General features: G+C 41.1%; 2 protein-coding genes across 3 annotated transcripts; one reads left to right on the top strand and one right to left on the bottom strand.

Moving 5' to 3' along the window:
* Positions 1–35,988: 35,988 nt before the first annotated feature.
* lrch4 (leucine-rich repeats and calponin homology (CH) domain containing 4) lies at positions 35,989–88,349 on the bottom strand. Of its 2 annotated transcripts, none has more exons than XM_070993038.1 (18): positions 87,966–88,349; positions 63,312–63,456; positions 61,640–61,769; positions 61,152–61,257; positions 60,248–60,494; positions 58,320–58,416; positions 57,846–57,963; positions 57,623–57,732; positions 57,456–57,508; positions 53,320–53,472; positions 52,940–53,008; positions 52,696–52,750; positions 52,521–52,584; positions 51,927–52,028; positions 51,751–51,842; positions 50,235–50,372; positions 49,567–49,644; positions 35,989–36,252 (listed from the first exon to the last, which is right to left on the bottom strand). In XM_070993038.1, exons 1-18 carry the CDS (start codon positions 88,135–88,137, stop codon positions 36,103–36,105), a joined length of 2,079 nt encoding a protein of 692 aa, XP_070849139.1. In that variant the 5' UTR covers positions 88,138–88,349; the 3' UTR covers positions 35,989–36,102. The 2 variants fall into 2 exon arrangements, with proteins under 2 accessions (XP_070849139.1, XP_070849138.1); XM_070993037.1 differs by lacking the exon at positions 35,989–36,252 and adding an exon at positions 44,848–49,141.
* An 8,168-nt stretch (positions 88,350–96,517) lies between these two features.
* LOC139351598 (histone H2A.Z) lies at positions 96,518–98,056 on the top strand. Its single transcript, XM_070993554.1, has 5 exons — positions 96,518–96,612; positions 96,917–96,994; positions 97,160–97,273; positions 97,378–97,507; positions 97,753–98,056. The coding sequence occupies exons 1-5, from the start codon at positions 96,610–96,612 to the stop codon at positions 97,812–97,814; spliced, it is 387 nt and encodes a 128-aa protein (XP_070849655.1). The 5' UTR covers positions 96,518–96,609; the 3' UTR covers positions 97,815–98,056.
* The last annotated feature ends 7,551 nt before the right edge of the window (positions 98,057–105,607 follow it).

Genomic DNA, 105,607 nt, shown 5'->3' with positions numbered 1-105,607 from the left:
CCGGAATACACTGCGCAAAAATGCTTTTGCTAGGCCTCTTAAAGTGCTGTCACTTTAAGAAAATTCTCCAAATCTCAACACGTTATATCAAAGATACCTGTCACAGAATCAATCTCTTCCATTCAAAACTCTCCACCACCATGGGCTAGACCGAAGAGCTGTCAAAGGATATCAGGGACAAGATTGTAGACCTGCACAAGGCTGGAATGGACTACAAGACCATAAGCAAGAAGCTTGGTGAGAAAGAGACCATTGTTGGTGCAATTATTCGGAAATGGAAGACATACAAAATAAGCATTAATCGCCCTTGCTCTGGAGCTTCTTACAAGATCTTGCCTCATGGGGTAAGGATGATCATGAGAACGGTGAGGGATCAGCTCAGAATTACACGGGAGGAGCTTGTAAACGATCTCAAGGCAGCTGGAACCACAGTCACCAAGCACACCATTGGTAACACACTTCATCATAACGAATTGAGATCCTGCAGTTCCCGCAAGGTCCCACTGCTCAAGAAGGCACATGTACAGGCCCGTCTGAAGTTTGCCAATGAACACTTGAATGATTCAGATGAGGCTTGGGAGAATGCTGTGGTCAGATGAGACCAAAATTGAGCTCTCAACATCGACTTGCCATCAGAGGCAGAGAAATGCTGACTATGACCCCAAGAACACCATCCCCACTGTCAAGCATGGAGGGGGTAACATCATGCTTTGGGGCTGTTTCTCTGCTAAGGGTACAGGAAGACTTCACCGCATTGAGAGGCCAGTGAATGGGGTCATGCACCGTAGAATCTTGCCTCAGTAAGAACACTGAAGATAGGTCGTGGATAGGTCTTCCAGCATGACAATGACCCAAAACATATGGCCAAGGCAACAAAGGAGTGGCTAAAGAAGAAGAACACATTAAGGTCATGGAGTGGCCTAGCCAGTCTCCAGACCTTAATCCCATAGAAAATCTGTGGAGGGAGCTGAAACTTTGAGTTGCCAAGTGGCAATCTCGGAACCTTAAGAATTTGGAGAGGATCTGTAAAGAGGAGCGGACCAAAATCCCTCCTGAGATGTGTGTAAACCTGGTGACCAATTCAATTCAATTCAATTCAATTCAATTCAATTCAATTCAATTCAATTCAATTCAATTCAATTCAATTCAATTCAATTCAATTCAATATTCCTTTATTAGTCCCACAAGGGGAAATTCCAATATACAGCAGCATCAATAAAGTGTATAAACTATTAGAAGTGCAATGCAAATTCAAAACAAGTATATATACAAAAGTGGGATAAAAGAATAACATCTTCCTAAGAAATTGTAAATAGTATTTACAGATTGTTATGCACCGATTATTGCACATTATAGCATTATTGCACAGGTTATTGCACTGATTGTAAACACATTATTGTACTGATTACTTGGAGCAGTTTCTGTTGTACAGTCTGACGGCTGCAGGAAGGAATGACCTGCGATACCTCTCCTTCACACACTTTGGATGTATCATCCTGTCACTGATGGAGCTCCTCAGTGGAGTGAGTGTGTGTTGGAGGGGGTGGGAGTCATTGTCTGTCATGGAGGACAGCTTGGCTGTCATCCTCCTCTCCCCCACCTCCTCCACCTGTTCCAGAGGGCATCCCAGGACAGAGCTGGCCTTCCTGATGAGTCTGTCCAGCCTCTTCCTGTCAGCTGCTGTGATGCTGCTCCCCCAGCAGACTACACCATAGAACAAGGCAGAGGCCACAACAGAGTCACAGAAGGTCTTCAGGAGTGCCCCCCGCAACCCAAAAGACCTCAGCCTCCTGAGCAGATAGAGTCTGCTCTGTCCTTTTTTATAAAGTGCAGTGGTGTTATGAGTCCAGTCTAGTTTGTTGTTCAGATGAACACCCAGTTACTTATAAGATGTGACCATCTCAATGTCCCTTCCCTGGATGTTCACTGGTGATGGGGGAGAGTGCGGGCGGCTGCGGCGGAAGTCCACAACCAGCTCCTTGGTTTTATCCTCATTAATCAGCAGGTGGTTCTGCTGACACCAGTCCACAAAATCCTGAATGAGTCCTCTGTATGACCTATCATCCCCATCTGTGATGAGGCCGACAATGGCAGAGTCATCAGACTCAGACATCAGACTCAACTACAAGAAACATCTGACTTCTGTACTTGCTCACAAGGGTTTCTCCACCGAGTACAAAGGCACGTTTTGGTTGAGGATCAAATACTTATTTCACTTGATCAAATGCAGATTAATTTATAACCTTTATATGATGTGTTTTTTCTGGATTTTTTGTTGATATTCTATCTCTTTCTGTTAAAATAAACCTACCATAAAAATTATAGACCGTCCATTTCTTTGTGAGGTAAACTTACAAAATCAGCAGGTGATCAAATAATTAACAGGAATCTTTGCTTAAAAAAAAATAAAATAAAAAATGTTTGCTGAAATGTTTTAGGATTAAAGAGAAGGTGCCAGCATGGATTCAATATCTCATGTACACTCAAAGATTCTGATATTTCTAACAGTACCACTTCACATTTTAGCAGCTATCTACACCCTTGAAATTCCCTACTGTTCCTCTTCAAGCTCTTCTTTTTCATCCAAGCTGATTGACATCTTTGAGGTTTTTCTTCTGCTGTATGTGAGTAAAGCCTGTTGCATATGTTCTTTCTATTTCAGTGCAGCACTCCATGTACAAAGACCTGCTTCTGCTGCTTCAGAGGGATCAGTACTTGACTGTGCCTCAGCTCAAGTCCAAAATGTATCTTTGCACAAGATTTTCATTAACATGAAACAGCAGTTTCACTTATGAACCTGCAATTTCAATGCACATCTTGTTTTTGCCTTCACGGCCTCTCTTTCCATTCTCCATTCTGTCTTCATCAACTCACAATAAATTCTTTGAACTGCCAGAATTAGTGTGAAGTGCACATTGATATAATGTTAATTAACGTGGAGGATAAACTGTTTACAGATATCAGAGCATATTATCTATTGCAGTGGTTCCAACTTAGGGGTCAGGACCCCTCCAAGGAGAGTAATCTTCTGCTGCACAAAATTGTCTGCTTTTGCTGTGAAATACGTAATTGTTTTACTTCTCTTGGGATCATATTTACAACACATCTTCAGACTAAAATTAGCTCTAAATACCATCTAAATATCCTTCTGTATGTATATAAACATCCAGAGCATTTAGAGCTATAAAACTAGCCTCTTCATCTGTCAGACGTTAGAGATATTGCAGTAGCATGTACACGCAATCCAATTTTAATCAAAATTGACCAATTGACCTTCAGCATAAAAATGTGACCCCAAACACATTTTTATGCTGAAGATTATTTTCTTCCACTTTATGTGAGTAACTACAGTATTGGGCTCTAAGCACTGGCACACAGGTGAGCCACACTCAACACAGCCACTGAATGCATCCTGTGGAGACACAATGTAAGACTTTCATTCAGCTGCTGTCCATAATGAGGCTCATCACATTAGTATTTTGGAAAAATACAACAAAAAGACTCTTTAAAAAAGGTGTTGGCTCATATTGTCCTCTTCAGAACTCGACAGCTCATTAAAGCAGCTTTAACTGATATTTTTATTACAAAGTATCAAATGACAATGGTCAATGGTCGACAATGGTCCATGGGAATTATTCGCTGAATCTGCAGCAGATTTACGGAGATTTATTGTGAGTTTCACCTCACTGTTGAGTGATTTGACCCTCAACCTAACAGTTTTGGTTCAGTCTCACCGCTTTCATAGCATCCTTTTTGGCCACAGACAGCTGTAGTTTTCAGAGAAAAAAGTTCTAAAAATCTATTACACGCTACCTGCTCAGCATCAAACAGCAGACAGACTATCTGGTGAACACAGCCGTGAACACACAGAGGTGATGGAGACCAAAACAGAGTTAAAAAGAGAGTAAATATTGAACATACACTCATCAGGTGGATGCAAACACAACTCCAAATGAAAGTTAATGCTGCTCTGTTGGCTTTCTAACCCTAACAAGTTCACCATATCAGCTTAACTTAACTTAACTTAATGTGTGTGTGTGCATGCGCGTGCGTTTGTGCTTGTGCTCTTTCACATACTCGTACTTGATCAGTGGCTGCCAATTGTTAACAATGTATATTTTATATTATAATGTTTGTTTGTTTGTTTGTTTGTGATTACCCCCATGTTAAGAGACCTTCTTGATTTTATGGGGTATAAGAAAACCTTTTTTTAAATGCAGGCATATATCTCAGCACTTCTTTCATTTCTGGGAAGAAAACTAAACGAAATTGTCATTTATAAAGTTTAGATTTTATTTAAGATAGAAACTTTAAAAAAATCTCACAGGGCACAATGAACACTGGAGCACAAGCTACAGTATATCCACAGAGCCTCTGCTTCACTCTCTGAAACTGCCTGCATTAGAAAACAGGCAATCTCTATGTCATGAAAGCACAAAAGATGCATTTTTCAACAGAACTGCATGAAAAATGGCAGCAATGCTGGTGGGAAATTGCCAATACACATTAAGAAATAATGTGTATGTAATGGATGCAACAGTGTACAAACCTCTACTGTATCCTTTTCAACCAAACACAAACCCCATTCAGAAAAATTGTGCTTTCTGAATGGAGCATCCAAACCTATTTCTCTGTCACTGTTAATACAGAAAATATAAGAAAAAAAAACAACAAAAAAAAAACAACAACAGCTCAATGTGATCTACACTCAGTGAACAAAAACAAATAGTTTGGAAAATGTTGATAATAATAATATTGCTGAGTTTTGGGGAAGTGTGTCTAAAATGATGCACTGAGCTTTAAAATCATTAAGGTGAAACATGAGGGAAATTTCAGGGTTGATGCTGTTAAATATATTAATAATAATGATTGACAACTGGTGGGGGGCAAACATTTCTGAAGATCCAGCAAACTTCTCAAAGTCTGGAAAACACACCATCAGAACCAATGTCTAAATAAGGAAACATGACTCTGCAGTGTACTTTGGGTGTTTGACATTAACTTATCTGTGAATGTGCTTTTATAAAGACAATGAGGAGTCCCACGATTGGTTAGTTTATGAGGAGACAAGCCAAACAATCTGTTCCGTATTTAGTCAACCACCTGCAGATGCAAATACAACAACTAATAGTTTTTCATCATGCAGGACCATGTAATATTTCTAATATAGAATTGTATAATTCTATTTAGCGTGGAGTAAAATCTGACTGTGCTCAAGGCGCTAAGCTGATGACTGAACTCTGCCACAGTTTAATGAACCCATTATCAAATCAGTCAATGCACATAAAAATCCTTGAAACACAGATTTGAAAAAATCTCAAAATATAATATTACGTTTTTAATGCTCGGCTGACGTGTTGCTGAGGATGTTGGCGTATTGATAAAAGCAAAATGCGAGAAAGCACAATGGAAACAGCCTTGGTGAATAAATCATGACATACAACTCAGGTTCCAAAAAGTTGGAAACCTATATAAAATATAAACAAAGCCTTTGCTCATCCCTTTTGACTTATACTCAATTGAAACAGCGTAAAGACATGAATAAATAATGTATGTATTATATTATATTATATTATATTATATTATATTATATTATATTATATTATATTATATTATATTATATTATATTAACTAGTAACTTGTATAAAAGTAATTTTTTCTCATATTTGCTAGAAATGTCCCTATGCCCAGACAACAGAACGTGAAACATGTAGTCTGTGTAAAAAAACCACCTCCATTGGTCCCACCTACTCCTCCTACTGCGATTTGCAAGAATCCACCGCACCTGACACAAAACAACCAATCAGAGCCAGAGGAGTGTCTGAGGGCGTGTCTGACATCTGTCAATCACTATTCACAGACACTGACGCAACATTCCACAGGTAAACAGGTTCATTGGTAACAGGTGATAGTATCATGTTTGGGTATGAAAGGAGCATCCTGGAAAGGCTCAGTCGTCAGAAGGATGTTGTTGTGCAGTTCCAATGAAAGCTCCAGTGCCATCATATCCCTTTCAGATGTTTTGTAATCCAGCCTTGAACTACAATGTCTTTTTGGAGACTTTGCAAAATAAATCCATGATGACAAATCCAACACTTAATGTTTTCTGTGATTTATCCATCTTTTCCATGTTGATAACAGTTCCTTAACAGATGCATAATCCAAATACCTGCTTGCACAGAGTGCAAGGGCACAGCACTGGTTTTTGGGTGATCTGAAGTTATCTTTTTAACTCATAAGTCATTTTCGCAAAATGATTCTGAACATGCTGTAACTTATCTGCTCCCAGTTATGTATCACCAGTAGGCAAAGCAGTATTAAGTTGCACAAGTCTCTACTAATAGACTATTCATGGCCTGTTCTCTACAGCTCCTGACAAGCTCTTAAAACAACAGAACACCATGAGCTGTCACTGTCTGACTTCTTCAACCTCCACACAAACTTCACTCTGCAGACTGAAAATTATCTCCTGTACAGTGTCTGCATTGGAAATGAGAGTGATCTCTTGAGAGGTCTTTCAGAAGTTATTGTGATGAAACTAGATTTTTGTTCTTGCTTGCTGGATGCCTGTCTGCCACTGCACATCCTGGTCCTCTGCTCGCATGTTTGAAATGAATTTTATTTAAGATTAAGCCTTGCTCAGGATCAGTTGGAGTGAGGGGAGATGAGTGTGTGATTAATTATATACAGGGTACATGTACACTGAATGGAATTGCTCAAGCAGCAAGCTCCATCCTGTTGTTTTCCTGTCCTATTCCACATTTCTGCTCAATGAAATTCACTCCGCTGCCTAAGAGGAGGAAATATTGAACTATATGCCAAGCACCAGAGCAGAGCATCAAATGTGATGTGATGTACAGATGTGTAATAATATCTTTCACTTTGTTCACTGCCTACTGTGATGTCTTTAATGCCCCATTCATTTCATGTGAGAATTGATGTTAAGTGTCAGTTTGTTGCATTCATATCAACAACCAGTTAATTAATTTAATCAGGAATACGACTCAGATTTTTCTGAAAGCTCTAATACTTCTGACTTGGTGATTAAAAACCCCAGAAGTCATTCATTATCCATTTGTAAAAACGAAAGATGAACTGGAACAAAAAAAAAAAAAATCAAACAACTTGAAAACCCAACAGAGGAAAGCCAGAACAAACAAAGAAAGTGTAAATTCCAAATAAATGAAACTGTATAATAAGAAAATTCTTGATACATAGACCTCACAAGGAAATTGTCACCATGATATTATAAATCTAGTAAATACTTGGCAATTTAAATTAAACAAAATAAAGAAGAAAACAAAACAAAACATTAAAAACGCAACAGTGAAGCCCACGCCTTCGCCAGAAGAGAAAAATAAAAACTTCATTGATTTTTATGCCAATCTGTATTCATCAGAAAGGGACTCAAGTCAAGAGGACATCAATTCAACTTAGGACAGAACAAATCAAAATACAACATGCTTGATTCACTAGTAGCACAGGACATGCTTTCCACAGGCTTCCCTGATGAATTTTACACATTTCTGGTCTGCTGAGAGACATATAAAAGAGTAATAACTAAAATAAAATATAGTTCAAAATACTCTCTTTGGTGTGAATGTAATCAGCTCTCACAGAATAGAAAAAGTCATTTCATCCATAATTAATTCAGATTAAACCAGCTTCATCCAAGGTCGACACTCATCCAGCAACATGCAGACTTTTTCATTTAATGGATTATTCACCAGCGCAAAAAGGTGGAGCCATCATCTAACCAATGGACAAACCTCACAAAGCTTCACACTACACAGGAAGAGAGGGCAAGGATGTCCACTCTGTCTGTCCCTATTCACCATTTTCATTCAACTGTCAGCTGCAGCCATTCATCAAAACACCAACATAAAAGGGATCCAAACACCCAACACACACTATAAGATCAATCTCTATGCAGATGGTGTTTTACTGGTTTTACAAAACCCACACCCATCGCTACAAGAATCAATTACACTTATTGAAGAAAACAGAACTGAAATAAATCTTCCATCTATTCTTCCTTCCTTCATAGTAACAGCTGGGATGTGGCAGCTCACACACCACCTATCCCATTATGCACAGGTCACGTCGTGTATTTAGGGAGCAACATGTTCCCAGGATGTCAGAACCGTTTTGACTCAACTTCCACTGCTCAAAACAATAAATGACAACCTCCACCACTGGATGAACCCTCCACTGTCCTTTATGGGCAGAATAGCCACAGTTAAAATGACAATAATTCTGAAAATAGATGATCGAATCACAATGATCTGAACTCAACCCCCTCTCTCCTGGTTCAAATCTGTAGATTAACTATCTATAAATTCTACTGGAAAACAGGATGCCAAGACTCAAACTGGCAACTCTGTAAAAACCAAAGACACAAGGAGGACTTGAAGCACCAAATTTGTACTGTTACTCTCTGGCAAATCGACTTCTATACATATTCAAATACATCCACTGCAATCAATCAGATCACTCATGGCTAGATATAAAACAAACAGCTTGAGAAGATATTCAGATTTCAGATTGACCTCTCCTCAGTCTCAGCCTATCAGATGCCATTTGTGTTTTAAAACATTAACAATAGCAGCAGCTATGACAGCCTGGTGGAAATTCCACAAAATCATACACACCATCTAATTTTGCTCCAATCAGGAATGATCCTGATTTTCTAAGTACCGAGAAGCCAATCAAGTTCCGTAAATGACCCGAAAAAGGCATCACGCACCTGAAACACATCTTCTATCTGGTTTCATGTCCCCACTTGGTCCAGAAGTACGGCATCAGGAGCAAACAATTTCTTGAACATCGGCAACTTAAATTATTTGTTCAAACCAAATGTAACATCACAGCCACCAACCCAGATCTCCCTCCCTCAAGCTCAGACTTAATTAATATCCCCTCCACAAAAAAAAAACTCCTCTCAGAAACATACAGACTACAATCACAGTCTGACAAAACGCTGCCTATATCATCAATAATGTGGGAGCGAGACCTATCCATCACTCCTGATGCTGACTTCTGGAACCAAATTTGCAAAATATCTACCTCCTGACAGAAAATGCCTACCAACAACTCATCAAACATAAAATGGATTATATCTTAACTCTGTCCTGTCCCTGACAGCTAGAGCTCCATTCAAGGCACTGTGACATTTCTCTCATGAGGAAGGAAGGTTGGGTCAGCTTTTTCCTTGTTTTCTCAATTTCCTCATGTAAATTAATTGACTGTTAAGTAGAGGTAGCAGTAGTAGTAGTGGTGGTAGTGGTAGCAGCATTGGTGGCAGCAAAACATAGGATTACTATTAATATTATGTACATTTTTTTGTTTTATTATTTTCAAAATTGTCTGACATCCTGTAATATTCCTTAGTGTTCTTTCTTTTATCCATCCGCCCCATAGACTTACTGTTCTGAACACAAGCACACACACACACCCACACTACATACACCAACATCAGACCAATACAACACATAACAGCTGACACAACCCTGTTCTGTTATTCCCTGTCTCCGTGTTGTTTTGCCTTTTGTCTTATGAAAAAAAACAAAAAAACAAAAAAAACAGCAGTGATATATGGATACCTCACACTCCTCGGCAGGAGCTAGTTAAATGGAGAAAGCTTTGGTTTAGTTTTAATCTTGTCATCCAGTTTTAGATTTTGTCTTCAGATGAAAAGTCAGAATTTTAGTCATATTTGATCATCCATCCATCCATCCATCCATCCATCGTCTATACCCGACTATCCCTTTTCAGGGTTGCAGGGGGGCTGGAGCCTATCCCAGCTGTCAACGGGCAAGGGGCGGGGTACACCCTGAACCGGTCGCCAGTCGATCACATATACAACATATACAAACATACAACCATTCACACTCACACCTAAGGAGGATCTTAGAGTCACCAATTAACCTAATGAACATGTTTTTGGTCTGTGGGAGGAAGCCGGAGTACCCGGAGAGAACCCACGCATGCACGGGAAGAACATGCAAACTTCACACAGAAAGGCCCTGCCCGACCCGGGGATCGAACCGGCGACCTTCTTGCTGTGAGGCACGCGCACTACCTGCTGCCCCACCGTGCCGCCCATATTTGGTCATCTTCATTGTATTTATTTTTAGTCAGTTTTAGCACTGATGATTGATGAATGATTGGTTGGTTGATTGAATGATTGGACGATTAGCTGCTGTCAGAAAATGATCTGGCTGCTATTGTGATTAGCAGTTACAGTGAGTGTAATAGATATTTTTATAATAATGTTATAAAATGAGAATGTGAAAGCGGTTGCTCAAAGTGATTAGCCTACAGACAATTATCAACTGAATCAACAGCTTTCTTCGGCTTCTAGCCTTTTAGCAAGTTTATTTAGCTGTTTGTCTCAAAACTTCACTGTTGTGGTTCACTCTTCACAAAACTTGGTGCACATATAATTCAGCCACCAACAGTGTGGTCAAAGTTGTTACACGAGTAGCAGCTAATGTAGCCTGGAGCCTCTCGCCTGATGAGGAGTGGGCTACAGAGGTCTGGTGAAGCTCACTCCTGTCTAACTCCACACTCCCAGATGTTCATATTTGTCTGATGCTGACTCAAATGACGTCACTTGAGGTCATGCTTCACACAGCTCCCTCTGGGGACACAAAGGGCTTTATACAACTTTTTCACTTTTGCCGAAGCTCCTTAACACCTGGAAAGACACTTTGGTGTGTAAAATCAGTGAAGTTAACCTTTAAATGCCATCACAATATGACAACAGATTGATGATATCTATAGGGAACTCTGTTAATCTGAATATGATGGTATGATGTCTCTGCTTGTCACTGGCCGGTGAAAAGAAGCAGCTGGTGAGACAGTGGGTGCTTTTGATTTAGCTAATTATTCTTCCTAGCATCTTTATTCATCTGACTCTGGCCTCTGACACAGAAATCAATCAGGCTCCACCATGTTGTAGATGTTTCCTACAAGGAAGTCTTTTACTGGACGCTTACATCAGTGGGGTTTACTGATTGTTTGATTGGTCACTGCAGTGAATCTGGTGGGACTGCAGACTGTTGTGGAAGCAGCCTTTACAGCACAGATGTATATTACTGTACATGCAGTACAAAAGACCTGCGGGGGCAGCAATAATGGTACCATTCATTAATGATATTTTTACATACTGTACACTAATAATTATTGCATATGTGTATAATCATGATGATGGATGAGTCATGAGAGCTCTTATTCTTCTCGGCTAAAAGCCAGCTCCCTCAGCTTATCTTGTGTTACTTTCCTCTCCATGTGCATTGTTGCTCATTCAGGGAAAGCCAGAGAGTCAAATAATTTTTCTTTCACCCGTACAATAGTCAGCTTTATTGTCATCATACTATAGAACATTGCACAGTGAAATGCAGCTACTGTATGATGGTATGGTAACCTGTGAAAGAAGACCAACATAACAATTCAGTGTAAATTCCACGAGTGCATTGTATAGATCCATGTAAAATATAGATGAATCACATGTAGAGCTGAAGTTTATGAGAGGACTGGCAATGTGGTGGCAGATACTTCTGCACTGAAGGGTGACCTGGCCGAGTGTTGTCTCATAGTACGCACAGGCATCTCACCCATATCACTGATGCTCAATTGATGGGTCCAATGATGTTCTGGATGGTTTACACCACCTGCTCCAGAGCCTTCTGGGCCTGGGGTGTGCACATCCCATGTCAGTTTATGTTTCCACTTGGGACACTTTCTATTGCTCCTCTTAAAAAGTTTACAAGAACTTGGCACAGCTGTTGCTTAGCCCTCTTTACCACAGTGGATATATGTGATGTCTATGACACTGATATTCACTGAGACATATGTGTGTGCTTTCATCTCCTCTTTCCTAAAATCAACAATCTGTGAAGCATGTGTACAGCAATAATACAAACTTGAGGAGCCGGGAGAGCAGTTCATTTTAACTCTGTGAAGTGTTCTACTGACATCACATCTTGGTCACAATAACCAGATGTGAGGGCCACTACCTCAGGCCAAATTGAAAGCACCGCCCCTTGTGGGTGGGGCTGAGAGCTTGCTGCTCTTATAAACACAGGTGCAGCTAATTATTCCCTCTCTTTGTCTGTCTGAAGCTGGGTGAATGGTGTGGCAGTTTCCTTGGTGTGCAGGTATGGGGGATTTGGGGAGAGAGGAATGCATTTGTTATGTTATATGTAGTCTCATGTATTAACTAACACTTTTAGGAGAGGAGGGTTGGCATTCGTCCCATTTGTGCTACAGAGGGCCCGTCAATCTTTCCGGTGCTGACTGCACGCAGGGCCTCAAATTGACCGAGGTAAACTGAACTGGTAAGGTAGGAGGGTTAAACCCCTCCGAGGCATTTATATCAGTTGTTATACTGACTTGTCGTTTCCCCTTCCCAGAATAGTGCCAGACTGCTGTTTTGCCTACCTGAATCATCTACACTGCATGATTTTTAAAGTCATCTCTACCAGGTGGAGTTGCCTGTGTGTTGGGCCTACCACTTGGGCTCTCATTGTTGGGCAGCAAGATTTTATTGGACTGTTTTAACTTGCCTTTTGTGCTTTATTATTTGGATTGTTAGACTCCATGACCGTGTTGGTGTCCATTTAAATTGTGACCTGAACCAACTGAAAGTTTAAAAATTGTATTTTGTTGTTGTTGTCTTTCTTTCCTGTAGGTGGTGGGCAACCCTGTGGAGAGACCTTGTAGTGTTAACACCCCTCATTGCATGTGGTGCAGTAAGCTGAGCAGGTGGAGGTCACTTTACTCACCATATTAGTTACCATTGTAGTGTTTGTTGTGTCTTGCAGTGATGGTGGTTGGGGCTGTTTGTAGAATCTCCCACGGTAAGTGCCCTGCCTACTCTCTTTATTATTCTGTTTACTCTGTTCTCATTGTTTTAGAATTATTTTGGAGAGTGTCTTAAAATAAAATTGTCCTTTGTGTCTTTGACCAACTGTCCTTTTTGTCTGCCCAGGGACTCTACATCCTTTGTGTTTTATCCCAAGCTTTTAATGAATAAATCTGGTTTGAACTGAATGCACGTCTCCAGGCTCTGTGAATCTTTGTATGGTGTCAAAGCTCAGGTAGTTGAGGTTGCTGGTGACCACTGTGGTTACATAGCAGCTTTCTATCTCTTCTTTCTCACCCTGAGTTGGGTCACACAAATATTACCAAATGACCAAATTTTAGGAATGCACAATATATCACCCAATAACTGCCAATCAGTTATCAGCCAATAAGAAGACGTGTATTATTATGATGAAATTATTCAATTATAGTCAATGAACAGAGCCGATAACACAAAACCCAATTGCTTTCAGTGATTTAACAGGAACAACATCCACACACTTCAATACAGTAGGTGACAGCAGTTTATTGCGCATTGACACTGTACATTGGTCATAAGTGAGTTTTATTTATATTGATACTGTTTAACAAAACATTTTTACTATCATTAGTTGTGGGGGGACATAAATTAAAATGCAGGATTTCAGGTCTAACTATAGAATATCTCTTTCCGTTAACACAACTTAGAGGATATACATCAGCTGAATGCAAAGCATGGGTCACAAACATGGCACGTGGCTGTGTATGTCCTGAACAAGTCCACTGACATCCAAAAAATAAAAGGAATATATGAAATAATAAAGTAAAAGCCTTTTCAAGTAATGCCAAAAGGGTATGGGTATGCTGGCTTCATTTTCAGGTATGGCCTGGGGTGTCTTGAACAGTACAAAGAGAACCTCCACAAGTTCTTTGGCTGAGATTAAAACCATTATTTGTGATATCTCATCCTGTGGAGTCTGGCCATGCCACTTGGCAAGAAGATCAAGGGTGGATTTGTGATGCCTGCAGTGAGTATCGCTCAGCTTTGGGCCTGCAGGATTTCATTCCAACCAAACACTACACTGGCTGATTTCAATCATTAGTACCTTTTTCCAGAAAACAAGGAAATGAACAGATGCACTGTGGAATTAGAAGAACTGTAGAGATGGAGTATATAAAGAGTTTGGCTTCTGGTAAGATTCCCACCTGTTACATTCTGACATTGGCTTGGATTATGTCTAAGCAAGAAAACATTGCAACTTTCTCAGAACTGTGGGTTTTTAGGTGTAGACTTTCTTGGTGTCAAGACAACACTGAACATTGGCCTTGATGGAATGAATGAGTTTTTAGTTCTTGAATGAGAGGTGTTAACCTTATCGTAAACTTGCCGATCATATTGATGCAAAATACAAATCACAGTCTATGTATTGTAGGATGATTGACCCTGAAGTACTTGACTACTTCTTAAACAGAAGCTGAGGTTTGAGTGTATCACTGCTTCATTGAGAGAGACTTTTCATGACTCCATTCACATTTTTTTATCTGCAAAAATGCACAAAGATACTGTTGCATGCAAGTGCACGTGTCCATTTAAAATGTCTCTTTGTCTTTTTTGTCTCTGCTGCTGACTGTCAAATCTCAAATGACAGATGTTGATTAAGAGACAATAAATGGGGATATTGAATTATTGACCAGAAGTACTACCAAAAACTGTGCTCAGCTGTTCAGGTGAGCTGCTTTAGCCAAATGCCATGTTATGACATGACTGAAGCCAACTTCTACCTCAGGTGGCTGGCAGAGGCCAATGGATTGGATGTCGTGGACCTGCACTTCTGCCTGCAGCACTGCATGCCAGATGGCGTCCACTGGGAAGCATGGCCCATTGATGCATCAGGAACTTGCTAGTGCAGCAAGAGATGTACACCTGGGGAGCAGACCTGCATGACCCCCCCCCCCCCAGGACAAGGTCAGTGCACACACAGCTGTTAGACTGATACTATTTACATGTTATTGGCCTTTAATTTCAAATGGAACATGGTTCACTCCACTGACTGCTGTCCCTCTGTTATGTCATGGTTTATTGGTTTATTGACTCCATATTAACTGTGCTGTTCAAGTGATCAATATGTCAGTGGTCATCACTCAGAAGATCTTTACCGGAACTGATTGATTTTACATTTAAGTATACACGTCACTCAACATATGCTTCATTCATGAAACATGGATATATATTGATAGCACCACCCTGGATTTCAGTGGATGTTTTTTCATGTATCTGGACCTAAATACTGTTTGCGGGGCTTTTACACCATTAAAACCATGGGAAAACTTTACTTTGGTTTCTGAAAACCGAGATGAAGTTAATAACAACTGCATTTACAGTCTGAATGCCAAAATTGTTTTTATTCTTGGGTTCAAGAACAAAAGAACAAAATGGCTTCTTGCAGTAATAAGGATGTCCTCTATCTCTGGAAAAGCTACCACACTGTTCATTTTAAGCCACTGTTATGTTCAGCATTAGTGCTTTTGACTGCCACCTTTTTTGCTGTAAATCCAACAAACCGCCTCCTTTAAGCTATCAGGCTCTCCTTTTCATTTGGCTTAAAACCATTTTTCAACAAAACTTCCACAATATTGCTGAAAAGGTTTTACTGTAGCTTGAGGTATTTTTCCCCTTTGTCCATAAAGACTGTATGCAGCAAATAGATGAGGGCAACACATTTGTTGAATAAATGATGATCTAGCAAATATTACATAACAGATCAGCTGTTTGGTTCGATTACATTGCATAAATTTCCCCAGAGCTGTCAAACACACTGTTGTACACACGGGAGACTCTCCTCTATAAATCAAGATACCATTTATTGGCAACTGTCTGTCATCATCTTGCTTAAGACAGCAAGAAATATGGTCTCATGTGAGCTGAAACAAAGGAACATACCCCAGAGCGGTAAGGTGTAGACAGCCAAGCTCTTTTTTCCATGTTTTTTCTGACACTGGAACATTGTGCTCAGGTACACAGTTTATTTGCCTCAAGCCAGCTGATGGAAATGCACCTAATTTGCATGATATTTGTTGAGACATTTTCGAACATTGCAGTAAAATAGCCTTGAGTGTGGAATCTAAGGTGCAAAATGTTTTTGAAAATTGTTCACCTACAGACAATAGTTCTCCCATTTTGGCCGTCAAGTGTGAAATGATACATCTGGTGCACGGCCTGTTTGCATGTAGCTATACTATGATGGAGGGATTAATGATGTCTGGATGTTTAGTGCTTCAGGGTTACGGAGAGGCATCAGAAGTTGGGACTCACTGGCACCAGTTTGAGAAGAAGACAGTAAATTCTGTCTGTTGGGCTGTCATGTGCCTTTTAGTGAGGAATGGTTTCTGTCTGAGGCTTGACTGGTCTTTTGTTCACAACAGTACTCTGGATCTCATTCATAATGACCATTGGCTTCTTGGTTACTTGTCTCACCAAGGCCCTGCGTCCCTAAATGCTTAATTTGACTGGGTGGCCAGTTCCAGGAAGGCTGTTGGTGATCCCAAACCAAGTTACCATGCTCTTGGGCACTTTCAATGCTGCACAAATGTTCTTGTATCCATCCTCAGATCTGTGCATTGTTACAATCCTGTCTCGCTGATCTACAAACATTTCTCTCAACCTTTTGGCTTGCTTTTCACTGACATACACCATCAACTGTGAAACTGTATATAGACAGGTGAATGGCTTTCCTAATTATGTCCAAGGAATTCAATTAAGCACAAGCAGACCGCAATCAAAGTAAAGAATTATCTCAATGACCATTAGTAGAAGTAGGATCACTTGCGGAGCTCAACTGCAAGTGTCATTACAATGGGTCTTATATTATATAATACTTATATTATGTAAATGGGATTTTTCAATCTTTTTTTTTTTAAGTAATTGACAATTGATGGTCAAAGGTCACTGTTAGCACACAAAACACATTTTTGACCATAACTCAAGAATTCATATGTTAATTCTGACAATCTTTCACACAAATGTCTCATAGGATAAAATGATGAATCACATCCAAAAGGTCAAAGGTCAGCTTCATAATGTTGTGTAAAAACACTTTTCTGGCCATGATTCAACTCCATAACTCAGGAAGAGAAGGAGACTGTGACCATATTTCACATATGGACAGGTGCTGAATCGGTGACACTAACCTTCACACTGTGCTGATTGTTTAGATCTTCTGTGCCGTCGGGTTGAAGATGTGTGTGAAGCATCCACGTTTTACAGTTTGTACCTTCATTGCAGCAACATCCATATTTGAAGCATTGTAGTCAGCTCAATGGTTCTGCTGCTATTAAGCTTCAGTTTGTTTGTTTGTTTGTTTGTTTGTTGTTGCACCATGTGATGAAGCTCTCGGTCAGTCCTCAGGACTCCTCTGGAAAAATAGTCTGAAGACAGCATGTTTCTACCTGGAAATGATTCAAAAGCAAAAGTTATCATACATGTCAGTATGCTAATAACTTTTGCCAATTTTGCCCCAAAATACACATACTTCTTTTATTAAACTGTCTTCAATGTATATATACAGTCTGAACAGACATAGGTGTAAAATAGACTGGATGGGGATCCATACAACCGAGAGGTAGTAGTTCTAGTTTTTCTGTTGAAAATCATTTTTCATAGACACTGTATATATTGATATTATGTTGATGAAACAACATCCAAAAATACAGTACTCCCTTATGGTATAAGATATCTTAATCATACAAACTTGATTCCAAAAAAGTTGGGATGCTGTGTAAAACAGAGTGTGATCGCTTGCTAATCCTTTTTGATATATGTATATGTTTTCAATTATGTTGAATTATGTTTCAATTATGTTATGTTATGTTTTCAATTAACAGTGCAAGACTGACAACATATTGAATGTTTTACTTCATCAGCTTTGACTTGTAAATATCTGCTTATTCTGGATTTGATGGAGGAACATGTTTCACACAAGTTTGGACAGGAGCAACTAAAGACTGGGAATGCTTTGTGAGGCTCACCACTTTGTGAACACATGACTGTATGAAGGATATTACTACATGCGCTCAGGAACACATCGTGAAACTGTTGACAGTGAACGCATTTCATTTGCAAAAGATGCAAATGCTTTCTGTTTTCATTTACCTTTTACACAGCGTCCCAGTTTTTTGCAATTGGGGGTTGTACTTTGACTTGAGTTGTTCAGCATCACTATTGGCATTTCATCCATCACAGTTCTGAGGTTTAGTTCAGTAAGTCTTTCAGTGTGACTTTATTTTGATTGAACAAAAATCTTCCATACTTTTGTTGCTCTTCAGTCTTTCTTTGGTTTATTTCATTTTGTACAGAGCCAAGATTCACCATTATTTCAGTGGGCGGACTTCCTCTTTCCCACCAATGTTCTGCTGCCATCACATCTGGGAGACTCTCCCACTGAAGTCCCTCAGAGAGCAAAGCTCTCAACAATTCCATGACTCTCTTCTTCCATATCAGAGATGATGACAGAAAGTAAAGTTCCCTTTTCCTTTGAGCGGTAAATCTTTTGCCTCCATGTGTTAATTCTGGCCTTGATGTTTCAATCTCCTGGTCCAACTGATCTTGCATTTCTTTCATCTTTGGAATGAGTTCAGATTTCAAATTATCTCTGTTTTCTACTTATTCTCTAATGTGTTTTTCATCTTATTTGTGTAAAAGCACAATGTTGTTTGATGGTTTAGAGTTACTATGTTTTTGGTCTTTCACTCATTTGAACACTGATACAACTGACTAGCACTCAGAGATATATTATCATTTTAACAGTGTGTTAAAGACACAGTGGAATGTCATCCTATTTACCTGTTAATTGGTCATTTTTTTGCTTGTTATATTCTAAATATATGTCATTTGTTCCCCATAAAAGGTACAGTGTTCTGTGATCTAATGCCTGTCCTTCATCCCATGTCATGTCAGAGAAGCTATGGTTTGCTATGGCTTTGGAGTTGTTTCCTGTCTTATTCTGATGCCTACTCTCCCTTCTCATGTGTCATGTTTGGTTATACTTCTTGTATTTGTGTGTTTTCCCGCTGTTGTGATTATTGATTAGTTTCGCCTGTCTTGCATTAGCCTCCCCTCCTCAGTGTATTTCAGACTGTGTTTTCCCTCACTCTTGTGTGTCTAGCGCTCCAGTTGTTCATATGTGTTGTTTGCCCCCAGTGATTCTCCTTGTATTTATTCCCCATTGATTTTGGTTTTGCTTTATTTCCCTGGACTCTGTCTGCTTATTGGACTATTTGGACTGCCTTGCCAGCTTTTGACCTTAGCCTTCCTCGCCACCCTGTAAGCCTTTTAGAACTTTTACATGTTGGTGTTAATAAATTCAACACTGAACTGGGCCATGCCTTATCTATTCCTTTTTCCCCTGTCTGTATGCACAAGTGTGAGATTGTCCATGGAGTAGATTTAATTGGTCCACTTGCCACTAAAGCAGAGGGCAAAAGGTAGCATTATGTTAGGCTGAAGTATGTGCTGATGGTAGAGGACACTCAGTGGTACCCTCCTGTCATTTCATGTATGCATACATACCTATATTAATATAATTCAGTCTGTATAGTCTTTTTTATACTGAGCTTTATGTTCACTCTCGCTTTATATTTTCCTTCAAAGGTTAAGTCTGAAGAGGCCGACAGGTGCTTCATATTAGAGGCACTTTGCTTCAACCATGTTGTAAATGTGCTACATTTTTGTGTGTGTTTTTTTTAAAAGACAGCTGTGGACACAGTTGAATTATAAATGACATTCTTCTCTCTCCAAATTTGCTCTTTTGGCTTATTTATTTGCACAGGTGCTGCTACACAGAGTAGCTTTTCTTCTTTCAGCACCACTGACACAAGCCTTGAATGTCAGAAGCTTTTTAAACCACCATGCACAACAGGTGTACATTGTATACTGGATAATCGTATATCTGTCTAAGAACAAATAGTATTGATGTTACTATGCATAGACGACATGTGTGCTGCAGTGATGAGAGTATGCTTTTATCTTATTTTATTTTGTGTGGGACTAGGAAGATCTGTTAAGAACCTGGGCGTCATTTTTGACTCTGAGCTTAATTTTATTCCTCATATTAAAAATATAACAAAGATTGGTTTTCACCATCTTAAAAATATAGCCAGAGTCTGCCCGTTTCTCTCTCAGGCTAACACGGAGGTGCTGATGCATGCTTTTATCTCCTGCCGTCTAGATTATTGTAATGCCCTGCTCTCTGGTCTTCCCAAAAACACTATCTATAACTTACAGTTACTCCAGAACTCAGCCGCACGTGTGCTGACGAGGACCAGAGGGCGGGAGCACATTACACCAGTTTTAGAATCGCTGCATTGGCTCCCCGTGTGTTTCAGGATCGACTTTAAGGTGCTTTTATTAGTTTTTAAGTGTCTTAACGGTCTTGGGCCATCTTATTTATCTGACCTGTTTCTATCATATCAGCCCTCGCGGATCCTGAGGTCCTCTGGCACCAGCCTTTTGATTGTTCCAAGGGTTTGGACCAAAGCCCACGGGGAGGCGGCATTCAGCCACTATGGTCCGAAGCTTTGGAACAGCCTGCCAGAGTGCATCAGGACCACAGAGACTGTTGATGTTTTTAAAAGAAGGCTCAAGACTCACCTTTTTAGTTTGGCTTTTAATTGATTTCTTAGACTCTTTTAACTCAGACATGTTTTATCCGGGTACATTGTGTTTTAGCTCTTAGGTCCTTTATCTTATTCAATTTTAGGTTTAGGTCCTTTATTCTATTGTCTTTTAGGTTCTAGGTCTTTTTATTCTATTGTCTTTTAGGTTCTAGGTCTTTTTATTCTATTGTCTTTTAGGTTTTAGCTCCAGTGCCTCCTCATGGGGGGCCTCCGTAGTGGGAGGGGTGTCTGGTCTGCCCGCCGGGGCGTCGTCCTGGGGACGCCTCGGGCCCAGACGACTGGGGGGCTCTGCCCTGCGTGTGGAGTCCACCCCGGTTTGTCTGGGTCGGGGGTCTCTGTTGCGGCGGCGCTCCCTGTGGCCACGGCCGGTGATCCTTCGCAGTGCGGATGAGCTCCCCGTAGGTGGTTTTCTTTTCCCTTTTCCTTTTTCCTCTCATGACGCCTCAGTGCCCTGCCATTTTGGTTGCGGTTGGGTGTGTGTGGGTATGTGTGTGTGTGGGGTTGTGTGCGGGTGGGTGTGTGCATGACGTATGTCTGTGGGTGTGTTGGGAGGGGTAGTTGCTTTTATATTGCTATGTTATGTTTTTATCTTTTGTCAAGCAGCTTGTGCTGCATTTTTATGAATGAAAGGTGCTATAGAAATAAAGTTTGATTGATTGATTGAACGACGAGGGATTTATTCTGAAGACCACATCCAGGCTATTGAGATCACTTCTGCAGTCAAATGTCAAATACAAATGCAAGTTTGACATGTACACAAATCCCAGTGTAGACTATTTGACTTTTCATTATTGTTTTTACACGTTTTTCAAAAAACTTTATGGCATTTACAATTCTGAATGAAACAGCCAACATGGACATATCAATTATGTGTCCTCCTCCTCCCTCTCTACCTGCAACATTTGGGTTCTCTCTGCTGTTGGGGGAAAATGAATAACACACATGCACAGTGGCTTATGTGTGGATCTTGATGCTGGCCATATACAACATAACCCATCACTGAATTGTAATCCTAAAATAGGGCTAAAAAAGGGCTATTTGATATAGCTAAGGCTCCGTGCTAAGCCCATTTGGCTTGGAAGCATCAGTGGCTGAAAGAAGTCTTGTTGCACTACAAAGGTCTTATCAGCTCCAATAAACTAACTGCATTGAACTCTCACAGCTCAGGGCTATCTTTGATATTTAAATCTGAAGCTTTGAATAAATGGATTGGAGGGAATTCAAGGTCTATGGCACGGTGTGTATTCATCCTGCTCAGGGTGTCAAGCCTTTAATGTCCAAACAAGCATGTGACAGGTTGTTTAAACATGTGTGCACACAACACTCAAACACACCGCCTTCCCACACACACACACACACACACACACACACACACACACACACACACACACACACACACACACACACACACACACACACACACACAGCTATTAGGGTACAGAAAACATTAAAGCTTTGTTTTAAGCTTTGACATAAAGGAAATAAACATGGCGGACTGTTATCACATTTCAGTGGATACGTGCAAATTAAATCCTGCCATGAAGGTATAACAATAAATAATAAAGCAAATACATTTTGAACACACTTTTCACGTGCCTCACAGCAAAGAGGTCGCCGGTTCGATCCCCAGGTCGAGCAGGGCCTTTCTGTGTGAAGTTTGCATGTTCTTCCCGTGCATGTGTGGGTTCTTTCCAGGTACTCCGGCTTCCTCCCACAGACCAAAAACATGCTCATTAGGTTGATTGGTGACTCTAAAATTGTCCGTAGGTGTGAGTGTGAGCGTGAATGGTTGTATGTTTGTAAATGTTGCCCTGCGATCGGCTGGCGACCGGTTCAGGGTGTACCCCGCCTCTCGCCTGTTGACAGCTGGGATAGGCTCCAGCCCCCCCACAACCCTGGAAAGGGATAGTCGGGTATAGCCGATGGATGGATGGATGGATGGATGGATGGATGGATGGATGGATGGATGGATGGATGGATGTTTCCACCTGGAACGTTCAAGACCCAAATCACTTGTTTCCTCATTTCAGCTGACAGCCTGTTCATATTTTAAGAAAGGGCCAGTTTAATGTGTTACTTCTCTAGCTAAACATTTACATGTGAGCCTCGTATTTGCCTGTGTGCATTTATACATGCTGGTCCGACAGGTTGACAGGTCACTTTGCTTCCTGTGCTAAATGGATTCATATGTGGGAGGTCGGCACAAAGACCTGCTTTTTCTAGCTGAAATTTGATTAAAAGAATAACCACACTGGGCCAAAGCTATTCAATAAATTTAGGCCCTCAAATTGGTTGTCTTTTTTTTTTTTTTTTTTACATGAACAGTGATTAAGTTTGATGCCTCTGGCTTAACTCAGTCAAAAGGGGTGTGCAGGTGCTAGAACATGAATGACAGAGAAATGTTTATTTATGAAAATCTGGGAAAAAATGGTGGTGTGTCTCAGCTGGCCACTTGTGATTGGATCACCCAAGATGCATAATAATGTCAGGTGTAAACAGGTTCAATAAAAGTCTGATAGTGAATAAACCAAATCAATAGACAGGGGCGGCTGTGTATTGACAGGAAGTAGAGCGGTCGTCCACCTATCAGAAGGTCGGTGGTTCAATTCCTGGCCTTGGCAGTCCACATGCCGAAGTATCCTTGGGCAAGATACTGAACTGTACTGTGGTGTGTGGACAAAAGCGTCTGCAAAATGACAAATTGTAGTTGTACATGTATATTGATGAGTTAAGCAGTCCATGAAAGAGACAGATCCCTTGGTGTGCTACTTTGTTAGCTGGTGATTCCGTTTCTGGTGGATGAGCCGCATTGGGAAAAGTTGTGGCTCCAATGTTGAATGATGCAGTCTTTGCTGTGCTGCATTCTGATGTTGTTGGTCAGAGTTAGCAGCTTGACAGAGTTAGCAGTGACATATTGATTCCGCCTATTCCTCACTCATTAGCTGATTGCTACCACTGCATTTCATCACAGCAGGAAATGGAAGAGTTCCCCATTTCTTGGTGGAATCTGTATCCCATCTCATTTTGTAACCCTACACACAGTCAAGGGACCCTGGGTGAGTTTAAATGCCAGGACTTGGAGGGCAGTTTGAGGCCCACAAACACACCTTCAGGAGTTAAAAAGACTGAAGCTGCAGACTCCACACACAAGATGTGACAACTTCACAGAAGAGACGGAAGGCTGTTCTCTGCTGCAGTCACTGTGATTGACGCTAAGAAAACAGAGTTAAAACTGAGTTTTATACTGAGTTTTATAGGTAGGAATATTGTTTTCTACCAGCAGCTTGTTGATAAAAAAACATTCATTGTATGAAACAAATCAGCTGTTCTCTGCTGGAGTCACTGTGATTGACACTAATAAAACAGCTGATTTGTTTCATACAATGAATGTTTTTTATCAACAAGCTGCTGGTAGAAAACAATATTCCTACCTATAAAACTCAGCTTTAAAGCTCTGTGACTGCTTTTCTCAGGCAGTTCATACTTTACTTGGCCATCAGACATGGCTGCTCACTTGGCAGGGTCCATTGATTGCATCAGTACAGTAATCAGTCCTCATTGAGAGGAAAGCCTTTACCTGTTGCCCAATTCACAATAGTTAATAATGAACCTTTCAGGAGTTCTAAAAGCCTCCTCCTACCTTTAATCAGCCAGAGAGTAATCACCAAGTTATGCTGTGGTTCTACAGCTGCTGTTTGTGATTCAACTTAAACAAGAATCAGAGGAAGACTGGTTCAGTCAAAAATGTCCATTATTTTTAATTTGTGTAAGCTTATTCTCATATCATTCTTCTGATAAATTCTACTGCTTTCTTAATGTACCCTACACCCAGTGTAGCATTTAACATATTCATATTGCTGCTTAATGTGTTATGTATTGTATCCACTGTCAGTTGTGTTAAATTTTCCTCATTTTATCCACTTCTTTATTATTGCTTTTTGTGATTTAAAAAATGTAATAGTCATGGCTAGATAAGTAATAATCAAGATTAAAGCGTGGAAAACCCATTGTTAATCATTTTATATGAAGTGTTTACACTCAGAAACTCAGCCAACCTGCTTCATCAGGACTGTGTAGGTGTAGTTTGAAAATATTTATCTGTAAATAAAACACACATTCTGATTCAAGTGCTGCTAAATTCTGATTGGTGAACAGAGCCACAGAGCTCCCCAGATAAGAATAAATTTGCTCATCTTTACTTCCTGGTTCAGACACTGGGGTCGAAAACATCTGGGTACCGTTTTGTCTCTCCATAAAAAATTGGGAGGGAGAGAGAGAACATGGACGTGATAATAATGGAAGTATGAGTAATAGTAGTAGCAGTTGCAGTGGATGTCAGGCAGGGCCATGGGAGGAGACACAGCTAGACAAGAGTGCAAAGACTCTGGGGAAGACACTAAATTAGTGACATGCCTTGGAAGGACATGAAAGTGTACAGATTAAAAGGGAGAGAAGAACAGAGGAGCTCAGTGTATCATTGGAAGACTCCTGACAGTCTGATCCTATAACACCATGACTAAGGGCTGGTCCAAGGCAAGCATGAGCAGCCCTAACACAAAGTAGATATCTTACTATATTTTGTCATTTTTGGAAGACTTGACTCAATTTGGGGACATATGACACCTAAACCAGGCTTTTTTCTCAGGTGTACTGATACCTTGTCATTGATCAATGATCACATTTCTAATAAGACCAACCATGCATTACCAACTGCAGCTCCCCCTCTAAGGCCAGCTGTTCAGCTGCTGATGGAGTTAGCCAGTTACACTCTCCACTCACTCTGCATCCTCATCCTGCTGCTGCCAACATGACTCTCTATGGGCTGTGTATATAGTCAGCAACACTCGTCTATATAGTAGTAGTCAAAGCTCTTGGCAGTATGGCGTTGTTCCACTGTCTTCTCTCCTCTGCTGATGACATGTTGATGCTGGTGCAGGTGTGATACTTTCTTTTATTAGTTCTAATTATACAACCAGCTGTAATTTTCCTGAAGCACTGACCTTCTCCCTTTCATCTTTTACCCGAAGGCATGTGTTTGCTTTGCACAGATGAAGTAAACTCACTTCACTGGAACCTAAAGTACTTACCACAAGCATAACTTCACCCTGTTCAGCCAACATTCACATTGTTAACTAAGGAAAGAAAATGAAGTCAAATGAAAATGAAAGGCCTAATAGCATCAAAGCACCAACTAAAGTTGCCAAACAGACCTTCCCAAGGGAAATTAATTTATTTCTCTGTACCCCGCCACTCCAATAAGCACCTCTCCAAGTCCCTATGCTACATGGCTTAACGAGGCATGCCATATATTACTAATTTCAGGATAAGTTAACCTTTTCATAAATACCATCGGCTTGCATGTCACTGGGACAGGGTGGGTAGTAACTTCTTGCAAGTCACACAAATGAGTAAAAAAGTATTTTTTTAAGGAACAGTAACTTTTACAACATAACATTTATACCTATGTTAAGTAGTCTGTACTGCAAAATGGAAATCAGGCAAATACCTAATCTACTAATCTACTAATATAACTCAGACCTGGTAACTGCACACTATGCCACTGGTGGCTGTGTGTATCACCCTCTCACAAGGTGGCAAAAATACTTTCACTTTCCATTAAGGCCATACTGGAAGTGCAGAATTAGATTTTTCACTGGAGTGATTCTGATATAGTAACAGAATGGTCTTGCTGAGCAGATCATGGCTTGCTGATTGTTTTATAGTATGATCGCGCCTGATCGTGAATTCACTGGATAGAATGTCGCTGGTGAAGCTGATCTTGGCTTTTACTCAGTAGACTGCCAATTGTTGTTTATTCAGTCCCTCTGTAGCCTTACTCTACTTCATTCAGCAATGGGCTGCTCCTGTGTTACTGCCACAACAAATCTTTACATTGTAAAGATTGTTCGTAGGTGCTTTAGGAATAATCATATTGTGGGCGGGTGCTATTGATGAAGGCAAATCATATGCTGCACTCTTCATGTTAAGTAAGTGGTTCGGTTGACTACATAACCAAATAAAGATAACAACAGATACAGGCGACAACAGTAGGCTAGGAAGCTAGCAAGTAAGACATTTTGATGTGATCTTCCCAATACCTTCATGTAGATAAAAAAAAAGTAAAATAATTGTAGGAAACAGAAATAGCTAAATTACAGATAATCAGCATCCATAGATCAAATAACCATATTGCATATTTCTAACCTGAGGCTGTGGACACTGTGGACACAACACTTCCAAAAAGACTCAGCTCACACCATTGACCAAAGAGTTCAAACTTGGCTTGGACTTGCGTAAAATGACTTGTGACGATCTCTGGCCAGCACACATGAAACATTAAAACACAATGCAATTGAACAAGTGCTTTTACACTTTTACTTCAGTGGGTTTGTCAAATGGTAATTTTTACTTAAGCAATATTTGATAGGAGTGACTCTAATTTCACTTGAGTAAAGATTTTCTGTGCTCTACCCGACATGGCTCTGGTACTGTGCGTGTTCTAGTTTGACATGATTGGAAAGAGGAGGGTGTCAACGTTTCAAAGACATTACAACCATATCAACTAGAATCAACATCATTTTCAACAACAAAAACCTACAGAGACGTTTTAACATTTTGAACTTTAATGAATTTAAATGTTTGGTGGTCTGTTAAGTTAGCACTTAAATGAGACCCAGCAGCTTAGCACGCTAGCTGTAATGATGGCTCGGCTACCCCCATCAATCATGTGACCCTCGCCTCACAAGTCATAGTGGTCTGTCGAGAGTCTCCCGGCTCTCTTGGAGGAAGACGAGTTCATTGACTGGAAAAATAATCTCATAAAGCTGGTCACCAACTCTGATTCAACAATTATCTTTATTCATAAAACAGGCAGCTTTTGTAACAAAAAGCTTAGATTTAAATGAATGATTCCTCCTGGGAGATTCATTCATCGCAGCAGTAACTCATTTTCAGTAGGTGAAAGTTACAAAACCTAAGCACAGCGATATAAAAAGAAAGAATATAAAAAGCAATAAAAAGTGATGAAAATAATACAGTAACTAGATAAAAGCTAGGTTATATATGAGTTTGAATCTACTTTGTAGGCTTTCATACACAGTTGACATTTAATATGTTAAATAGCCTGGAGGCCATCTTTTATAAGTAGTGGGACAGACATTGTATAACTTTATTGCCAATATAGTTCCATGCAAAGTAAAGTCCTGTAGGAATGGTGATTGTTTCTCTCTTTTCAAAGTGAATTGGTAAGGAGGAGGTTCTTTCATATGCTTTGATTCATGAGCCTAAACAAAACCTGCTCCTTTGGCCTGCAGGGTTGGTTACAGAGTTTAGACTGAGTCTCTTTTTTTCTGGGGGCAGCAGAAACAAATTGTGGACACAATATTTGCATATCATCACCTTTTAAAGTTGATATGTCAACTATAGCATTTACATAGGAACATTATTTGTCTGTGTCCACCTTAAGTCCAACATTCACTCTTCTTTTAGCTCTGTTTTTAGTCTCTGCCAACTCCTGAGGGAAATATCTGGCTTTTTGGCTGCTAAATGCTCTACCATGTTCACCAGCTTGTCTCTAACTGTGTCTGTCTGCTGTTTGGTGCTGAGCAGGTTTCGCACAGTGGCTACAGACTCCCTAACTCAAACTACCTTTGTGAAACTGAAAACCCTTTATGAGACAGGCCCCTGATTCAATAATTAGAAGGCAATATCTGAAGTTAAAAGGAGCACCCTTCTGTTCATTTCTTAGCAGATTGATTGACAGTTACTCTCAGTGGACATCAGATACTTCCATCACCAAATTGTGTTTTGACCGAGTTAGATAAGATGAGAGTTTCGAGGCAAGTGTTGGCTCGAAGCTGTTTATATCAGGGTGAAGAAGTGTCTGAAACCACTCACACCAAATGTGTCCACCCATTATTTTTAATGGGTGGAATGATCCATCTGTTTGAACAGCCACAGTGGGCTTAGTATCTCCGATCCAGCTGCAGTATGCAGCTGCAGTGCAGGTGATGAAAATGGGATGATGATGGGATGAAAAAATATCATGAGCATATGTTTGTCCATGTAAATTTCAGCATTGCTGGTGCCTTGACACATCCACGTTACCTACACCATGGGCACTAACACATCCCTGTACCATCACAGATTTTGGCTTTTGAACTTTGACAACAAAATAATTCATCAATTCGTTAACGTTATATCTACACAACCACATTTACACTAGTTGTAGACGTTGTGTTGTAGAGAAAAGGAGACACATTCTGTGTAACCTTAATGGTGAACTCTGCAGCAACAACACTCAACACCAACAGTGTCAACATTGGTAAATCATCACATTAAGACCACATTCATCTGGGGACATGATTGATCTTCGCTGTATATTCAATGTTACTGACACATTATTGATCGATAGAAAATGTGTTTCAAAATAGAGAACATTACAAAGTATGGCAAGGGTTCTCAAATACATTTGTCCAACGGTCAGAATTTTCCTGAGGGACAGACTTTAAAAGAGAAAAAAAAAAAAAAAAAAAAAACATTTTCAGGCCTATTCAGCCTATTATTGTTTAATACTTTTACTTTCTTTCAAAATGAATTATTTTTCTGAGGATTATCACTATGAACAGACTTCTTAAAAACATAATCCATAATGGTAACTAGATACTGAACTAGAAAATGCTCTCAGACCTCCACCGAGGAGGCAGTCAGTGCTCAATACAAAAGCCACAGTTCAACCAGCCATGAATGAGTCCTTATCCCAACAAAAAACTCCTCTTCAGGAAGCAAACAACAATACTTATTTTGAGACTCAATTTAACAGCTGGCCAATGAAAAGAAACTCAAGTGACAGTCTTGAAACTCTTGCAGACAGAGAAGCTCAGTGATCCACTGAGACTATTCGTTGAGACGATGAACCATGAATTACAGACTTTTTGACTTGTTGCCAGGAGTTGGCAAGTTGATCAACCAACACTCTCAGGATGAAGTGAACCTCTTCGACTGGCAAAAAAACATTAGATGTGTGCACTTTCTGAATTCAATAATATTGTGTGTGCCAGATGGGAATGTGGTGGGCTGTTAACAATATGGGCTGGTTCTGGATTGACCTGATTTGGTGCAGGTATGCTTGGATAGGCTTTGCAAGTGACTTGTATTAAACATGAATTTAAGTTTCTCAAGCCTAATTCAAGTTAACTCATCATAGAACATACTTCATTCAAACCCATAAAACCATCATGTCTTTCCATTGTTAGACATGAAAATATTCTGGCTATATTAAATATTGGTGTAAACACCAACAACCCTCCGGTGCTCCGAGCTCTTGGTTGGGGCAGACCCAAGTCAGCTACTAGGGCCACTGGCTGCACAACTAACTAGGCTAACTCGCTAATAGCAGCTAGGAGCTGCAGCCAAAGATAGCAGTTAGCGGTTACTCTGGTGATATGCTGCCACCTGTTTGCTTGGATCAACCTTCACCAGACAGCCAATTTTTACACAATAAACCTTTAAGCTATTAAAACTGCACTTGCCAATATTTTAATGCTAAGAACAACTAAACTCTGTACGCTGTCTCCATCATCCGGCAGACAAAATAGACAACTAGCTGGTTGGATGCATCAGAACATAGTAGTTCAACAGCCAAATGCTTTGTTTCAAACATGCCAGTCTTGTTCTGTGTCTGCTGGATGTATAAATAGGCAACTGTTTGCTTACACGTTCTCAAAGATAATCATTTTCTATGCTTTTGCAACTCATGGAATAAAAGAAAAAAATGCTGGTATTATCACAGCCCTCCCTCAAAAGATGAATGCAAATGATCTGATAGGAAAAAAGAAAACTAGTGAGTTTTAGATGATAGATGTATGAGGAGAGGAGGCCTAACTTCAGGACTCATCTATTACCCCCCCAACACCCAGAGAAGTATGGATGATGAGCTGCAGGCGCATTTACAGCAGAGATACAAGGACTCTGGATTCAACGTTAAATGAGTCATTCACAGAAACAAATGATTCACCCATTGTCAGCATGGAGAAAACCTGTTAGGAAAAATTGAGTGAATTTGAAATCACAGCCTGTTTCTGAGTATGGATGAGATGAGTAATTAAGCTTGGTCAGAAGCACAGTGACATGTACAATACCTGCATTAGAATATACTGATTAGTGTTTCTACACGTTCTCCAATCCAATCTAATTCAGATGATGGAATTTTTACATGATGTTTTTCGACACAGGAATGGCGATAATAAAAAGATTTTCTGCTTCCTGTCTGTGCTGCCTTAGTGAACAAACTCTAAACCTGTTCATTTATTTCACTTTGTGCCCCACAACTTTGAACAATCTGTACAGAGATGTACGTGTCTACCAAATCTAATCGACTGTTGTCCTCATCTAATGCCTTGACCTCCAGCCTCAGGCAGCCGGCCACCCAGAGATACACTGTATTCACACTGCAAGTCCAGCAAGTCAGCATTTAACCCAGAAATACAGACCATGTGCCTTTAACCTCATAGAAGACTTCAAGCCACCGGTCAAAACAGGCTTTTGTGTTTGTGTGCTCTGAATTTGACATTTTTATCAAGAGAGGTGAAGAATGCAAAATGATTGAAAAGTTGATTTCAGCTATTTGTGGTTGTTTACAACCTGAATTTGAGGAACACGCAGCTGAAAACAATGTCTATTTTGTTTTATCCTTAAACTGCCTTAAACTTTAAACCAACATGGTTTTATAGTACATTTAGCACTTGCTTATGGGACCCTAAAATATTTCAATAATTGACGATCACACAAACAAATTGTGCACAATACATAAATAGAACAATAATATCAGAGAAAATTTACAAAATATCAAAACTCAGCTAATTATTGTTATTTTACAGGGCTTTATTTTTAATGGGCTCAGCTTGTAATGCAACATCTGTTATTAGAATGTAACTTCGCTGCTACCAAATGAAGCCAGTTAGCACCTGTTAGCTACTGAAACAGCTATGTCAAAGTAAGTCTGCATCAGTTATAGCTGCTGCTGTAAATAACCACAGTACATAGATGCAGTAACTAACAACTCAACAAGGTTGCACATGCCACCTACCTGGCTTGATGACTAGCCGAGTCTTTCTCTGTGGTCACTCAGGCCAGCAGGGGGTAGCTAACACTTGTGAAAAGCGAATTAAAACGACTGAAAAAAATCTAGACTCACTACTACCTGCTACCACACAGTGCGCTGTGGCATGTGGCATCATCTGATGTAATGTTTAGTTACTTTCTTTTCATAACTTCCATTAAACCATTGTAAAAATTGTCATTTACAAGTAGTTCTTTAACACCTTAAGATCTCTCGTGGTACACCGTAAAGAGAGCCTGAATGAATTCTAATTCTAGTCTTTAATTGAGATTTTTTTTTAAAGGTGCATCCAATTCTTTGGTTATAATTTCCCCTAATATTTAAGATATATTTTGACTCAAGTGGTAAAACACTCTACAAGGTACCTTTAAATAGTTAGCACTTGCTAACTCACTAGCTGTGATTGCTCGAAGCTAACACTAAACTTTTTCTGACAAAATTATCTCTTTGTCTCTCTTTAATTGTATTTTTCCTGCGTCATTTTCATGTTTAAATAGCAGATATAGTGGCCCAAATTTATTTGAAAAAAAAAACAAACAAACAAAAAAACAATTGTTTCGAACTTATGAAAGTAATTTTGCTAGTAACACTGAAAAGCAGGTGATTATCAGAGCTTCCAGCTGCAGACACATCACAGATGGCATGAGCCTGTGGTTCTGCCCACAGTCAGTCACAGCAGACCAACTCAGACCAAGTGGATCACAATGTGAAAACAGACTCAGACCCATAAGTATGAGCTTACGTTTTATCAGCAGCTTCCCCGTTTAACAGTCACCTTCTTCACCTCTTCTCAGCATCGTCTCACTGCAGGCTGATGAAGCATGACAGGAGATCTGCTCCTGGCTGATATCCATCTATGTTGGAGCGTGGGGGTTCATACCCATCTTCAATTACATCCCATAAATGTCAGGCTGCCTCTTCAGTCCCTGCCTTGGTTAGCGGTAGGCGTCCACTTAGACGTGAGAAGAATCGAACCGAAGCCATTTCCATACACCAGTGTTAGCATTCATTATGTGTGTGTCTTACTGAGAAGTGAGACGATAAGCTGGCAGCAGACGGTCCTCCAAGGCGGAGCGTGATAGAGCAATTAAGATGATAGTCAATTAGACCACGCTGCTAATTGACTCATTATTAAAGCCAGAGCTGATTAATAAAGTGAAGGCAGCTCTCTTCTTCTCGGCCTTGGCGTGGAGGAGATGTGATAGAGAGCTTGTATGTGGTGATGCATAGAAATAAACAGAGGAAGAGCTGGGCCTTTTTTCTAGCTGTGTGCTGGATAGCTTAGCGCTTAGCAGTGTTCAAGTGTGGTCATGAAACTGCCTTTTTTATTTGCGTTTTATCATGTTTTCATCTCTAGCTTCAGCAGCCTGTGTGTGCGACTAAACATAAAGTAAGATCGTAAGTGTCACACAGCATGGAATGTTAAGAATTTACAGCATCTGAGGTGCTTGATAGATTTGTGACTTATAAAAGAATATTTGGCCAGATGCTGAGATGCCTTGCTTCCAAACTGATGCTGCTCATCATCTATAGAGTGGAAAGAGTGGAAAAAAAAACATTTTTTCACACTTCTAGTGGAATCTGCAGTTTTGGGGGGTTTTTTTATTTGTGAATTTCATGTGAATGTTCTCTGTCTGATAGCACGAGGACTTTGTCATGCAGTTTTGCCCCAGAAATGTGTTTTCAAGTTTATCAATATTCACCTGAATTATAAATCAAATAGTGTCCCTGATATGTACCTGTCATACCAGAACTATTATTATGGGTGAATATAATACCTCATATATATAGGTACTCTGTTAAATACAATTCAGAGTGATTAATCATTACAAAGTGTGCATGAAGCTGTGCTGATTGACTTGATGCAGCCGTAACCCCTAACCTTTCCAGGCTCGTTATTGGCTGCTTAATTGCTTGGGCAAACACAGTTCTATTTTTTTCCCAGCACGTAGTAGTCACTTCCATCAGCACTGAAGAACCACACTAAGCCTCTGACAAAGGTTATTTTAGCTTCACTTAAACAAAGCTTTTAAGCCATTCTAAAGAGTACTTCTTTTAGGTTTTAGGTTTCCAAATCACTGTGGATAATCCACAGACCTCACTTTAAATGCTTTTCACTGGATATGAAAAGCCTTGGTGTGTGTTTAATGTGGTGGCTTTGGTTCAGTCCATTGTGCAAGACACTGAACCTTCTCCTGGTGGGCAGTGGCCTGTCCAGAATTTTTGACTGGGGTGAGCCAAGCAGGGCACATGACATGAAGTTTTGCTACATGTGCACGCATGCACACACACACACACACACACACACACACACACACACACACACACACACACACACACACACACACACACACACACACACACACGTCAGAATGTGTGAATGGGTAATTGAGGCTAAATGTAAAGTGCTTTGCCTGTTAAGATAGGAAAACTCAGAGACAGATATGTCAAAATCTGGACAAATAAATCAAAACAGCATGGCTGGATGTTACAAGAGGTACTGTAAATAGAGAAAGGTGATAGGACTGGTTGACAAAATGTTAAAATGGGAAACAAGTTTAAGATGCAGTTGCACCAGCTCCATCATCAGTCTCCAGGTTCACAGCATGCATGTTTAAAAAATAAGATTAAATACAAAAAATGTACGTTTTACAGCTTGAGCAGTATGTTTCACCCTTCTTGAAAATGAGTAACACTTTGCAACAGTCTTGCAACCAATCTATTTACTCCTGTTCAATGAATGAGACAGAGATGGAAACCTTGGATTGGAGCATTTTGCAACATGAGTTAAACCTTCACTGTCAGCGTGGTGATAGGTGCCCAAAGAGGACAGACACAGCTGTATACATTCACTGCTGCAGTAGTGACTGGAACCAGTGCTTTAAAGCAAATGTTCAATTCAACACCCTGTATATTTAGGACATTTTGCCACGCTTTGGCAGCACTGAACAAGACACAGGTTGACTTGCTTGCAGGTTTTTCAGAAATAAACCTGCATCTGAAAATCCAAATCCAAATCCATGTCCAAAATGATCGCATGTCTCTCACTTGCTTTTTTGTCTGCTGCTGCCGATAACTGCTGCTATTTTACATGCTATTAAAAGTGGTATCAAGACATTTTTGCACATTTTCATTGATGTTTCTACCTTATTTTAATGTTTGTAACATAATAGTTCCACTGTAGGTGGCACGGTGGAACAAGTGGTAACACTGTCGCCGGTCCCTGGTTCGAATCCTGCTGTGGGCTCTGGTGGCGTGTCCTCCACCATGTCCTTGGTGCCTGCTGCTCGAGGAAAGGGGCCTTTCTGTGTGGAGTTTGCATGTTCTCCCCTGGGGTTTCCTCCCTTAAAACCCCCACTAAAAAGATGCAAGAAGATCACCACCTGACCAATGGTGACAAACAGAAACTGGGTCCCCAGGCGCCAGTCGGATGGCAGCCCACCGCTCCTGGTCTGACGCGGAGGTCCAGGATGGGATAAATGCAAAGGACAAGTTTCACCAATTTGCATGTTGTGTGTGTGCATGTGCATGAAAAAAAATTGTGTTGTCCTTCCAATTCTTCTTCTGAGCTGTCCCTCCCATTCATATCCTGTTTTTCTTTGCTGTAAAGTATGTCTACAATTCCACATCACCAAGGATTAAAGGAATACTTAGACATGTTTGAAAATGTACTTATTAAGTTTCTGCTTTCTCTGACAATTAAATAATAAATAGAGAGTAATCGACTAACTTATGATGGACAGTTAAAAACAATGATAAAAATTCATGCAGCAGATCAAAACCTGGTGCCTACATTACCCACAATCCAACTCAACTGTTGCCAGTTTAGTAGATTTAGGTGTGTTATGCTAATAGATCCTAATGTATCCTTGAGCTGCTAGGCAAACCGACTACCTACACCTCAAAAGCTCACATAAGGAGAAACAAACAGCCTGGCATATAGGCTGTGGGCAGCTTCCTGACTTCTAATTGTTACAGTGAGGTTGCCAGGTTTGATACCACCATAGCCAGATGACTTCTCTACTGTCAAGAAATAGTTGTAGCAAGTAACTCCACCTAAATCTACTAAATGCCATTTTCACTTTTCTAATTGTGCACCAGTTAAAGAAATAAGATGTCAAGATGCTACATGTTAATCAAAGAGGTTTGGACACAGTCAGGCTAGCTGTTTCCCCCTGCTTACAGTCTCTATGCTAAGCTAGGCTAACCACATGCTGACTCCAGCCTGTAAACACACGGACACAGAATTGATGTTGATTTTTTACATTTAACTCTCATAAATATGGTGTATGTTGATCTATTCCTGTAACTTGTGAAATGCAATCTGAAAAGAGACACATCAAGTCATTTACACAAGTCATTTTATTGATGTTGGAGGTCAAATATGAAACATGTTAAAAACAAAGTGGCCCTGAGATGGATCTCTTTTATGTATGTGACTCTGTTGCAGATGCAGCGATGTGGTGCTAGCATTGTGTTGAGCCAGCAGTTCCTGACGTTTCCTGTTTCAGGCCACGCTGGGAGTTGTCAGCCAGGTCGACCAACACTTGGATGGTCTGGGCTAGCCGACTCAAGCCCTCGTCCTCCATGATGAGTTGGGGGGAACACAATGAATCCTGGGAAGGGAAAAAGAAAGCAGTGAGGAGATGCAGCTAAGATCTATATGTTTTTGTCAAACTTTTTTGTATGTTGAATATTGGCTCTATTACTACCAGCTTTAATAACAATAATCTCCAACATGCTCTATAAGTAATAAGTAGGAATATAAATTAGTCTGTTAACATGCTTTCACACTGACTTACTAATGAACAAAGTCATATTGTGTAGCTTCGTGTCATTTGCCAGTAGTCCTGGATGTGCTGATCTGGAGTGTTAGCCTAATTTAGCATTAAAGCTCCACCACGTAAGTCTCCCCAAACCACAGTTTGTTATTTTCACATTTCTGTATGCGCATAAAACAAGGTGTGTTAGTGAGCCTCAGGCCATAGTGGCAGCATGGCTGAATTAAGGAGCAGACCTTTGCTGTTGGGCCTCTGTTGAATTAAGTCTTAGTTGGTAGGTGTGTGTTTGAGCACAGAGATGGATGTTAAACTTATTTTGACTGTCAATAAAAACCTTACTTGGTCAGGCACATCATATCTTAAAGAGCTCATAGTACCTTATTACCTCACTAGAACACTGTGTTCCCAGAACGCAGGCTTACTTATGGTTCCTCAAGTCTCCTAAAGTAGAACTGGAGCCAGAGCCTTCAGCTATCAAGCATCACTCTTCTGGAGAACCATTTTTCATTTTTCTTCATTTCACTTCACTTCTTCACTTTCCTCTTTGATAAAGCTTACTTCTAGGTCTGGCTCAGTCTTGCCTTGGACCAACCCCTAGTTATGCTGCTGTAGCATTGGACTGCTGAGGGACATCACCATGATACACTGGGCTCTTCTCTACCTCTCCAACTGTATGCATTCATGCCTCAGTAATGCATCTTACTAACTGGGCTTCTTCCCCGCAGTTTTTCCACTTTCTCATCATGCAGGTTCCCATGGATCATGCACCTGGATTGTAGGTTATAGTTGTGCCCATAATCTATCAATCTCTAAACCCAACCAGTGAGGCAGATGGCTGCCCACCCAGAGCCTGGTTCCACCTGAGGTTTCTGCCTGTTGAAAGGAAGTTTTTCCTCACCACTTTTGTAACGTGCTTGCTCGTGGGGGAATTGTATGGGTCTCTGTATATTGAAGAGTATGGTCTAGATCTGCTCTATATGGAAAGTGTCATGAGATAACATAACAAATAAGTAATAATAACAAAAATAAGTAAGTTAAATTGTGAATTTCCCAAAAATTTAAACCAGTCCTTTAATCTCAGCACACCCAGTTGAGTTGTCAGAAAAATATGAGTACAATTACTTTTTTATTTAAGAACATTAAAGGAGCTCTAGTTTCCATCAAAATAGCATCAAGCCTAATTAAAACCAGTATGTACACTGTAGGATCTGAACATTCCTTTCTATTGTGCCATCAGGTGGTAATATTAAGGATAACACTGTGGCAGACAGCCTAGACTTAATGCCATCAGAATCATTTGACACATGCTAGAATCACATAAATGTTGTTTGGGACTTTCACATATATTGAATAAATTAGAGTTTTTAATCCCCCGTGATTATTAACCACCTGTTATCCTCTCTGAATGTGAAGTGAAGACATGCCACCGTCATGGGTAGGAGGCTTTGGTTTACAGGGAATATGCTTGCTGATAAAGTAAATGTAATGGATGTGCTGTCTGTGCTTCGAAACTGACATGTGAATATAAAGACCAACCTGGTGGTGAAAGAGTTAACAAATTTATAATACATGCTCAGTGACATTCAGTAGCGAGGCATGTCATTTCAATCTCATATACAGTGGATATCAGACACATCCACACACCCTGTCAAATGCTGGAGTGTTTATTGCCTCCAGGCCTGAAATGAAAAGCTATTAAAAGTCTTTCCTTTGGAACAAGCAACCAGCCGCATCAAAATGAAGACAACTACATATTCATTCGTTGCTGTAAAATACATGTTTAGAAATGTGTGACTGTCTGATGGAAAAGAAGGATCTGTGGTCTGACTTTGAATGAAGATGGCCTTCATAAACTCTGTTGGTCTCTATGTCGGTTAGGTTTTTGGACAGCTACAGTCAGATGAAACCTTAAAGAAATTTATACTATGCAGTAAACCTACCAAAATGTAAAACAGATCCAACTCTGAAGATTAAATTATATTGTTCAAAAATCTCACTTGATTAATTAACCTAAAACTTATGACACTGATTTAAACTGAGCTAAAATTGATTTTTTCAGTCCAGCATATTTTAATGTTTAAATGATATCAGTATTAGTATCAGTATTTGTTTTTTATTTGTCTGTTCTTCAAGATTGTGACCAAGATACATACTACTTGGTATTAAAAAAAGAATTTGTTGGTGCTCTCTGCTGGATAAACTCTGTAATGGAGACAGTATGTCTAAATTACCCCCAGTCTAGATTGCCATTTGTTCCAAACTTCTGCCTGCACAGAACTTTGTTACTCATCGATACATAAACTAATACTGACATGTGTAATAAACTAAGATGAGAAGATGCACTATATTGACCCGGTCTGTTTATTTTTCCATTTAGCTATATTGTTTACATAGCCTCTTCAAATCTGTGAAAAGTCTTGATGTGAACAAGCTGCACCTTGGGAAATTTGGCCTTGGGGGCTTGTTGCTCTGACAACAGCTCCAGATAAACTTCAAGCTGTCTTTGAAGGCCTGAAAAATCCAATTTTGTATTAAATCATCAACAGTCAATTCAAGCCAACACTTACTCTCACTTTGATTTCATAAAATTGACCAGTGGTTTCTCAGAAAAACTGACAAAGTACCGCATGACAAACAGGAAGTTTGTTTGTTACTCACCACCTTCAAACTCATATACTGTAAGGCAAATGTATCTGACTACTGTTGCTGTCAGTGCATGTCTGACAATACAAATACACTTTTCTCTTGCTAAAAAACATTATTTTACTACCATTGGACAAATGGATATGAGATGTAAATATTCAAATTTCCACTATCAAATATGTAACATCTAAACCCAGTATAGTTCTCAACCCCTCCCACACTCCACTACATGAGACTGAAGTGATAATAATGAACATCGTCAGTGTTCAGCTATAGATGACTTTCCTATTCTCTGGCTCTGTGAACCAGTTCAGTCCTGCTGCCATCAGCCGTCAGACGTCCTGAACGAACTATCCCCACACCCTCAGCCTCAGCGTCCCCGCTGCAGCTCTCCCTCCTCTACACACTTCATTTCACACAACACCTCACACAGTGATGTAAACAGCTATAACTGTGACTGAGAAGGCTTCAATACTCAGCTTTAAAGACGGAGCCAGATAATAGAGCAAACATCGGCCCAACCTAAGAGCACAGCTCGAGAAAATGCTGTTTCCTTGAATACTAAAAGAAAATGTTGCAGGAATATGGGCTGATAAAAGTCACTCATTACTGTCAGGTCTAACAGAATAGAGTAACATTGCAGGGCAGAGAGAGAAACAAAGTAGTATTCTGGGCAGCTTAGGACACAGTTTTGTCGTATGTACCTATGAATTGCCAAAATGTGCTATCAGTAGAGCTTATCGCCTTGGTTCCTGTCTGTCACCTGCATTTCTGAGTATTGCTTTCACTCCACAGGTTTGTTATGAGGCCTTGAGTTCTTGTCAACCAGTGTCACTTCTTTCACTTTCCTTCTCATTTATGAATATACTGTATCAACCCACACACCACTCCTCCAGCAGAGGCACTCTTAGTTCTTTTGAAAACACTTGCAAGACCAAACTTCGAGTAATGCACTTAGCACTATTTAACTGGTTATTTTGTTGGTATTGATCACAATCTATCTCTCTTTATCTACTGTGACTAAATGATTATGTTTCATACCTTGGGCTGTAGAAGAACAAGTGGGAAACTGCCCCAGGGCCCCAAAACCCCCAGATTCACTGAGTTTTAACTGAATAGTACTATTATTCAATGGTGATATATAGAAATAGATGATTGGACAGGATGAGAAAGCTGAGTTTTAACTGTGAGCTGACCCTTTGTCTAGTCCTATATGTAATGTCCCTGGTGTCAGCTGACACCCCCCTACAGGTTTTGACCAGTCAGCTTTTTTATACAGTAATAAAAAGTGCACCTTGTCATCTGATCTGATTGCTCTAAACAAGCACACAATAACTTTCAAATTGTTCTTTGATAACAACATAACTTCAGCCAGTCTTGCTGCTGATGTAAATCCAGATGAGCTGAGGAAACCCTGTAAAAAATACGTGACCATGGGAAAATTCTCCTGCATTACATTAACTGAGCTCTGCAAGACTGTCACTGAGTCTAACTCAGCACCTTACCAGATGTGTTTAAAACAGCTGCTAGAAAACCATTACTAAAGAAACCCAATCTAGATAATAATGCAGTCTCTAACCACATGCCGATATCCAACCTTCCATTCGTCAGAAAGATACTGGAAAAGATTGTTTCAGTGCAAATTAACTCATTTCTTAAAGAAAGTAACATTCATTTCAGTCAGGTTTAGAACCTCAGCACTGAAACTGCTCTGACTAAAATAATCAGTGACCTCAGACTAAATTCTGATGAAAACAAGGTCTCAGTTCTTGTCCTCTTAGATCTGAGTGCAGCGTTTGGTACGAATGACCACGATATCTGAATCAATGGTCTTGAACAGTCGGCTGGTCTTTCTGACTGTGTGTTAAGGGGGAAAGTTTTAGGTCAGCCTTGGGGATCATGATGACACACATGACATTAACTGTTCATCTGTATGGAACCAAATGATGCTGCAGCTGCAGACTCCATAGCTGTCTTTTGGCAATAACTAAGTGGATAAGCAATAATTTATTGCAGTTAAATGAGAACAAAACTGAAATCCTACTAGTTGGCCCGAAAATAAAAAGGGAAATGCTGATTAATAATCTGGGGAAATTAACTCCCTGGATTAAATCTGAGGTTATACATCTTTGCGTTATCCTGGATTCAGATCTGAGCTTCAAGTCGCACATCAACAAGGTGACATAGCTGAAGTACAAGCATTTATAAACCAAAAAGATGCTGAAAACTGATTCATGTATTCAATTGCTGTAATTCACTATTAACTGGCCTCATTCAAAACTCTGCAGCTCAGCTATTAACCAGAACCAAGAGGAGAGAGCACATCAGTCTAGTTTTAGCTGCTCTGCACGACTTCCTGTAACATTCAGGACTGATTTTAAGGTTCTCCTTCTATACAAAGCTATGGGCTAAATAATGGACTAAGGCTGAGCTACATTGTTAACTCCCTTGTTCACCATTTGCCTTCGAGAACACTGCAATCATCTGCTGCTGGTTTATTGGAGGTTTCCAGAAAAAGCGGAAGGAAAATCAGGGATGCAGCCTTTGTCAATTACACCCCAAAGCTCTGGAACACAGTACTTACAGATATCAGGGAAGCAGCTCGCAGAATATTTTTAAAAGAAAGCTAAAAACTGACCTCAGTTAACCTTTAACCACAGTAGCTATGACTTTTGCAGATACTGGCCTGAAATCTTTGCCTCTCACATTTTATTACAACTATTCAGTGGGTTTTATTTCCCATTTTATTATTCATGGGCTTTACTCTATTTTCATCCTAATTTCTATCTTATTTTTACTATGATCGTGAAGTGGGTTATATTCTCCATTTCATTTTACATAATTTTCTGTTTTTATGTTCATTCTGTTTCTCTTTTTTAATGAGAAGCACTTGGTGTATGTGATTTCTTTGTTTTTGAAGAGCTATACAAATCCATGTTCACCATCTGAGTTTCGCATGTTGGCGTGTTTACATTTGTTGATCAATCTTGGAACCCATCGCCTGTTGTCTGCCAACAATTTAACCTCTGGGAGCAATGGGCAATGGTTCGAGGCTTCCTTTGCAACCCGCTCAGTCAGTCTCTCTGTCTGTACAGCCTTGATTTTACAAAGTATATCTACACCCACAGGAATGCAAAATTGACTACAAACACTCAAACAACCGTGCCTGGCCTGTGAGTGGCCATTAAAGTCTAAAATCAGGCATCGGTCAAACACCAGAGAGGATAATTCTGTAAAAACAATCTCCATTTTAGAGACCTAAAATTCTTTTTGCATGTGAATAAGAGGCCCTAACACAAAGGAGATTTAGCTAAATATTATTAACAAGTTATTAAAAGTCATCCTCTGGAAGACATGAACTTCTATATAATTTGATGACAATCCATCCAATAGTTGTTGAGCTATTTCAGTCTGTACCAAAGTGGTGGAGCGTCAAAGTGATCAGCTGACACCACCATCCCCAGAGCCACCAGCCTGCTAGCATGGCTAATCAAGCATAGGAAAGACACTCCTAGAAGCTGTGTCCAGTCTTGACACCAGCAGTGAAAGTCAGTCAACACTGTTGAGTGAACCTAAAACAGCAGCTGTATAAAAGTGTCTGGATCAAGTGTGCTGTGTGGCTTGAAGCAGTACCTCTGATGGAGCAGTCCAGCTCCTGAGCGTGAGTGTATGTCACCACCTAGCTGTGTCATACAATCATTGTTTAATTATCCCCTTAGGTAGTTTGTTAATGCATTCTTTTATGGTGATTAAATAAACTGGTTGACTCACTGTTATATGATATGACAGTCCTTGAAAGCCTTATACTGTTTATGCTGTACATTATTGTTTAAAGCAACCCCCAGGAAACGAGGAGTTTGGCACCTACGCAGGGTACATCCACAACAAAGCACAGAGGGCGAGAGATGTGCAGACATAACAGCAAAGCTCTGACTCTGGGCCCCCGTTGAATGTCATGCTTATAGTGATGTTGCATGCCTTTCATTATGCATTGTCATAGCTCAGATTTAGATGGCTTTAAGACAAGAAAATTAGTAGCTCTGCCATGATCAGATAATGCTGCAAGCTATTGAATGTTCATCCTGGTAATTGTTGCATCAAATCTCAGACTTTAAAATGAACGTGGATGCATGACAGCGATTCTCAGCTTTTTTCACTTTAAAGACAGTCTGATGGGCCCTCTGAATTGTTCTCAGTGACCCCTGAAAGGACCCCCAAAAGAACTCCCTCACCCACAAAAACTGACATTTCCTGGTACGTCTGAGAAAGATTAAACCTGCGTAATCAGTGCTGTTGACTCCGTAGTGATTATTTGATTAACTAGTGAACCAGAGTCTGACTGTACACATGAAACGCAGACAGTCTGCAGCTTAAAATACACACTCACAGCTCCAGTGGTGTGTGTGAGAGCAGCAGACAGACTGCAGGCTGCAAGTGATGCAGTGAGGGGAAATCAGAAAGGTGACAGCACGGTTTATCGAGTCTCCACCTTGTGAATGGTGCATTACAAACCTACAAGCTGATTTCTGCCTTTTCTCTGGCTTTGGCTCAACACACTCACCTTCTCCATCACAGGCCAGCTGGAATTTATGATGGTAAACCTGCTGTTTGGAGAGCACACAGGAGCTTTTGGAGAGGTTAAAGCACAGGGCACAGTGGATTCAGGGAAGCATCAGGATATCTGCACGCCTGCTTACAATTTTACCTCATTTCATCAGTTTGAATGTGCTGTGAAAATGACTTCAAAACTAATTCAAAACCAACATGAAAGAACCAAACTGCTAAAATCACCATGTCCTCTACTGATCTGACAGTGGATGTGCAGGATTTTCTGCACTGTTGAACATTGTGTACAGTATTTAAAGAATGAGTCTGGTGTTACTCTGGATTTTTTTTTATTGTCAAAAAAAATCTCATGAAAAGACCAAACCAACAATGTGTGAGTCTGCCTCAAACTGTGGGGAAGTTAACCAGTCGCACATATGCCAAGCCAACCCCTCAGGCCTTGTGCTTGCACTCTTCTCTCTTGTAAAACCAAAGCATACTGTTCTCCACACCCACTACAACTGTGCTCTCACCAACTGTCTTGAGTCAGGGTGCAAACTACAGAATTTCTTGTGCAGGTGCTGAGTTATTCCTTATTCCTCTGTAGCTGATGAAGAGCCAGTCTGGGCTCTGAATGTACTTTATAATTTCTAAAAGGGGGTGTTTAATAAGTCCTATTTCTTCACCACATCACACATTTTTTATGTTTTCTTTCAGCTATGAGTAGTTTCAAAATGTGCAAATCCGATTCTTTTGTACCTGCCAAAGAGTCCGTTTGGACCTGAAAGATACATTCCTGATGTACTAAAATAGAAATTTAAAGGAAGTGTTAATATGTGTCCCCAGCTGTCTACAGGGGGCAGTAATGAGCCAATTCTAGCTGAATTCACCAGAATAAGAGAATGAAGATGCCACCATGGTGACATTCATTTTTCACGAAGTGTTTTCAGACCTATTTTTAGGTTTTGGAGAGGAAAATGATGAGGATTTGGTGGTTAGTCTGGCAAATGTATGTTGGGTTAACTTCCCCACAGAAAGAACTGTCTCCCACAAAGGAGTTGGGACAGACATTGGATCCATTAAATCTTTAAAAGTCCTTTGAAGTTCATGAGATGCAAACGAAAACACCATAAAAAAGGTAGTAGGGGGACCTTTGGTGACTTGCAGCTGCAGATACCCTGATCACATTCAAGTTCTTGGCTGATAAAGCAAAAGCATGACAGCAGGCAAGCGGACAAACAGCAAGTTCAAAGTTCATTTTTAATAATTTCTTTACAGCGGGAGAAAAAGAACTTTACATATAGATTTTTATAAAGTCAAAAATGATTCTTAATAATACAAGGGAATTGTATAAATATAAAATACAACAGTATTTCTGTTCTGCTAACATATTTAAGAATATAGCTTGGTCTAAGCCAGTGAGTGAATTACTGTATGTTGCTTATCCAGTTTCATTTATAAAATATACATTTGAATTGAAACCGTATAAATTTCATTGTAACAGCAGGCTAATAAAAAATGTCAGCCATGGGAAGGGAGGTTTTTACAGTGGACATTCTGACCTCTAGAAAACAGCAGAGATGAAAACTGAGATGTGGACATGAAAAGAACGGTGGACTAAAACAACCAGTGTGATAGACACCTTCTAAAAAATCAAGTTATTGCTCTATTGCAATTTCAAATGAATGGCTTCTTTAATTTGCGACACCAAAGGGTTCAGTGTTAAATAAAGAATAAATTGTGTGAAATATATACATGACCCAATCATAAAATATTAAAACTAATTACTATGAAATGTGGTTTCATAATTCTTCTCTTCATATCAAGATTTACTTGAGTTCATTTTTATCACATTGTTGAGATGAATCTGTGTAATTATTTCCACTTTTGTTTCAAGATCCATTGTATTTCATGTCACTTAAATGACCGGTTTTGTCCCTGCCTGCACACCTTTCGTCCCATCACGCCCAAGCAATGAAGCTCAACAACTGCTCCAACACTTAGCCAGTTAGCGTCTGTTAGCTAGCGCAACAACAATGTTAAAGTAATTCCAGTCAACCAACTGGATTCTAGATATTTTTACTAAGCTCAACTAGGCTACACATGCTAGCTAATTAGCTAGCTTGGTTAATCCGCTAGTAATATTACTGGGCATCAAAGTCAAAAGTTGATGTTAACAGCAGCAGCTTACTGGCTAATTCAAAGTTAGCTCAGCAAGGTTTGATTCGATGTTTCTGACAGTCTTCTCTGTGGTCACTCAAACCAAAAGGAGCTAGCCAACACTGCTACGCTAACTATATAGCTTGCTAGATAAGAGGCATGTGTAGTGTGCGAAGATAAATAATTGTTGAATTGTTGATTGAGAACTACTCTGGCATTGTTGTTGCTCTGGCAGCAGCTAACTGGCTACATTTGGTAGCAGCCATTGAGTTAGCTTGAGAGAGGCAGAGGTAGCTGACTGGAGACAAGACCACTATTAAGACATTATAAAGGCATCATGAAATAAACAGTGTCATTAGAAACAATGCCAGTAAAATTGTTTTGCAAAAAAAGAGCACTTTGAAATAAAAATGAACTCCAATAAAACTCTATTAAGACTACAGAATGACAAAATCACATTTCACATATATTTATTTAAAATCGAACAATTTGGGGGTCCATATCGTAAGAAAATTAGTCCTGCTCAACTACTTATCAAGACCAACACATCGCAATATTTTAGGATAAATCTTCATTTCATTTCCCCCGACATTCTGAGACTTAAATCTTCCCTACTTTAAGTTCATTAGGCCTTCAGCAGAAGGTTGTAGCATCCCATTATGGTGTACATGTTGTTTCAGAGGCCTTGATAGCAACAATAAGTGATGTGAATTTGGAGGGCTTTAGCAGCACAACCCCTAATATTAGCTTTGAAACCCCACATTAGTCAAATAAGCATTACAGATTCCAATCTGTGTTAAGCTGCACACGTTGACCTTCTCAAGCAATAAGGCGGACACAGCATGTGGTAGAAACAGCAGAGGCCGTCTGATGCTCAATGTGCTCAACGCTTCAATGTGTAGCCTCAAGGGAATCAATAATTTACCAATCCAATGAAAGGGAAAACTTTTAAACAATCAATGCTATTTTAACTCTGAATAATTGAATATTGATTACATCTAATTTACCGGTGTGTGTGTGTGATTTAACGCACACTCATTGATTTCACAAAGCTTCATGAGGCTTTAAAGGTATCAACTTAAATGCGAAACTAAAGTGGAGAAGCCTTTGCTGTTTCACCTCAAACAAAAACAACCAAAAATGGAACAGAACCCAAAATAAATAAAAAAGTAATAATTTAATAACCTGTTTACATTTATACAAACATAATGTCAGCTGGTCAAAGCGCCCAGTGACAGCGACAACAAAAGACTTCAAACACACAACCTCCTAGAGGGGTTTGTACCGTCTGTTTGGACAAGAGGCCTGGAGGGGGACTGATGCAGCAACATCGCCCCCTGCTGTTCATGCACAGACATAAAACTAAGCAGTCTCTGCCGGTGGCCTTAGTCAATGTTCAGTAAGAGGCACTGTATCGTTAGACTCAATGTCACATTGTTGTGTCAGACCTCACATCATTTAACATCCAGGTTCCTCATTTAACTAACTTGCATCTGTCTCAAGGCTAAAAATCACATTCACAGTTCTGTTCTCAGGTTACTTGAACAGCTCCTCTCTCAGGATGAGTAGTCTGCCTACAAACACGCACATTGGAGTTTGAAGATTTCTCAGAGAAAGAGCTGCTCTGAAAGCAGAAACACTCTCAAGAATAAAACTTGATGAGCAGAGCCAAAGAAACACAGTGTCTCCGACTGAGCAACGCTGAGAAATAGGCTGAAAAAAAAAAAAAACCCTCCTGAGATTTATCACCGTTTCCAAATTCCATACTTCACACTGAATAGCATACAGTAATGTGACAGAAGTTAGTCTATTTATTAGAAACATCCATGGACACTTTACATTTAGGTGATAATCTCTTTTCTCCTCCAGATACTTTAGACTAACTCTCTCAGTCTCAGGAGATAAAATGAGATATTGGATGTTCATGAGGTGATAGTATGTCAGATGTTGTGTTTACAGCTTGTTGCACTGCCCCTAAGTGGTCAAAAAGCAACACCACTGGCAGCAAAACCGACCTTGCATGCCCTGCATTAGCTGTGCGTCTGCGAGCTCTAACGACATATATGAATAGTGTCTGATTGTTAAGATCAGCAGCAGACTGTAAACAAACAACAACACTGGAGGAATGTTTCGATAAGACACTCACAGAGCTTGATCCTATATGCAGTTTTTCTGCTGTGGTCTCAATACTAACAATACAGTAACCTCAGGTGTCACCATGTGTAGTTCTATTTAAAACATTCTCAAGGAAGATATTCAGGTATTAGTCAGGAACGATTGGGCCTTGACGTGTTTCCGAGTGGCTAAAACGTGAATCTATCATGAACACAGAGTACGCAGGTAAGTGCATGAAAGTGAAGGCTGCATCGCAGCTGTTTGTCTACAAGTGCACGTTGGTAAAAAGCAAATATGAATGCAAGGTCATTGGGATTCAACTGAGGTTTGCTCTGCCCATTCAGGTCTCAACCAGTGAGAGTGTTTCTGCCTGTGGAGAAGCTCTGCCTGAGACAGTTAAACAGAAAACTCCCCATCTCCTCCAAATATGCCGTGCATTCCAGAGTGAAGGGTAAACAAGGATAAGGCATTTCTACGTTCATCTGCTCTCATACAGTGTAGTGCTTTCTATTGGTCTAAGTGTCTAAATGAAGAGCTGTCGCTTCAGTGCTCTGTAGTGTGTTCTGTGTTTCTTAAAGGTGCTTGGCTCTATGCTCTATATGGCTCTAACATCCAACCAGTGCAGCTGTGGAGACCCAACACACATTTTTAGGTCTCATGACATCAGTCTACTGCCATGGAGGGTATGTATACTGAATAACACACACACACACACACACACACACACATACAAGCGTGCACACACACGCACGCACGCACGCACGCACGCACGCACGCACGCACGCACGCACGCACGCACGCACGCACGCACGCACACACGCACACACACACACACACACACACACACACACACACACACACACACACACTGCAGAGTATTGTCTGAGGTGACAACTGTGGCAGTAGCTGTGTATGCTGGCCTTAAACTTTGCAAAAGTGACTGTGTGTGTGTCCAGTAAGTATGTAGAGCAGGTCAACAGTCAAGTGAATATATAAGTACTGTGTGTTGTGTGTCGCCCCTCTAGGTGAGCAGGTAGCAGTAGAGGATGTAGAGCAGCACCATGGCCGCACAGTAGAAGAGCAGAAAATCTGTGGACAGCAGCGAGGAGGAGGAGGAGGACGATGACGATGAAGGAGTGGAGTGGCGGGGGGACTGGTCCTCCGCCGACTCCCCCCCCTCCACGGCCAGCAGGGCCATCACACAGCGCAGCACAGCGGGCAGCTTATACAGAAGCACATCAGAGCACACACACAAGTCCGTCTGGACAGGACACATGCACGCGCGCGCGCACACACACACACACACACACACACACACACAAGGAAAATACAAGTAGTTAAATTGTTAAAACTAGGAGACAAAAGACAGAACAAAACAGAGCATAGAATTACACAAAGCAGAGTCAGGGTTAGACTGATGTGCGCGCCAAATTGAAAATGTGATTTAATTGAGGGCAAAATGTCTTCAAACGGCTTCATCAGTCCAACCCTGACAGCAATAATGCAGCAACACAACTGAGCTGAAAGCACATGGAAAATTCTATCCCAACGAACTGCTTTTTTAACACTGCGTTATTGGGATGATTTTACAAAACAAGAAAGTTACACTCAGACATATCAAAGTGTGTAAAATGTGCATGAGTTGTACTCAAAGGACACGAAGTGAGAACCATAAAGAGACCTTACCTCAGGGACTCCCAGCTTGCGACAGGCAGCAATAAAGTTTTCCACGTTGAGTCGACACTTGGCTGAGCTCAGTTTTGGCTGAAAAGAATAACAGATGACCTCATTTAGAGTGGAAATGTACATGACACTGAACCAATACGGAAGCTTTTGTACTACAGGAAATTCTAATTTTGATTAATGGTAACCGCTCTTTATTCATCCAATCTGGCCACACACTCTCATTTGACCAGTATTTGAATAGTGGAATTTAGTCAGGAATTTACAGTATGTTAAAATGCACTGATATCGTTTAACATTATTATTCCTTCGTGTGCGCAAATTTGTTCTTTTTTCCTTCATAACGCATTTAATACCAGCTTTAATTTGGGAGCGTTCAGCAACAACAAAAAAAAAGGATTTCACCTTTTAAACAGAGACTATGTACACTTTGCTGAACCATGACCACTACAGGATAAAGGCACACTGAATTGCCCATCATTCCCTTGAGTCAGTCTCTTCAAAGAAGTTTTAGAGAGCTGCCAAAATGTTGTATCACAGTAACAGAAGTAGTGAAGAATCACAAACTGAGTAAACACAGCAATACCTTTCAAATATATGGTCTGCTAGCATTGGCTAACATTAGCTTCTGGTCATTCCAAACCAAGGATTTGGCTGTTTATCAGACTCACCACTGCTGGGGAAGGGATGTGGATGATTGACACGGAGCGGGGTCGAATCTGATTCACCAGCTGGCAGAGGACGGTGCCATTGGACAAGGCGTCACCAAGATCCTCCGGCAGAGTGATCTTTAGCCGAGACTCCAGAGTCTGAGGAGGGAGACAGAGAGAGGGCTGTGTCAGATCTTTATTCTCGTCAGCATTAAAAACCTTCTTAGAGCACCACGAGACACCAATGAATATGTGTCTGACAGTGTCACAGTGTGCAAGTTACTTAATGAAAAGACAGTCAAAGGATTGAAAAAGAAGCTCAGAGTGCTTTAAACAGGCGAAGAAAAAAACGAGGCTGACATTTAAAAACAATGATTGAATATAGAATAAAACAAACATTTTTAAATGAAGTTAAATATGTAAAATTAAATAAGACACAGTTCCAGTGTAAGTTAAACCAAAAGCACAGGAGAACAGCTTCTGAGTTTTTAACTTTGATTTGAACATGGTGAGGGTTGGGGCACATTTGAGATCATCAGAAAGTCGGTTCCATCTGTTTGCAGCATAGTAGCGAAAAGCAGCTTCACCCTGTCTGGATCGAGGTCTTACCAGCTGACTGCTTCCTAAAGATCAAGAGGCCCTACTGGGTTTATATTTTTCAGGGAGATCAGAAATGTATTTTACTAGCAACAGCACATTCAAATCTATTCTATGAGTAACTGGCAGTCAGTGTAAAGATAACAGAACAGGGGTGAGGTGCTCAGCTCTCTTGGTTCTTCTTAGAACTCTGACTGCAGCATTCTGAATAAGCTGAAGCTGTCTGACGGTCTTTTCTCCCAATCTTGTCTGGACATGAGATGAGTTAATTCTTGACATCTGTTGGAGATGATAAAATGCTGATTCGGTTAGTGCCTTGAAGTGGCTGCTTAAGCTCAGGTCTGAGATTTCTAACTTGTTTTGTTTGTCTTTTTAGCTCTGAATCAAGCTGAGCAATAATTTTCATTCTTTCCTCCTTGTTGCTAAATACAATGATTTCTGTTTTGTTTTTAATTAATTGAAGGGAATTTAATTGGATCCAGTAATTTACTTGCTCTAAGCATTGATAATGATTCTGTGGGACCATAGTCACCTGGTGAAAGAGCTAAACATCAGTGTTGTCTGTGTTGCTGTGATAAGCAATGATATTGTCATATGTGACTGGACCTTGAGGGAGCACGTACAGGTTGAATAATAGTGGCTGAAATATTGAACCCTGGGGGACTCCACATGTCACAGTGATCTGCTCAGATTTATGGTCACAATAGTGGCAACAATATACACTCTGTCTTCAAGATATGACAAGAACCAAGTGAAGACTGAACTAGATGATCCCACTTTTCCAGTCTGTCAAGAAGTAGTTGCTTTGCAGTAACAAGTCATAATAATAAAGATATTCTATCATTACTTTACGCTAAATACATACTTATATCATATTCAACGACTGAAACAACTTCGGTTTTTAAATGTTTTTAGAAAGTATGTGTATATTGTGGTTTACCTTGCGGAGCTGTGTGATGTCCGGTCTCTCCTCTTTAGGAGAACGCAGCATCGTGCGAGACTCGCTTCTGCCAGACTCACCAAGAGTGAAGCCTGATAAAGACAATAAACAGTGTTGGAACATTTCTGAAGCACTGACTGAGGGTGTGAAGTGTGTTTGTTGTGTTATTTGTGTACCTGTGGGCTTGACGTTGCTACGGGAGGAAGTGCGGAACAGGAAGCTGTTGGGTTTCTGGGCCTGGCCAGGTGGAGGGGAAGTCTTTGGGGAGGACGGGACATCTGACACAAACATTCAGGTCAATGTCACATGTGTATTATGGCAGACACAGTCACACAGCACATGTGTATTCTGCTGGACTCATATGACAGGACAAGACTCCGTGTCCATTTTTCCCCTCCTCAGCACACAGAGATTGTTCAGAGCAATGAGGAGTGCGGAGGACACAAGATGGGATTAAAAGCTCAGGGGAGAACAACTAAGTGGACCTTGACTAAAGGTGTTCTTGTGTCCTCCTCACCCCTCGTTATTTTCTGTATGGGGAAGTGTATCATCTCTCTTCCACAATAACAACCTCCCACAGGAAACAGGCTCTTAACCTTTATGCAAACAAAAGTCCCTAAAGTGCTCAGAGAAAAGTGTTCCTCTGAACTCTCCATGCAGCTGTGGGCATGGTGTAACATCTCTTCATAATACTGTAGCCATAGCAGCTCAGGCATGAACATGATATAAACTAATCATTTCAAAAAGAGCCGTGTGCAGTGTTGTAGTACCTGTTCTGCTGCTGGAGCGATGTAGAAATGTTGAAGGAGACACTGTGCTCATCTGATCAGCACTCTGACGAAAAAAAGGGAACAAGAGTCACATCTTCAATCATGGAATCATCACACAGTGCAGCTGTGCACCTCTCAGCTCTATTTTCTGAAGGAGTAAAGGGGGAACACTCACTGCACATCGCTGCCCAAGGCCTGGGTGGGAGTTGCTGTTCTCTGGAGATGCACCACTAGGGGGAGACAGATACCAGAGTTTGTTCACTACAGAAACCATCTCTTTCCACACCCTCATGCTTCAGCCCATTTGGAATTAACCGAGGATAAGCAACAATAAATGGAAGTGTGTTTAACTTGTGAAGTTGCTCAGTCAGTGTGTGTCTCTGCTGTTGCTCAGCTGTGTTTTCAGTGGCATTACTTACGCCGAGCTGCTTCCTGTCTGCGGTGCAGTGGCCACATGACTTCCTGTTTTGCTGGACGACTTCAGCAAACTGCAAAATTAGAGTTTTGACATGGACAGCGTATAATTAGATTTGAGACAGACACACGGGAGTAGCCTCTGGCAAAGACTTGGTCCTTACTGTACGTGTGGAACACAAACTGCTACACACAAGTTCATCTTCACACTCTGTTCCAGTGAGGGAGGAAAATTCATGTTGCTAACGTCATGTGTCTGTGTCCAATCTATTCACACACTTCAACCCTTTTCTAAGATGTCAGCAGTAAACTCTTCAGTAGGAAGTTTTCAATTCTTAATGAGAAACTTATGCTCTTGAAAGTAAATCAGCACATGAGCACTTACCTGGCCTTTTCCCTCTGCTGCTGCAGACGCTCTCTCTCCTGCCAGATTGACAGGGTTCCCGGCCTCCTCCGCTCCTCCAGGGTGGGGCTAGACGGGGACAGGGGTGAGGAGGAGGCCGATGATGGGGGGCTCACCTCCACATGGAGGCTGGACCTGGAAAGGAGAGTGAGAGAATGTCAATGGGGCAAATTAAAATTAAATATTTTGATCTGCCATTTTTCCCCAATTCAGAATGGCCAGTGTCTCTGTACTGCTGTCCACAGTACTGCCAACTCCTCTGCTGGCCCCAGGAAGGAGTTCAGATATAATGAGATACAGTATAATCTTCTGAAGCTGTTGCACCCTTTAGCATGCCACCAAATTTTCCAGGTTACTTTGAAGTCAATGATTGGACGGACAGCAAATAGCCCAACCAGAGCCTCAAACCCAACTTTTTTTGTTTGGAAAAAAGACTGTTTGTCAAGCCAGTGTATGTGCCTGACATGATAATTGTTTTGAATGCAAGTGCAAGACGTAAAAATAAAGTATTGGGCTGCAAGACACACCTCCAGCCTTGGCTTTTACCAGGTGAAACCAAAACCATGGTTAGAATAATGAAGAGTTAATTCAATTATATAAACAGAAGCTTGTATTACAGAGCTAACACAGGGCCTAGTTGCAATGAACTGAAATGACATTAGGTTCTGTAGAACATCTGTCATTAGTCACTGTGTCGAGCCTACAGAAGTCTGCACGCTGTCAATCTGTTCCTCTTAAAGGTGCAGCAGACTGGTTGCAGCAACAGTGTCCCTGTCAGTCTCAATCACACCTATTCTTGTTAGAGGTGAGCAGGGGCTCATTAGACTGTAGCCTTTAACTTTCCATTGGAGGAAATGGCATGAAAGGGAGCCAAATTTGTCAGAGGCAACAGAAAACCATCTGTACCAGGCAAATGAAGCAAAAAGTCAACAGACTGGGCATGCACACACACACACACATTTGTTTCCTAGCACAACAAGATCACAAGTTAGCATGGTTTCTGTTTAATGGGGCCAACCATTTGACCACAATGACTTTGAAAATAGATTTTGTCTATGTTGTAGAAAATATCAAGTAGTCCATCTGCTGAGTTTTATGCAGGTCAATCAAATTCTGCTATGTGCTAAAGTGGGTGGAAATTGTACACGGGCTGAATTCAGGCTCCAAGCAAATGACAGCAGATGAAAGTAGAGGTGTGAAATAACATAGCAGGAGCATAAAGTCACATCTATTGAAGTGATCTGACAGACTTGCACCTTTATTCTGAAGGCTGGTTTGAGTAAATTCATTTTATCAGACAAATGTAAAAGTCTGTTCAGAAACTGTGTTGAGTTTCCATTTTAAGCGTCTGTATACTATTTTTAGAAGCCCCAAAGGAAGCGTTGGAAGCCAAGATTTGGAACATCCGTTTGTTCCAGCTACAACATGATTGTTAAGTGTTTGTAGAGGAGACACAGGATTGTGCACCAGCTAAATTAAAACTTCCTCAGTCAGAAGAAACAGACTGGCAGCCCAGTCTATGAGGCTTAATGAGGGTTTGAACACTGAATGAATCTTAGTACTTTGGCTAGAATACTGTTAATAAAAATCAAAGAGCATGCTGCTTGTTGCTCCAGAAGCTGAGAACAACGGCCTTGCACCACAAATTAATATGTAGCCAATGGACTGCTGGGACACTAACTCTCAACAATGTAGTTATCTTGGTTACAGAACAACAGAGCAGCATGATAAAAGCTGCCTGCTGGGCTTCAGCACAAACAGCGTGTGAGACTGGCTGCTGCTGCTGCTGCTGCTGCTGCTGATGATGATGATGATGACACGATGGAAAGAGAAGTATGGGTATTAAGACACAACACATGCACAAAGCTTTAATGGAGGAGCCTGTGACACAATCCTCAACGTGGCATCAACAGCCGCACAGAAAATATGTAGTTTATCATAGAAATTCTGACAATGCCTGATAATCACACTGCCATGTTCTTCCACTTCATTCCTTTTGACTGATTTCATGCTCACGTTGGCCAGTTTCTGTTGAGAACTTGCTTTTCCGTCAACAGCTGCCAGGAGAAGTTAAGCAAGTTATTTCTGTCCATCACAACCTATAAAACTACATATCTCATCCATCCTCTCTGCATTTCTGTTATTCGTGTACAAAGTTTTGAGTGGTCGATTGTTTTTCTAACTGGGGGCACAGTGATCAATGGCTGCGCTCCATTTGTCTGTGCTGGTGTGCCGTTTGTTAGGTGGCAGAAACCTGGGGAACTGGAATGCAAGCAGCATACTGTGCAAGGCAGCAGGTATGACACTGAGTATCTATCAGCAGCAGGTGGTGAGATGCTGTCGACTCCTTTAACATTCACATTTTCATAATTCATAGTTTCTATTGTGAATAAGCCACCGTACGCTGTGCCAAATATGTTTCAGTGTTCGACCCCCTTGGACTTTTCAGTGTAACAACTTGGAATTCCAAATCATTTTATTGGGCTATAACATTGGATTGATACAGCATGTACAGTGCTTTGAAGGTGCAAATACTTCCTGTTGCGACACAAACAATAGTTAAGACATCTGTTGGATGCACAAGTATTCACCCCAAAGCCAAAACCAGGTAGAACCACCTTTTGCTGCCGCAACAGCAGCAAGTCTTTCGGGGTATGTCTCCACCACATCTAGAGACTAATCTTTGCCCATACTTCTTGGCAGAATAGCTCCAGCTCACTCAGACTGGATGGAAACCATCTGTGAAGAGCAATTTTCAAGTCTGGCCACAGATTCTTCACTGGATTGAGGTCTGAACTTTGACTCTGCCCTTTAAAGACACAGACATTGTTTGACTTAAACCATACCAGAGCAGCTCTGGCTGCATGCTTCAGGTCAGTATCGTGATGGAAGGTGAACCTCTGTCCCATTCTCAAGTCCCTTGCAGACTGAAACAGGCATCCCCACAGCATGATGCTGTGATGGTGTGGTCAAAGTGATGTGCAGTGTTGCAGCCATATGTTTGCTGTCTCCACGTGGCTTGTGGTAAATTTTCTAACTGCTTTCTTTCAGCTCTGGCTTTCTTCTCACCATAAAGGCCAGATTTGTGGAGTGCATGATTGAAAGTTTTCAGTGGACAGACTGTCCAACCTGAGCAGCAGATCTTTCCAGCTTCTCCAGAGTTACCAGTGGCCTCTTGGTTGCTTCTCAGAGTAGTGCCCTCCTTGCCCTGTCCGTCAGTTTAGGTGGGCGGTCTTCTCTTGGTAGATCTTACATTCTTTGCAGTTTCTCATGATGGATATAATCAAAGCTCGGGAGATTTTTTTTTTCCATAACCAACTACATCCCTGACCTGTTTGATGAGTTCCTTGGTCTTTATGTTTCTTTAGTAATGTTCTCTAACAAACGCTGAGGCATTCACAGATCAGGTAGGTTTATATTGATATATAATCCCACATAATTCTGGACTACTTTCTTTGTGTCAGGCACTGGTACTGTATGTGTATTGAGGTATATTGTTTCTCTCTACATTTTTTGTTTTATATGAGCTTTCAAAAGGCACAAATATTTAGAGAATGCTGTTAAGTTGCACACAATGTAACAAACGTAAAGACTGACTGAGTCAACTGTTAGCTTTCCAAGATAACAGCACCCTCAAGCAGTCAACATGCAGAGTCTGAGGGGCAGTGAGTGACTAACACTGTAAGTAATGTGAGCTGCAGTCTATTGACTTTTCCCAGCTCTTCAAACAGCCTCTGAAGTGACCTTGTAAAACAAGGGAGGAAAGAAGGAAAGAAAAAGTGATAAAACACTGCCTGTCTTTAGATGAAGAACAGCCACACAAACAGGAGGAGTAGAATTAAAGGTGATATGCAAATGCTTTTCTAATGTACTGGAATACCTCCAACAAGAACTACAAACAAATAAGACCTTGGCAGAGGTCATTACTAGCATCAAATGCCAGTGGTGTTAGAGAAAAAACCCTTTTGTTTTTCGTGTTTGTCATGTTTTACTCTTTAAACCATTTTGCTTTTCAAACCACTATACCTATTTTGTGTTGGAAGCTTACTCCAGTTTATTTGGCTAAAACTCAGTTTCATGCAAAGGGTATCCCGAACAGCATGTTTTGCAAGACTTACCTGCGTACTGTTGAACCCTGGGTTTGGGGCGGTGATGAGTTCTTCAGCTGCTCCTGGAAATCAATGACACAATCAATAACCTCCCTGTTCTAAATTACATACAAGGCAAGATGTTGACAACAAGAGGATCTGACACAATTGCTGATCAGTTGGGGAATGACTGGTACCAGAGGGGCTACTATGAGAGGACATGTGGGTGGATCCATCCCAATCTCCCCTTCCTCTTCCTCGGTCACACTGCTGTCAATGAAGTCTACATGCTCAGCCTCTCCATTCACTGCAAAGAGAAGATTTTACGTCAAAGTGCGACAAACTTAAGGGTTCAGAGGCTTTTTGGCTGGAGAAAAATGCAGTTATGTTTTCTTTTAGTGTGGGTGTATCCTTCCTCACCTTTGCTAGCCTCCAGAGGAGATCCATCCTCCTCTTCCTCCTCCTCCTCCTCCAGGTTCCTCTGATCTCTGCTGACCTCAGCCATTCGAAGGGAACGCTCTGAGAAGTCATCTGCTGACTGGACACACAGATGTCTATGAGTCATTGATCTGTGGCCTATTGGTAACATTATGGGTAGGTCGGCTGCATTTGTGCTGTTGTTGTATTTGTATGTGATACATGGTTTTCACCTACCATGTATTTTTTTAGGTTTATTGAGATCAATGTGTATCATGTAAGTTACTTTGACTTGAGGATGTCCTAATCATGTTTATTTTTTATTTTCTCAACCCTGGTATTTAAACAAAGCATGAGTACATTTACATCTTGATGTTACACAGTAACATCAGTAGTGTTTGATCAGCATGTAATGTCGTCACTCAGGACCTATGGCATTGCATAAATGACTGTGCGTGTGTGTGTTCCTAGTTTTACCTCATTTCCAGACCACCGTTTGCTGCCGCTGTCCACACTGTTGAAGCCAGAGTCCAGCCCTCCAAACTGACCTGTGAACAGTTCCTGGTCTGACAGACTGCAGGGAAACATGTAGAGCGCATATCAGGATAAGCTCAATGCACACACGCAAAAGGGATAATCATTATCAGGAATGAATGCATCCATTATGAATCAATTAGTCCTTGATTAAGGACACATCAAAGGACATTATCCCACTTATACCATGGTCAATTGCTAAAGAAAAAAAAAATGAAGAGCATTAATTTTATGTTTCATACAGTTTGCGATCAAGTTTTAGAACTCAGCTTCCCTGGTAACACCTAGACTAATAGCTAGAACAATCCTCCCGCAAGATGCTTCTGCAATGGAAGCATTGTTCAGTACTCGAGTAGAGTAGGGTAAATCTGTGATTTGACTTGGCATCAGGAGACATTTCTAGTCTACTCAGCTCATAGAATCCTTTGGTTTAGCTATGAACCAGAAAGCTAACGTTATGCTAGCAAGAATCAAAGTCAATAACAATGCATACGGTTGACAAACAGTAAATGCACTTTGACAGTATGTCTATCAACAGGACTAGCCAGCTATCCAGCATGTCACTGCACCCAAATCAATATCAATATTCAGACGACTGCAGCTTGAAGTAGCGAGTGTGAGATTATCAGTAAGTTCAAAGGGGTGGTGTGCTCGCAGCTTGTGTGTTACAGTCACCATCCTGTGGTGTTCAGAGGACTGAAGGACTACACTTAGTGTTGTAATTTTTTGACTGCATCCCTGTTGCTATGGTTACTCATTTTAGGTACAGGCTGATACTGTGTAGTGTGCTAATTTAGAGCAATGAACAGACAGTTTCACTGGAACTACGTAGTATGTGTCCATTAATGAGTTAATGGACATCTTGCAGCCAATCAGACTCGAGTATTCACCCAGAACATGGTAAAAATACAAGTAAATACAACAGTCTTGTTGTCAGACTGTTACACAGGGGTTGATTAGTCTGAAGGGCAGTGACTCGTGTTTCTTTTTCCCTCAGGACACTCAGAGCTCTTCTGTCAAATATTCTCTCTTATCTCCGTCCTTGGTCCTGTCTGTTTCATGGAAATGGCTCACCAGGCAGCTGAAAGGGTTCTATTCAAGTTTATAAATATTTGATAAACCCTTTTTACTCTTAGTTAACATACCCTTTCACTGTCATCATCTACCATACATTTCCCTGTCCTACATTGACTGTACCTCTGCTATTTATCCTGTAAACCTCACGTTCTCATCATTCATATTTTGGTGTAAGCGCATCCTCCAATCTGCAGAGTGAGTTAATGTTTGCAAATTATGTATATCCTCCATATTACATGTGCATTGTATGTAATTTCCTTGCTCTCCTTTGAGAAAACAACATTTGATCAGTAAAAGAATGCATCCTCAGGTGCTTATTGCGGTGACAAGACATATTTATTGCCATACCTCCATCATCCTATAATGACTAGGTGCAGTAACTGCTGCCATCAGTAAACAGCACTTATGTCCAACTGTCACTTAAATATGACAGCAATCCAACAAGTTGCAATTACTGTCACCACCTTGTCCATTTTTTTCTGGACTGAGTTATCGATTGTGCTGTAAAAAACATCCTGAGAAATAACTGATGCCACCATCCGTTATTGTAAAAAACATAGTCTGAAACAAGCAGAATAGTGTAGACATAAGCACTGCCTCCTTTTTGATTCCCTGATTAAAGATCACCCTTAAAATAACATTGCATCACCTGGTATTCATTGTCTGAAATACACCCAAAATTGCTGAAATATTTATTGTAGAAAGTTTGACCAGTGGAAAGAGCTTGTTCCTTGTCTCTTATTTCTCCCTTTAATCACTTGCTCCCTCACTCCCTCCCTCCCTTCCCTCCTCACCAGCTGTTGAATCCAGTGGGCCTCAGGTGTCTCTCTAGCTCCTCCTGGCTCCTCTTGCAGGCCTCCATGTTGAGGTACTTGAAGATGTGGTATTTGCCCTTGGAGCAGATCTGCGCAGGTGGCATTTGCAGCGGGTTGTTGTCCAGTAAGATGCTCTGGAGATGCCGGAGGTGGCGGTAACACAAGGGCACATGGGAAATGCGGTTGCAGGACACATCAAGTCGGACAAGGGGGAGCTCGGATATTTCTAAATGATACAAACAAAGGGGAATTGATTAGTTACAAAGTCATTTGGGCCTAAGATATATTGAACATATTCAACGATACTTCTTGAACTCTTCACTTTAACCAGTACACACATTATCAAAATAGTCTGAATTTAAGAGTGCTAAATCTTCTCTTGGTAAACATGTAACATCATAACTTGGCCTTTGAAATTTGAATTTAGAAAATGCTGGTGCAACCAGCTCCTGTGCACAAACAAACATCCACTGGTACTCTGTTTATTCTTGCTTTTAGGAAGTACATTCATTTACATTTCCTCCCAATGAGCTAGGGAATGAGGCGTAAGATCCATTAGGCTTGCAGCAAGTCAGAAGCAGTTCAATACTTCTACATATAAACAATCAATGGCCCACAGTCATGATGCAATTAGAATCCAACTTGCAAAGATTCTACATTACAATCCATGGTGCACAGAGAGCTATAATGTGTTTAGGGTGTTACAGTCATACTTTGCAGGCTTAATGAAGCTTACTTTAGTCGACAGGATATCTTTATCTTCTTGTACAGTTTCCATGCACTGAATACCAACTGATGGCATCTTATAAACTGTGTGGAATCACTTCGTGGAGTCTGCACACAGACTTTGCTGAAGCTTCTGGGGTTAGTCGTGTGTCTATACCTTCAGGCAAAGTGGTGAGCTGGTTCCTCCGCAGGTTTAAGTCCCTCAGACACTCCAGTTGGCCGAGCTCAGCTGGCAAACACTGCAGCTCATTACAGCTTACATCCTGAGAGAGAGAGAGAGAGAGAGAGAGAGAGGGAGAGAGAGGGAGAGAGACAGAGAGACTACAGTGAAGCAAGACCAGTGATGTAAAAGTGCAGACCACTGACAGGACAACAGGCATATTTTATTACACCAGAAAAGGATTTGCTTTAAACTCAGATTTTAAAACAGATACTTTTCACTATAACCCACAAGGACATACAAACATCTGTACTGAGAGAATAACAAAAGGTGGAGTTCACTATTTTCTACCTCCATCACCATTTAAACTTACAACAACTTAATCTCTATGCTGCTGCTGAGAAAGTTATAGCACAGAAAGATACTGCTGACGGGAGTCAGCAATGTGCGGGCGTGTGAATATCAGTGTGTACACAGTATCATACCAGCTGTCGGAGATGCGTGAGGGAGTATATGGAGGCAGGCAGTGAGCACAGCTTGTTGTTGCTGACGATGAGCACTCGAAGGAGAGGAAGTTGAAACAACGACGGGGGCAAACTGGACAGAAGATTACGACTGTGGAGACAAGCAGGCGCGCACACACACACACGGTGATGTCACTCAAGTGGCATATCCATCTGGGCCCAGTGCAACAGATACACTCGTGTTGAGAACCTCCTTCATGAAAGTGTAACATTTGATACATTTTAATACCATTAGAAAATACAGTTTCATGTTGTAGCTAGCCTAGAAAAAATGCGCAGCTACACCAAGTCTTTGTTATTTCTTGTTATACAATATATTTGCTTTGAGCCTACACTTTTGCTGCCTGTATTAGCAGCCACCTGGAGGGGTTTTCCAGTCTCCTAGCAACAGTGAAATTACAGCGTCGAGGAGAGAGGAGTGTCAGTGTGGTTCAGTTGTTGTAAGAAGGTTTGGACGGCCTGACTTCATCTCCAGCACAAACAGTTTTCAAACAACAGCTGCACTCTAGAGGCGTCATGCACTTGCAATGTGCTAACTGTGAAGTGGATGCAACGCGTTGGCTGCTGCGGTGCGCTGAAGTGCAACTTTTCATCAAAATTCAGTAAAATTGAGGATTTACTCATTTGGGCTTTTGCAGACCAGCTTCCAGGTTCAGTCTGGACCGACCACACTTAGAACAGTTGTTGTAAGACTACATTGTGGGTGCAATCATTTTCAAATGTTCCAGACAAAGTAATATACATCAATTGTTCTCAACCACCAAGCGGTGCAGGCCACAAAAACCCGAAGAAGCAATATAATTCAGCTAGAAAGTGCCATTTTCCACAGCTTTACTGGCTATAATTCATTATTTTTGTCTTAATTACCCTCAGCTTGGCACACTGTGTGGGGCATTTCTCCTCATCACTCCCTGTCCCACTCTCCCAAACTCAACACTTGATAACCAGCCATTATCACTAGCTTTCAACATTTAGCAGAGCATGCAATCTGCGAAAAGAAACCACCTGAGTGCTGCTGAGACATCAATCTGTCGTTTACGTTTATTTATAAAGTAACCACAATGAAATACAGAGCATGTGACCAAGTTTTTTTTTTAGTTTTTCAGTGTAGATTTGTTTTTATGCTTGCCCAGTCGGTCACTTATGTTTTCCTTCTCTGTCTGTGTCATTTTCCATTGACTTTAAGGCTTATTTGTGTGTTTGAGGATGTAAAGAGAGAGGTTATGTCTGAAATGAAACATACATGATTTGTGAACAGGTAACAAATAGACTGCGTTTGGTAACAGGAAACCACGTGCCATACCTCTATCTTAAAATGTAGAAAATGAATTCACACGACCAGCAAAAATAAAATCGTTGTCAATACGAAACTGGTCTGCAGTCCAAAAAGATTTTGATAATCTGTTGCGGCAATGTTGTCATGTTCCAACATGTGAGGAAGGACTTTGAGTAAGTAGTGAGTACAATGCGATCAGATCAGAAATGATGGCCAAAACTTTGAAAACAGGACCAAGGCTTTGGTTAAAGTAATGATAAAAAGGCTTCTTATTGGATTGGTTGACTGATGTTAGCTGCAGCACAATGAGAACTAGCTAACTGGCTCAGATGTAGCACATGGAGGTCGTTGACTTACCTGAGGTTGAGGTAGGTGAGGGCCTGGAGGTTGCCCAGGCTGGAGGACAGTGAACGCATCCCATTGTGGTAAAGGCTCAGTGTCTCCAGAGAGATGAACTGACAGAGCTCCTCCGGCAGCTCACACAGGCGGTTCTTTGACAGATCTGACAACATAAGAAGAAGACCAAACATTAGACTGACCCTTCAGCGTTTCCACAAAGGAAAGGGAGACAGTAAGTTGTGGAAACTACTGTTTAACTCAAGTACTTTATTAGGGGATGGGAATTCAGTAGAGATAGGAATTAGCTAAAAAGCTGCTGAACATCATCATTATAATTCTTATGGTGCTAATTTATTATATCTTGTAATTTTGCAATATCGCAACGTGATAATCAAACTTCCCTCTCTCTGCCCTCGTTTCCTGTCAGTCAAAAGTCAAATAATGGCCATTGAAAACAACATGTCAGTGTGTGAGAGGTGTTCACAAAGATGGAAGGAAACGCTGCATGGCTCTGATGGTGAGGTGAAGGCCCCTTTTGGAGGTGCGGGTGGAAGTACAAAAAACAAGATCCAGGAAGTCTTGCTGAATATGAAATGGAGCAAACAAGAAAAAACCAAAGCAGTCCGTCTTCAGGTGAAATTTATTCCCCGAACATACAGGCAAACAAACCTACCAATGCGTATTATTCTCAGTCTTCATCAGGGTCTGGAAACACATAATCAGTCTGAATTATATACCAGCTGTGGGTGGCATTCTCCCCAACAAATAATAACACATAACCCACAGAGGGCGCCTCGAAAACAAAAAATATGGCCCCTGCACATGCCAAAGACGAATAAAACTACACTACTTTTATGTAGATACTTTTTTGGCATGCAATTTTCAAATTGCAACAAATGAGCGCTTTCACCAAAATGTGTAATAGTAAATAGGTCATTTTATGTTGAGATTAAATTTAGAACAGAGAACGGCGGTTGACTGAAGGCGGAGGCCACGATATTCTATTTTGTTTTGTTTTTCCTATTTTTTTAGTCTCCAAACCCAAACAGAGATCATAACCCTGATGACATCCATCAAATTCATACTTTGGTTTTATAGTTGATGTATCTTTGTGCCGTTTGACAGGATCCACACCATTTTCCAAAACCACCAGCCTAAAATTACCGAACAGCTCCAAGCAGGGATCCCACACACTGAGCGTTGGCAAGGCCAGCACTCGTCCACTTCTGACCAAACTGGGTGAGTATTTCCAAAAATAGCTGCTACTGGCTGCTTCCCACTTTCTGTTTCCAGAGTGACTGTATGTAGGCCATTCTCATCCACCTTGAAGGATACATGAATACCAGTTCATTCTACTGTCAATTAAGAATTGAGGTGAACCCTCCCAATCCAAACATGTAAAAAGTCACAAAAATGTTGCTGTTAGACACCTTTAAATGATCCCAGGACAGAATGACAGAATTTATCAAAGTCTCTGACTTCCTTGCTTGAATACACCTCTTCAATTCAGAGATATCGGCATCAGTAATAACAAAATGGTTCCAGTTTGAGTCGAGGTTTTAAGTCATGATTGGGACAATTGAAATGCACTTCCTAGTAGAGCTGGAACAAATACAAATAACAGAAATAACAAACAATTTTAATCTGACTGACTTGTTTCTTGTTGGCCTCCACCTCCTGATCTAACAACCCTCCATGTGCTGGATGGCACACAGTCACACCCACTTTTGAGTGACCTTATCCACGCACGAACAATCACATTCCTCTCAAAAATCACAGCCCACCCACAGCTTCCATTTCACTCAGATGTATGTCAGATTAATGAAGATAAAAATGCTCTAACTGCCATTTCACAGGGGAAAGAATGCTCTGTTTAATCAGATTCAGACAGATTAGAAACATAATCTTCCACCATCATTTTTCTCACTCTCAAAAATCTTCCACATTCCAAGCATCGCTTCTTTTGCCCAAACCTCCCCCTTTCCTAATGACAGTATCACTGGGCGTGTTCAGTATTGACTGTCATCGACACGTCTATCTTCGACAAATATCTGCACCGCTCACACTCTACATCAGGATGCATGTGGGACAAAAGACATGTGAGCGTGCAGCAGACACAACAAAGCACTGATAGATTGTCTATAGAGCTGCAGTGATTCCAAAAAGCACCATTAGCACTGAGCTTTCAGGATGAGACAGAAGTCTGTCAATGGCAGACAGCCCAATGGCTTTTTATTGATTGCTGTTGGAAGCAGCAGGGCTCGAGGAGGAGGAGGAGGCAGTTCCTCTCTTTGTTAGGGCTTATATGGGGACTTTTGGAAGGCTTGAACTGAAAAATTCAGGAGGAGATCACGGCCTGTGACTTCTTGCTACTACACTGTTAGATGGGTTAATAACAGTGGGACATGGTCCTATAGAGAATCATCATGCATCATGTTTAGATAAGTGAGCTTTAATGGTTTCTCCATTATCACCATTTTCACTTTCAGCTTGTCATTATGTTTTAAAGTGTTCTGTCTGTTCATTGTCTCCTTTACTGTATATCAAGAATAATAAAGGAGCAGAAAGATTCATTTAAGAATTTCCTTGGGAGCCTGTTTTTCTTCGTCAGTCTGAGAGCTGGAACACCTCATCAAATAAATAGATTGGTCGGTGGACACATTTCATTATTTTGATAATCGATTAATTTTTGAAGTCATTTTTACTCACTGTAGATGTACATACAGTAAATGTGAGAGTGGCTCGATTCTGTACAGTAGCTCTAAAGCCTGATCTCTACCCATTTTCACTGTCCCATAGCTGGAGGGGAGCTGCCTGAACAATAGGTGGGGGTGGAAATGTATGTATGTGTGTGTGTGTGTGTGTGTGTGTGTGTGTGTGTGTGTGTGTGTGTGCATGTGGGGGGGTGTGTATATGTGTGTGTCAGCTCTGGGGGATGGAGAGGTTGTCTAGTCTCTGTATCCGCTGTTGCAAAAAACAGCCAGATATGTGGGTGCTCCAGTTTGGTTTAAAAGGGAAGCGCTGGCTTGGAACTTATTTACACAGCAAGAAAAGTAAATAAAAGTATTTGCTGTACAGCGCATGCACATGCACTTTTGTAATTGTATACTTGTGAGCACCTAACCTCATCATAAATCCAATCCAGTTCTTATCTTAACCTCCTTAAATCCATGCATTAATACAGATATTGCCCATATTTGGTCTTTTTAAACACAAAAATAAAAGAAGACACACGCACACACACACGCACACACACACACACACACACACACACACACACACACACACACACACACACACACACACACACACACACACACACAGCTGAAAAGTCTGAGGCAGCCTTTCCCTGTGTTTTTTCCCAGGAGGCATTCCTGCCAAAATGTCCTGGTAGTTGTTGAAACAAAGCCAGACTGACTGACTATAAGCATCATGGGAAAAACATGTGCTGTGGAATGGGCAGTGAAACGTCCATTCTCTCACTGGCCTGCCACGGTTCAAACAGCAGGACGCTGGCTTGAAACAGGCTGGCTCTATGGTTCAGAGCCAACTCTGTCTGCTCAACAAAGCAGCATGAAGAGGAGGTGGGCCAACATGTCACGATGACAAGAGCTGAGATCCTTCTGGTTAAACAGCTGACTCATTCTGACCCTTGGCAATTTGTTTCCAGATTGTCTCGATCCAGCTGAGACAGTTCACAGCTGTCATTATTGTGAGTGTCAAATGTGATTTGGCTTCCCTGCCCAGTGCAACCAGATGTAAGGGATGGTTGTGGCTATTTGTTACCTGACCTCAGGTGCACACTTCAAAGTCTGGTCTGATTTGTTTTAGGTAAATTAACTGAGGTTGAAGGTCTGTCAATGAAGGCTTGGAAACACACATACTGTATACAGCCTAATTGTTATTGGCTGAATCTATGGCAAATAAGAGCCGATATACAGTACACTTGGATTCAGTGATTCAATGAACAACAGAAAGATTTTCAAGAAAAACATGTCTATATCCAAAGAATTGAAAGTAGGTCCGTTCTTGTCCCTGGAAATAGTAGCCTGACAAACAAATCTTCACTCAAGGTCCACTTACTAGCTTCTTTAACAAATTACAGTGATGAAAACAGTGAGATGCCTCCACCTTCCATGTCGAATGAAAAGGACATTGGTAGAGAGAGTAAAACACTAACCACTGATTGGTTAGGAGAAAAGAAAAGCAAATTCATCTGTCAAGACAAAAAGGGAAAGTAACTATTTCACCGAAAACAGAGTAAACCTTGCAGAGACACGCATGTTTATGCAGTGTCACCCCATTTGACAGGATGAATCCATACTAGGCACTTTAATGTCTCTGCTGACCTGGATTGACCCCAGTGTAGTTACCATGGTGACCATGCAGATTTCGTGACAGGCTTAAGAACAGGGTCACCTATCATTAACCTTGAGAAATGAGCTTAGATGAAAAAAGACAAACATGAACTTGTGGATGTGTTAATGATGGGAACACCTTCTCTCTACCTGGGGCTTTTGTGTCTGCCCTACATCCGCCTTCGCTGCCACGTTACAGCTACAGTGAACTTCATCAGTGCACCAGTCCACCAACCTAGGCAAGTTTCAGAGTGTGCTGGATGGACCTGACAGCTAATAGAAAACACCTGCGATGAAATCACTGGTTGTGATGGAGCCAGAAGTGCCACATGTGTAAAAGGTTTCTCCTGCATGCAACTTGGAACTGAGTTTAAAGGTGCTACATGCACAAATCATTGGTGTGAAGTCATGATGGTCAAACTAATGACAATAAAGCTTTATCAAAATGGAACTTAAGCATCAAAGTGAGGGTTAGGGTAGGGTTAGGGTAAGCTGAATCACATGGTCTTCATCTGTGAATGGCGTTTGCTCAGTTGTCATGAAGATAGATCTGTTGACAAAAATTGCTGTGGTTGACATAATAACAGCTACTGAGCTATTATATCAACAGATTCATCTCCATGACAACTGAGTAAACTTCATTAATAGACCATGCGTTATGGACGAAATTTGAGATCTGTTATTACAGCTCGTATAAAGGCAGCTAATGCTTAACCTTTCAAACCTTTTAAACAGAAGGAATGAACTATGAGACCAGAAGATGCAGCCTAAAACACTGTCTAAACAGGATTGCAAGGGATCAGCAGAACAAGGAGGATTGGCTTCTCCGAGCAGAGCACTGTGTCTAATTAGAGGTCAGGATGTGATGGAGGAGGATCCACTTCAGACACTTGCATCACTGCTGACCCAGTGACCTCTAGAACTTATGACACACTGCTTAGTGGGACTTTTGTAAAGTCTCCTAACACATGAGGAAAAGTCCTTCAGTATATCAAAGCAGACAAGCAAATCCAGTGTTAAAAAAACTGAGGAAATTTACTCACATGTACTCATACTCTAGAATGCATTGCATAACCTGGGGCCTCACTCAGGTACTGATCAACACACTGACATAATCAGCAAGAATTTAGGCCACTCTTCAAAAGTCTCAGTTTTACAAATGAGACTACACTGGTGCAGAGTTGAACAACTCTTCAAAGGTTTGTGTGATAGACTATTCTTCCAAGTCAGACATCATGGAGAAAGATAGCCAACACTTGTTTCACTTGGTAATTGTTTCCAGTGATGACACAGGGATCTTATTTTCAATTCCAAAAAGGAGGTCTTAAAAAGGTCTTAAAGTCTTCACGATAAGGCAACTGAACTTCCATGTCAGTACAAACTGCTGTGCCCTGTCAAAGACAATTAACACACTAATCTGTTTGCAAATCTTATTACCTTTTCAAGTCACAAGGCCGCTCCTGTAAACTGTCCATACCATGAGAAGCTACCGTTAAGTGCTTCCGAGGGCCAGTGAAGGCATCTAATCCATCAAATTTGCGTTGCTCTGGTAAAAATCAGGTGTGATTTGTGATTGGGTGTGGTGTATCAAAAGCTTGCCAGCATCCTGTGTATGACAAAGTCACATAGGAGCCACAAATTGCATCACTGAAAGCCATATCACACCAACCACAAACCATACCTGGCTCTCACCATAGCAACATGATTTTGATTGGGGCAGCACGGTTGTTCAGTGGTTCGCACTGTTTCCTCACTGTGAGGAGGTCCTGGTTTCGATGCTGGGGCAGGGGCAGGGCCTTTTTGTGTGAAGTCTGCCAGTTGGCATTGGCTTTAAAACTGGAGCTGGTCCCCAGGCGCCGCTCAGTGGCTGCCCACTGCTCCCAACACTTAGCTTAAATGCAGATGTTAATGGACGAATCTTTGGAAAAACTAGTTTATTTGAAGCATACCCTGACCTTTAGGACCTCTATAAATGATCAAAGACAGAGGGCCTTTTGAAGCAGCATGAGCCATTTTTTTCCTAAAAAAATTAATATTCAATTTGATATTAATATTTGCCAATAGAACAACTGTTTCTAGTTCAACAAAAACGCTTTCATTCTTTCTCTATCTCTGTACACTGCTCAGATTTCATGCCTTGCCATTCAAAACTCAAGCTGTTTCAACTCTGTTTCAACTCAACACTCTCCTTGTTTGTCTGTGACCTTTCAAAGCACAACCAATGATACGAGAAGAGTGCCCACAACTTAACCTGAAAGCAACCCACGATGGAAAGAAAACTCATTCTTGGCAGGACGATTTTACCACGGCCCAATGTCTGCAGTCAGAATGAGCTACCAGGTATGTGAACAAGTGAGCAATGTGGCTTCCCTTCTACCTGGCACTGATTAATTGCAGAGGGCCTATCTGTCATAGAGGGACTGGGCAAAATGCCAGAGACAACTTACAATACTGCTTCAAAAACAGTTGAATCACTTCCTTTAAGACAAAGTGAAAAAAATACTGAAAACTACAAGCATACAATAGGTAGTATTTACTGCAGGGCTGCTGCATTCAATTGCGTTTTGTCACACTTACCGAAGAAATACCTTAAAAATAGGATATCAGGTATCTGAACGCCTCACCTGCTTAGGGGTGGTGACTGAGATCTAAGGTGCATGATGAAGGCATTAAGAGTCTGTATTTTTCCATGAACAACAAAGTAAAAAGAGGAAGAAAAAGTAAATGATTAAAGCAACAACTGCTGAAGATCTGACTGTCAGTGGAAAATGAAAAGGAAGGACAAGAAAATCCAAAAAGTTTCTCTCTCATCCCTGGTATGCAAAGAAGAGGCATAGAGAGGCATAAGTCTGAGGCCAGAGGAGGTGGGAAGGACAACATCTCTGAAACACCCCAAACCACATTCAGCTGCTTGAAACTGTTGAGGTAGAACATGTTCACACTTGCAGCTTCAAAAACTCACTTTTCAAATTAGTGCATGTTTATCTGAGTTGTTCCTACATCTCATCTCACAAGCTGCGTGGCGTTGATGAAGCATCAACGGTGCCAATTAGAGCCAAGCAGCAAGCTTCACAATTTATTCCATGTCCCTCAGCCAACAAACACACACTCACACTCCACTCAGCCCTCAGCGTGACACTGAAATGGAAGAAAAGACGGGACCCCATGGGCCTCCCCGTGTGTCCAGAGGCGTGTTTGTGTGTTCACAAAATGAGGCTCGACTCATATCACGTTCTGAAGAAGGGAGGTGAGGTTCACAGAAAAGGTAAAGGAGGAGGGGGAGAGTGAATGAGTAACAGGCATACAGTATAATACCAGCAGGAGAGCCTGGACAAAGGAGCTGAGGAGCAGCCAGAAAGAGAAAGAAAAAAACAAAGAGGCCAAGCAGGAGGATGCCAAGACAACAAAACTCCCCTGAGAGGAGTGACTCAACAAATAGGGGAGCTCTTCACTGGAGTAAATCCACAGGGTTGAAGGGACTGCTGGGAAAGACTTGTCTCTGCAAACCACAGAGACAGCGAAGCCTGTCCAACATTTTCTGTAATAATATGCAACTTTTTCTCAGTTAAATTTAACAGTATAACAGTATAATGTTTTGCTCTAACACATGAACTAAATCAGCAGGCTTTTTGTTGAAGTGCATGTCTTTATTTAAATAAAGACTGACCTTAAGATGAATGCGTGGCCATAGTAAACAATGCAACCACTTATATTTGACAGAAATTAGAGTTTAAATTTATAAGTATAATAAATAAATAAGAGGTCTTAAAGATACAGTCTCACTTGGTCTGGTCTGACCAGTAGCTTATGGGAGCTAGTGTTTGCAAATGTTCGGTAGACATTGTTGTGTCCACCTGCTGACTGTGAATCCAATATTCACTCTCTTTTACCTCTGTTTTTTGTCTCTTCCTGAGTAAAATATCTGTTTCTTTAGCTGTTAAATGTTCCACTACGTTCATGAGCAAGGCTCTAACTTTGTCTGCTGTTTGGTGCTGAGTAGTGCAGAGTGGCTTTTTAGAGCGTCTTCACTGAAAACAGCTGCCTGAGCTTGAAGACTAAGACTGCCAGTAGAACTGTGCGCCATCAACCTAAAGCAATGAGCTGAAAGACACAGAAGTGATCAGAGTATTAATCTAAGATATAACAGGTTATTCAAAAATCCTGATTGTTCTCTTGGATACAAAATAATCCACGAGCATCCGACATTTACCGGCTACACCTTACCCTGGCTTGTTTAAAATGCTAGAGCCCGCCATTCGCTCTGGTGCTGTTTGGGTTTATTTCACAATGTTGCCAATGACAACACAACTCTGCTGTAAGACAGGATGTGGCTGTGTTGATTCCTGTGACAGTGTTGGTTACAGCGAGCTGAGGAGCAGCACTGTTGACAGAAGCAGAACACCACAGCTCCATTAGTGTGTGTGTGTGTGTGTGTGTGGGTGAGACTGTTGCATGACGAGGCCTGAGAGTGACGATGGAGAGAACTGCACTACGTTCTGTAGTTGAGTAAGGGATAGATACGTATGGCATGTAGCCATCAAGTTAGTACTTCACATAAAAAGAGTAAAAAATGAATGAATAATCACTTTTCAGGAGCTCAACAGCTGTTTCATTTACATGTTGCATGACATGAAATACACCATTTCATTTTAGCATCATATGTTAAATACACCAATGAAAAGTTAGCTTTTTTTTTTAGCCATTTCATGCCCAACAACTACTTGGAGCAGTAGCTCTGTGCAGCATCTCAGAAGTCTTAAAGGCTGCCAGGCCAGCACAGACTGTCATGACTAACCAAAGTCCAGGTGACTCAGTTACATAACAAGATAGCACACGTGAATAAAATTGTTTTGGGCTTCCTTTTTCCGTTTTGGTGGAGCTACATTACAGATTCCACTCCTTCCAGTCTTGGTGCTCAGCTTAGCTCACCATGTTCAAGACCTGTTGGCTTCAGGAGAAAAACAGTCCAGCTGTTAGCTTTGTTGGAATTAGTGCATTATTGTTGACACTTGAGGATGCAGGGAAGGGGCCTTAGTCCAGGATAAAACCGAAAGAGAGACCAGGGTGATGTTTTTTCTTCTCACGGAAAGTCAAACGATGGTGAGAGACACTTCATGAGACTCACTTCTAGTCTACAGCAGATGATAGGGAGTAACTCTCCTTTTCTGATGTATTGTACTTGGCAAGTCAGACCTGATTCGCCTGCCCTCCCCTCAGTCTGTCTCCTTCCTCCTACATCAACTCCTCCCCTACCCTTCCACTGCTCATGTTTGCTTCTTTCCACCTCGTCCTCTCTTCTTTCCCTCCCACAGACTGCAGTGTTTCTTTAGGCTCTTGTATGCAAAAGCTCAAAGCTTCATGCAAAAGGGGAAATCCACTATGACCACACTCAGAACTCCTGATGACACCTAACAAGTACACACAAAAGACATAACATAAAGCAGGAGGAGGCAGTAAATCCAAATTATGATGAAAGGAAAAACAATAAAAAGCCTTTGAACCAGACTGAAAAATATCAACACAATCAACTATTCTTTTATGAAATTCCAGATTTTAGGGTCCATGCTTGCAAAAGCTTTGCCCCCTTTAGATTTGAGTAATGACCTCAGACATTGTGAAAGACAGTTTGGTTTTCATAGCTCAGAAGTGTTCTCTGTGGCTTTGCCATGTAATGACTTGGAGGCAATTAAGAAAAACTGAAAATATATTCTGCCAGCCAACTTTAGAATGAGAGTAGTGTGTGAGGGCTGTATGGGGTTTATTAGAGGCCTGGAAAGAGAGGTTCGAACAAGGTTCAGTAGATTTATGTAAGAGCGAGACAAACTGGACAAGACCAGCATGTATGGAACTAAAGTCAACTTTACTTATCAATTAATGTGCTGATTATATTCCCATTTAATCATTGAATTGGTATATAAAGTGACTGAACATGGACAAAATGCTCATTGTGATTTGGTAAAAGCCCTACGTGATGTCATCAATTTGCTTGAGTATCAATAGCTGCAGTTTAATTTGTCATTTCGGGCTTGGAGGAAATACTGTGTCTGCCAACAATGTCAACCAAGGGGTAGATATACATAGAAGGAATGACAAGTATTCAAGTATTTTTGTTATCTAACAGAGCAGAATTTGTGTAGTTCATACTACTATAGTAATCCAACAGCATGCGTCACTTTATACAACTTCCACATTTAATGTAGGATAAGGAACGTGCGTTCAACTCTCACTTGACCCAGTTTAGCCAGACTACAGCGATAAGTTAATCTCTGATCATCACAGTTGCCACAAGACCCCTGCAGTTCTCCAAACATCACTGCTCAATGACAGACTGGCAAATAAATTATTAACTAAAATGTTACAGTAATCCTATAATGTAGTAAACACATAGTAACCCGGATAGTTGAAATGCAGCTTTCATCTCGCAGTAAGTAACCTCTCCGAGGCCCCATGCCTCCTCTATGGCAAACTTCCTCAGTGAATCAGCCATCTGGACACCAAACACTGTGGGAGTTAATGGATCTGCTCGGTTACATAAGACACGCAGGGCTTCGGCTTTCATTATTCACCAAGTGTTCTTATAGTGTTACATTGTGTTGCGGGACAAACACAGAGCCAGGAGGAATGGGACTGAGGCCGATTTACTAATGGCTGCCTGCTGAGCCTGAGGGACACAGCAGCTACAGCATAACACAACAAATAAAGAAAAGTAGAGACCCTTGCGTGCAACCATGATGTCCTTGTTTCAGATCCAGCATGGGACCTTCAGTGTGGGTCAGCTGTCCTCAGTCACTCTATCATCTCATCGGCCTATGCCATGAACTGTCAAAAGTTTAAAAGGTGTGTGTAGCTTGGCTGACTTCCTTGCAGTAGCTTTATTATTTGCTACTATTTATCTTTGAGATTGATGTGATGTCAGTGTAGAGAGATCAAAGTGAGTGATAAGAAGATGGTGGAACAAATGATATACTCCCTGACTTAGATGAGGCCTACCATATTTTACAGTTTCATAACTGAGAAGAGCCAAACCAACAATGAACTCATCCTGCTAACAAGTATTGTGTATGTGTGTCAAAGCCTGATATATTATTCCTCTGTGCCATTGAGCTCCACTGTTGTCCAAAAACTATTAAAAACATCAATGAGCCACACTGTTCCACTGGATGACATGTTCCTTTATTACCATGAACACACACACACTGTAGTTCATTTTGATTCAATCCCACACACACTGTCCTGCTGCCCCAAATACTCAGTGGAGCACCAAATGCGGATTAATCTGCTGCTGAAAATAGTCCCCAACAAATGTGCAATTTTTCCCAGTTTGAGTAACATTTGATAAAAAACTCCAGTGTCCAGCTGTTCCAGTAAATAACTGAGCCTTTTTAAAATGAAAAGTGAAACACAGACAAACACATGACATGCCTCAGTCTTTTCATGGGATTGGTTGACAATAAGATAAATATAAAATAATGCTGGTGTCATCCTTTAAAGCAGTGTGGTGATCTGGTAGATCACTGCTAGATCCAAAAGTGGTCCACTCTGAATGGATCATGAGCAGTTTTCTTTCAGCCTGGTTAGCCACACGACGACATGCAGCTTTGCAGTAGTTTCCAATTTACCATCTATCGTTGTTGGTCATGTGGTCTTGGTCTTGCACGTCATAGTGGTTCCACTGCCAGTAGCAAAGATAGAGAAGAAGCTATCTGATGTCACAGCAGGACGAGTTGAGATTACAAATGCAACTATCTATGAACTCTGGATGTTTTTGCTTCTCAGCTGGAAAAATGACTTCCCTATTTAAATGTTAGCCTATGAACGCAATTTCATTCAAGTGTCAGATATGATGCAACTCGTGCAAGTTCCCACCAGTACTTAAACTGCAATAACAAAATCCAGATCATTGCCGTTGGCTGTCTCATGCACAGTACAGAGCCCTCGCCCAGCTGATAACTGGTTGGGCAGGAAGACCTTCACACCTAAACCAGATTAATGCTGCTAGCATCCAGGTACCTGACAACATGGTATCTACTTCATTACTCAGTGCCTAAGGAACAATGGATACGGCAACTGTGGAGATGTTCTGAGCCATGTTCCCTCCTCCACATGCATACACACAACCAGCCGCCAGACCGCGCTATGCATGGCACAGTATATGTTTGTTGGCAGACTGGTACTGTTGTCCTACGGCCTCCCTGTCTGTGTCTCTGCCTTTACTCTGGTTACCTCCCATGGGACTGAGGAGGGATTCCCCCTCCCCACCAGCTGCTGTGCTCTGAGAGAGAAAACACACCAGCAGGTTTCAGACACAGAGATAGAGAGAGAGAGAACCGTTGAGACATGAAACTAAAAATACTGTAAATTACTGCAAAGCATGACAAACGAATTGAGCACACTGCAGCCTCATTTACCGTCCCTTGGAATGAATAACTGACTTCTGGTCCCTGTTAATGCAACAATGCAAGAAGATGTGTATGCTGGTCTGTGCTACAATAGGCCAGTTTCAGTCTATAACTATACAGGCCATGCCATTCATTAGCTGACACTACCAACTTGTCCAGAATTCATCAGTTCATGAAAGATTCCTTCCATGAATATATTTTTGGAGAAAAAGATCCATCTGGCATTTTATTTTCTGTGACATTTACAACAAAATTCCTTTGAAAACTGACGTGACCGTTGGATGGAACCATGTTGGATGACAAAAAGTGAGGGGAGTCAAAGAGGCAACGCAGTGAAGACAGAAGAAGACAGACAAAGCAGAAGTGGAGACCGAGTGAACAGGCAGACCACATCCGCAGCACAGAGGAAATAAAACGCGGGGGGTTGAACACACATACACGCGCACACACACAAAGCACCAACATCCATGCACAGTCTCATTTAATGACACAGAACAGATGTAAACAACTGACAGAGAAGGTTACAGACATATGCTGGGTTCAAACTGCACATATGTACACATACACATGCGCGCACACACGCACACACACACACACACACACACACACACACACACACACACACACACACACACACACACACACACACACACACACACACACACACACACACACACACACACACACACACACATTCACACATTCACACAGACAAAATCAGAGCTTGCTTAACCCGACTATTAACCGAAAGTACAGTGTAGTTTTGTAGTTTTTGGCAGCTTAGCCAGAGAGCTTTTCAGCAACAGACTTAAAAGCAGGCCATTTGTTTTAGGGGGGTAGGGTATTTACTGCATCACTCTTTCTAACTGTATGTCATTACACAGAATTAAAATAAAAAAACACACATTAACGACATGGAGCTTTTCATGGGAAACTTTTAGTATTTTTTTTTTTCTGTGTCCTTCCCACTTCTACTGTAGGTGCTACATGAAAATCTGCTGTGAGTGGCTCACAGCAGTTGGAGTCTCGGCCCCCTCCCAGACACATGAGAGCTTGCTCTAGTGATGAGTGATTTTTAGGTTTTACCTGGTCTCAAATGTGACAAAGGAATGGAAGATAGAAAATCAGATTAGACTAACAAGACTCCTGTTGCAAAGGCATAGTAAAGGAGGAGGAAATAGCATTTGCTTGCTACTAGCTATCTGCTAGCATCAGATGCAGGTGTTAATGCAGCTGCTAATTAGGCTCTAGGATGACAGTGCTGTTCCTTGGTGGTGTGCAGCTTTTCTAGGAGCTGTCAAAGCTGTGTGCTGCACCACGTCCTGGTTTCCTTGCACCAGAATAAACTCTTGTCTCAGCCCTAACATACAGAGCCGGAGCCAGGACTTTTCTGCCATGAGACTGGTTCACAGTTTGAACTCACTGTAACTGTAGTGAATCCAAGGTAACCACAGCTGCCGTAATCACAAAGGAGAAAGCTACAAAGTTTTCAGAGCCACTTTTTGGCCCCTATTGGTTGAAGCTGAGGCAGTCCTTAGCAATAGTTTGACTTATTCTCTATATTTGTGCCTGAAATGCTAAGTAAAGAGAATTTAGGTTTTGACGACAGACACTGGGTTTCACTGTCTTTTTAACAGTCTGGATAACAGTGACTGCAATCAAGACCTCAAAACTGCTTAACCTGAACACAAATACACACACAACAAATGGAAAGGGAGAAAGGGTTAGATATTTGACGACATCAGGTCTGTAAGCTACTTTACAGGAACATGGCATGAAAATATCCCTCGCCCTCACACAGCCGTACACACCCCTCTTTTCCTCATTCATTATTTCTATAAGTCAGCTGCTGGCCTTCTCAGTTGTGGTATGGAGTGTGAGTGCTGGCTGTCCTGCTCCCCTCCTGCTCTCAACAACAGGCTCTTGTCTCTCACATCCCGAGAGGTCACATGAGACTGGAGGTCACTTTATTAACTCTGTGCTCATGCAACAACATTTCCATTGCCTCTGCTACCAAACAAACTAATAATGCACTTACATGAGCCTTTGTTGGTCCCAACAATCCTTTTTTTAATAAGTCAGAACTCAATATGTGGCTTATTACTAAGAGGGATGCCCCAATCCCAATCTGAGTCCTTTAATATTGAGTATTTGTTATTTTTAATCTTTATTTTCTATGTTTTCTAGAGTGCTCACTTGGCATTAGGTACGTCTAAATAAGAAAAGCAATTTAAATCCATGAAGAGGAGACAGTGTGGATGTGCTGTGGCAGGAAGGTCTAGACTTCGATATGGACAAGTTCAAATGCAGCTTTCATCTAGCAGTAAATACAAGGTGCGGTGCACCTGCAAAATGTTACTGAAATACAAGCAAAAGGATCCTTCTTATATTGCTTTTTAACCCAAGCTCTTCTTGTACTACTTACAGGCCCGCTGGCTCTTTTCTTTTTGATTTTCAACCACATCTACAGGCAAAGTGTTTGTACCTGTTCCCAAAGTCCACACTCAGTCTCCCCCAGTTCTACCACTGAAAAGTGGGTTTCAGATTAATGTTATAAATAAATGATCTTCGATAACCCTTTCGATGATGCAGCAAAAAGGAAAACAATGCGTCCAAGCATTCATGCATCACTTCATAGATTCCAACCTGATCTTCTCTAATGAGTCTCCATGATCAGCAGTAACCACATGAACCTTGAGAATTTACAGCCAAAATGCTACCGAGGGTCCTATTAATCATCGGAGCAGGCTCATCATTTTCCATTCAGAGGAGAACAAAGCACACAAAGCTGGAGGAATCTCAGGCCAAACAAAGAATGCAAAATACTGTGTGTTAGCTAATTTGCAGTAGAATAGATTTCCACACTTTGAGCTAACTTGTTCTCAGTTTATCAATTATATTAGCTATTTTAAAAATCAATTAGATGTTCAAGTAATTAGTCAAGCAAAAATGCCAAGCATTTGCTGCTTCCAGAAAATAGGAAGACAGCCCATTGGCGACTGCATGCACAGCTGGATGGACAGAAACACAGACTTCCTCTGCAATTATTACAAAACCCAGGTAAGACAAGTCCCATGCAAACCAGGCTCTTGCCTTGTTCACAACCTATCAGACTTACCATAAAGATCAGTGCCTGAAAACAGACATGGAGGTGGGCAGATTAATCAGGCACTTGCAGCTGTATATCACTGCTAAGGATCCAGTGTGGTACCCTGATTGCAAGCATTTTGGAATGAAGACATTCCACCAAACAATGCTCCTTCAACTTAGTAATGCTCTTGAAAGCAGGAAACATATCTTCTTCCCCAGAAAGCGTTTTTTTACAGATGTCTTAAAAGAACAAGAGCTTCAAAGAAAACTCGGGAGGACAATCCTCCATTCACAACAACGGCAACAACACAACACGAAACTCATGAAACAAACAGCACCTTTATGAAGACACAGAATTTAGATTCATCTGGACTGTAAATTTTGCACAACGGCCGTCAATAAAAGAGTAATAATAATTTCTCCTTTGCATATATTATAAAGTGATCCTGTCATTTTGCACACTTGGGGAGGACACTGGACAAAAAAATAACATAAATTCACATTTATTTTTGGCATGAAAGTGATTAGATTTAAAGATGCAGAATGATTGCAAGAAAAATCTCTTATTCGACAGCTTCGATACAGAAAACCAAATAGCATCGTATCAAAACCCACACTTGGTAAAACCTAATTAGAAAAGCATTTGCCCAAGGGCGGGCGGTGTATATTCACTCTGCAACAACACACAGACTTATGGGTCTACAAGGTGCACACAACACACAATGGCTGGGCTTTGTTCCCTTCAACTGCTCTGAGCTACCGGGAAACACTGGGGGAGGCAAGCCAAGTCTCCTTCTTTGTGCGTGCGTGTGTGTGTGTGTGTGTGTGTGTGTGCATGTGAATGTGTGAACCTTTGACCTTCCTGAGGGAAGCTGCTCCAGTTGGGAAGCAGGGGGGCTGATGTTATCATAAACACTGCTGGGCCTTCACGGCCCAGTCTTACACCAGTTCAACCACAATACTCTATGACACCACAGCGTCACTAATATCCTGCCTGCTGCTTCTCACTCTGGATGAGATGAGCTGCGTCTTCACTTGTGAAAATTCAAAGCTGAAACTCAAATATGAATCCTGTACTGTATGACCAGATCAACATCCTGGACATCTGGAGTGGACTTTTAGATGGCTGGTTGGTTCAACTTGGACTTAACTTACAATGGGGCAGTGTAGAGGAATCAAAGGCAGCAGGAGTGGGCTAAATAGGTCTTCTGAGGAATATTGTGTGTATTATAATGTTGCAATATTGACATACTGGTCATTTAATTCCATTTCGAGAGAATCAGTTAAGAAACTGGCAAGAGTATCAATTTTGGGCTCATTCACCAAATTATATCCTTAACAATACTTTTATCATGTCCACTTAAAAATTATGAAGCAGTCCTGCTTACTTATTTGTAACCTGTCCCACAATTAACTATCACGAGTTTTTCTTCCCAAGCAAAAACATCAAACACTCCCTTGTTGTACAAACTGCTGCTTTTCTCCATCTTATGTGATAGCAAACTAGAGATGTGAGATTCGGTTAATTCTGCTTTCGTTAATTCTGCACACTGGACTGCATCTTGCAGTTTGGGTTTCTATTAAAAAAAATGTAAAAATAAGAAAGCAGGTCCACATGACCTGAAAGATTTTAATGTCCCAGAGAGAAATTTTGGTCAAAAATAATATGTGTTTATGGACCATATTCGCCCATGTTTGAGTGTTGCAGCTGGTAGCCATGAAACAGACTGCAATGTAATATCTAGCAGCATTGTGCACCGTCAAAGTATGCCCACTTTGTTTGTTTTTGCCACTGACAGGCCCAGATTATTATTCTGAGTGTGTGACAACAGTATGGACAGGATCCCTACTAAGACACGTGTTTGTTTAAGAGTAACATCCATTTTGTTTAAGCAGAAACAGCCACTATATCGCTCTCGCAAAAGCCACCACACTCCATTTAGAAGAAGTATTTTTATCATCAGAAAACACACTTTACTCAAACCTTCCTGGTTTGTCCTTACACTGTTCCAACAATCACCACCAACTCTCTGGTTTAGTCAAAGTAAGCCTGCTGGTCATTACCAGATACTGGAAACCCAGCTCTCAGTCAGCACTGATGAAGTGGCGCTTTCGTTTGAGAGCTGTCCAGCAGTCGGTGGTCAGAGCTAACTTATCTGCTCTGGCTAGCTTGACTTTTAGCTCATCATGCTTCATCATTCGTGTTTTTCAGTGCCGAAGCAGCTGTGAAACACCTCAGTATGATGAGACTGTCTCAGATGGCCAGTGGTGTGGGAGCAAGGCATGTACAGTCAATCTATGCACACTGATGTCCATCAGCCTGTAGGCAAAAAGGTGACCCTTGACACACTTTGAGTGATTAGTCATGAATAATTTGCATAATATGGAAGAAATGTATAAAGAAATGGAAAAAGGAAACACAGAAGTAAATGGGGGAAACACAAAGGGAAATAGTACATAAATAAATAAATGTAAAAATGTATAAAAGAACACATTAAATGTAAATGGGACAGGAATTAAATGGGGGAATTAATACAAAGGTAAATAAATACAGAAGAAAATGTAAAAATTCTAAATTTATATCATGCTTTATACATTAGTCAATAAATCAGTAACTTAAATATTATTTTTGATGCATCTAATGGAATACTAATCTATTTATTGAGTAATTTATTCATTTAGTTACCCATTTAATTTGATTCTAAGGAGCTGACAATGTGCTTGTAATGCATCAGATCCCACTCAAGTATCTTCCCTCCTTCATTTAACATGAGGATTAGTTTAGATCTACGGCGAGACCATACCTGACAGGCATCATGACAGTTCAATGACTCAGCGAGGACCGTCACCACCCGCACAGACATGCACACACACCACAAAACAAGGTCCAGGTGCAGGACTCAGGTCAGGTTTGCTGTATCTCACAGACTATTTGTTTGTCTGAGTAGGCATAACTACCAGGTCTCTCAGTGAAACTGAGAGCACCTCATTACTCAGATATTAGACACTACCACAAAGATGGGTTCTGCAAAAACATGTATTCAAGACTACTCGTCTACAGTGGGGCCGATAGAGGAGCACAGCCCTAACATCAGAGCTGAGTAACAATAACAAATGAGTCACCATGAGCCAGTGTGATGTCAGCCAACACTTAGTTCAATATGAAAGTGAAGCCAAGGCCGAGCGAAATGATGAACACATTCTATTTGGAAAATTTTATTCATGATTCCTTGACATCTCTCTTGACTTTGACAGGAAAATCTAGCTCTGGGTATTTGACATTTCTTGATACCAGTGCCAATGCAGCAGTTTCAGTATCAATACTAAAACTACACATTTTTCAATACTTAACTTAATATAATAGGAATATAATAAGATTTTTCAATGAAATCCTGTCTTACACTTAATAAAAGAAGGCAAAATTCTCAAATGTGGTCGACACACAAGTAGTTATACAAGAACTTTGTCTAATGATGCTTATTATTGTTGTTGTTGTTATCACTATAGCCTAACTCTGCAAAAGCTTCCTATTCACACCTATTTGTGTTGAAAGAGCAACAGCCAATGGGGAAACTTCAGTACTTGACCAGCCAATGGTGTAACACTCACGGACTTTAAGTGTCCCAGTCTGCTGTGGTAGTAAGCAAGCATTGACCACAGCAGGGCCCTGGAACTGGAACACCTAAAGGGAATGCAGCCATCATTGCTGTAATCAATGAAGCCTGTGCTTTTCCTGCTTTGACATGTCAAAATGTCTGCCGTGACAAACATCTGTAACCAGCCGCAGGAACAATCACAGGTAGAACTATCTGTTCCAGTTCTAGCTCATCAGTGTCAAAACCCCCATTCAACCTTAGAATTCATATGAAAAAAATGTTGATTTTGATTTATTAGTATAACACCATTCAAAGCTACCAAATGAATTACTGAGAAACCGTTCCTCATTTTGGGGGGTTCGCTCAACCAACCTGTAGGACACCTACTAGGGTTGGGTGATATATAAAAATTTTCCCACCGGCCATTGTCAGCTCAACAACTGGCTATTGCCAAAATATCCTTGTGGGTGTGTGTGCGGCGTTCGCAGAGGTCAGGAGAGGCCCCACTCTCCAAACCAGTGATGAGAAGACGTGTTTTACAGTAAGCTAGTTAGTCTCATTAACCTGCCGCAGGTTCCAACAACAACCACGGGATGTCTGTGACTGGTAAGTTTGCTACATTCCACGGGCGCTCTTCAACAAATAAACTCAAAAAATGTCAAGAAAGGAAATATCCTGTCACATGCTTTCCTTATTAAACAGTAAAATACAACCACACCTTCCCAATTCAACTTTCTCTCTGACCCATCTAAGACCAGCTTAACTGCCTTGAAACACACTTCATTCAAACTCGACAGAAACAACACACATAAAACACACCAGAACCATCTTGGTTAGTCTGTTCCCTGTTCAAATCATCAATCACCAACTATTGTTCGTTTGAAATAAACCCTAATTCACAGAGTTAGATGTAAAAATATTCTGCCGTTGCTGCCCTCTTTGTGCCAACTTCGCCGTCCTATCGGCGGCCTTCACTCACTCTTCTGAGGTAGGCCATTAAACTAGCAAAATAAAATGACAAAAAAAACAAACAAAATGGTGATGGACTCAGTCAGTCACTGATATAGCTCCATATTATCCAACCACCCAACCCCAACTCCTGCAGGAGTAACTAACACACTTTAAAGACTCACTTAAGACTTCTCAAGGATTCCTGGAGCCTTCTCATGCACCTTGAAACCATGCAGAATTAACCAAAACTATCACAAGCGACTCATTTTAAAGATCAAGCTCCAAAAAAGACTGGATCCTACACTTCCCATAATGCAAGTCAATAGCATTATTCATTACACCTCCTGCAAGGTAAATGTCCAAGTCTTTGAACTCCATGGGCCCAGTTTCTAACTCAGGTCTTCTGTTTAGTCCCTGATGCCTGGTTCAGACTACAGGATCCAGATCCTAAGCTGATTTTGAGACAATTTTGTCATGGACAACAAATTACCAGTGTTGCAGCCAATCGTAAACAGATGCCATGACACCCTAATGCAAAGACTAGCATGTCAGAAATTTTTTTCTTGACACGTCCAATGTGACATCTCCCATAACATCTTCCTGAGTGTTTACCAATCAGGTGCCCTCTCCAGAGCGCAGTCAGGACGAGACCATGAAGAAGAGGAGGAGGGATGCTGAGATTGCTCAGGTGGGACAGCGAAAGAGAGGAAAAGTTCACTGAGCTGTGCAACAGTACCTCTACCTATTGGACGTTTCCTTGAGAGAGTACACCAGGAAGCACTTCATCAGCCTGGGGAGTAGCTGCTGTGCTTTCATAACATCATCCCAGAGGCCTGTACCATAAAGCTTGATTAACCTAGCCGGGCTTCCTCTTACTTATCGGGCTTCACTTAACGAGACATCCGCCCTCCGGATTTTCGGTACCATAAAGCCGGCTATCAACTCACTAATTCAATTCAGGCTTGTCCAATCTAGATCTGTGCGCGCTCACATAAAAAGGGCGGAGTTTGCTGCATGCGACCAATCGCAAATATGGAAAAATCAGCCCGAGCCGCATATTTCACTACGGAGGAGCAAACAATAATAATTAATAAATACGAGGAATACAAATCAATAATCCAGGCAAAAAGCAACACAGCTGCCAAACGGCGCAAGGATTGCTGGCAAAAAAATCGCAGACTGTGTCAATGCGTAAGTTAGTGCCATTATAATATTACTTCCCCACTATGACAGCACTTGTATATCTGACTACAGTAACATTTGTGTGTTCCATAAATGTATGTGTGTATGAAATTTTTCGTTATGGCATGTGATTGTAGCCTTATTATTTCAGATGCAACCCGAGTGGAGCAAAGAGAACATGGGAGCAAATCAAACATAAGTATAAAAATATACTTCAAAGTGGTCAGTACGCTTACTATATCTTATACGTGTAGCATATGTATATGTAGGCCTACATGTTGGAGGCTACATACAATACAATATACAATGGCAAACATCCCAGGGCTTAGTCTACATTATGCAAATTACACATCAACCTTGCTTACCTGCGATGTCATAAAAGCCCTCTTTGATGCATTGCGTGGGCAGGTGGCCGGGAAACACCACGAATGCATCGACAAGTTCAGTCAGGGCCCCCGCGACTTTATGAATAGCTCTACATACTGTGTTTTTCCCGAGGTTTTCGGCATCGCCAACAGAATACATAAAAGTACCTATGAATGAATTAATCAATCCATGATTTACTTAAACAAATAACTGATTAATGGCATTTTATCTGTGGCTTGCTTGTAACCCATCCAACGAGGGATTTAAAGACATCATAATAATTACAAACATCACTAAGAAATATATTACCTGTGGCAAAAAACCCCAGTGCAATGCACACTGTCTGTGGGACTGTCAGCGCGTGGTTGCGGTGCGTTACATTACTGATGTAAGGCTCCAGCAGCTGACAGATGTATTGTAACCCCTCTCCCGAAAATCTGTACCTTTCGTACAGTGATTGTTCAGACAATTCGAACGGATTAGAGCGATCTCTAAATACTCTCTTGCGCCTGAGTGCTCTTCACACAAGCTGTGCACCAAGATCCACCGGGTTCTCATAAAACGGACAGGCCATTTTCCAAGAGAACTGATTGGTCAGTAGGTGGGGCTTTTATACCTGCTGAGCTCTTATCCTGAACTTATCCTGCTCCGGAGCAGGTTAGGTGTTCAGCATAGGTTACCACGGCAACGTAGCCCGATAGAAAGTAAGCCACGTTTATGGTACCGAAAAGCCAGGGTTAAGCCTGAAGTTATCTCGCTAAGCCGTAATCCAGCTTTATGGTACAGGCCTCTGGTCCTAACTAGAGGAATATGCTTATCATTACTAATTCCAGATCTAACGTTAAAGTAGCCTGTTTGATGCGGCCAACACAGCCAAGCCTGCTCCTTGTAGAATAAATAACTCTGGAAATAAAACTTCTATATGTGAAACTCGTTGTACCTGTCCTAATTATTATCCAGATGCTACACAGCAGATGGAGAAATAATGACCCAGAGGGCTGAAGTTTACTCCGCCTCTTGCGTTTGCCTTAGCACACAGCTGTTATTTCTCTCTCTTTCGGTACACAATGCCACGGTCAGTTTGACTGACAGTTGCTTCACCCGCCTCCCCAATAACATCTGAAATCATACATGATCATGCGATAAGACATGCTGTGATTGGTCGAGGTCATACATGTAGTCTTGCCAGTCACCCAACCAAAATACGACAAGAAATTCTGGCAGTGTGATCGTTGGATCTGGCAGGGTGACCACCGACAAAGACAAAAAAAACGTGTCGTCTGAACCAGGCCTAAGACACAGCCGAGAACTCGGATGACATCATTATGACATCATTAAGGTTATTTTCTCAGACTTGACAGAGCCACAGAAGACATTATCCAGCTGTTTTCACAGGCTGAGTAATACTTATGATGAATAACCTGCACATTGATATGTATAATCAGGTTTAAAGTGCCACTTTTGGACCACAGTTGTATCCTTTACTGACTTGCTGAGCTGGATTATCCAAGAACCTGCGCTTCATCCTAATCAAGAGCATTTACTGTAGGCACGGGACATATTCATCTCTTCCATAGTCATTAGGGTTGGGTTGCTCCAGTGGCAGGTGCATGTGTGTTCACAGTCTCATCATCCCACAGGGCCTAGACCTGGGTTGTTATGAGCAGATGGTCATAATTGCCAAACCACAGAAAGAAGCAGCAGAGGATAGGGGGTGTTGCTTTAAGTCGCTGCGTAGCCAGATTGATTTCAGCAACCTGGATGGGGTAATCCTCTTTTCAACAAGGCGAGGCCAAGGTAGTTCCCTGTAATCCACAGTATCACCCACACCTACTTCACCGTTCAGTTTACACTGTTTCGCTGTTATCAATAGCCTTTAACAATGTCCTCGGCAGCACAACTCAATGAGAAAGTGACTCAGATTCAGAGAGAATCCAGGAGGCTGGTGAGGTAAAGGTTGCCATGTTGTTACACTGTGGGCTCTTCACTCCAAACCGAAAATACTAAAAACTACCAAAGTCACTGTTTAAGTCCGAGCAGTAAAGCTGGGAACAGCTCGAAACACAGTGAATGAAGGCCCAACGTTGAGTAAAACGACTCCAAGGCAAGCACACAAGAGGACGGCCGATGCAAACGCTTTGAGGGATGTGTTGAGGAAGAGGAACTCGCATGTCTGCCGTTTTTTTACCTTTTCCTCTTTTCTTTCAAGTCCACTTTAAGAGACTAACGCATCAAGTTTATTTTAAGAGCTGGTTCTTCAGAAGGCTTTCCTTAAAAACACTAGTAAATACCCCACAAAATAAGTCTCGACTGTCACATAGCTAAGCCACCAAGTAAGGACTTTTATTTAAAAAACAGTGAATTCTGGTGCACATTGAACGTAACACCGCAGTTTGGTGAAGAAGGCTGACGTTCATGGACACCATGAGAAAAGCTTATTGATAAAACAGCAGTTTAGTGGAGTATACATATGCCGAATTAAGAGGTAAGTGCTGGTGATTTGAAAGAAGTCTTGATTCAAAATTTAAGGGGATATAGTTTAACTTTCGTCAGGACAACAAACTTGGGGGTTATTAGAAGGAGTCTTGCGAAACGTGTTCGGAAAAAATGTGCCTTCCCCGTTAGAAGAAAGAAGCAGGTGGCGATACAACAAAAGGAGGTTCTCGTGATAACAGCGAGCGAGCTCGTGCTGCTTTGTAAGTTCAGGGAAACAGTGAAAAGCACACCGACCTGCATGTGTGATGTCGGACAAGTCGTAGTTCTTGGCGCTGCGGGGAAACTCCTTCAGTTTTCGGTTGGACAAGTTAAGAGCCCCGCTCGCGGCAGCCTCCTCGAGCGCCTTCTCCACGCTCCGACTGGCCGCTACTGTGGCCGGCAGCTGGGCTCCATCCCCAGCAGCCATCAACGTACAGGTCTACCTCCTCTTTTACTTTGTTTGAGGCGTCCGCTCCACTTTCATACCCCGAAGATTCTTCTGAACTTTGTCCGGATTTGCCTTCCAGTAAACTTTTTTGAAAGTATGAAATGAAATTAGAAGAAAATCCGCTAGCAATGTGAGTTGTGATTGCGTTCCTCACACAACGGGAGCTATCGTTGCCACCACTACGGGAGAGCGGTTCAAGCTGTCAATCTTTCAGGAAGTTACATCAAGCTCGCAAATTTGGCAGCAACAGCACAGGAAAAGTGTGCATTCTCTTCAAAATAAAAGTAGATTTTCACTGTCGTCCAGATTATTTTGGACACTTCATGGATTGGGTCCATAATTTCCCAATAATTTCCAAGGAGGTTTTCTAGAAAAGAACTACGTAATCCGGTTCTAATTATAATGACAATGTTCTGTGACTGTAATTTTAGTAAGTCAATTTTCATAAGAAGTTCAAAAGAACTTTTGTATTTAAACAAAACTAATTAAATAACTCAAATAAATTAAATATGAAATGTTTGATTTAATGGGGGTATCAATCCATTATCATTATTTCTAAAATCCTGACATGAACAGATTTTTTATTTTTTTTTAAATGATATTCTTTGGAAAATGATTGCATACAACATTTCACAGTGAGGCCTTGCTGAGCTGTAATGGGTAACAAAAAGAGGGAATTCGGTACTCACATAACTTTAACTTTGTAAGAACCCTTCTTGATTTGTCTGAATGCATGCAAAATAACATTTTTGATCATTTAAATACAACATTTATTAAAATGGAGAAAAGTAGCCAGGCATTGTTGCATTGCAATTATGCATTATTTTCAATAAACAGATAATCTTCATATTATGTATTTCCTTACTTTCTCCTGTGTCGCTTAATTAGAATCTTATTTTGATAGTTACAACCGGAAGTCGAACGAAAGGTTTTTTTTATTCTATCTGGCTTTCAGGAGGTTTCGGAAGGTGCAGCCAGGGAAGGGGTGCGAGGAGGGATGGGCGTGGTCACACTGCGAGTATTTTTTGATTGACACCCATTAGGGGCGGTGTCTCTATGTGGCAGGAAAAACTGTTTTAGACTTTATTAATGCTAATAAATAGTACAGACTGTTTTTGTGGCATGATTAAATCATTATCCAATCTTAAATCTGTTCGTCTGTGTGCATAACAGCCAGGTGATCCAATGAATGAACTGTGTTTAACTACAAGGTTTTACAAGGAGTTCCTGAGCCCCTGTATTAATATCCTTTATCCAATCATGTGTTCACAAAGTGGTGAACCGTGCTCCATCCTTGCTTGTGAGCGCTTGAACCTTTCCAGGAAGCCCCTTTCAGACCCAATACTCTCACCTGTTACCAATGAACCTGATTACCTGTGGAATGTTCCAACTTTCCCAGTCTGTTGTTGCTCTTGTCCCAACTTGTTTGAAATGTGCTGCTTTCATTATATTCTGAATAAGCATATATTTACAAATAACAATGAAGTTGATGAGGTCAAACATTAAATATATTGTCTTTTCAACATATTCTAAATTTGTATATGTCAAAAAAGGATTAGCAAATGATCACAGTCTGTTTTATCTAGTGTCCCAACCTTTTTGGAATCATTGTTGTAATGAAAACCGTGAATTATAAAATAAATAACTTTGGGTAAAAGATCCATAGTAAAATATGAGGAATACTACTGTATGTCCAGTGTTTTCACGCATGTTTGTGTGTCTGAATATACACACACGTCTAAACATCAATATAATTGCAAATGCAGTGTCAGCAGGACTGCATGGTCCCCTCTTGTCTCCCATGAGGTTTACAACCCTTATTCTTAGTCTTCCATTCTTTCAATAACAGATGACTCCCCTACTACACACACACACACACACACACACACACACACACACACACACACACACACACACACACACACACACACACACATACACACACACACACACACACACACACTGCATCCATTAGCATTGTCCCCTCCTCTCCATCCTGCATCCTTCTCTTTAGCCCTTGTGTCCTCCCTCCCTCCCTCTCCAGCATCCCATTGGACCATCTGTCAAAGTCCTGTCGGACTAGCTGCCCAGCTGCAACCAGGGCTACTGTGTGTGTGTGTGTGTCGGGGGGGGGGGGGGGTAACTTTCACTGCATACACTTGTAAAACCCATTAACAGTCACTGGTTAACCAGTTCTGGCCACTATATTTCTATGCGATTATAATGAAAGCATGAAAGCATAATACCTCCCCCACCCATGGGGATGTTGTGATATTGCTTGTTCTGCTATTTTGATTTTTCTTCTTCTGGACTTATAAAGTGTGGGAAGGGGCAATATATACGACCTCAATGAAACACTCTTTGCTTTATGTTGTGTTAACAGATGATGCACATTAATAACATGAATGAATAATTAACAAATCAATCAGCCCATACATTGTGCCATAAGGGGTAATACTGTTTCTTATCAACATATGCCATGCTGATTAATCCAATGCTGTGTGTGACTTAGGAATGGCTCAGTGGCAGATACCACTGTCCACCGGTATACTGGTGGTGGTGGTGGTGGTGGCGGTGGTGGTGGGCAGGGGGCAGGGGGTCGTAGCAACATAGCACTCAGAATCGACACATGCCATGAGAACAAGAGGGGCATACTGTTAGCCACTTTCTGATCTCTAGGTCACTCCTGATCTGAACCAGACCTGTGAAAGATACCATGACAGTCAGACCCGATCCAAAGAGCCCTGAGGAAAATTAGACTCCATCCAATATGGTCAACCCCTGAAGAGAGAGCAGCATCAGTGGAAACAGCATGATGCTCCACCAGTTAACAAGCAGCTGCTGTCAAAAAGCAATGCATGTTATTTTTCTTGCATTTCACACATCCAATAAAACCCACTTTAATGCAGCGGGACCCCACTTGGCACATAATATAATTTGGAGAACTTAGTTACTAAAGGAATTACAGTATGTGGACACACAGAAATGTAAAAAAGACAATTTGATTTGATTTGTTATTTTAGGAAGAGCTGTGTTTTGGAACTACTGCATTTCTTGATTTTGCTGACTGCATGGCCATGGCCCTAATCCTTGAAGGTTTTAACAATAGCAAAAGCTTTACTACCTCATTCATTCCACCCAACACTTTCATACTGTGGGGTATGATGAACACTCCTAGGAGCCCCTTGTGGCAGCGTTTCTCTATGATGAATCATGCATCTTCTGCAGCTTCGGTGACCTAACTGCCCCATGTGGAATATCTCATTTTAATACAAACACACAAGAGGAGACAAGAGGTCAGGAGATGAGCTGAAACACACTCACTGTAACACACTCACACACTCATCCTGTCTCTGAGAGCGACACGACGTGCACTGATGACAAAAGAAGCTGCGACATCAACTACAGCCTCCTACTAATGAGGGTGAATATTCATGCTCTTCATTGACCCACATGCTTTTGGAATGATGTCAGTCAGTTTACACTATGACCAGTAAGTAGAGCTGAATGTCCCATGTGGCTTGGTATTCAGGTTCTGTGGATTACAGCAATAAATTAGTTCACTGCCTACATTGTGTCAATAAAAATGGCCTCCTACCTTAGAAATTGTTCAATTGAAATAATGATATCATGTATTTATTAAGGAACTGGTGCCTCTACCTTCTTTTTTGAGGTCTTTGCAGACCAGTGACCCAGTAATCTAGTCTCTAGTTGAGCAGCTCTGGAGACTTTTCCCATCAAACTTTTTTTTTAGTCCCAGCAGGCAGAGTGACATCAGTTTCTCACGCTCTTTGTCCATCCCTTCTTCCTCTGAGCTCTCCCTCTCTTCCTCTCCCCTCCTCCCAAGTGGGTTGTTGAGACGTCGTTGGTTTCCTGTCACTACTCCCTCTCAGGTACACACAGATATACATTTACGAGTCCTCTCACAACTTCATAATCCATCACAACAACTGCATTATGTGCTGAATATTTTAAGATGAAGTGTACTTGCTGTACAACAGGAACATGCAAACTGGTTGATTTAGACCAAATGATTTAGACCAGGAGTGTGTCTGAGGGGGAGCTGGATACACCAGCAGGACTTTCACAATCAGTTTTTAGCCAGTTGAGGTCCAGAATTCACTGTACAAAAGTGTGATTATGTAAACTGGAAGGCTTGGTGCCCACACACTGAGAATGGATTTTTCTGTGAAGTGGGAGACATCTTGTGTCAAACAGTTAAAATCCAAAATATTATTTATTCAAAGAGAGAAGGTAATGTAAGCTTTTTAGTGTTGAAAACAAATACACTTACTGTTTTCACGTCACAATTTGTCTGGGTGTGAGCTCAACATTTTTTTAAATGTGCCTGTGCACTTTATGTCTGGGAGTAAGATGAGAAGCTCATTATGATGAGCAAAGAACTGAACTGGAGCCAGAGGGTAGTTAGCCTAGCTTAGCATAAAGGCTGCCCCCCTGCTGAAACAGAAAAGTAGTCTGGTGTCTTCATGCATTTGGTCTCATGCAAAACGTAGTCTGCAGCCACGCTAGCATCTCTGTGAGCATGTACTTCAGCACAGCACCACTGTGCCACAATGACAATGTTAGCATGCTGATGCTTAGTAAGTAGTGTATACTTGACCATGTTCACCACCTTAGTTGAATGTGTTAGCATACTAGCACTGGCTAATTAGCATTCTACATAAAGTAAAATACACCTGCCAACTCCTCTACCACTGAGCAAGTAACATGTTTTATCTTGTTTGCTTAATCATCATTCAGACAGAAATAAATGAACAAGTATTTTCAGGAGAGTTATGAGCTGGAACCATTTCTTGTTGATCAACCTGTGTGCAGCTTCCCGAAGTGTTGTCACTGTAAGGTTGGTTTGGTACCATTGTGCCTTTGCATTTCTATTTCTATTTCTGTGCAGATTAAACAAATGAGAAACAAAGTGTTAATTACAGAGCTTTAGAGATGTTATTTGGTCAGAGCCAGGCTAGCTGTTTCCCCCTGCCTCCAGTCTTTATGCTAAGCTAGGCTAACCACATCATGACTTTGGCTCTGTACTTAATACATAGACATGACATTATTATGAACTGTCTCATCTAACTCCCAGAAAGTTAGGTTGTGTATCATCCCCATAATAATGAGGTTAAATACTTTCATCATGAGTTATTTAGCCTAGCATAAACATGTGGAGTTACAATAAAAGAGGACCACGACTTGAGCGCTGTGGAACACCAAATGAAGTTTTGTATTATTCAGACCTGCGCTCAAAAATGTTCTGTTTTGTAAATATGATTTAGGACTAGTCTCCATTGTCCCAACCAATTTTCTAGTCTATGCAACAATACTTAGTGATCACTTTATCAAATTCAGCACAGAGGTCAAGAAGAACAACTATAAATCTCATACAATAATAAAATGAAAATAATCAACAGTTCCATTTCCAGCTGAATTCAGTTTCACAATACCAATGGGTGTTACATTTCAGCAGTGGGTGTGCCACTTTTGCTTCCTGGTTCAGTGAAACCAGTTCTTTTTTTTTCTGCAAAGTCAAATCTCTGAGCCAATGACCAACATCTTGGGGAAGTTCTCTGTCATCTCTGAATTTTGAGGGAGTGACCAAAAGTAAGAAAGGCTACAAGTGGAGGAAGTCAGGGTAAAAACTGGGACAGATGGATGGATGGATGGCAACAGACACATGGAGAATGAGATTTAAGAACTTACAGAAATAGGCTGCTCAGTGACAGAAGCAGGAGAGACGGAGGGCAAGTGACAGCGAGCGAGGAAGAGAGGGAGAGGAGAATGAAGGAACAGGGTGGAGGTCAGGGGAGAGAGTGAGTGAGTGAGTGACTGCTGAAAGAGGAGTACGCCTGGGAATGAATGGTATGGGATTTAGACGTGACCAGCCCACCACCAGCTGTGCATGTTGTCCCTGACACACACACACACACACACACACACACACACACACACACACACACACACACAGATTGTCTTATCAAGTCCCGACACACACACCCTGACTGGAGCCTGTTACACATTAACGCTGCAGTAAAACAAGATGAAAAGAAGAGAGAGCGAAATCTCTGGTTTCATGACTCAGTCACTGTTCCTTTAAGTGATGCCCATATAAAGCTCAACTATGTCACCTAACTAGTTTCATTAACCACTGATGTGGACTAAAATCAATTATACACTCATTTGAATATGAATGTGTATTTTTGGATCCATTCTGGCCATGATTATAGGCTTATACAACAAAAGGAAAGAATAATCATCATCTATATATTTGCTGAGGAATATCAATTTGACAAATAATATCTGTATGTGATCGTCTATATATTTCTTAACATTTTTCTCTTTTAAAAAAAAACATAGCAAACAAGAATCAAAGCCCACAAGCAACACAAGAAAAGTAAACAAAGTAGCACAATGAGCATTGAGGTTTAGAGATGGAGGTCAAAAAAGGAAAAAATATCATCTCAAGGTGAAGCCAGTGGAACAGGGTTAGAGTAGGATTTCATGCAGGAATTGCAGCCCGAAGTGCTTTCCGAGAAAGAAACCACGTGCACTAAGTGAGTGCTTTACTTAAGAAAGACAGAAAGGCCATAGAAACTGCTAAAAAAATGAATGTAAAATAAGAAGGAGAATAAAAACAAAAAGCATGATGAATATCATACAGCTGTCATAACATCTACAGAATATCTTAGTAAATTCCACTAAAAAAGAGAATTATTTTTAAAGTGTTGAATAGTCGGATTTGAATACATCAGAGCAGGTGGGATGCTCAGATATGTTTTCCTTTTTGAACTGAATATCAGAGGCGATAAATTGAGTGATAAAAGAAAAAAAACTAACTGTTCTGTGGTCAAATAAAGTTCCAGTGAAAAAAAAGCACAATAAGATAAGATATGTGAATATGGTCTGTGTGCCCTGTTTCATACAGCAATCAAAGCACTTTACTGCAAACCAACAATGAGTTGGGGTAAAATCTCGTATCATAAATATCTGTTAAAACTTTTACACCAGACTTTACCCACTTATTTGCTTGCTGCTCATGCTCAGTGTCATGTACCATAAGTTCAAAAGCTCACATTCAAATGACAGATAAAACCAGGGCTCAGTTAATGGGGTTGTGGTCTGTCTGTGTAAAAAATGCTGGTCCCAAATATAGGATAGAAAACAAATACCGCTGATTTTCATTCAGTGGCTCCCATAGTAAAATCAGCATAATTAGATTTCCATTACGTTAATAATGAAGATAAAAAAAACAATAATACAAACAAAAAAAAATAGAAAAATACCAATAATACCAGCAAATTCTGCTTGGGCCCCACAAGAGCTTGGAGCAACCCTGCAACTCTGGAAATAGGAACTATTCCTTTTGCTAATTTGGCTGCCCAACATAAGGTTTCATTATCCATTAGACTTTTTTTTTTATTTGGGCACAAGATTGCAATGGCAAACAAACAGTACAAATAAAAGCCTTTTATGGTCAATTAAAATGCCTCACTTAATTGAAGTAGATTTGCATAGCATCAGTGACATGTTCTGCACCTTAACTTGACATATTTGTCTCTATAACTTGTGGTTATGAAGTTGATGGCAGTTCGGAGTGTATGTGGGCAAAGTCTGCATGTAGAATCATGAGCATTCACTGCCCTCATGTGGTCACAGTAAGAAACTACAACATGACAATATACTGCTATTGTGAAACACAGTGTTAAGATTAATGCAGTCAAAAAAAGAGAAAGAGAATGGATCATGACTGACATGAAAAATATTCAAGTTTGCAGAAGATACAACAGTAAACAGGCAGGTAACCGACTATAGTGGTGTGACAGCACATCAAATGGCTTCTTTTAAGGACATAAAATATGAGAAAATGCCATAAAAAGGAGAAAGTAGCAAGTCTCTGGAATCATCAGCTGCAAATTTTGTCTTTTGATGACATCACTGAGCATTTTTCCTGTCGTAGTATAAATAATGATAAATGGAAGCTTGTCCAAATGATTGTTACCCATATTTTCAGTCAGCATATTGACCTTTTGACCCAATAAATTGTGATTTTATACATTTTCTATCATTTCCATATTAAATACAGGGATAATTACCTGGGAGAGAAAACTTTCGGATTTATACTAATTTGTTCTTTTGGGAAAAGGATTGGGATTAGACCGTCTAAATGTCGGAACTACATTACCCATCAGTACTTTAAACGCGAATTCACAATTTTTCCCGCAAAATTAGATATTTTCTTGTTCATTGGCTGACGGCCATGGCAGGAAACGCATGACAAAATATGATTGGCTGGTGCTCTCCGTTCAGTTACCCGGATAAAGATTGACTATATTAAATAGACGATCGCAAGAGGGGGTTGTAGTTCATAGTGGCAGTCGGCACTCGGTGGCTTGGAAGTCTGTTTTGTACCTCAGTGTTTGGAATTATTTGTTGCTTTTAAATATGGTAAGTATTTAATGTCGTTCGCCAGATTTCAGAACGATAATCTGTGTATGATTGTGGCTCATCGGCAATACATTTTTAATAGTCGTAAGTGCATTTCAGTGAATAGCTGTTACCAGCTAGCGTTAGCTGTTGTAGTAGCTTAGCGTGATAGCTAACTTGCCGTTACTGACTGCACTGAGCGAGCAATTGAATGGCCACAGAATGCTAAAAGGGCGCTAAAATTGGCCACCATTAGTCAGTTTTATTCCATGGTAATATGCGATTTGGCTGCAGCAAACGCATTAACAATATCCATGTTTTCCAGGCTGGTGGAAAGGCAGGTAAAGACTCCGGAAAGACCAAGACGAAAGCTATTTCGCGCTCGCAGCGAGCGGGACTGCAGGTTTGTCCATTGAAATTCATTCATTTCCTCGGCTGTGCTAGCACAAGCTAACATCAACAACCAGACGATGCAGAGGTTGCTCATCTGGCGGCTGCCTCTCACCGACAGGCCACTGAACCCTTTGCTTATCTACGCTAATGTCCGCTTTGTTTCTTGTCGCTGCAGTTCCCAGTGGGTCGTATCCACAGACACCTGAAGTCCAGAACCACCAGTCACGGCAGAGTGGGAGCCACTGCAGCGGTGTACAGTGCGGCTATTCTCGAATACCTCACGGCCGAGGTAACGTTAATGTCTTTTGCACCATATTCCAACATTTAGGCTCTGGATAGCAGCTGTTTGTTTTTTTTGTCTGTGAAAATAGCTGAAGTCTGGCGTTCTTTCAGGTTCTTGAGTTGGCAGGAAATGCATCAAAGGATCTAAAGGTGAAGCGTATAACCCCACGCCACTTGCAGCTGGCCATTAGAGGAGATGAAGAGCTGGATTCACTGATCAAGGCCACTATTGCTGGTGGAGGTAAGGGAACAGTTCTGTACTGTAAATTAAGTGTGAGAAATGCCCTTTGAATCCCAGAGGTCATGATAACAATACAGTCAAAAGCAAGATTAATTCCACAGTAATCAGAAATGTGTGCTTTACTTAATAATTCTCATTAGATTTGCTCTTCATTTTAATTTTCAGTTGATCAGATTAACAAATGTTTGTGCCTGACTTCAGCACTCTTAATGGCTCACCCATTGATCCATTGTTCTGTTTTCCAGGTGTGATTCCTCACATCCACAAGTCTCTGATTGGAAAGAAGGGCCAGCAGAAGACCGTATAACCTGAAGTGCTCTGGAAGTCTGCATCAAGTGATTAAATGTCTTAGATTAGAACACCTTTTAGGAATGATTTGTATTGAGCTTGCATTTACTCACCTGGGGTATTTTTTAAAAGTGGCTTCAGAGAAGCTCATTTTTTGTGTTTTTTGTTTTCAGGTGCTGCAGTTTTTGTGTTGAAATGTGCTTTTGTGGCGTTCCCATGTTTAAAGTGGTGTTTTAATAAAGCTCTGTTTGGGCATTTGCAGTTCTTTTCGTTCTTGCATCTTCATGGGTTTGTTTCTGTTGTCATTTCTACATTAGGTATTGAGTTGACTGCTCCTGTGTGGATGGTGTACATGTGTTTGGGTTGAGTGGTCTAAATCATCCCAGTTAGAAAGAATCCATCTCACTCAGCAAAAGCAAAGGAGAACCACAGCTTGCATGTGGAGTCGGCATGCTTAGAACGAGCTTAAGCATGCAAACCTTCCGTTTCAGCCTCATGTAGTGTGAATTGCAAAGCATGTTTTTACATCAGTTTACTGACCTGAACTGGGAAAACCCTGTAGTGATTTTTGGATTCCTGAATAAAGACTGGACTGGCACAGTCAGAACATTTTGCATATTGTGTATGGATGGCTTTTTGCATGAAGGCAGTTTAACTGCTTTCTTCATTCCTGGTTTCATGGTGAGATGGTGTGATAAGAGTAGAAACATCTGTAGCGTGAGCAGTATGAAGGTATGGAAGTATGTTTTCAACATGATCAAACAAAATCATTTTGACAAAGTTGTTTTTTGGCTATTGAAACATGACTTCTTATAATAAATATAATAAATAATAAAAAATACAACTCGAATGTATTGACAGTATTCATCAATACCTTATGAAAGGCACAAAAGATTGTTTAGTGTATGAATTTAATCTCTCACGGTTGTAGAAATTGTGGTTAAAGTATAAAGAATAAGAGAGGAAGACGAATTCTTTATTAATCACATCATGCATAGTTACAGGGGGAACTACACACGCCATGCTTAAGTGAAATTCTTTCTCCGCATTTAACCCATCCTGGTAAGTCCTTCCTCTGTGGCAGATCAAGAGCGGTGGGCTGCCAGCCGACAGCGGTGCCCAGAGACCTAGTTTTTTCTTTCCAATACACTTACATTTGATAGCAACCTCGAAGAATATATATAATTTTTAATAAATTGTAACATATGTTAAGGAAGATTTCAGAGTAAAAGCTTGGAATCAACATCCTCCTCAGCCATCTTTTAACCATAACCCTAGACTACAACTAGATGTCACTATAACACCACCAAAAGCTTCCTATTACTGTACCAAGTGCCACCATGGCCTCACTTAGTTTGATATATGGAATCTTTATACTAACTAGAAGTCAGGGCTTGTGTTCATCAAGCATCAGATTCACTCTTGCAATTGTTTTCTCTGGGAAAAAAAATGGCATGAGTAATTATGACGCTCAAGAGCTGTAAAAGAAATCATCTGCATTTAACAAACTGACAATAGTGACAGATCTGCACAGCAACATCTAGAAAGATACATTCATCACATTCTCAACAATAACAACCATTTCTTCACAGATAAATCTTCAGTTTGATTCCAGACAGTAGAGTGATGTGTTATAGACTGGATGAGATCTGTGGTGTGTGTGTGTGTGTGTGTGTGTGTGTGTGTGTGTGTGTGTGTGTGTGTGTGTGTGTGTGTGTGTGTGTGTGTGTGTGTGTGTGTGTCCATTCGTGGGGACAGACCTGTCTCCAGCTTGAGAAGGGTTTTATGGCACGCAGACAAAGCAAGAGATGTTTTTTTAATATGTTATATATGTAGGACTTCATTACCCAGAAGTCCGTTAATGATGTCAGCAGTCAGTTGCAGTAAGGTGAATGAGATGCTATACTGTCGTAGGCCCACTTTTATATGTAATATAAAATGGGTATCACAGGCCTCCCCATCATTGAACCTACAAGAAAGTTACATTCAAACCACTCAAATGAAAGCACATATAACATGAAAAGAAACTGAAATGGAACTCTAAGACAGGTAAAAACCCAAGGAAGGCACTTTGACTCCCTTTAGTAGCAGTAAGAGACAGCTGATTTTCACTGATTTTCTATTTTTCTTTTTCAATTTGTTCAACTCTAATACCCATGATTCTTCTGGAAGGTGGTCAGTAAGTTTTCTATCTTCTGCTGTGGATCAATTAGCAAGCTTTAGAGGAGCTAGAGGGTGTTTTATTTAATAACCAAGCTAGCTGTTTCCCCCTGCCTCCAGTTTCCATGCTAAGCTAGGCTAACCAGGTCCTGAGTCCAGCTCAATACTCACCACACAGACATAGAACGATGTTGGTCTTCTCATCTCACTGTGAGAGAAGAAAGCAAATACATTTATTTACCAAAATATTGAACTATTCCTTTAATATTCTGGCCGTTAGTTCCCTGAGTTTCATTTCTTTTTACTTTAATTATGAGCAGACAACGACAAATAGAAAGGAAATCCCAAACTTCTTGTTAATTGTGTGTCAGCGTACAGGCTTCAGGGCAGTGCAAAATAAAATGGTTTTAATTTCATCCTTTGTGTTTGTGAAATCAGATGTGACATTTAAAAATGATTAAGAAAACTTTTCAGGTTGACACAGACTTAGCTTGCACGCAGCACCGGAGCTGCTCTTGCTGGCTTGTCCAAACGAATCAAATGTGCAGGAGAGGCCGAGGTCCGTAACTGGACAAATGAGTCCAAACACTACCTGGGTGCACTCCTCACTGTGACTCATTAATGAGGAAATAATGAGAGGAATAATTAGTAAACTGATCCCATATGTGACAGCACCAAAACTCACAACAGCTGAAGTACTTACTCACAAGAAGGGGCCAGTTCAGTCTATTTTTTCATTTTCCTGAGGTTCTCAAATGCCTTTGTTTACCTTGTTCCACAGTTCAATGGAGCTTGGGAGTCCTTCCCAGCATTGGGTAAGACACTATGAAAGATTTTTCTTTACATGAAAAGAGCAACCATTACTTATATTAAAAGTCTGTTATGTTGTCTTAAGGAATAGCCAAACATCTTGGGAAATCAGGTTGATTGACGAGAAGTCTCATATCTCATGTGCCGCATTAAGTAAATAGCTGAGCATGGTTAGCCTAGTTTAGCATCAAGCCTGGCTCTGTCCAAAGTTAACCTATGTTTGTTTTATCTGTACATGACATTTGTGTCTTGAGGAGGAGTTATTGTATGTGGTGGAACTATTTCTAGACGTGACTTTATGTCTCTGCCCAGGACTTCTGTGCAGCAGCAGCAGTGGGTTGCCATATAAATTCTGTGAGCACTGCTTTTGTTTTTGGTCTCTGTACAAGTACAATGGTAGTAAATGTGGCAACCTGACTGTGATGATAAATCTCAGGGGAGCTGTGTAAAGCTACTGTTCTTCAAGAAACAGCTCAAGCTCTTAATTTCCTTGACAACACAAATTGACATTTTTAGCCATGTCAGCAGCTAGTGGTTCCACAACTTTGGTCCAGACTAAAATATCTCAATTATTGTGCGATGGATTGGTATGAAATTATATATACACATTCATGATCCAAAGAGGATGAAACCTATGGACTTTGGTAATGTTCTGATATTTCCTCTAGTTTTTTCATTTATGTCTCAACAGCTGTTAAATGAAATTTGTAACAGGCATTAAAGGCAATGCATCCATCAGGTCAGAATTTGTTCAATAGTTTGGTTCATGACCAAATATCTGCAAAAGTAACAACATTCCCATCAGCCTCAACTGGACTTTATGTTTAGTGCTAATTAGGAACTGCTAGCATGCTAACACATGAAGCTAAGCTAGTGGACATGATAAACATTTTACCTATTAAACATTTTGATGTAGTATTGTAATTGTAACCATGTTACCATACTCATGTTAGCATTTAGCTAAAAGCCCTGCTGAGCCAGCCTGGCGAAGCTGCTAGCTTTGCTGTAGACTCTTGACAGGTGACAGGTGGAAATAAGGCTAGAGGTGGCATGCAATAAAGGGAATAAGTGTATTCCTTTAAAGATCTCAATATTCCCTTCCAGAACTCTGTTGAGGATCTGCACTTCAACATAGTTAACGGTTGAGTTTGAAAGGACAAAAAGTTGAAAGGTAGTTGCTACAAATTTGGAACAGATTTTTTCAGTCAAACTGTTGTGAACTAAGTATCAAGTGTCTGCATCGTGGACTAACATCAAAAAGCCCCTCCAAAAGTCTAAATGTGTTAAATGAACTTCAAAATGCGGTTGTCCGATCCATAATTAACCTTTTGAATCTTTAACAAGCACATCTGTCCGCGAGGCTATTGATGATTTGTTTTGTAGGCCTGCTGAAAAGCGGAGTGCTAATGAGGCTTTCCCCCTCGCTGCAGCCACGCAGGGCACCACTCAACCATTAAGTCAATTTAGAGAAGGCTGGCGGCAGGGGGAGGGGGGGTCTTTTAATTTGGTTTTAATTAAAGTGCAGGAAGTGAAACGGCGGTACTCACCTACCTACCTTCAGGCTGGACGCTCTCTGGTGCTCTCTGGAAGCCATTAGCACATCTGGCCTCTCTGGATGGATTTAACATTTATTGGGTTTTACAGAGCTCATAACAGCATGTCATCACAAGTTAAATGAAGAATTTACCATCTGTGAAGAAGACCGTTGCTCATTTCCACTGTCTCTGATGTTTACAGTCAGTGACATTACTGGCAGACAGATAAGAAACAAATGTCCCATATTGTACTGAAGTGCAGGGACTGATTAAAAGTACAGTGTGTTGTTCAACCACTAAAACCTTGACTTTCACTTTAAAGGACCATACAAATAAAAAACATGCATTTAACATGTATTTTATCTACAGCACATGCACCTTGTTACATAAATGTTTTTGAATTTTAATCTCAAATTGCTATGAGATAAATTTATAATAATTTTTAGACCTTTGACTTCCCTTGCAGCGATGTTGCCGTGCTTGCAGACATCCCCAATCACAAGTGATGGTCAAAATTATGGAAATATGACCCAAGTTGTGATAAATTGGAAGTGATATCAGTGGGACACATGCGACTGTGTTTTCTGAACGTAGAAGTGAACTATACATCAGTATGGGAGCATTTCAGAAAGCACTATCCACACGCTGCTGGTCACTGAAAGACGTTTCAGTGTTTTCCAGTTGCCTCTCATGAGCTGTTTGATGAGCAGCTGCTTTGTTTTTGGTCTCATCACACAAAAAGTTCCCAGCATGAAATATTCCACAGTGAGCGACTGTAAAAGCTTGTCAACTCAGCAGCGACCACACTACAAAGCAGATATAATGCTGGGTTTGATAACACAGTTAGAGAGAAAATGAGGCGGCTGCCGGGAGGGCTGGGAATTGAAGTGTTTTTTTTCCACTCTTCCTTGTTCAAGTTCACACTCGGGTCCATCTGGTGGCAGGTGGTTCAGAGCAGCTGAATAGGCAGCGGTCCAGACTCTCCTCCTCGCCCATCACACATGGCTAACTTATCAGAACAGACACAATGAAAGCAGCAACGACACTCACCGCGCCTGTAATCTCTGTCAGGGATGAGACTTTGATTCACAGACGCTTTCAGCACATTTGTCGACATTTTTTTTTCTCCTCCATTTTCCCCTCCTTTCCTGTTGGGCTCTGTGGCGGCTTGGCATTGTCTGTTGGTGTGTGTGTGTGTGTGTGTGTGTGTGTGTGTGTGTGTGTGTGTGTCTGCTCACACAGACGGGGTGGGCTGGCAGGGGTCACGGTTCGCCGGCCTGCCTAGATCCATCAAGAGGAACAAAGCAGGGGGAGAAGGAGCAGTGCCAAGCCCCCTGAAATCAAAGACCAGGTTTGGGATTGGGATTCGCTCCAAAAGGCTGGACCCATTTTGGTGGTGCAGGGGATCTCCGGGAGCCAGGGGAGGAGGAGAGGAGTTAAAAACAATAATCAAATCCACCACAGCGTCTGAGGATGGGGCCGGTTGAGAGCGCTGGCTGAGGTCTCTGCATGCAGCATCCCTCCTCGTTCCTCCCCTTTGAAGTCAGCTTGCTTTTGTTCTTTACATAACTTGATCTGATATTTGAAAGGCTAATTTGTATGCATTCTGTGAGCAGGGGGTGGAGGGAGGTAGGCACCGCCACCCAGAATTCCACAAGGGAGCTGACAGGAAGGTCAACACGATTGGCCACAGGGGGAAATGGGGGACACAAGCAAGCCAAAAGCATATGATAAGTGTCTTTGAATTATTGCAGCTCTGTGCAAATTTAATGACAATGGCCAAGTGGTCAGGGGGCTGAAATCCCTTTGCAAACAGAGACTATGCATGCTTTGGTGGTCTTCATTTTGCTGTCAGCTTCCTCACTGGACAAGACAGCTATAGGCTGCAAAGGCAAATATGAATAAACACTTCAAAGGAGCTCTGATACGGCTGATTTACATGAGCTGGACCCTCCACATGTGGTGCTGTCACATGTACTTACAGTAATTATTTAGTATTTTATTTAGCTTCAAACAATAAACATACTTCAGTTGATTTAGTTGTTGGACATGTGCACTGTAAAGAATAGAAAATGGAAACAGATCATCATCTAGAAATGATTAAACAGACATCATTACAGCTGACTGCACCTTGTGTCCTCTTTAAGAGCAAACCACTGAAAGACAAAGCAGCACAGACTGTAGACTAAGACATGCTACAGTTTTCATTGAGACTTCTTTTTCAGCTGATGACTGATAAATTGATAATGAATTATTCCACCTAAACAAAACGTGCTGTTAATCAAGGATAAAAAGCACTTTCCAAAGAAACAGCAGCAGTGTCTCCAGGCAGCCATGCCAGCAGCCCTGTGAGGCTCTACTGAGGCAAAGCAGTGTGAGATACATGCTAACATCAGCATGCTAACATACCCACAATGACAGTGTTAACATGCAGATGTTTAACATCTGTTTATCATGTTCATATCACTGGCCAGCATGAGAACATTTGCTAATTAGTGCAGCTGAAGCTGATGGAGAGCCATTGTGCAGGTATTTGGTCACAAACCAAAGAACTGAGCAAATTCAAGTTATTGCAGTCAATCCGGAGGGAAATATCATCAACCATCCAATGGATGTCAAGATATTCAACTATTCAATTAATCAAAACCACAAATGTGAACCTCATAGTGGAGCTAGAGGAAAAGTCAGAGGCCACCAGAGTCATCAGGATTCTCTGGGCACCATCGATCATTTGGAACCATCTGTCCCACATTTACTATCTGGAAGAGAAAAAGACGACGAACAGAAAAATGATTACGAACATTAGCTCAACTCCCTGCGGTAACTTTGACCCACTGCACTTACTGTAATTTATTATTTATTTACTACAGGAACATTTTTGGTGAACTCACTTTTGGTTTTACTTTTACTTTAAATAAAGTCGAGGCTAGCATTGCTAAACTGTTAGCTTTTTAACAAAAACCATCCTCAAATGGGGCTGCACGGTGACGCAGCAGGTAGTGCGCGTGCCTCACAGCAAGAAGGTTGCCGGTTCAATCCCCGGGTCAGACGGGGCCTTTCTGTGTGAAGTTTGCATGTTCTTCCCGTGCATGCGTGGGTTCTCTCCGGGTACTCCGGCTTCCTCCCACAGACCAAAAACATGTTCATTAGGTTAATTGATGACTCTAAATTGTCCGCGAGTGTGAATGTTTGTTTGTCCTTGCATGTGGCCCTGCAATCGGCTGGCGACCGGTTCAGGGTGTACCCCGCCTCTTGCCCATTGTAGCTGGGATAGGCTCCAGCCCCCCGCAACCCCGAAAGGGATAGG

This window comes from Chaetodon trifascialis, chromosome 23 (assembly GCF_039877785.1).
Source record: "Chaetodon trifascialis isolate fChaTrf1 chromosome 23, fChaTrf1.hap1, whole genome shotgun sequence".
Classification (NCBI taxonomy): Eukaryota; Metazoa; Chordata; class Actinopteri; order Chaetodontiformes; family Chaetodontidae; genus Chaetodon; species Chaetodon trifascialis.
The sequence above is the reverse complement of the archived record's forward strand: the minus strand, read 5'-3'. Positions and strand labels throughout refer to the sequence as shown.

Bases quoted from the DNA above. Each gene is read 5' to 3' on its own strand.
- lrch4 (XM_070993037.1), bottom strand. From the start codon at position 88,137: ATGGCTGCTGGGGATGGAGCCCAGCTGCCGGCCACAGTAGCGGCCAGT. The intron at 61,258-61,639 runs GTATGATACTGT...TCTCTCTCTCAG, and splicing joins TCACGCATCTCCGACAGCTG to GATGTAAGCTGTAATGAGCT. The intron at 50,373-51,750 runs GTAAACCACAAT...CTCCCTCCTCAG, and splicing joins ACATCACACAGCTCCGCAAG to ACTCTGGAGTCTCGGCTAAA.
- LOC139351598 (XM_070993554.1), top strand. The intron at 96,995-97,159 runs GTTTGTCCATTG...TTGTCGCTGCAG, and splicing joins CGCAGCGAGCGGGACTGCAG to TTCCCAGTGGGTCGTATCCA. The intron at 97,508-97,752 runs GTAAGGGAACAG...TCTGTTTTCCAG, and splicing joins GGCCACTATTGCTGGTGGAG to GTGTGATTCCTCACATCCAC.